We start from the raw sequence: 144,179 nt of genomic DNA on the forward strand, positions 1-144,179 counted from the left end.
GGGAATAGAGTGGTGTTTTCCAAGGAGGCCGGATGGGAGGATGTACCGTTGAGATTGCCGTGGGAGCGTGCGGGCTTGTAATAGATGTTGAGTGTGTGAAATTGACATTCACCTCCAGGGCAACTTGCTCCTCCTATAATGCTCCATGTTCCTTTACCTTGCTTTTCAACAAATAATTGGTGGGTGGGGGGGGGGGGGGGGATTCAGAACAGAGAACCTGTGCGCCCGCCATCCCCTTGCAACTTGACCTCGGGTGATGTCCTTGTGGAGTTTGCGCGTTCTCCCGGAGACCAAGTGGATTTTCTCCACGTATACCCGTTTCCTCCCATCTCCTAAACACTGTGATCTGGTTCAATGGCGTGTAAAGTACGTCACTACAGGTGAATGGTTAAAGGGAACAAAGAGGACCAAGGTGGATTCTTCTGTGGCGCCCAGCATGATGACCCCATGTATTCTCAAATAACATACTACAATATAACTGTTCGCGAGTGAAAGCGAAAGATAATGAGATCGTGGCACTCACTCCATCCAAACGCCGTGTCTGCCGCGAAATGTTGAGCTTTCAGGATTGAGTTTGATAGCGGAGTAACGAGCAAAGACAGGGACATTTATTTCTGGAAAAACACAGCGGGCACGTAGCACCTGTTGAAAGAATAGGCATGCAACGTTTCCGTTCGGGTCCTTTCTTTAGGTCGGGTCCCTTCTCGATCCAAAGTGTCCCGACCTTCCCTCCATAGATGTTGCCTGAGCCGCTGATTTCCTCCATCGCTTTGTGTTTTTGCTGACGATTCCAGCATCTGAAGACTCTTATATGTATGTCCGAAATTGTCCCTGGTCTTGATTGTGCATGGGCATGGAGCGGTGAAGTTGCCAGCTGATCACAACGTTCACACGCGAAGACCAAAATTGAACTTTGATAGATGTACGATATCGAAATCACCAATATCTCTACAGGTGATCCTAGCGTGGGATCTCAACCGGGAAAAATCAATGTTGCAGGAATGCATCCAATCGTCTATTTGGGCATTTCCCACTTCGGTTGTTGACCCGGTGTACAGACAGATAGAGAGTCATTAAACGCCGTGAGATCTCGCAAGGTGAAGAAGTGAGGAGTGTCCCGCATCACAACCGCCACTTCGACGGCGCAGCTCTCCAAACTGCTCGTAACAGTCCTTTGAATATCCCAAATAAATGCCGATTCCTTCCTGCTGGGGTTGTACGGATTGTTGTAATGGATGCTCAATCCTTCCACTTTCGGAAAGCTCGCTCAATCGGTGCAACAGGTTCAGGACAAAACTCGCCTCCTCCCCGGCGCCCTGGATCTTCCCTCCTTCCCCGCCTCTGGTCCACAATGTGAGTCCGCCCGCCCGCCCGGGGCGGGGCCGCTGCTGCATCCAGCCTATGATGCACGGCCTGTCGGATTGCATCAAGTGATTTAGCACAGCACCGCCCCACAGAGATTAAAAGAAGCGGGAGCTGCCCGTCCGCTGGTGTAGACGCCGCTGTCTTGGGGAGCGCGGTTGATCACTCCGGAGATCCGCGGTCGGGAGCTCAGTGCCACAAGATGGACACACTGTCGCCCAATGTCACCAGTACTTGGGGAAACGAGAGCCAGAAGCGACCTTCCCCGGGCAACCAGTTCATCCAGCCCTTCTGGCAGATCGCGCTGTGGTCCATCACCTACGGCTCGGTGGTAGCCGTGGCCGTCTTCGGCAACCTGATCGTCATCTGGATCATCCTAGCGCACAAGAGAATGCGCACGGTGACCAACTACTTTCTGGTCAACCTCGCCTTCTCCGACGCCTCCGTGGCTGCCTTCAACATGTTGGTCAATTTCATTTACGCCGTCCACAACGACTGGTACTTCGGAGAGACTTACTGCCGCTTCCACAACTTCTTCCCCATCGCCGCCGTGTTCGCCAGCATCTACTCCATGGCGGCCATTGCCGTAGACAGGTAACACTCCCACCCCTCCCAGGGTCAGGTCCAAAGGTCGGGAACCCCACTGTATCGGGTAATGTGTTATCCCTTCATCTATAGTAGCCTCTCCAGCCCCAGTCATCAAACCGTCTGCATCGCTGTCACTCCCGGGTCCCCGAGTGCCCGTTACAAACAATGAAACAGGTCTACCTGTCAACCAAAGGTTGGTGGGGTGGCGAAAGGTAGACACAAAACGCCCTCAAAAGCATTTGCTGGGGCAACTTTGGACCCCATTGGGGTTTTGTTGTTACCCCGAATAGCACTGGCATTTCAGTTAGTTCTATAACTATCGAGATGTTGAAAATCCCTATTTCAAATGGTTTAAACCTGCACTTTAAAGAGTAATTGGGGGAAATGAGGAGTTTTGGATGGTGCAACTGGTGTGTCAATGTTTACAGGGGCACAGAGTGACGAGCCGCTTAAAATGTTGAGTGTTGAACAAGGAACGCTTTTCCACAAAGAGTTAGCGATGTAGACTAAAGGGACGTTCAACAATGTGTTCAATAAAGATTCCTAAACTATAATCTGTAATCCCACCCTCCCACACGTTGCCTAAAATCCGATAGCAGAAAGTAGCATTGACGAACGGGCATCGGACCGACGGCTGGGTAGTTTAACTCGGTGATCCCACCACAGTGTCCGATCTACAAGTAACTTTGCCTTTCTCGGATTATCCGATTCTTCCGAATATTACAAATCGTCCCGCAAATCGGCGCTTTTACAGCTCGCTGAGTGGGTGAACATGGGGCGGTGAGCTGAGTGGAGTTGTGACCACATCTGCTGCCCGGGTGGAGCGAGCATCTTCTCCCCGGCGGAGGTAGGTAAACGAATCGAGACGGGGTTCATGGGCAGGCGAATTGGTCGCAGGGAAAGTTGGGTGGACCTTCGGTCGGTGGAATATAATCGAGTCAGGTATGTGGTGATGCATGTAGCCCATCACACCGACCAGCCTCCCACACTATCGATTCCATCTGCGCTTCACGCTAAGTCGGGAAATCAGTCAATCAGTCAAGGACCGTTTCCATTCCCTCGTCTCCCCTCTCCAGTCAGGCAGGCAGAAGCACACATCACCAGGTTCAGGACTGCCTCTTCCCCGTGTAGATGTCAATATATTATTTTATGGAAATTCAAAAGGAAAGTGGTCTGTACAGGTTTCTTGAAAACGGATGGAGAGTTCATCTGGAATAAAAACAGAATATGGTGGAATGTTCAGCATGTCAGTATCCTCTGTGAAAGGACAGGAACCTTTGTGGCTGATGTCCTTGCATTACAACAGTCCATTTCTGTCACAAACCAGAAATGCTGATTATCTGAAATTGGGTTCAGTTTTGTATCCCAAGGACTGTCATGTGCAGAGATGGAAAATGAGCTGTTGTTCCTCAAACTTGCCTTGGCAATGTCAGATTTGTGCAGGAGGCCACTTACTGATCAGAATGGGGGGGGGGGGGGGGGGGGGGGGGGGGGGGGGGGGGGGGGGGGGGGGGGGGGGGGGGGGGGGGGGTGGAACAGAGAAATCAAGTGGCAAAGAGTTGGAAGCTCAGATTCACCCTTGCCGTTTGAATAGAAATATCTGTAAAGTGTGTTGCCCAGACTGTGTTTGGTTTCACTATTGCAGAGGACAGAAGAGCACGTATATCACTATATCACCTGAAAGGAGAGTTTTGATCTAGGGATGGTGGGTGTTGTATCTCCTGTGGTCATATGCGATGGTGCTGATTGGCGGCACAATGGTGCAGCAGTGGAGTTGCTCCCTTACAGTGCCAGAGACAGTCCTTACTGTGGATGCTGTTTGTACAGATTTGTTTGTTTTCTCCATGACTGCATGGGGTTTTTCGGGTGCCCGGTTTCCTCCCATACTCCAAAGATAAAGAATGGTTGTAGTTTAAGTTGTCCCTAGTCCATTATGTGTAGGATATTAAATTGTCCCTAGTGTGTAGGATAGTTTTAGCATTCAAGGTGATTACTGGTCAGTACAGACTCAGTGGGCTGAAGGTTCTGTTTATGTGCTGTATATCCAAACTAAACTAAAGTTGAAGGTTGAGGGATTAGATTGTTAAAAGGGGACAATGTATGAAGAGAGTTGATATAAGGACCTAGGGTAATATACATGTGGGAAAATCTCACCATTTAAATTACAGCTCATTTTAGTATGATCATTGTTTGAAAAAAATAAAGTGGCTTTACCAAATGATGAGTTGAATTTATGATTAAGAGAAAGATGATAAAGTTGTGCAGGAGGGAGCTGCAGATGCTGGTTTAAGCCAAAGATAGACACAACAAATTGGAGTAACTCAGCAGGTCAGACAGCATCTCTGGAGAAAAGGAATAGATGATATTACAGACCAAGACCTTTCTTTAGACATTGTTTAATAAGATGTTTAAAGTAAATAAACTGATCCAATAAACTGATATTTGAGAAAACCCCAAACAATGAAGTGATTATAAAACTAGTACTAGGCCATTAAGGAGTAATTTTACAGCAATTTTCACCCAAAAAATACTGGAATAAATTCTCTCCTCTAAGAAGTCATAGCCCTGGGGTTATACAACATGGAATCATGCCCTTAGGCTCAGCTCGATTATGCTGACCAAGATGTGTAACCATTTTTGTCCCACATGCTTCTGGTCCTTGATCCAGATGGCTGTGAATTGGTGATGGAAAGATGGGCAGATTTCAGGTGGAGCTGCGTGGTATAAAAGGTCCGGTACAAATTAATGGAGTGATGGTACACACGAGGAGACTTGAGGAATAATTAGTTTCACCCAGGGAAATGGTTGAAATCTGTGTAAGCGATTGGTGAAGGCAGTATTGTTGCAATATTTAAGGAGAATTTTGATGAGGAATTGAAACATCATGGGACAGAATGTTACAAACCAATTATTGGAAACTAAGATTTGTAGAGGTGGGTACTTGTAGTTAGCACAGACAAAGTAGGGAGAAGTGATTCGTCATTATGACATCAGCCTTGACATAACTGTATGTGTGGAAGATGCCCCAGCACTTCCCTCCATCTGATCCAAGGATGTTGTGTTATGATTGGTGACACAGTTTTGATGGGATGGTTTGCAGCTATTTAGACGGCTTACTATCAGTAAACAGAGGTGGGAGCATTGCAATTACATTCTTTGCATGTGGTGCCATAATTGCTTCTGGTTTCATATAATTTGTTTTTGAACACTGGCTCGGAATATCCTGCTTCATGTTTGGCTGCGGGCTTGGCAGAATAGGCTGTTACATTATGCAACATGACATTGCAATAACAGGAATAATCTGACTTTATCTCTTGCCTGTGAATTGTCCAAATGTAGAATTTCCAAGATAAAGAGGACTATAATGGTAGAAAGTAACTATTGAGCAATAATCTACAGTATAATGTACGTAAAGTGAACTGAACAGTAGTTGGTTGGCAGAGTTTGCAATTACAGTGTCAATGTACTTATATTCAGTGGAAAGTTGCCATAACAGTTCACAATAATAAATTGACAGAGGCAATGTCAACTTGTGATCAAAAGGAGGCAATTAACATCAGTTATTTAATGTAATTTATCCTTTAAATTTTATATGGTAAAATAAATATCACAGCTATAATAGTTGCATTATTTATTTTGAATTTGGTGAATAAACATAAAACAAGCTGCATCTGGGAAAGACCCTTGGGAAGAAATTCATAAGCAGGATGTAGTTCCAATATAAGAGAACAATTAGTTTAAAAAATGATATCTCTCTGTTTTCTGAGTGCGGCAGAGAAGTAAAAGGATCATTGAGGATGTTTTCTTTGGCATGAATTACTGTGGCTGCGAATTAGCTCCTGTATACTTGGTGGTTTTAAAACTGTCAAGGTACAAGTTTTAAATCGTATCCTGAGTACTTCAACAAACGCAGAGCTGTATATCATTACTATGTGTGGTTGGAGGGGTAAGGAGCAGTTTCCAAATTTGCAGCCAAAATAACATGTCCCTATTAATCCCTTGCTATCTTTCTGCTGAGCCACTGTATATTCTGTCGACCTATCCTTGCTACTTTTATATACCACTTCACTTTACATTGTCCAGGATTTTTTTGTTAAAACTATAAAATGACAACATTTACAACTGATTTTGAAGAAAGCAGTCACAAAATTACAGCAATTCAGTTCCCTGTTTAGAACATTGATTGCTGTGGGACATTAAATCTTTGGTCTCCATCATCTGTGACATAGCCATCGTGCCTGAAGAATTGTCAGACTGAAATCAGGGAATATTAACTTTAATTAATATTTTAAACATTATATAGAAAACAAAATAAGACCTGGAATGTATACAAATTTAAGATATTAAATCAAATAGCATTTTCACATTTAACTATTCTTTGAAGCATTTAAGGAGAAAATTGCATTAAAAAATTGCATTAGAAAATTGCATTAAAAAACCACCACCGGATGGCACCAGCAATGGCTGCGTCGCCAACAGTCTTTGTTATTTGATAGAAAATGTTAAATGTATATTTTAGTTCTTAAGCTTGTTTTGTGGGGGTTGGGGGGGGGGGGGGGGGGGGGGGGGGAGCAGGTTTGGGGAAACTTTTATTAATCTCTTACATCGACGGAGATGCAATTTTTTAACGTATCGTATATCTCTGTCCGCACTGTGGCCTAACATCGAGGAGTTGCGCCCTTTGTTGGAGACTTACTTCGGGAGCCTGCAGGACTTAACATCGCGGATCTGGCGAACCCTTTGCCAGGGTTCGACCCCTGAGCTCCAACCTCGGGAGCTTGCAGACTTTAATATTGTGGAGCTCGTGGTCTCTGGTTAGAGACCGACTTTGGGAGCTACCAGCCGCAGGAACTTCAACAGCCACGATGCGGAAGCTTTGATTGTGAAGAAGGCTTTTGGCACGCTTGCCTTCATTGGTCAGAGTACTGAGTACAGCATGTACTCCCTATCTATGTACAAGACACCTCACACGCTCTTCGTCCCAATTGAGGTGCCCAGGATGAGGTTTTCCATACCAGGGCATCAGAGATGTCCTTATTCTTTAGGAAATGGGGGTTCCCCTCTTCCATTATAGATGAGGCTCTCACGAGGGTCTCCTCAATATCCCGCAGCTCCGCTCTTACTCCCCCTTCCCCCCATTCGTAACAAGGACAGAGTCCCCATTGCCTTCACCTTTCACCCCATCGGCCATCACATACAGCATATAATCCTCCAACATTTTCGCCACCTCCAACAGGATCTCACTACTGACCACCTTTTTCCCATCTCCACCCCTTTCTGCTTTCCGCAGAGACCGTTCCTCCACAACTCCCTGGTCAACTCGTCACTTCCCACCCAAGCCACCCCCTCCCCAGATACTTTCCCCAGCAACCGCAGAAGATGCAACACCTGTCCCTTTACCTCCCCCTCGACTCCATCCAAGGACCACAACAGTCTTTTCAGGTGAGGCAGAGGTTCACTCCAACCTCATCCACTGTATCTGCTGTTCCATTTGTCAACTCCTGTACATCAGTGAGACCAAGCGTAGGCTCAGCGATCATTTTGCTGAACACATCCGCTCAGTCTGCCTTAACCTACCTGATCTCCTAGTGGATCAGCACTTCAACTCCTCCTCCCATTCCCAATCTGACATTTCTGTCCTGGGCCTCTTCCATTGTCAGAGTGAGGCCCAGTGCAAATTTGAGGAACAGCACCTCATATTTTACCTGGGTAGCGAACATTGACTTTTCTAACTTCAAATAGCCTTGCTTTCCCTCTCTCTCCATCCCCTCCCCCTTCCCAGTCCTCCCACCAGTCTTACTGTCTCAGATTGTATTCTATCTCTGTCTCGCATAATCCCCTGTCATTAGTCTGAAGAGGGTTCTTGAACCGATAAGTCTCCCATTCCTTCTCTCCAGAGATGCCGATGTCCTGCTGATTAACTCCAACATTTTGTGTCTACCTTTGATTTAAACCAGGATCTGCAGTTCTTTCCTGCATATACCGAGGACAGCAGCTGGGATGGCATGTTGCAGCTGTAAAATACATTGATCAGACCACATTTGGAATGGTTTATACAGTTCTGGTCAACCTTAGAAAAGGTTTGTGGGGGGGGTGTTATGGGCTAGGTGTAGGCAAATTGGATCATCTCTGTTCGGCAGCTTAGTTGGCATGGACAAGTGGAGCTGAAGAACATGCGTTGGTGCTTTTTAGTTCTCTGATCCTGAGACTGTTTTCATTGCAATAATCATTCACAATGAGGCTAATGCCGGTCACTATTTCCAATTAAGTCTCACCAAAGCATTACATTACAAGCACGACTCCTGCTATTGTATTTCATTCTCCTGCGCAACAATAAAAGCATTGTATTAGCATTCTTAATTACTTGTTGTACCAGAATACCATCCCTTTGAACCCGTTTTACCTTCTCCCCAAAATCCATTAGCAGAACTACCTTGGCAAACCCATTGTTTCTGTCTGTTCCTGCCACACTGAAATCATTTCCACATACATCAATTCCATCATATCCCACCTGGTCCAATTTCCTTCCACCTATCTCCAAGACACTTCCAAGTGACCTTTTGTTTCTTTAATGACTTCCAGTTTTCAGGCCCCTGTGTCCTCGTCTTTTATCTTCACTCTACATCTCCATTCCCCACCAGAGAGGCTTTAAAGCCCTCAGTTTCTTCCTCGACCGCAGACCCAGACAATCTCTCTCTACGAACACTCTTGACAATCTAGTGGAGCTGGCCCTCGCCCTTAACAACTTCTCCTTCAACTCCTCCCACTTCCTCCAAATCTAAGGCATAGCCATTGGCACTCATATGGGCCCCAGGTATGCATCAAACATTCCCTGTTCATTGTACACAGGCCCTATCCCCAAACTCTATCTCCGCTATATTGATGACTGCTTTGGGGCTACCTCCTGCACTCATGCAGAACTCATGGAGTTTATTAACTTCTCTACTAACTTTCACCCTGCCCTCAAAGTCACTTGGACCATCTCTGACACCTCCCTTCCCTTTCTTGACATCACTGACTCCAACACAGGAGAGAGATTATCGATTGGCATCTATTACAAACCTACTGATTCTCACAGCTGTCTGGACTGCAATTCATCTGGGTAGGTTAGGTTTGCTTTCATTAGAGCAGAGGTAACTGAGTTGTCGATGGAGGTATGTAAAATTCGGAGTGGAAATTACAAGGTGAGTAATGAGAAATGTCTCCATTGGCTGAAATGTCTAAAACCAGTTGGCTTTAGTTAAGGAGAGTAAGAGGGATAGAGATTCCTGAAGATTTTTCCACCCAAAGCGTGCTTGCAATCTGGAACAACTTGCTTGATAGGATGGTGGGAGTAGTTACTCTAAGAGCATTCATATTTTTTAGCACGTAGAAATGTAAGGCCGTGAACTAATAGAATTAGAATAAAAGGGTACAGTATGTCTGCAAGAACTTGGTGGGCTGAAGGGCCTGTTTCTGTGCTGTGTAACGCTACACTATGCTTTTGTCGACAAAATATGCTTGCACTCGTATCATTTCTTGCTGTTGGCGTCTATTGTGGATTGTCGTCCACTACACTGCTTAAGCTGATCAAGAGCTTAACTGCCTATTTAGTGAATAGATTTTCATTTTTAAACTTTTTTAATTTTTAATGCTACGAAAAGATTACTAACAATTTTTAAATCTAGTTTTTAACTCTTTAGAGCCAGGAAAAGCACTGACCCTACAATCGGGCCTGTTTCCATGCTTCATCTCTCTTTAAAAAAAAAAAAAAAAAAAATCGAAGGACAGTTTCCCATTTTAAATGTTAATTCCGGTTCTTCTACCCTGAGTCTGGGGCAGTTAAACACTGAGTCAAACACTGGAATCCAAACCCTTTTATTCAACACCGGCAGGTCAACTTCTGCTCCATCCACTCAAGCCCATGACAGCCTCATGTAGACAGAACCAAAAGAGAAGACCACACCCCAACAAACAGATCATCTTTATACCCTAGACACGATGGGCGAGAAAGTATAAGGAGGGGAGCAACCCCTACAAACCAATCACAGATAAAATACATGGAGTGGCAATTCCTTTGCCCAATCACAGAACAGTACATAGGATCATCTTTAACACATGGAAACAAAGTAGAAACATCTTTAGTGAGGTCACACCTCTGGACCAATCACAAAATGGTTGAAAGCTTCAAATTCCTAAGAGTAAATATCACCAGCAACCTGGCCTGGATTAGCCATATTGAATCAATGACCAAGGAAGCACATCAATGTCTCTAATCCCTTAGACGGCTTAGGAAGTTCAGGATATTCGGTGTGAAAATACATACCTCCCGATTCGGGGAGAGTTTCTTCCTAACTGTTGTCAGGCAACAGAACCATCCTATCACCAAATAGAGAGCGGTTCTGAGCCACCCTCTGAGCTGCCATCTACCTCATTGGAGACCTGACTTTACTGGACTTTAGCTTGCACTAAATTAAATTCCCTTTATCTTGTCCACCACAGTGTATCCATTACAATTTTGATCAGATTTGGATTTATAGATTAATCTGAGACTTAATTTGCAAATTCACAGACAACACCATCATGGTGGACAACTTGATTGTGATCACATATAGTCTTTCCGCTGACTGGCTAGCATGCAACAAAAAAACTTTTCAGTATACTTCAGTATATGTGACAATAAACTAAACTAAACTGGACAATTTAGATGTATTGGCAATTCAAAAAATTCCAATGAAATGAATGCATTGTTTTTCAATACCGTGTCCTTGTGACTGTTTATTAATATGTGGTCTAGTCTTAAAAACGTAATTCATAAACATCAAAGCCAAATCTCTTCTGTGCCTCTTTGAATCATCCATAATGTTCCGTAAGATATCAAAATTTGATGCATTTAGCATTGCTACTAATGAAATCCTTACTTCCAGGTTTGAAGAAAATTGTGTCCGTTGATTATGATCTTTGTAAATCTCCGTAGAATGGATTCCATTGCAATAGGCCATAGTCATGGTACTTTTAAACATTTTGGCACTCTGTCTACTGCATCTTTGCACATCCCTATGCAACTGGATCCTCTACTTCCTCATCGGCAGACATCCATCGGTATAAATTGGCCATAATGCTCCTTGCTGACCATCAGCACAGGAGCACCTCAAGGCTGCATGCTCATTACCCTGCTCTACTCTCTCTATACCTTTGAGTGTGTATCAAGTCACTGCTCCATTGCTGTCCTTAAATTCACCAATCGTATCGTTGTTGGATGAATAATGGGCAGCAATGAGTCAACGTGCAGAAGGGAAATTGATAACCTGAATGAATGGTGCCAGAAAAGCAATCTTAAATTTAATATAAACAAGACTGGTGAGCTGATTGCTGATTTCACAAAGGGAAAACGGAAGATTCACGAACCTGAAGAAAGGCCACAACATCAAGTTCCTGTATGTGCATATCTCTGAAAATCTGTACTGAGCCCAGCACATTATGTTGTCTGTGAATTTGCAAATTAAGTCTCAGATCAATCTATAAATCCAAACCCAGCAAATTGATGCAATCACAAAGAAAGCTCATCAATGATTCCAGTTCCTTAGAAGATTTAGATGATTCAGTATGGCCCTGAATAGTCTATCAAATGTTTATAGGTGCAGAATAGTGAGTATTCTGACTGGTTGCATCATGACTGTATTTGGTAACTCAAGCTGTCAAGAACAAAGTAGGCTGCAGAAGGTGGTGGGCTTTGCCTGGTCCTTCACAGGTATTGACCTCCCCACCATCGAAGGGATCCATAGAAAGTGTTGGCGCATGAGGGAAGTTAATATCATCAAAGACCCACACCACCCTTGCCATGCCCTCTGCTACTGGTAAGAAGGAGAATGGGGGCCTGAGAACTGTTATGCACTACAAAAGTCTGTTTACCTAGTATAGTTGATAATTTCTTGTTTTATTGTTTAGTGTATAGAATTTATTTGTTGTGCTTTTGCGTTTAATGTGACTGCAGAGGTGTAGGAAGTTAAATTTGGATTGTTCCATTCCCAATGCATTGGGCAATTAAACATTCTTATCTCTTAGTTTTCAATATTCTATGTTTGATAGGGTCTTCCATCTTGGGGAGTGCAACCCATTTTATTCCACTCCAAAAGTTGGGATCACTCCTGATTTTAATCCAAACCATTCTTAAACTGATTGTATGGGGAAAATTCCATTCAATTTGTGTCATTGGGAATAAGGCCATTTGGACCCAGTACAATAAATTAAAATTCAGGAACTTTTGTGGTCTCTTTGGATGTACAGACCCATCATTGTTACCAAATTGTAAACAATCTCTTGGTTCATTCAGCATCATTTGCTTCAGGTAATTTAGATTTGGTGTTCAAGCTCATCATTTGATGTAAGTGGCTCGTGATGCATTGCCTTCATTGTGTTTCCCCAATTTTTAAATTTTGGTTGAGAGCCTGATGATACTTTAAAAATCAACTTTTCTCTGGCATATCAAGTGTTCAAGTTGTTATTCATCACCCTATCCTAATTTATTTACATTTTTGTTGAAACATGCTTGACTTGTCAATGGTTTTACTACTGATTTACAATTTTGTACACAACAAGGCGACTATTAACATTCTTGCTTTTGAGGGAGTGCAGCGTAGGTTTACAAGGTTAATTCCCGGGATGGCGGGACTGTCATATGCTGAGAGAATGAAGCAGCTGGGCTTGTACACTCTGGAGTTTAGAAGGATGAGAGGATATCTTATTGAAACATATAAGATTGTTAAGGGTTTGGACACGCTGGAGGCAGGAAACATGTTCCCGATGTTGGGGGAGTCCAGAACCGGGGCCACAGTTTAAGAATAAAGGATAAGCCATTTAGAACGGAGATGAGGAAACACTTTTTCTCACAGAGTTGTGAATCTGTGGAATTCTCTGATTCGGTGGGTGGTGGAGGCAGGTTCTCTGGATGCTTTCAAGAGAGAACTGGATAGGGCTCGTAAAGATAGTGGAGTCGGGGGATATGGGGAAATGTCAGGAACAGGGTACTGATAGGGGATGATCAGCCATGATCACATTGAATGGCGGTGCTGGCTCGAAGGGCCGAATGGCGTACTCCTGCACCTATTGTCTATTGTCTGTTGACTATGTAAAAATGAGATCCAAGGAACTACAGATGCTGGTTTAATACTTTGTAATTCGTCAAATTTGTAATTTCCCTGTGAAGGGAATGGATAGATGGCATTTTGGGTCGGGACCATCTCAGACTGATTTTAGTATGGGGTAGACACCTAGAAAAAAGATGGGGGTGGGGCAAAGCCTGGCAAGTGATAGATGGATATAGGTGAGGGAGGTTTGACTATTGTGTCCATAATTGAATAATGGCAGACTTTGCCCTGCTCCCGCCATTCCTCTTTTCCAGCTTTCTCCCCTTAATACAATCGGTCTGCGGAAGGAACCTGACCAGAAACGTTACCTATCCATTCCCTCCACAGATGCTGTCTGACCTGATGAGTTATTCCAACAGCGATTCCAGTTTCTGCAGTTCCTTGTGCTTCCAATTTGTTGTCCTTTATATATTTAAATATTTTTAGGAGACAATCCTTTTCTAGTTTTGATACTATTGTAGAATTTATATTCAGGATTCTTTTTAACTTCACCTGTTCTTTAAATAAATTTAGTTGAGTAATTTCAAAACCTGCTGATGTGGATTATGTGATTTAAGAACACAGTTAAGAACTCATCTTCTGAGTAAGATTGCAGATGGGATGATGTATGTTGTATGTTGGGAAGACACGAGCCTCCAGGAACAGCGTCTTGTGTCTCCCAAAGTCCGATGCACAAATTCACACCGAAGTGGTTGGAGATTGCTGGTGTGCAGCTGACCCAAGAAAATTCACAAACATGAAACACTAACTCTGTTTCCATGCGTTTTCCTGCAGTTCCCTGCCCTTGTGTGGTAGATAGTTTCCTCCCTGCTTGGGTAACAAAGTGTGAGGTTCAGTGCAACTTGTGTTCCTATTTGCTGCTGAACACCATCTCTGGCAATGCCATCACTTTACATTTTGCCACCCGTGTTAATCCCAATTTAATTTGGCTTAGAGATGCAGCAAGGAAACAGGCCCTTTGGCCAACCGAGTTCATGGCAACTGTAAATTGCTTGTTTCTAAGCTCCCCATCATCTAGTTTCAGTAAAACACACTGAATCAAGGCCTGCTTGAAACAACTAATCTTTATTTTAACAAAAGCGCAAATTACAGTTCAGCGACTGTACCTCGTGGCCGCGGCCTTTTGCATGTCCTGGTCAAGACCTAGGCCTCGAGGCCGAACCAAATGGGGGTCCCAAGGTCTCTCCCGGAAATCCAAATACTCGTGGATAACATGTCCTGGGACAGCGCCATACATGTAACCGACATTTCCTTAAACCAAATACAGATATCGCTCACATACATTGTATAATACAGCATCTCAATACTGTATTCGCAAGAAGCCAACTTAGAAACATTTACCCTGATCTACAAGAAACCCAGACAAGGCTCAATACCTCATCCAATCAACACTCGGCAAAATTGAACTGCAACATTATTTACAATTATTTACAAGGTGTATGTGTGGTTTGCAGCCATCCAATCCATTCTATGCATTTTGCACCTAATTGACAGGGTCTGCAGATGTTCTTATTCTTTTCTTGCAAATTGTATCCAGGCTCTAGACACACTGGCACGCTCCGCAGCTTATCCCAGCTCTGCAGAGAGCAATTCCAAATTGACCAAATCTACCAGCTGCCCTGTAGCTTTTACCCCATTTTGAAGTCCTAGCCTCTCCTATTTAGCCAGAATTAACACAACCATTGAACATGGTTTATGATGAACCATCACATCTAGTTATACGTTAACCTAGTCCCTACACACCAAGGGCAATTTACAGAGGCCAATTATACCAACAAACTCATGTTGGATGTGGTGGAGGCAGGTTTGATTTTATCATTTAAAAATAAATTGGATAGGTATATGGCTGGGAAAGGAATGAAGGGTTATGGTCTGAGTGCAGGTAGATGGGACTAGGGGAAAATAATTGTTCGGCATGGAATTGTAGGGCCGAGATGGCCTGTTTCCATGCTGTAATTGGTATATGGTTATATGGTTATGTGAAAGGAATCTGGAGCACCCAGAGGAAATGCACGCAGCCACAGTGAGACTGTGCAAACTCTGTGCAGTCAGTGCTGAAGGTCTGGATCGAGCATTGGCCTCTGGTGCTGAGGCAGCAGCTCTATAACTGTATAGGTGACTTTTTGGGATGGATCCATCTTCAAACTAGTTGTGGTGGTGGGGTGGGGGGAACCGAAAGTTGGAAGAGAGGAGGGGCAGGACAAAGCCTTGTGAATAATAGGTGGATACAGGTGAGAGGGGAGTTCGACAGGCAGATGGTTGGACAAAGGCTTGGGATGGAAAAAACAAGTTGTGATACAAAAGCATTGAACAATTGCGAGTTGTGACGTTAGAGGAAGGAATGTACGTGGAGGGGAGAAATAGGTGCATATCCAGGTAGGGTACAGGGAAGAGGGTGAATGGAGTACGGGGATAGATGGAGTGGGCAGGTTGGTAGTTACCTAATATTGGAGAGTTCAATAATCTGGATTGTGTTTGTTTCCAGGAAATTGAAGCTGCATTGCTGTTGTTTGAACAACTCCTTACTTTACTTCCAAAAAGAAGCAGTCCAAGCACTGCTAATCTCCGTACAAGCTCTAAATGTAAGCTAACAAGCTCAGGATACAGGCAAACATTTAATCATTCAAGCTTTTATATAACATCTCTTGTTTTTATCATATCGAGGATTTGTTTTAAGCCGATCCATTTTACATATTTGCTCAGCCATCTGTGCTGATCCTAATGCATTCCTTAAGGACCTTCCAGTTCTTTGACCATCTCATTTATTTGTTTTTTTGGGTAGTAAGAGAGATTGGGATGTGGGGGGGCAGGTCGTTATAGGACACTCTTCTATCTATCTGTTTTCTTCCTTAATGGTTACATTTGGCTGCAATGAACTCCTTTGTCCAAATCTTCTTCTAGTTATGTGGGATAAATCTCAATGGTCTAATGCTTCCCATAGGTTGTGCATCACATTGCTTATGTTTTATGCCTTGTACGATTGATGTATGATGGAAATTCATTCACATACCAAAAAATGGTTACTCCTAGTAGTCAGTGGACAGTACTTTACTTTACACTTCCAATGGTGTTCCAAGCTTTTGCACAAGTGCCATGTAGAATTGATATCAATCACTGCACCCTGCTTATTTGGAGAACTCTTGTGGAATTGAACAAGAGATGTAATTAATTAGTGCACCAAGGTTTCAAGGTCAGTTTATTGTCGCAGGTACCAGCTAAGGTACAGTGAAGTTTGAGTAAACATACAGCTATACTAAGTGAAAAGCAACAAGACACACAACCACATAAAATAAAAGTTAACATAAACATCCATCACAGTGGATTCCACATTCCTCACTGTGATGGAAGGCAATAAAGTTCAATCTTCCTCTTTGTTCTCCCACGGTCGGGGCAGTCAAACCACCCACAGTCGGGGCGATCAAAGCCCCCGTAGCCAACAATCGAAGCGTGTTCGAAACTCCCACGTCGGGGCACTTGAAACTCTCTCCGCGGCATGGAGCTACCGAGTCGGCCTCTTCTTACCAGAGACCGCGGGCTTCACGATGTCCATAGGCCCCGATTGGTGCTTCGATCCCCGGCAAAGGGATTGCAAGTTCAGCGATGTTAAAGTCCCGTCGGTCTCCAGGAAAGGCCACCAACTCCACGGTTAGGCTGTAATGGGGACGGAGATGGATACCTAGACTGGTATCACTACCCATCAATGGGTGGGTTAGAAGCTGGTTTTAGATCGATTTTGTTAAGAGTCAGAGAATTGCCAGTGGAATCTAAGTGCACAGTCAAGGCGAGTGTAGCATTGTTGTCACAATCTGCAGGCAGGAGCTCCAGCCATCATAGTGAAACAGAGAGGAAGAGTGAATTATTTTGTTTGAGGAGTGGGAAATGGTGCCAAAGAACAAACGATGTAGCTGCAAGAAATCAAGAATAAAAACTAGATATTTTAATGTTCCATGGGTCAGGCAGCAGCTGCAGGGAGAGAAACAGTAATTATTTTGAGAAAGATAACCCCTTCATCAGAAGGCACATTGGAAAGGAGTGTCTCGTGTTAGTGTTTGGTGGCATGGTTCAGGTGATTGAGGGAGAGATTATATGGAAAATTATTTATGTAAAGCAGGTCCTCTAAATAATTGACATGGATAATATTGTGGAGGTATATGAGCAAAGTCCAGCTGGCTCTGTGCTTGTCCCAAAAGTATTTTTTGACATGGGATTCTTCAATGTTTGCTAAGCAACTGTCAAATTAGAAAAAGGCACTATGCTGCAATGCAGAGTTCATTGTTGTATCAATTTTCATTGCTTTCTTAATGAGTTTCTTAGTTCACTGTAATATAAAATGTGACATGCTGCCGATATATCTACGCTGACTTGCGCCATTCCTATTAATCCTGTCCCTCCATTTATTCTCCTGTGACAGAGAGATAATGGATCTGTTGCCAATGACCTAGGTAGTATCCTGACGTTGGATATTGTTTGTATGGAATTTATACATTCTCCATGTTACAATGTGGATTTCCCTCACTGCTCCAGTTTCCTCACATGTCTCAAATATGTGCTGGTTGATAGCTTGGTTATTTTTAAAACTCTGTGCAAAGTGTGTTTCGTTAAAAAGGCTAAGCAGAGAGAGAATAGGTGTTCTCAGAAACCAAAATGGTCATCTAGGTGTAGAATTGAAGGAGACGGACAAGGTCGTCAATGGATATTTCTCCTCCGTTTATACCATAAAGAAAGACGTGGAAACTAGAGAACGTAGAAAAGTATAGCACAGGAACGGGCTAACTGTAACTTTTTGTGCCTCAGGAATAGGTGCAGGGTCCATTGTTGTTTATCAACGATTTGGATGAGTAAATACAATTTGTATATGTCACAAAAATAGGTGGTATCAGAGACGAAGATGGTTATCAAAAATTACAGGGGCATCCTGATCAGCTATGCAAGTGGGTTGGGGAATTACAAATGGAGTTTAATTTGGACAAGTCAGATGTTGCATTTTGCGAAGTCAAACCCGGGCAGGACCACACTCAATGGTAGGGTCCTGGTGAGCATTGTAGTTCAAAGGGATCTAGGAGTACATATCCATATCGAAGGTACTGTCCAACTCATCTCTACCCCATTGCGGACATTGAACTTTATCAATGGAACTGTTGTGCAACATTGCAGAGAACTACATTCTGCACTCTATCTTTCCCTTTGCTCTACCAATTGTACTTGAATTTGACATGATTGTATTTACTTGTGTATTATTTGATCTGATAGCATCTGAAACAAAGCTTTTTGCTTACCTCACTTCTTGTGCGTGAATTCCTGCCTAGCAATTGCTCATGATTTTAGCTATCAGTCCTAGGAAAAGTTGCTCAATTTGGAGTTGGTTATTTTTAACACTTCTTGGGAAACTGAAACTGTATGACAAAGCTATGACAAAGCTGACTCTAAGTTTGCAGTGCAAAGGCAACCTTTGCAATGCTATTCATGACCTTCTGACTCCAAGGCAAAAGTGCTGTCAACTGAGACATGCTGTCAGCAGAGTAATTGACTTTGCACTCTTCACCACAAGACTGCTCCGGGTGATTTTATTTCATCATTTAAATTTAATGACTGGAATCCATTTGCTTTGCACTCAAACTTATGATGTGCAATCCTAGCAGATCTGGCTGTTCATTGTTTAGTTATGGCGAGAAAGTTCAATGAATCAGTGTTCCAAGATTGTTGATTGGCAATCAGACGTCCAGATACTAGTTTGTTTTCCTGCTCCAGATGGTAGTGACGATCTCTTCCTCCACCACCAGGCCGTGTGGCACATGAGGCTCCTCAACACTTCCATTCTTTTCGTGAAGCAGATTAAGGCTCCAAGTACCTTTGTACCAAAGTCCCTTTTAGATTTATACAGGCAGATCTTCTATACAGAAATGTTAACCTAGTACTGCACACACAAATAGAAGGACCAGCACCTCATACTTTGCTTGGACAGCTTACAACCCAGCGGTATGAAAATTGATTTCTCTAATTTCAAGTAACCCCTGCTTTCGCCCCCTCCCTAGTCATGCTACATGTTTCACTGTTTGCATCTTTGTCTCACTTAGTTATCACCTCTTCCCAGCTTACAATGAGACATTATGGGCTCTATTCTTCCTTGGTCATCTGTTGCTGCTGGTCTTTTCTTGCCTCCAGCTCCCTCCCCTCAGTCATAAAGGGGCTAAAGCCTACATACATCTGGGAATTTTACCATCCTCCATCATCAGGACAGGAATATTTAAGAGAACTTGATGCTTCTTTATCCAAGATTCCGAAGTCTGCTTCTGTATGGCTACTGGGTGATTTAAATCTCCCTGATATAGACTGGTCCAGTAATATTCTTTGTACGGCGGGAAGAAATACCGCATGTAGCAAGATTATGTTGGATTTGGCCAATGATTTTAACCTCACTCAAATGGTTGATAGGCCCACTAGACAGAAATATACTTGATTTGTGTTTTGTCAGCCATTCCTCCTTTGTAGAAAGTTGTGATGTGAGATCAGGCATAAGAGACCATGATGCTGTTATTGTCCAAGCCAAGATGACAGCCAAAGAAGTTAGACCACCGAGAAGGAAGGTTTTCCTCTACAAAAAGGCAGATTTCTCTTCCATAGATGAACATATCAGAATTTAATGACAAATTAACAGGAGATTATGTGGCAACAATGGACATAAACACGCTGTGGTTAGATTTTAAACAAGTTCTTGTCGGGGCCATGGACCGTTTTATTCCATCAAAAATGTGTTCCACCAGATATAATTTACCATGGGTAAATTCATCAATTAGGCGTGCAATTAAGAAAAAACAAAGGATTTATAACAGAGCAAGAAAATCTGGGTCAACTTCCGCATGGACAGATTTCAAGAAATGTTGGTGTTCAATTGACAGACAAATCAGGAAAGTGCATCAGGAATACATCCATGATGTGATAGGGAAAGTTTAAAATCAGAAGACACAAAGCCTTTCTGGAATTACATTAAGAAAATGAGCCAGGAAGTATTTGGAATCTCAAGCCTTACACGATGGGGCGGACCATTTCTTTGGCAGCAGACAGGGCCGAAGTGTTAAACCAGCAGTCTTGTTCGGTTTTTACTGAAGAAAACCTAGATGAATTCCCCTCATTGAACTCACAACAAAATTTTCAGATCTTAAGGTAACAATGAACGGGTTGCAGAAATTATTGGAAGAAATAAAACTAAAAAAGGCATCAGGGCCAGACCAGATACCAGCCAGAGTTTTAAAGAATTGTGCAGCAAGCTTAGCTCCAGTCTTCCAAAAGATTTTTCAGAAGTCTGTGGATAGTGGAGAACTCCCAGAAGATTGGCTGAATGCTAACATAGTCCCCATATATAAAAGATGAGATAGGATAAATCCTGCAAATTATCGCCCAGTTTTACTGACCTCCATACCATGCAAGATTCTCGAACATATAATCCACTGACATATTATGGACCACATTGACTTCCACAAGGTACTAACAAACCACCAACATGGCTTTAGATAGGGTCGATCAAGTGAAACCCAACTGGGCGGGACTCATCGATGATCTAGCCAGGTCACTCGATAACAAGGGTGAGACTGACCTGATTATATTAGCAGTAAGGTGTTTGATAATGTTCCCCATAAGCGGCTCCTGTACAAGCTCAACCATGTAGGAATAGACAGCAACCTCTAAAAATGGATTGAGATCTTTTTGACAAGGAGACACCAGCGAGTTCTCTTGGGGGGAGAGAAGTCTATTGAAACTTCTGTGACGTCAAGTATAACACAGGGGACTGTCATGGGTCCATTGCTCTTCCTACTGTATATCAATGACATTCCAAATGTAGTTTTGTCCAGAGTTCAACTCTTTGCAGATGATGCCATAATTTATAGAGAGATTAAAACACCAGAAGACAGCTTGTCCTTACAGAAGGAGCTGGATGCTCTCTGTGAGTGGGGGAAAAACCTGACATATGTCATTCAGTACAAGCAAATGTCATACCATGCTTGTCCCACACAAGATCAAACCACTTTTATCGGAATACAACATGGGTAACCATATATTGCTTGCTGTCGACCATCACCCATATCTAGGAGTCGAATTAAGCAAAGATTTAAGTTGGGTGATGGATTTTAATCAAGGGTCTAACAAGGCAAATAGAACTCTTGGCCTACTCAATATAAATTTTCATGCATGTAGTACATCCGTCAAAGAGAATGCCGACAAGTCCTTGGTCAGGCTCAAATTGGAGTATTGTGGAGCCGTTTGGGATCCTTTCAACAACAACAACAACAAGATCACCCTGGAGAAAGTACAACGCCGAGCAGCCCGCTTTGTATGTGATGACTACAAGCGCAAATCAAGCGTGAATAATATGCTGACTTCTCTCGGATGGGATACCCTAGAGCTCCGCAGAATCAGGCTAAGAGATTCACAAGGAGATTCACAAAATCATGCCATCAAATCTCCCGTCATCCCAGAGCACAAACTGCCATGAAACAAGACAAAATAACGGTCCCTGCATCATCAACTCGCTACATTTAAATAAACTTTGTTACCAATATTCCCTTTACCCAAGGACGATAAGGGAATGGAATATGTTACCACCCAACACACGTGCTGCTCCCGATGTTAAGTCATTTACAAAGGGGATTGAGCAACTAGATCTCCTCAACTTGGTGAAAAAGGCCCACTTCAAAATTTAATCACTACTCTACTCACTCCGACCTGCGCAAGATAGCCACTGATGAGGTGTTTGCACAGTAATCAACCAGAACCGGTCTGAAGAATATCACCCAAAACATCACCCATCCTTTTTCTATTGTCTATCTCTGTGTTCTCATCTTCTGTTGACAGGCCTTATAGACTTGGGACAGAAAATCTAGGTTTTTCCTCTTCCTGTACTCTTCACCAATTTATTTTGCCGCAACATTTTTGAAGATTGAATGGAGTCCCCAAGCCATTTCTTAATTCTACTGAGTGACAGCCACAAACGTAGATAAAATAGTAAGATTAAACGAGAACTTACCAGTTTGAAGTTTGATCTGTATTTTATGAGGAGTTACGATGAGGGATTACGTGAAGAAGCCCACCCCAGGACGCATTGTGGCATAACTTCAAAGCAGCGGTGTGGAATCACAGACAGACACGTATTTGAAGTAACATAGTAAAGAATAAAGAGACATCAATTATCAGTTTGATCCATGTAATGAGGGTGGGAGCGGAGGGCACGTAATCCCTCATCGTAACTCCTCATAAAATACAGATCAGACTTCAAACTGGTAAGTTCTCGTTTAATCTTACTATTTTACTTCGGAGTCACGTGAGTGACTTCGTGAAGATTTCAAAGCTCTGTGATTTCAAACCGTGTAACAGCTTATATCACTCGCTGCCGAAGCCTTTGAGGGAGGAAGCGTGTTATCATAATCAACCAATGATTCTGTTTATAGAAAAAACCAATGGTATTTTTACAATAACACTGAAGAATTTTAAATGCTCCCCTTGGCTAATTTGAATATTTGCAGATTGGAATCTTCCTGCAAATAAAAACAGGTTTTGTCAACAGTTTATAATAATTTATTTCTCTGAACGTTTTACCCCCACTATTCTGCTGTAGCCAGGATGTGGTTTACAGGCACGTCCATTCTTTTGCCGTTGACGTGGAAGCTTCTCCTGTGGGATGACAACTTTATACATGTTAGTTTTATCCCAGGAGCTTTAACCTGCTTGAGCCATTTCAAAAAAGGCTTGTTACCCGACCACAAGGTGTTTTGTGACCAACCCACAAGGCTTTTCATCTCCCTCGCATAATTAGTTTGTGTCTATGTAAGGTAATAGGGTCTTGGCACATACCGTGTTTTCTGGCGGGTAGCCCGTTTTTTATGACTGGATAAGGTGTTCCTGGTCCGGTTTGACCATTCCCTGAACAAATGATAGAGATCTGGTCTGAAGCTGTGAGCATGGTGTCTAGTTGAAAATAGGAGTAGTGACTGGACACTCTGTGCTGCTCCATGTGCCTTTAACATATGTTTTTAGTGCATAGAAGGTTCAGGTTTAGGACTCTGGCTGGTGGGATCCCCTGAAGTGCGGTTAACCACTGTGACATCCCATATATAGGTGTCCCTAGTCTAGGGGTTTAGAGTTTTAATACCCTTCAAATTTTCCTCCAGCCAGTGACCCCATGGCCTGTTGTCCTGTAGCTGTTTTGAAAAAGAACAGGCAGGGTAATTCTAGCTGTGTTGATGCCACTGTAGCCGAATCCTTCATCATGATGAAGGTTCTCCAGGAATTCCAGTTCGTAGTACCTGTATTGTATGAGTAGGTTTTTCCCTGTATCCTTGCAGTACTTCTCTTGATGCTGGACAAATGTTGTAGTCCAGTGGATGTTCAAAAGGATGCTGACATGGTGTCGATTATTCAGTATAACAATCCCAGTCCCAGAGGTTGTGCAGAATCTGCAGCTCAGGAGGTTATTTTTTCTCATGGCACAGTTGATTTGTGCCCGGCTCCGATTATTAATAATTCTGGGTACTGGAAAACACCATCCAAGTTTCAACAGCCATGTCATGGCGTGAAGTGAAACAAGGGCTGCGTAAGTCCGTCAGGTACTATCAAATACCTGAAGCAGAATCCTTTTGTACTGTGCGTTGTTCTCGATTGGTGAGGCAGAAGGGAAAAAAGACATAGAATTAATTTCACCAATGCAGCGTGAACGCATTTGTCTATCAATATTATAAATACATTCTTGAATGGCAACATGACCTATAGGTCAGAAAAGTTAATATATATAGCTGACGATCTTTCTGCTGGAACTATCTGTCCCAGATAATTTTTTTTTTTATTTATTTATTTTTTAATGAGGATTCCACTGGCCCAGGGTCTGGTTTCCCCCCGCGACATACATAGGACATCCCCGAACACCTGGTGATATAGCGTTAATGCAAATAATCGATATCAGTTTCACATTCCATTTTTATTGTCATTGTCAGTGAACAGTACAGCGACAATGAAATGCATTAATATCTGTTGCATCATATAGCTTAATAGTTTTGTTAACTTTATATGAAAACATCTAATTGATGTAGTCCTTAATATTATGTGACCTGGTGTCTGTCACTGTATCTTGCTTACCGCCCAGGTAAGTTGTTGATAGTCAAATACATCTATGGATATACCATTGCCAAATTGGTTTGACCAATTTCTCATATGATACCGACTTTATGCTGCCATATGGTTAATATAGACCACCTCCATAGTGTAGTCTATTTATACCCATACATGCAAGTGCTTAAAACTCATAAAATTCACCCGAACATTTTTTAGATAATTAATGCCCAGTATAAGTGGTAACCCCACCACTGTCTTTCTGATATTACTTCAGTGGGTAAGTTCATGAGATGCTCAATGACAACCTATATGTTGTTTTTGATACTAACATCTGAATGATGTAGACAGAAATGGTACAATTTTTTCCCCAATTACTCTGTTATTTGTCGAGTAGTTGGTAGTTTGACCATTACTTTGTGCTTGTTTGTGCTAATTCAACTATGTTGTCTCTTGGCATCCTTATAGTTATGTGGACTGAATTAATATGAAAGCCAAGATAGTCCAAGAAAGCGCTCTATATGCTGGTAGGAACCAGACCCACCTACCTCCATGGTTATTGGCGGTTTTATGTTTTCTGAGTGCTTTTGTTCTGAGGATGTGCTGGCGACGTTGGGGGGGGGGCACATTTTCCAGGGGGTCCGCGGCGGGCCCTGATCTAAAAGATCTTTGGGGATAGTGTGGCCCCAAGCTTTCACCAGTCCCATATTCTAGACATAGACTGGTGGATGCCGTGAGGTGCTGCTGTTAGGGTATCGAAAGTCGTGGTTTGCTCGTCCCTTGGCCTGCCCTCATGATGCCGAAGGTTTTTGATACCTCTTCGATCTCCTTCAGCTTTTTGTTCAGATCTCTCCCAAATAGCAGTGAGTCTGCCTCCGCTGCTGGGCTTTGCTCAAGCCTGCATCTTTGAGATTGAGGGCAGGTGTTGTATTTCCCTTCAGAGATTATTTAGTTCGAATCGTGGTACACCTTAATACCAGCACTTTCTGGTGGCATGTGTTGATCTCGTTATCTCCACAGAACAAGCATAGGCTGTGATACCTGACATCAGGAGCCTTCGGATCCGCTGTAGCTTGAGTTTTTATGCCCGCATAAGGGCCCCCACAACTTCCAGATTTTGCTGTTTTAGGCTTATTCCCCTTAAGGGCCTCATAGTTCTCTGGTGCTGTATATTCTTGCTGGCTGCCATTGTTTTGGCTCCGGCGGTGCTCCAGCCCGTGGGGTTGCTACGAAGCGGTCCACGACACCCAACAGCTGTTCCTGATCCTGCACCTCATGCATACTCCCGATTTTGTCCGCCTGCCCCATTTGCAGACCAGCCCTGCCCTGGTCACCAATGCTAGCCTCCTGCTCCAACCCGTGGTATGAGGGTAGCAAAGGGCAGTGCCTGAACGACACTATGGAGGAGGTGCCTGTCCTGTCTCGCCGGGAGCGCTGCTGTTCCCGGTGGACCTTCTCCTCTAGGAGCTGCTAAGTGCAGCTCAGGCGGCTGTCTCTCTCTGCTTTGGTAGAGACATGTCCCCCTCCGACGAATCGGAGACGACCGGCCGTTTGGCTTCCTGGCCGCTTTCCCAGTCCGCCGTGCAGGCTCTGGTGAGACTGGCTTGGCTCGGTCTCAGGGATAGCGAAAAACCGCTCTGCGAGCGACGCTGCCGCCGGTTGCTGCCCCGCTGGTAGAGTTGGAGCGGGGCAGTTTCTCTTTGCGTGTTTTTTGCGTTGTGTTCCTGAAATCTGTAATAAAACACAACTGCAAACTCACCTTTCCAATGCCCAAGAGCCGCTCCTGCAGCTCAGGCGGCTGTCTCTCCCCCTCCTGGGTGGAGAGACGTCCCAGTCCGATGTCAGCTCCACCGCCGGGTTTTACACACATCCAGCCCGCTGCTCAGGTGCTAGCGGGCTGGCTCGGTCGCGGTGTCGGGTTTGCGGACCGCCCGCTAAGCGGTCCACCCCTGTTTGCTGCCCAACGACGTCCTTTCGTCAAGCGGGCAGGTGCAGCATTTCCCCCCCCCCAAGCCCGCAGCTGATGCTGACGGGCTTGATGCAGAGTCGGGAGCGGGGCGCTGATTAGCGGTCCTCGCTCTATCTAGCTGACTCTGCACTCGGGCTGCTGCTCACCTGCACTCGGGCTGCAGCGCACTCCACGCCAGCACTGCACAGTGGGTCCCCCTAACGGCACCGCAAATGTCGGAAGCCTCCTCCCGCCCGCCTGCCTGCCTCCCCTGGACAGTACTCGCGAGCGAGCGAGGGGACCCCAACGCAGTGCTAGCGCCGTCTTCCTGCGCTCTCAATGTCGCCCCTGTGGAGAGTTTACCGGCACCGGCACAGCTCCCATTCATGGTCCGCCGGCGCTCTCTCTCCCTAGTAGCGTCTTTCCTCCCCTCCCTCGAACGGAAAACTCCTCCCGGAGTCCAAGGGGGCCGCTTGCACGCCCTGCGGGAAACAAGCAGACGCAAAGGGGCTGTAACAGTAAAGGTAAGTACTTACCTAAACTTAGATTTTTTCTCGTTTCTTCGGGAGCCCTGACTCCCGGCTGCCGCTTTGCATGCTGAAACGTAATGCCGCAATGCGTCCTGGGGCGGGCTTCTTCACGAAGTCACTCACGTGACTCAGAAGTAAAATGACTGCCGTCTGATTTTTATTGTATGATGGCAACAACTCCAAGCTCAGTTCTGTAGTGTTCACACATCATCATTTGGACATCGGAAATGTGAGGATAATGCTTCCGAAACATGTTTTTAACATGTACGCTCTTAATTTCACAGGAACAAATGGAATGTGATTTGATTGATAGCCAGAGCTCAGTTAGTGAGTGATCTCGGGTAAATGGTTATAGGTTTGAAATTGCATTGCAGATACTCTAACAAACTTCAACTGATGTACTGTAGAAAGTTTATTTGCAGGTTGCATCATGACCTGGTTTGGTAATTCCAACGCTCGGGAACCCAAGAGGCTGCAGAGCTTGATGGACACATCCATCACAATAACAGCCCTTCATCAACCCGCTCCACTCTCACCCCACCCACTGCCACAAACCGCACCACTCTCACCCCACCCACTGCCACAAACCGCTCCACTCTCACCCCACCCACTGCCACAACCCCACACCACTCTCACCTACACCCATTGCCACAACCCCACACCACTCTCACCCACACCCACTTCAATAGTATCTACGAGGCACTGGAGGCTGACAATGTTCGTGGCCAACCAATCTCAGCTAATTGGACCAATTTGTTAACAATGACACTGCGGATTGGCCTCTCCTGGCCTATCAGCCAAAGGGATCAGAGCAATATCCAAGAGAGAGGGCACTGTCATAGTCTTCATCTATGTGTCTGTGATGCTGCTGCAAGCAAGATCATTCATTGTGTTTCTATCTCATGTATTTGTGCATATGATACCAAACTCCACTTGGCAAGAGAGTCTGACATTACTGAAGGCTGATCCAAACTATTGAAAATGCTATCTATTGTCATGCAGATGTTAAACATGTTCTGTTTTCTTGAGTGATTGCAAAGATTCTCCTGGTATGAAGCTGAATAAAGCAGGAGATTTTTCCTAAAGTATAAATATTTATCCAATAGCCAACAACAATAAAACAAATTATTCCAATCATTATAATATGACAAGTTGTGGTGCCTTGGTGAATGCAAATTGATGACTATGTTCTACACAAAACAAACACAGTGGCTGCACTTTGTAACAAATTTTATTAATTCCAATTATTGGAATAATTGTGGCTCATGCCACAAAACATGGTATAGTTTAATTTAGAGATACATAGTGTAAACAGACCCTTTGGCCCATGCATGCCATCGATCTCCCTTATACTAGTTTTATGTTATCCTACATTTTGCATTCTACACACTAGGAGCAATTTACAGAAGCCAATTAGCCTACAAACCTGCAAGTCTTTGGAATATGGGAGGAATCTGGAGCTCCCAGAGAAAAACTACGCAATCACGGGGAGAACGTAGAAACTCTGCCCAGTCAGGATTGAACCTGAGTCTCTGGCATTATGAAGCAGCAACTCTACTGCAGCATCACTGTGCCACCCAGAGTGTGGACATGTAAACATCTCCCTCATCAGTTTGGAAGGAATCTTTAGGATTATTAATGATTTGAAACTTCTTGTCTATTTAGTTAGCTTTGCTTAAGCCATCTCCCATACTAAACAGTCAATATTTAACATTCATTTTGCTGTTATTAAATCTTTTTTTCATGGCTCGACCTTTCCCTGCTGTCAGTCCAGGGAATGCAGCTGAAGACTAGAACAATAAATGTGGTGTTATCAAGTCACTAAATTTTTTCTGGGGAAATGAAGGGAACTGAGGGCATAAATGATGGTGAGTGCTTGTGCCCAAAGTAACTCGAGACTGGGTAAAGCAATGCTTTCTACTTCATTTTCCTGACTGCAATTCAGTGAGGATACTTGAAAACAGCAGAACCTTTTTGTCTTTGACAAAACACTTCTGCCTATTCCCAGTGTTCAAATTGTTCCAGGATTGGAATTCTGGATTCAAACACTTGCCTATATATTAATTGGCTAATGTAAATTGACATAAACCTGTCAAATCTTTGGGATGTGGAAGGAAACTGGATTATCTAGAGAAAATCCGTGTCACCACAAAAATGTATAAATTACACACAGCCGAATCAGAGTAGAGGGAGAGAGAAACGAAGAAAGTACATACTTGTGAGACTGACAACAGAAGGTGGAGAAATACTGCGATGTATTGTTAAAGAAATGGTAACTAAATAAATCATAAACAGGTCTTTTGGCCCATGATGTGTATATGTCAAACATAATGTCAAATTAGACTAATTGCTTCTGCCTGCTAAGATACTGTCTGATAAGTATCCAAATACATGAAGTAATAATATATTGGGCAGAGTTTAGATGGATTTATGAGAAGTACAGGGTTTACAGGGTTTCCTTTATTGTCATTCAGACCGAAGTCTGAACAAAATTTTGTGCCTGCAGTCATACATACATACAATCCAATAAAAAAACAACAATAAACACATATTAACATCCACCACAGCGAGTCCACCTAGCACCTCCTCACTGTGATGGAGGCAAAAGTCTTGGGGTCTGCAGTCTCTTCCCTCCTCTTCTCCCTCTGCGCTGAGGCGATACCCCACCGGGCGATGTTAAAACAGTCCCGCGGCGGCTCAAGCTGCCACCACGGCCTGCAGCCGCTGGCTCGCGGCCGAACCCCGGACTCAGGCCACCACCGCCAGAACACCGTCCCAGCCACCGGAGCACCGTTCCAGCCCTGAGCCGGATTGCCCTCACGTAAGTACCGTTCAGCCTCGCACCAGGCCGCCCCGACATGGGCACTGCTCCTCCCTTGGGTTGGGCCGCCCCGACATGAGCGCCGCTCCTCCCTCGGGCCGGGCCGCCCCGACATGGGCGCCGCTCCTCCCTTGGGCTGGGCCGCCCCGACATGGGCGCCGCTCCTCCCTCGGGCTGGGAGCGCAGTACCTCCCCAAGCTCGGCCACTCCGACGGGAGCACCGTTCCTCCCTCGTGCTGGCCGCCCTCACGGGATCGTCACAGCCCCTCACGGAAGCCCTGTTCCAGCCCCGAGCCAGACCGTCCTCACGTCAGCGAGCTCAGGGCGAGTCCTGGCGGGCTCTGACTCTGAGCCTCGAGGTCGCCAGCTCCGCCATTTGGCCTCAGCGCAGACGGAGGCAGAGAAGGGGAATATACAAAAAAAGCAAAAACAAACGGACTGCAGGTGAGCCGCTGCTGCCAGGGCAGCGCGGCCACTTCCGGAGAGTAACTAATCTAACAACTAATCTGGCACGGTGCAAGGGCCAACTTTTCCGCCTCTACAAATTATTTCAATGAGTGATCAAGTAATATTTTTGTGCTGATGATATAAATGGATCATTATATTAGAATTTGAAATTCGCGACCCGAGGGCACTATGGAGGCTCAGTCACTGACGTATTCAAGACAAAGTGGTACATTACTGGATATTAAGGGAATAAAGTAATGGGTTTAACATAAAAGGTAGAATCCACTATCTTGCTGAATGGAGGATCAGTGACGAAGGTTTGAAGAGCCTAATTGCTTTTACTTATATTTTTAGAAGCATGAACATTTAAAATTGCCGGAGTAAAATGCTGTGCATGCTTGACTATTTGAAATAAAACAGGAAATGCTTATTATCCCCATGGAATTGTTGCTTGAAGGAAACTTCAAATGACATACCAGAAAGCGTTTTACTTACAAATATTGTAAAGAATGGAATGAATATAATTTGCCCAGTGTAAAACATATTTTGGAGGATGTAACTAATTGGTCATATTTTTGTTTCTGTAGGTACATGGCCATTATACATCCTCTACAGCCAAGAATGTCAGCAACTGTAACGAAAGTCATCATTGCAAGCATTTGGGGTTTGGCCACAGTTCTTGCATTCCCTCTGTGCTATTACTCAGAAATCAAACAACAGCCAGGGCGTGTTCTTTGCCAACTGAATTGGCCAGGAGATTTCATGTAAGTATGAGCAAACTTTACACAAAGGGTTCCCATAAGCACAGCACTGCCTTTGCACTACACGTTTGGATTGGGGATGTGCACTCCTAGGACTGAGTGAGTGAGGACGTAAACCACTGCATGCTTTTGGAATGTAAAACCAAAACTCTAAGACTACTAATACTTATTATATCACTTTTATCAACATGATGGGAAATATTACATGATTTCATTTCATATAGCCAGCTTCAACACCAAGCAGTTCAAGAAACATTATCATACCACAATCTAATATGATAACTTAGTGCTGGGAAACATTAACAAATTAACATTTTCCCACAATACATTCATAAAATTATCATGAGTGGTAGGAACAGAATTGGGCCGTCTACTCTGCCCTTCAATCATGGTTGATCTATCTCTCCTTCCTAACCCCATTCTCCTGCCTTCTCCCCAAAGCCTCTGACACACATACTAATTAAAAAAATCTATCTCTGCCATAAATATATTCACTGACTTTGACTCCACTGCCTTCTGTGGCAAAGAATTCCACAGATTCACCACCTTCTGACTGAAGAAATTCCTCCTAATCCTACTAAAAGAGTATCCTTTAATTCTGAGGCGGACCTCTTGTCCTAAACTCTCCCCATAGAAACATAGAAAAATAGGTGCACTGCCATTCAATTTGATCATGGCTGATCATCTAAAATCAGTACACCGTTCCTGCTTTCCCCCCATATCTCTTGATTCCTTTTAGCCCCAAGATCTAAATCTAACTCTCTCTTGAAAAGTTTTCAGTGGTCTGGCAATGCTGGGTGTGGCTTGTCTGCTGGAACCGGCCGACATGGCTGATGGTCATGATCTAGTGGAACCATTCTCTCCACATCCACTCTATCCAAGCCTTTTAGTATTCTGTATATTTCAATGAGTTCCCCCCTCATTCTTCTAAACTCCAGCGAGTGCAGGGTCAGTGCCGTCATATGCTCATCATATATTAGGGTTGATTCCTGAGATCATTCTTGTAAACCTCCTTTGGACTCTTTCCAGAGCCAGCACATCCTTCCTGAGAAATAGCACCCAAAATTGCTCACAATCTTTCAAATGCAGCCTGAGCAGCACCTTGTAGAGCCTCAGCATTACATCCCTGTTTTTATATACAAGCACTCTTGAAATAAATACTATCATTGTGTTTGCTTTCTTTACTGCAGATTCAACTTGCAGATTAACCATAACCTCATCCATTATAATGGACTCCAAAATCGTACCAACGATCGAAGTCAGACTAATCAACCTATAGTTCTCACTATTCTGCTTTACTCCTTTCTTGCGCAGCGGCTTCTTGGCAATTGTCCAATCATCTGAACCACTCCTGACTCTAGTGATTCTTGAAATATCACTATCAATGTCTCCACAATCTCTAAAGCATTCTTTTTCATTATTTTTCAAAGTAACAGGCCACAGAATTTGGATGTAATTTCCAACTTCTAATAGCACTGCACTGATTTTTTCAGGAGCTGAATGCCAATATTGCAAGAGGCAGCTTTCCCATGCGTTGAGGACAGTCCAACTTTGCAAATTTGACTTTTCCCAAAGGTAACATCTAGTCTATTGAATGTTTGGAAACATTCGCCATTCTCAATTTTACAAGTTCTCAATTTCTTCTTCTGCATTGAATCCTCTCAATCCTTTAACTAGAACACTGTTGTGGGCACCTTGAGGAAATGTTCTAGGTGCAACTGTCTTCATCCTTTGCAATGATGTTCCCTATATCATCAAGACCTTAAGTGGTAATGTGCAAGGATCATTAATACTCTGTTGAATTTTAACATAATAAATTTGCTCACGTTGTTATGCAGCAAGGACGGGACAAAACTGATGCTTGAGCTGAAAACTGGCACATAATGGCAAGGCAATGGCCATGTCTGACACAAATCTAATCACAATATTCTGGGAATTTCATGCCATTAACCTCCAGGGGATCATTAGTAATCAAAAAAGAGTACTTTAAAAACTGTTTATACTGAAGCAAATGTCTCCAATTCTAGCAACTTAAAGTTTATGCGGCATGGCTTGGAATTGTGACAGGAGACTCTATGCTGGTTTGAGTAATGTTAGCTAAAATAGCTCTGAAGGTTCTTGTATCATCCAGGAGAAGCTGCCACACCCATGACAGTGTTGTATGCCATCAATAAGATTCACTCAGTAACTTATGAAGCTTCTTCAGTTACAACTCTTAACTCAGCAAATGCTACCTCTGAGAAAGGCATTGACATTCTGCACACAGGAACGTAATGACATGCAATACCATCTAGGTCACATGACAACCCAACCCAGTCTATTATCTATCACTCATCGTTATTTTGGTAAATATTCCATGAGATGCAAGCAGTACAACGGCTTAAAGGGCCTGTCCCACTTGGGGATTTATTCAACGACAGCCGGCATCATTGACTGACTTATTAGGTCACCGAAAAATTTGCAGCGTGACGTGGCATGATGATGTATGACGTATTCAAGTGTCGCAACATTTTTTTTGTCGCCGCTGGAAATTGATAATTTCAAAATCTTTTGGCGACACTGATATAATGCCGGGACATCTGAAATGTCCTCACTATTCAGGGAACGGGGGTTCCCCTCCTCCACCATAAATGAGGCTCGCACCAGGGTCTCTTCCATACCCCGCAACACTGCTCTCTCTCCCCATCCCCGCACTCGCAACAAGGGCCGAGTCCCCCTAGTCCTCACCTTTCACCCCACCAGCCATCACATACAAAAAATAATCCTCCGTCAGTTTCGCCACCTCCAACGTGACCCCACTACTGGCCACATCTTCCCATCTCCCCCATATCTGCCTTCCGCAAAGACCGCTCCCTCCATAACTCCCTTGTCAATTCTTCCCTTCCCTCTCGGTCCACCCCCTCCCCGGGCACTTTCACTTGCGGCCGCAGCCGATGCAACACTTGTCCCTTTACCTCCCCCCTCAACTCCTTTCAGGGACCCAAGCAATCGTTCCAGGTGCGACAGAGGTTTACCTGCATCTCTTCCAACCTCATCTATTGCGTCCGCTGCTCTAGATGTCAGCAGATCTATATCGGTGAGACCAAGCGGAGGTTGGGCGATCGTTTCGCCGAACACCTCCGCTCGGTCCGCAATAACCTAGCTGACCTCCCGGTGGCTCAGCACTTCAACTCCCCCTCCCACTCCGTCTCCGACCTCTCTGTCCTGGGTCTCCTCCATGGCCACAGCGAGCAGCCCCGGAAATTGGAGGAACAGCACCTCATATTCCGTTTGGGGAGTCTGCACCCCGGGGGCATGAACATCGACTTCTCCCAATTCTGTTAGTCCTTGCTGTCTCCTCCCCTTCCTCAGCTCCCCTGCTGTCTCCTCCCACCCTCCAGCCTTCCGGCTACTCCTCCTTTTCCCTTTCTTGTCCCCACCCACCCCCACCCCTGATCAGTCTGAAGAAGGGTTTCGGCCCGAAACGTTGCCTATTTCCTTCGCTCCATAGATGCTGCTGCACCCGCTGAGTTTCTCCAGCTTTTCTGTGTAACCTTCGATTCTCCAGCATCTGCAGTTCCCTCTTTAACACTGATATAATGCCGGCAGTCTCTGAAAAAATCGTCAAGTGGGACAGGCCCTTCATTTCATCGTAAGAGCTGCAGTGATTCTGGCTGCCACCTTGTGTTCAGATATTAACCATATAACCATATAACCATATAACAATTACAGCACGGAAACAGGCCATCTCGACCCTTCTAGTCGGTGCCGAACACATAATCTCCCCTTGTCCCATATACCTGCGCTCAGACCATAACCCTCCATTCCCTTCCCATCCATATAACTATCCAATTTATTTTTAAATGATAAAAACGAACCTGCCTCCACCACCTTCACTGGAAGCTCATCTGCATACTTACTAATCCAATTTACCACACCATCATCCAGATCATTGATGTACATGACAAACAACAGTGGACCCAACACAGATCCCTGTGGCACCCCACTCGTCACTGGCCTCCAACCTGACAAACAACCATCCACCATTACTCTCTGGCATCTCCCATTCAGCCACTGTTGAATCCATCTTGCGACTCCACCATTAATACCCAACCATTGCACCTTCTTAACCAACCTTCCATGAGGAACCTTGTCAAAGGCCTTACTGAAGTCCATATACACAACATCCACTGCTTTACCCTCATCAATTTCCCGAGTAACATCTTCAAAAAATTCAAGAAGATTAGTTAAACATGACCTTCCAGGCACAAATCCATGTTGACTGTTCCTAATCAGACCCTGTTTATCCAGATGCTTATATATATTATCTCTAAGTATTCTTTCCATTAATTTGCGCACCACTGACGTCAAACTAACAGGTCTATAATTGCTAGGTTTACTCTTCGACCCCTTTTTAAACAATGGAACAACATGCGCAGTACGCCAATCCTCCGGCACTATTCCCGTTTCTAATGACATTTGAAATATTTCTGCCATAGCCCCTGCTATTTCTACACTAACTTCCCTCAATGTCCTAGGGAATATCCTGTCCGGACCTGGAGACTTATCCACTTTTATATTTCTCAAAAGTGTCAGTACTTCCTCTTCTTTGATCCTCATAGTTCCCATAGCTACTCTACTTGTTTCCCTTACCTCACATAATTCAATATCCTTCTCCTTGGTGAATACCGAAGAAAAGAAACTGTTCAATATCTCCCCCATCTCTTTTGGCTCTGCAGATAGTTGTCCACTCTGACTCTCTAATGGACCAATTTTATCCCTCGTTATCCTTTTGCTATTAATATAGCAGTAGAAACCCTTCAGATTTACTTTTACCTTACTTGCCAAAGCAACCTCATATCTTCTTTTAGCTTTTCTAATTTCTTTCTTAAGATTCTTTTTACATTTTTTATACTCCTCAAGCACCTCATTTACTCCATGCTGCCTATAATTATTGTAGATCTCCCTCTTTTTCCGAACCAAGTGTCCAATTTCCCTTGAAAACCATGGCTCTTTATAATTTTTACGATTTCCTTTCAACCGAACAGGGACATAAAGATTCTGTACTCTTAAAATTTCACCTTTAAATGTACTCCATTTCTCTTCCACATCTTTCCCATAAAACAAACTGTCCCAATTTACTCCTTTTAAATCCTTTCGCATCTCCTCAAAGTTAGCCTTTCTCCAATCAAAAATCTCAACCCTAGGTCCAGTTTTGTCCCTCTCCATAATTATATTGAAACTAATGGTATTGTGATCACTGGACCCGAACTGTTCCCCAACGCATACCTCTGCCACCTGACCCATCTCATTTCCTAACAGGAGGTCCAGTACCGCCCCTTCTCTAGTAGGTACTTCTATGTATTGTTGCAAAAAACTATCCTGCACACATTTTACAAACTCCAACCCATCCAGCCCATTTACAGAATGTGTTTCCCAGTCTATGTGTGGAAAATTGAAATCTCCCACAATCACTACCTTGTGCTTACTACTAATATCTGCAATCTCCTTACATATTTGCTCTTCTAATTCTCGCTCCCCATTTGGCGGTCTATAATACACCCCTATAAGTGTTGCTACCCCTTTCCCATTTCTCAGTTCCACCCAAATAGCCTCCCTAGACGAGCCCTCTAATCTATCCTGCCAAAGCACTGCTGTAATATCTTCCCTGATAAGCAATGCAACACCTCCACCTCTTGCCCCTCCAATTCTATCACACCTGAAGCAACGAAATCCTGGAATATTTAGTTTCCAATCACAGCCCTCCTGCAACCATGTTTCACTGATCGCCACAACATCATACTTCCAGGTGTCAATCCAGGCTCTAAGTTCATCCACTTTTCTTACAATGCTCCTAGCATTAAAATATACACATTTAAGAAACCCACCCTCTCTTATTCTCTGATTATTTTCTATTCCTTCTCTCTCCCCTACATTTTGGGTCAGAGTGCTACCATTCTCTGCCCCCTGCTTCACACACTGACTGCTAGCTTTCCCCATTTGAGTCCCTCCCCCCAACCATACTAGTTTAAAGTCTCCCCAGTAGCCTTTGCAAATCCCCCCGCCAGGATATTGGTCCCCCTCGAGTTCAAGTGCAACCCGTTCTTTCTGTACAGGTCGCACCTTCCCCAAAAGAGGTCCCAATGATGCAGAAACTTGAATCCATACCCACTGCACCAGTCCCTCATCCACGCATTTATCCTCCACCTCACTCCATTCCTACTCTCACTGTCGCGTGGCACAGGCAGTAATCCTGAGATTGTTACCTTTCCAGTCCTTCTCCTTAACTCTCTACCTAACTCCCTAAATTCTTCTTTCAGGACCTCTTCTCTTTTTTTACCTATATCGTTGGTACCTATATGTACCACAACCTCAGGCTCCTCTCCCTCCCATTTCAGGATTTCTTGGACACGTTCAGACACATCCCTGACCCTGGCACCAGGGAGGCAAACTACCATCCGGGACTCCTGTCTGCGTCCACAGAATCGCCTATCCGACCCCCTGACTATAGAGTCCCCTATTACAATTGCCCTCCCCTTCTTTTCCTTACCCTTCTGAGCAACCGGACCGGTCTTTGTGCCAGAGACCCGGCCGCTGTCGCTGCCCCCAGGTAGGCTGTCCCCCCCACCCTTACTCAAGCATGAGTACTTATTTCCAAGGTGTACAGCCATCGGGGTACTCACCAGTCCCTGCCTCTGCCCGTTGCCCTTCCTAACTGTGACCCAGTTTTCTGTCTCCCGTGGTCTTGGAGTGACCACCTCCCTGTAACTCCTTTCTATGATCTCCTCGCTCTCCCTGAGCAGACAGAGGTCATCGAGTTGCTGTTCCAGGTTCCTGACACGGTCCCTTAGGAGCCCCATCTCGACACACCTTGCGCAGATGTGGACGTCTGGAGGGCACTCCGACTCCATGACCTCCCACATCTGAAATCCAGAACAGTAAACTGCCCCGACCTTCATTGTCCCCCTTATCCAAATACAATAAAGCCTCACAATTACAATGCAAATACAATACAAGCCAATCAGCCAATCAGCTGCTTCTGCTGGTCCTCTTCCACCAATCAGAGGCTTCCACCAGAATCAGAATCCTTCTCTGGAATTGAGATGGAACGTTGCAGATTTGGGTTTTTATACTCACAGCTCCAGGTAACTCCACCTCTCACCAACGGCTCCCCGGGCCTCTGTAGAAGCAAACCCCGCGCTGTTTTTATATTCACAGCTCCAGGTAACTCCACCTCTCACCAACGGCTCCCCGGGCCTCTATATTAATTTATATTATATTATATTAATATTATATTAAGATTTATATTAATCGGTAATAAATTCTGGGCCTACCATTCATACCCATGTCCTGTACATGAATGTGCAGGGGGAAGATCCTCAATGCATTAACATTATTTTCCACAGTTCAAAGGAATCCCATTATCCTGTAGCCGAATGCCACATGTATTCAACCCAATACCACGTCAACGCTGTTCATCTTTGTTGTAGCTGGAACTGTTGGGGGATAACACGGACTCTGTGAACAGCTTTACAAATGATTCTCCAATGTCTATTCATTTGTGATTAGTTTTGAGTTTCCTTACAAGCTTTAATCTCTTAAATTATAAAATATGGGACTGAATTTCAGACCTCCTCATCTAGACTTTGTATTCTGCATTTTGTTCTCCATAATTATAATTATCACTCCGTGTGGGTACTGTTGCTTGTGGTAAACACAAATGGTATTTGGAATAAAGACTGTGGCAGCGCCCTCTCCCTTAGATGTTGCTCTGATCCCTAGTTTAGGATGACAGGCCAGGAGAGGCCAATCCCCAGCATCATAGGTAACGGATCGCTGAGTCTTATTAGCTGATAATGTTTGGCAACTTGAACCTTGTCAGCCTAATCCCTATAAAACCCAGGCACTCTTACCAGGGTGGAGAGGATGACAGAAGAAGCAGAATGGAAAGAGGAAAAAAGAGGAAGAAAAAAAGAAACAAAGAAAGAGAGGAAGGAGGAGAAGATGGGTTGCCTCCCTGCTAGCTGTGTTCCCATGTTGCAGGTTTGAGGAAGACTGAGCCACTGGGATGAACGCAAAACCACCAACTCCACTGTGTGGTCATGACTGAGTTGCTGGGCAGAAGCCCTAGACAGCCATCTTCTCTACTGAGGCTGAGGCTGAGTAGCTGGGCAAAGTCTGAAATGCCAGTGCCCCTTCCTGTCCACGGACAACGAGGGACTGTGCCCACACAGGCAAAGACTGAGCTGCCAGGATAAACCCAAGATTTCCAGTGCCTACTCTTAAAGCAGGACTCAACTGCAGGGAGAAGCTTGAGATTGCCATGCCTCCTCCTTCAAAGACCAGGACTGTGCTGCCGTTACAACCCCAAGATCATCATTGCCACCTCACATGTGCGCCGAAAGTGAGGGTCAGTGCTCCCATGCAGTCCTGAACTTTCTTACCACAGTAAATAAAATGTACCAACTGAGTTCACCCTACCGTGAGCGTCAGTGTGGCCACTGCTCAACCTGACTTCATTCCCAATGGCACAAGGCATATCAGTGTTTCAGTGAAATGCAAAGTGACAGTGTTAGAGAGCTCCTCTGGCAGACCCTACGGCAGAACTGGTATTAGGGGAGCCTCGGGAAATGTTCTCCTATGCTGCCACAGTTCCCTGGAAGACACACGACTTTCCATAAAATGGATGGCTGATGGTGTTTAATCTGACTATTCCTGATCTGAGAGTGTCACAGAGCTTGTTACAGTCAATGATTTACTGTTACAATGTTCCAGCACAACAGCCAATATAAACACACCAAGAGGCAATAAATAGCAATGCAGTAATGATTGGGCTTAATATTGTTGCTTGTTGAGTTCCTGGTTGACATTAAAAGTGGAGCAAGCTCCCCACGTCTTGTTTTAAATGGAAGCCTGTGCCTGGGGCTCCGAATTATTGGCAGCCCCGCCAACAGTCTGTTTGTATTTTTGTCTTTTTTAAAGTTTTAGTGTGTTTTATATCTGTGTGTAAATGCTCTCCGATTTGTTTTAAGCTGGGGGAGGGGGGGGGGGGGGGGGTTTCGGGGGAAACTTTTTTTTTTCAGTTTTTTTACGTTGCTGGAGACGTGATGTTTCCGGGTCGCATCTCTGTAGCTCTGCGACCTTCCATCGATGGAGCTGGAGGCCACCTCGGACCGACATTGGGCCCCACCGCTGGGCGTGGACTTAATATCGGATGCTCCCACAAAGCTATAGGAAATAGATGATATGGGGTATGAATAGGATGTCTGGCAGTTAGGTGATGGCTAGGGATTTAATATTTAAAAAATATATTTAAATGCACTTCAATAGCTTTATTTCTTTGAAAAATATTTGACAGAGAAGCCAATAGTTAACTATTGATCTATTCTAATGACTAGTGTTAATGTTCTGAGCATCATATTTTTATGAGAAATTATTACCATTTTGTCAATCGGTTTGCTATAATTTATTCTTTAACTCTCTCTTATAGATACCAAATTGCTTTGCTGATTCTGGGATATGTGCTGCCATTAATTGTGATGAGTATTACCTACGCCATTGTTGGAATCACGCTGTGGGGTGGAGAAATTCCTGGGGACACATCTGACAGCTACCATGACCAGCTCAAAGCTAAACGAAAGGTGAATGCAAGATCTGCTGTAAATGTTCAGAAGCAACTCATGTTGTTTTACTCTGACAGAATTTGTAGCTTTTAATGAAGCTTGGTACGTTACATGGTGCAAAATGTTTCTGAGGTTGAGACAAATAATGTCACTTTAGAATGTAACACAGAAACCTTTTATACAACTATCATACTAGTTATTCTGTATAACACAAAGCCATAATGTTCATTTGGATTAGCACATTGGCACATTTTTTAAAATCACAATGCTGATATTAAAAATGCCATGTTTCTGCCTTCTTTCTGACACACTCAAAGACCAAAAGAACAATAACTGAACGAGCATTTGAATTCCCCGATTTTAGGTAACAACCCAACCGCCCCACCCAGATGCGTTTGCGGACTCCAATGGTCTACTCGTGAAAGAAGGAAGGAGGCTTGCATTTAGATTGCGCCTTTTATAGCTATGGGCACCAAAGTGCTTTTGAAGATTGGCCACCTGCAATGCACAAAATTATGCTGATAGCAATGCAATAACTCAATACTCTGTTTCAATAATGATGCTTCAAGGATAAGTTTTGGTTGGGCTATTGGCAATATGTCCCCGACTCTCCTAAACTGTTTTATTTATTTGTTCATTTATTTATTTACCATTTGTAGTCCAAACCTAAACACAACTGAACCAAAGATGTAATTGAGAGTTAACCACAAGGATTAGTTTTAAGGCAGGTATAAAACAAACTGGTAAAGAAAACAGATTTTCTCCCCTGAAGGAGATTAGTGAACCAGATGGGTTTTTATTACAATCCAGTTGTTTCATAGCTTCCAATACATAGATAAGCATTTCTAAAGAAAGTACAGATTTTATTTAATTACAGGAATTTAAATTTCCCCATCTGCCATGCTGGGCTCAGAACTCATGTACAGGGTGACTGCTGACTCAATAACATAACATAACGGAAAACTAGCGACTCCTTGAATAATCATTGGCATAGTGTTGGACTTCCAGGACAAAAAGAGGTCAGAGAGAGTGTCGGAAAATAAAATTAATTTGTGCCTTAATCACTTTACATCCACCTGAGAATGTCAACTCGGCCATCTGAAAGTTGCCTGGTAACTAAAAGAACAGCAATCCTTGCAGTATCTGGGATGGAACGTGGATTAGGTGCAGAAATTTGTTTGTGCAACTCCAAACAATTGGCCACAGTTGGAATAAAGCGATATTGTGTGCAGAAAATTAGAGATGAAGTTGCATGCAACAAAATATGGATCTCAATAGACGAGACAACGGATGCTGTGGGGAGATATTTAAGAAGGAACTGCAGATGCTGAAAATCGAATGTAGACAAAAATGTTGGAGACACTCAGCGGTTGAGGCGGCATCTATGGAGTCTGAAGAAGGGTCTCGACCCGAAACATCGCCTATTTCCTTTGATCCATAGATGCCGCCTCACCCACTGAGTTTCTCCAGCATTTTTGTCTACCTGTGGGGAGATATGTTGCCAATGTGGTCATCTGTACCTTTGAAGCAGGTCAACCTTCAAAGGAGTTTTTGTTGACATCGGAAGTATTGGAGAAGTCAAGCAGCTCAACTATTGCTCAGTTGTTTACATCTTCACTTGCTGTACTTTGGCCAGAAGGTATAAAACACAAGAATGTTCTTCTGTTTGTGACTGATGCAGCTCCAATATGAAAAAAGCTGCTTGTGCTCTTAATGTTTTACTCCCCAAAATGTTGCATTTGACAGGCTTAGCTCAAGGACTTCATAGAATTGCCAAGCACATACATAGCTTGTTTCCAAATGTCGATCGCCTAGTTTCCAATGTCAAGACAATCTTCCTCAAAGCACCGTCACATGTGCAATTGTTCAAGGAAATGGCACGCGAGATTCCGTTACCTCATCAGCCCATATTGACTAGGTGTGGTACATGGCTCTCTGCTGTACTATGCTGTAAATTTTGAAAAGTTAAAATAAATCGTCAACTATTTTAAAGAAGAAGAATTTGCTCCAGTCAGGATCGTCAGTGAAATCATGCAGGAAAAGTCCCTCCATCGCGATCTTGTGTTTATTGCTTCCAATATTGCAAATTTCCCACAAGCTATCACCACCCTTGAGAAACGTGGTGAAACATTAGTGAATAACTTGCAGGTTTTCAACAAAGTATCTGACGATATTCGTAAAGCTCCTGGCGATGTAGCAAAAGATATACAAGGAAATGTGAGACTGATTTTAGCTTACAAAGATCTTGAAGAAATACAAAACATAGCTAAAGTTCTCAAAGGTAGTTGTTATGTGCAAGATATCGACATGAATATATGTAGCTTATTTTGGGTATGCATCAGTGACCTATGCTGAGGTAGAAAGAAGTTTTTCACAACTGAAGTCTCTTTGACACACGACATAGAGATAATTTAAAATAAATGCAAGTAATTATGTGCAACCAGGCAACTTTGGTAATTTAATGTAGTATACCTTTATATTACCATTTTTAACCATATTTTGGTGATGGAAATACATGCCTTTCTATGCCTTTTGTGGTCAATAAATGCCTTTTTCGTGCCTTTTTTATGATTTTTATTATGCCTTTTTGCCTGCCTATTTCAGAGGGTTTTTTTGCCTAAGCATCCTGGCTTTACTAATAACATTGTAATCTGTCTTACTCCAATTTAGTGTATCTCCCCCAAAGTCCAACTTACTCCTATTCAAAACAATCTTAAAACATAGGGTGTTGTGATCACTATTCGCCAAATTCTCTCCTATTGAAACACCAGTCACCTGGCCAGGCTCATTGCCCAACAAGATCTACTATGGTCCCTCCTCGAGTTGAACCCTTCTTTTCCACAAACCCTACTCCTAGCTTCTTCTTCACCAACACACTACTGATCTCTAGCCCCTCACCACCCCCACTGTTCCTATCTGCCCACCCCATACCCCCCCCCCCCCCCCCCCCCCCCATTTGGTCCCACACTCCACCTTCTCATCAGATCCATCATCCTAAACAGTCTAAACAAGAGCAATGGGTGGATCAAGCATTTCCATTCCTACTCCATTCCACTACTCCTGCTTAGACTGTTGTTTCATCTTTCTCCCTTTCACTTGAGGGGAAGGGTCTTGATCCAAAATGCAACCATCTATTTCCCTCCAGAGATGCTGCCTGACCCACTGAGTTTCTCCTGTAAATTATTTTTCGCTCAATAATTATCCTTTGTTTTTTCTAAGTGACATTTTCATATAGAATTAATATCTCTTAATTTTCCACCACCACCAATATTATGCTGACTGCAGTGATGACCTTCTTTATGTTGCAACCATTTAGTCTTTGCATCAAAGGAAGAATTTGTGTTTGCGGTCAGGACCTTCACAATGTTCACCCTTCATCAAAAACCGAGGAAACATTCTATCTGAATCTTTATTTTGCGCACTACTAGCATTTTAAATAGCTCCCATATTTATATCTTCTCAGATTTCACTCGACTTCCACTCCATCCTTTCCTTCCGATTAACCCTTTCTTTAAAGAACACAGTTGTTAAGTTCTCCTTGATCATTACCTCAGCCATGACCTCTGCCTTGGCTTTGATTCTTAATTAATGTCACCCTTGACCATCCTTTAAGTATTAATAATATAAATTATTGAACTATTATCATGCATATTTTTTATATCCATCCCAGGGAACTGGAAAGATGAGAGCTTTTGTGGGTATGGGGAACTAAACGATGGGGGGGAGGGGTGAGGCCAGGGGAAGATCAGCCATGATCATAGTGAATGGCAGGACAAGCAGTCCACTCCTATTCCTATTTTGTTATGTTTGTTTGTATTTGCTGAATTTTCATTTTCAAGTGGTCTATTGCGTTTATGCAAACATATCTGTAAGAAATAGAAGCAGAAGGAAGATATTCCACCCCCTGTGCTTACTTTGCCATTCAGTGGCCATGGTTGCTCTTTTACCTCAGCACGTCTTTCCTGCACTGACAATCTATCAATCAATGGTGATGTTCCCTCCCACTGTAATTTTTTGCACTGGTGTGGCTCATGATTACCATTAAATAACATAATGTAGATTTTAAGATTTTTAAAATAAACGTTATTCTTAATTTAATTTAGCAAAAAAAAAAAGGAAAGTGAAGAGTATAAAAGGTGGCATACAGATGGTAGTGAAATATTGAAAGTGACTTCCTGAAGATGCTTAACTGTGAATACAACTGGACTGGAAGATGCACTATATTTGTCACTGCCTGACAACGCTTTGGCTACATGAATACCTTCTGGGGGATGAATATTAATGGTCCTTTTTGTTGCATTCTCTGTATTGATAGGAATGACTTTTAGTCTTTTTGACAGGATTGTCACACCCGTCAGATTCAAACAGACAACAGATCAAGCTCATCAATTGAGTTTCTGACAAAACCATTTCACTTCAATGTCAGTTACCTTTATATTGAGCATTTAATTTTGGAGAAGATCCGGAGGAATTTCATGAATATGCCATGAAAAAACTAGACACCAAGACACAGACGGAGAAATTAAGACAAAAGATAGACACAAAAAGCGGAAGTAACTCAGCGGGTCAGACAGCATCTCTGGAGAAAAGGAATAGGTGACGTTTCGGGTCGAGACCCTTCTTCAGAAATTAAGACAGTTGATTGTTAAATTATAGTCTTTTAGGAGAGTGAGAGGTGTTTATTTATTTATACATCTGATGCCCAGGCAGCTGATGTAGACTCTGGAAATGTAATGATGGGAAGGGTCAGAGTACCCCAAGCCTCAGTTCTTGGTAGTTGATGAGCTGAAGGTAGGACTTGGTGAATAGTGAGTTCTGAATGGGTTTTATTATCGAGAAGAGAATTTAAAATGTGATTCATTGAGGCACAGGCAGCACACAAAGGTTGACAAGGTCAGGGAGAGCAGGGGTGGATATAGACTCATTTCAGTGATGGCTGGTGGAACTGAGTTTAGTAGGGACAGAATAGGGGGGTGGGGGCAACATGGAAAGAGAATAATTTTAGAATTATGGGCAAGGCTAGTTTTAGGCAGCAGAAAATATGGTACTGCCTCCTGTCTGGGCTGGGCATAAAATGTCCCATAACACAGCTCTGTGCACTAATACAGTTATTATTTGTCCATTAACAAAGATGGTCTACTCAAAAGTAAAACATTGCAGATGTTAGAAATCTGAAAAAACAAGAAAAGTAATGGAAATACCCAGTTGGTCAACCTTCACCATTTGCTGGCTGCCCCTACATCTTCATTTCACTACACTTTATTGTGTATGTGATGAATGAATCTGATTGATTGATTGATTGATTGAGAAAAACAGAACAGATATTGTGCATTAATAACCTGATGAAATGGTTAATAGAGTTAATATTGTATATTAATGACCTGATGAAAAGTCACTGACCTGAAATATTAACTCTGTTTAGATTCTGCAGAGTATTTCCAAAACAATTTGGCCATTTTTTATTGTGCTGTTCCTGTTATCATTCCTTATTATAAGTTTGTTCCTGTTTCCCCATATGACAGCAGAAGTAACTCATCAAGCATTTGATGAGCCGTGAAGTGTTTTCTAATGTCCTGGCATCATAAAAGGTTGTATCTAAATTAGTTTCTCTCCATTTAATGAGTTTCACCACTCTGCCATATGTTTGAGACTAATGAATGCATTGCTTCTTTGATTATTATTCACTTGCTCCTTTGCTTTTTTGTATAGGTTGTTAAAATGATGATTGTGGTGGTTTTCACCTTCACCGTTTGCTGGCTGCCCTACCACGTCTTCTTTCTCGTCACCAAGCAGTATCCAAAAGTAAACACCTGGAAGCCCATACAACAAGTTTACTTGGCTGTGTTTCTACTGGCAATGAGTTCCAACATGCACAACCCTATCATATACTGCTGCTTGAACAGCCGGTAAGTCAAACCTTCTAGGTTGAAGCTGTCTTTCTCCTCAGCATTTCAATTGATTGATTGAGTATCAAATTGGAGATTACTCAAAACATTACAACGGTGACTAAAGGTGTGAGTCCAGGATTGGTGCTGTTTGTGGTTTATATTAATGATCTGGATGAGAATGTACAAGGCATGATTAGTAAGTTTGCAGATGACATTAAAGTAGGTTAGGTCTTTATTCTCTGGAGCGCAGAAGGTTAAGGGGGGACCTGATAGAGGTCTTTAAAATGATGAGAGGGATAGACAGAGTTGATGTGGACAAGCTTTTCCCTTTGAGAATAGGGAAGATTCAAACAAGTGGACATGACTTCAGAATTAAGGGACAGAAGTTTAGGGGTAATATGAGGGGGAACTTCTTTACTCAGAGAGTGGTAGCGGTGTGGAATGAGCTTCCAGTGGAAGTGGTGGAGGCAGGTTCATTTGTATCATTTAAAAATAAATTGGATAGGCATATGGATGAGAAGGGAATGGAGGGTTATGGTATGAGTGCAGGCAGGTGGGACTAAGGGGGAAAAAAAAAAATTTGTTCGGCACGGACTTGTAGGGCCGAGATGGCCTGTTTCCGTGCTGTAATTGTTATATGGTTATAGGTGGTATTGTAGATGGTGAAAATGGTTATTAAAAGTTACATCATGTGGTTGAGGAATGGTTAATAGAGTTTAATGAAGATAAGTGCAAAGTTTGGATTTTGGGAAGTCAAACCCGGGCAACACCTTTGCAGTGAATGACAGGGATCTTGGGAATAATGTAGAGCAGAGAGATTGAAAAGTGCAGGTACGTAGTTCCCTGAAAGTAGTATCACCGTTAGATAGGATAGTGAAGGAGGCTTATGGTACATTGGCCTTCATTAGTCAAGGTATTGAAGTTGAATAACACGTTGGTGGCGCTGTATTTTAAGTATTGTGTTCAGTTTTGGTCACCCTGCTATAGGAAGGATATTGGAAAGAGTGCAGAGAGTATTTACAAGGATGTTGCCAGGACTCAAAGTATTGAGCTATGGGGAGAAATTGGGCAGGCCAGGACTTTACTCCTTGGAGCACAGGAAGCTGAGGGGTGATCTTATAAATGTGTATAAAATTATGAGGGGAATAGATAGGGTGAATGTACATAGCCTTTTACCCAGAGTTGGGGAATCAAGAACCAGGGGACATATGTTTATGGTAAGGGGGGAAAGATTTAATAGCAACCCGATGGACAACTTTTCCACAGAGGACGGTGGGTATGTGGAATGAGCTGCCAGAGGAGATAGTTAAGGCAGGTACTATAATAACATTTAAAAGACATTTGGATAAGATGAAGCAAATATGGGCAGGTGGGGCGAGTACAGATGGGCCATCTTGTTCAGCATGGACATGTTGGGCCAAAGGGCCTGTTTCCATGTGGCATGACATAGTGTACAAGCCAAAAGGGCTGGAAATAGATACTCTAACACATTTAAGTTTTAGGATGAGCTCTTGAATTGCCTCCTCACAGATAGCTATGGATGAAGTGCTAGTAAATGTGATCAGTATAGATAGGCATTTGATCGTTAGCATGGACATGGTGGGCTGAGGTCCTTTATGATTCTATGGCTTTATGAATCTAATAGCCATTTTTCATGGGGCGACTTGACGCAAGATGTAGCCAGAGTGGAGTGGTTGTGGTCTAGCACGATATCACACGATATAACGGGGGTAGAGTAAAGAGTTCCCACGGTACTCGGCAATTCTGTCATTTGTGCGAGTGACTTGTCCGTCTCCCGATCTTTCCCGTTAATCGTGAATGAACATCGTGGACTGTAGTGTAGTTAATCACGTGGCCGAAACGTTGTCTATTTCCTTTGTTCCATAGATGCTGCTGCACCCGCGGAGTTTCTCCAGCATTCGGGGGGGGGGGGTGTGTGGGTGGGAGTTGGGGGGGGGGGGGGGGGGGGAGAGACATAAGGCAGCCTGAAGAATGGGTCGCCTGTCCATTTCCCTCCGTAAATGCTGCCTGGCCTGCGGAGTTCCTCCATTCATGCCTGTGTGAGAGGGAGGGAGGGAGAGAGAGAGAGAGAGGCACACACAAGGTGGATGCGAAATCTCACCTGCCTATTTCAGTGACAGACACCCACCGCCAGTAAATGAAGACACCCCCATTTGTCTCCCCCTCCTCTCCCTCGACTGCCCCACCTTTCCCTCCCAACTCCAGTCCTGTCCCGACCCCCTGGGAAACTGAAGGTTTCCCGCAGTAATTAAAGAGTTCCCACGGTAGACTGTAAAACTGGGACCCTGGTTCTGGACTCTCCCAACATCGGGAACATCCTTCCTCCATCTAGCCTGTCCAATCCCGTAGATACGATTAGACAGGTATCTAGTTATTTAATTCAATTGATGATTTCTATCGCCCAGCCTCTCATCTTTCAATCGGGTTCGGCCAGGAAGGAACTGCAGATGCTGGATTAAAACGAAGATAGACACAACATGTAGCTCAGTGGGACAAGCAGCATATCAGAAGGGTCTCGACCCGAAATGTCACCCATTCCTTCTCCCCAAAGATGCTGCCTGCCGTCGAACTCATTCTCTTTAAACCGGCATCTGCTGTTCCTTCCGACACATACACAAGAAATAAGCAACTTTTCGGGCCGAAATGTTGCCTATTTCCTTCGTTCCATAGATGATGCTGCACCCGGGGGGGGGTAGAGAGATAAGGCCTCCTACCGTTCGCAGGAGTTCCCACGGTAACCGCAAGAGTTACTACGGATATCGCACTGGCCACTACGTTCATAAAATGTTGCAATGCTCAACCACAAGTGTACAAGCCACTCTTGGACAAATTCAAACATGTTTGAATTTTCTCCCGAGTACCCAAGTTACACGATTACCTGCCGTTAGCACCACGGTGGTCCACGAATGCCGTACTGTTACCGCACGAGGTTCCCACGATGTTAAACTCTGGTTACCTCTTGCGTCAAGTCGCCCTGTGAAAAGGGGGTTTAAGAGCAAGGAAGTCATAATGCATCTTTTGAAACTTTGGGTTAGATACAAGTGGAGCATTGTCTGAAGTTCCAGGCATCAAGAGTCATCAAGTTCCAGACATCAAGTGGAGTATTTTCCATCACACTCTTGAGTTGTGTCCTGCAGATAGTCAAAAGGCTTTGAGCATAGGAGGCGAGTCGTTGAGCTCCGAGCACTTGTTGAGTTTAAGAACTTAAATCACTGGTCCACTTGAGTCTCTGGTGGTGACCATCCAGGATTTTTTGTTTGGAGACCCAACAATGTACTTGATTGTCAAGGATTAACAGTGGGATTCTCTGTTGAAAATGGTCATTGCCTGACATTTTTGTGCCATGAATGTTACTTGTCATTTATCCGCCCATATCTGACCATGCAGACATGAACGGCTTCATTCACGGTGTGGCTGCAAATGGATTTAAACTTTCTCTAATCAGTGGTGGATATCTCCTTGACATAGTTAATAATGGTCTTTCAGAAGCAGATGAAGGGCTGGGCATAGGATGCTGCCCTTAGCAAGCTTAGTAATGATTTTTTGGGTTGGGATGATTGACTTTCAACAATCATAATCATCTTACTGTGAGTGTGGTATGACTCCAACCACTGAAGTGCTTCAGGTTTACCAGAATAAACCTGGTGCCAAAAGAAAAAAACGCAACATGAGAAATGACTTTTTTCACACAAGTGGTTAGGTCTTGAATGTCTGCCAAGGGTGTAGTGGTGATCAAAAGGTAACTGGTAAGTACTTGAAATGACAGAATTTATAGGGCAAAGCGGAGATGTCAGGAGAGATCACTTGCATCGAGCACTTGACGGGGCACATGGTTTCCTCTCAAGCTGGAATCGTTGCTGATTCGAAATTTCCACATTGCAGTCTGAGATTCACAGAGTTGTCAGGGTGAGAGGTGGATGGGGTCGTATCGAATTCTCTATGGAAGTGATTGGAGCATGAGGGAGGTGGGGGGGGAGAGGAAGACAATGGGGACCAGGCGTTGGGGGCCCACCGTGAAAAACAATGGAGGACCCAGCGTGAGGGGACCGCCGTGAGGGACGGGAGGAGAACAAAGGGGGACCCGGTTTTTGGGGGGGGGGCACTTTAGTTTTAGAATCCTCTGCCCAGGGGATAAGTCTGTGTTTGTTCATTTGTTCCGGTTTGTTCCTGTGAAGGCGCCGTGCACACGGTAGCCAGCCAATAGTCGCTTGTCTTTTTTTTTCACTTTTAATTTCAGGTTTTTGTGTACCTTGTTGTATGTTGTGACTGTTAGCAGACCAATTTTCCTCCGGAGATGGATAAACTTTATCGTACCGTCCAAAAGTATATAAAATTATAAGAGGTATGGATAAGAGTAGAGATTCAGAACCTTTTTCCCAGGATAAAAATATCAAATTGATACAAATACATCGATAGATGTATGCCTCTAATATTAAATACTAGAGGCATAACTTTAAGGTGGGAGATGCAAAAGTTTAAAAGTGATTGGCGGAGCAAGTTTTTTACACGGAGGGTGGTGAGTGCCTGGAACGCACTGTTGGGGGTGGTAATGGATACAGATACGATTGGGGCAGTTAATAGACTTTTGGATATGCACAAAGATATGCAGGGAATGGAGACATGTGAATTATGTATAGGCAGATACGAGTTGGTGTTGGTATCGTGTTCGGCACATGCATTGAAAGAGGCCGCAAGAGTTGTTCTGTGCTAATCTATCTTTGTTAAACTAAACATCAACACTTCAGCAGTATGCTGCAATCACATTAGGATGCATTACGATTAGCGGCAAGGATTGGATTTTTTTTTTAAATGAAAGAAAATATCAGTATGGAGCCTTTAAGACCAATTATCTTACCAATTCTGTGAGTGTTCCATGGCTGCAATCAAAATGGCCAAAAATTGGTCCCCTCCTGTTTGTAGACTCAGTACATTCTTTCATGAGGGTCCATCCAGCAGATGAAAGGCAGAGAGAGAAAGCACAAGGTGTCGTGTTTTGACGGAAGCAGCAGCCATCCTCATTCAAGTTACACTCATTGACCTTTCAAGTAAAACTGAAGCTGACAGTGTAAGTCTGCAAATAACAGAAGTTGAGAGAAAGAGCATTCACAAGTGGCTTGAATGCTCTTTGGTGAGAGAAGAAATTGCAACTGAAGCATAAGCTTGGTTCATCGGCAGCCACAGAGAGCAGAGTGAAGTTTGTGAATCATTCAAATTTTATGGGGGTGAGAGGGAATTGTTTTCAAAGCCAATAATATTTTTGTACTGGAAGACAATACTGAGAAAGTGAAAGCATTGAATGCTGCCGTGTGAGAACATGAAAAGCAATATTACTCATGAAAATTGGTGCTTTTAGAGTTGGATAGGGCAAGCATCCATTGTCATGAAACAATTGTTGTCAAATACCAGAATGCAGCAGCATCCGCTGCTCACAATTCACAAGTAATTGAAGATGAAAGGATTGTTCTATCCATCATTTAATTGGATGAAGTTTTTGCATAATCAATATGTTAGGTGCCTGACTATTTGCAGAGAGTGGATGGTCAAGAGTGGTGCTCATGGGTTCAGCTGGGTGTTGTCACCATGGCTTTGTGAAATAGTGCCATATAGATTATAAACCAGGGTAGGTCAAGGAAATAAAATATTTGTGGACATTAAATAATTGAAAAAATTACATTTGTGGCATCTTTCATTGATTTACAATATTCCAGTGGCTCAAAGTCTTCCTCCACTTCAGGAAACCAAAATTAGAAAGAACGCTATTGCAAGTCATTCCCTGGCTAAGACTAGACAGTTAAGAGTGGGGAACCAGGTGAGTACAATCCTTGTAGGTCTCAACCCTTGCATAATGGCGTGGAGATGAGTCCTGAGGTGTAGCCAGGGCGAGAAAAACCAACAGGTTTGATGGGAACTGTGGTACGAAAGTTGAGGGCTTGAGCAGATCAGTAGCTGCAGAAATAGTATCAGTGAACTGAGTCTTACTTTCAAGTGCAGACACCAAATCAGATTCAGAAATGGGATTATGTATCCAAAGTTGATTGATGTGTGAGATAGATTTAATTAACAGTCTAACGGTTCATGAACTTTTTATATGGTGTTCAGAAAGAGATCAAAACAGGATTGGAATGAGACCTATAATGTTAAAGACCTGTAAAGATGTTAAATTATTGTTAAAGAGATAGAACATAGAGCGTGAACAGTTCAGCACGGGAACAGGCCCAAGGGCCTGTGGCGACTTCAGGCCCTCGTGACTTTTAGGTACAGCTTGTTCCCGTTGCCCAGCAACAAGCAGCGCCACGTGAGGGTCGAGAGCTGAGATTCAAACTCCGAGGTCAGAGGGTATAACAGTCTTTTCTGTACAAGGGGAGTTTGAGAGATTTTTATTAAATGAGGCACAAGGTGTTTGGCAAAGCTTGGTGTCGCTTGTCATTTACTTTCGGTCGTGAGATTTAGTGGATTCTACAACTGGTGACCTCGTGGCTACACGCAACTTCAATTTACTTACGAAATGTACAACGATAGAAGTGAAGCGGTGTCAGTCGATGAAGTAAAACTTGACGTCCCAATGTTTTTTACGACCAACGCAAGAGTGTGGTTTTTGATACTAGAAGCTCGATTTCACTCCCTCAATGTCACAAGCCAATGAAAAAAAATGTTGTGCCCAGCAGCTCGTCTTCCAGAGCAGATCGCATTCTACAAATATCAACACCTGAGGAAATTATGAGGCCCGGCAGTAGAGGCGACTACTGCCCGTGGGCAAACTAGCCACCGCATTTTTCTCATCGACCACTGTTCGGGTATGCAATATCTTATTGACTCTGGCGCCAAGTTATTCCGGTTGTTCCTCCCAGTTCCCCAGAGTGTTTACACCCTAACCTCAGATGTGTTCTCACTGCCACAAACAATTCTAGCATAAGGACATTCGGTCAGAAATCGGTCACACTCGACTTCGGTCTGCAGAAAAAGTTTTGCTGGATTTTCAGTCCCTGACGTATCAAAGCTTATTATCGTAGCGGATTTTCTTTCACACTTTTCTTTGCTGGTGGATTTAAGAAATTGCCGCTTGAGTGATTGCTGAATTCATGCACAGATGAACTGCATCTGCCGTCCGGCAATGACCATCTCTCACCTTACCAGCCTCCAACCCAGCACCGGCCCATATCAGGAATTACTGAAACAAATTCTGCGACTAATATCTCCGTCTTACCGGCACAATGATATCAAACACTCTGTTACAGGTTACCCGTGGATCGCCCCAAGGTGGCAAAGGCGGAATTTGAAAATATGTTTGAGCTCGGGATCATCCGTAGGTCTAGGACCGCTGGACATCACCTCTTCACATGGTCCCGAAGAAGTCTCCCGGAGATTGGCGACTCTGCGGTGACTATCGTGCACTAAACGATGCCGCTATTCCAGATCAATACAGCATTCTACATTTGCAGTATTTCTCTTCAAGTCTACAGGGTAAGCGGGTGTTCACAAGCATTGATCTTGTGCACGCCTATTATCAAATTCCGGTTGAGCCTGCCGATATTTCCATGACAGCCGTGGTCACTCCGTTCAGGACGTTCAAATTTCTACGGATGCCGTTTGGTTTACGGTACGCAGCACAATCGTTTCAGCGTTTCATGGACCACGTACTCTCCGGCCTCAATTTTGTCTCCGCATACATCAACGAAGTGTTGGTAGCGAGCTCCAGTGAGGACGAACACAAGGAACACCTCGGATTACTGTTCCGGCGTCTCGACAAATATGGTATTGTCGTTAACATGAACAAATGCGTGTTTGGCGCTCGCGAACTCACTTTCCTCGGGCATCGCGTGACGGAGAACGGCATCCTGCCCAGCGAATCAAAGATGCGGGAAATCTGAAATGACCCAATGATAAATTAGTTAAACCAATTACGGCAATTTTTGGGGATGATAAATTTCTACCGCCGCTTTCTACTGAATGCCGCAAGTTCCCTATTATCCTTACTCAAAGGTTCGGACAAATCATCTTCAAAGAAATCGTTGAGTTTTTCCCGAGGATGCTGTGCAAGCCTTCAACACCCCTAAGAGGACTCTCGCCAACGCAATTATGCTGGCCCATCAGAGGCCCAATGCCTTATTTTCATTCACCACTGATGCCTCCATCAACGACGTGGGAGCTGTCGTGGAGCAGCGCGTGAACGGCAGGTGGGAGCCTCCGGCATTCTTTTCGGAAAAATTATCACCCACTCAGGTGTGGTACAGTACGTTCGGGCGAGAACCTTTGGCTATGTACCTCGCCGTCAAGCATTTCCGCCATCTGTTGGAAGGCTGTAACTTCGCTATTTATATGGATCACCAACCGCTCACATACACTGCTCGTACAAGTGTGAGGAACTATTCACCACAGGAAATCCACCACGTATTTTGTTTAGCAATTCTCCAGTGATATCAGACATATTCAAGGTAAAGCAAATCGGGTTGCCGACGCCCTATCAAGACAGGAGGTGGATGCTCTGAATGCGGCCACATTCATCGATTTTTATGCCATGGCTCGCTTGCAGCATACTGATCCCAAACTTATCCATTTCCAACAGACGCATACAGCCCTAAAATTGGAAGATGTACCGATCGGTGACACCAGAGAAACCATAATTTGTGACAATTCCACTGGCAAATCTAGGCCGTTTGTGCCTTCAGGGGGCATTGAGAGGTTTTCTGCGCGCTGCATAATTGATCACATCCGGGCAAGAAGGCTACGATAAACAGTGTTTCATCTGGCCTCTCATCAAGTGGGACGTTGGATTGTGGGCAAAGACTTGTCTACCATGTCAACAATCCAAGATCTCCAGGCACACTGGGACCCCATTCGGCAAGTTTCGTGGACGGAACACTCGTTTCGAGCACGTGCATCTGGACTTGGTTGGCCCACTCCCACCGTCAAGAAACGACACATATCCGCTCACTTGTGAAGACCGGTTCACAAGATGGCAAGATGCTATCCCAGTCATCAACATTTCAGCAGAGACAATAGCCTGCGCCTATGTTGACTGATGGATTTCGGTCTTTGTGGTCCGAAGTACGATCAAAACATACCGAAGACTGCAATTCAAGTCTGCGCTGTTTCAAACACTAACCGACCTTTTGTGCACGAACCGAATTCGAACTACGGTGTATCATCCACAAGCGAACGGCCCGATTGAACGGTTTCAACGCCAGTTGAAAGCCGCTCTGGCAACCGGACGAGACTCGTTGAACAGGACTGAACGGTTGCCTCTGGTTCTGCTTTGCATTCGTACGGCAGTGAAAGCAGACCTTTGCTTGTTCGTCGGCGGAAATAGTTTATGGCACAACTCTGAAGCTGCCCGACTAATTTGTCAAACCAATTCCCATGGACAGATCCTATGACCCAGACATATATGTCAATCAATTACAGCAAACTATGCAGCTACTCAGGCGAACACTGACGCTGCAAACGCCTGCAATGGTCTACATGCCTGCTGATCTCCAAAGCTGCACACATGTTTTAGTCCGACACGACGCTGTCTGTCAACCTCTTCAGCAAGCATACAATGGCCCGTACCAAGTCATCCAACGCCTACCCAAGAGTTTCGTAATCAACCGGAATGGAAAAATGGACAATGTATCCGTTGACCAGTTAAAGCCAGCACATGTCGAAAAGCGGGCGAAGTCACAGGACATGAACAATTCCTGTCAAAAGACCTCCAACACTGCAGTAACAAACGAGATCAGGCCGTAAAATCAATCTGCCAAACCGGAACGGGGCAGGACAAAGCCAGGCAGTCGCCACCTTTTGACTCGGTGACTAAGAGGGGAACTGTGGCGACTTCAGGCCCACGTGGTTTTTAGGTACAGCTTGTTCCTGTTGCCTAGCAACGAGCAGCGTCATGTGAGGGTCGAGAGCTGAGATTCAAACTCCAAGATCAGAGGGTATTACAGTCTTTTCTGTACAAGGGGAGTTTGAAGAGATTTTTATTAAACGAGGCACAAGGTGTTTAGCAAAGCTTGGTGTCGCTTACCCTTTACTTTCGGTCGTGAGATTTAGTGGATTCTACAGGCCCATGATACCTGTGCCAAACTTGATGCCAATTTAAACTAATCCTTTCTGCCTGCACATGATCCACATCCCATCATTCCCTGCACATTCAAAGCCTCTTTAACATCATTGTCATATCTGTTTCCACCACCCACTCTTGACAGTGTTTTCTTGTCACCTACAACTGTCTTTGTTTTTAACATCTCCTTTCTTAAAGTTATACCCTCTAATATAAATTCTTATCAGGCCCCCCTTCAGCCGCCATGCTCCAGAGAAAACAATCCTAGTTTGTCTAAATTTTCCTTATCGCTAATACCATCTAATCTAATCCAGGCAGCGTATTTGTAAATCTCTTCTGTGACTTCGCCAACGCCTCCACAGCCTGCCTGCCTGTTTTGTGGCAAGCAGAACAACACACAATGCTCTAAATGTGGTCTAATGTGCAACATGGCTTCCTGACCTTTATAGTCAATGCCTGGACTGTCAAAGGCAAGCATAACATATGCCTTCTTTACCACACTATGTGTTGCTACTTTCAGGCATTATGGACTTCAACCCAAAATCCCTCTGTACATCAGTGTTGTTAAGGACTCTGCCATTTGAGCTCCCAAAGTTCAACATCACACACTTGCCTGGATTTTACCCTACCTGCCATTTCTCCTACTATACACTATATGTAGCTATATATGCTGTTGTATCCTTTAACAGCTTTCTTCACTTCCCATAACTCTACCATGTTTTGCATCTTCTGCAATATGTCACTCTATATGCTACGATCACATCAATGATCCAATATTAGTTTCCTTGGGTCATACAGAATCCACACCTCCTTGCCTTAATGATTCACATTTTCATTATTAATATTACTTTTTCGCTGTTCAGGTCCTTAGCGAGCTCTCAAACAATTCCTTTTCACTAAATAATAGTTCAAATTCTCTTTGACATGGTTTTGACATTCTTTGCAAAATTTACATCATTTTCTTCTTGGAGCTCTAATTATTGTGTCACTTTTTTATTCTTTGTTTGCCTCATTTCAGGAAATGTGCTAGTTTTTGCCATTTTTTATGCTTGATTTTAGTTGATGTTGAACATTAGTCACCAATGGCTGTTTTTTATATCAAGCAATGTTCTTGCCCCTTTGGGGTTCAAAGTGATTTTGTATCATATCACGTTATTTTTTTGAACACCACTCGCAACCAACTACACCATAATTTTACCGATTAACAGATTTGCCCAGTTTACCGTGAACAGTCTCTGTCTCATCACATCAGTCAATCTTGGCCAAATCCAGAGCCATTGTATTTATAAATCACTCGGATCGTGGGAGTGAAAGTCACATATCTAGCTTTGTGCAGACACAGAGTGAAAACGTTCCAAGCAGTGAAAGCATCGAATTACAAAACACATGACCTTATACTTATCTACACAGACATCTACAGTATTTACTAGACAATTTCCATTTAATGGTTAATAATTTATGCAAATGGATAATAAGAATTCTCTAATGTAGCAACTTGTATTCCTTCTCTCTGGACTTATGAAACCTCAGTGGGAGAGACAACTGTCTGTTTGAAAGGTACTAAAAGAGTAATCTGAACAAATAGCTACATTATTTTGTAGATGTTACACATTGTAGTCATAGTGCAGGAATGATGGAGTAAATAAACATTAAGAGTAGTGTTTTGGAACTCCCAAACACTCAGTGGACTGCTTATTCCATCATGTAAGTTCCTGAAAGTTGATGGCCTGCTTTGTGCTCATCCAGACAATTGCAGAATATTCCATTACATCCCAATTTAAACTTGATGACAGTGAAAAGGCTTTAATATCATCAGGAGATGAGACACACACCACAGGACATCCAGCTTCTCCCCTACTGCACCCAAGCTATTTACATAACTCAAGAAGACACAGAGTGCTGGAGTAGCTCGACGGGTCACCCAGCATCTTAGGAGAACATGGATTGGCAACATTTTGGGTCGGCACACTCTTCAGACTGATTGTAAGTGTGTGGGGAGGCGAGAGAGAAAGTTGGAATGCGAAACAGCAGAACAAACCTTGCAAATTATAGCCTGATACAGGTGAGGAGGGTTATTCGATAGACAGATGAATGAACAAAGGTTAGAGATGAAAATAACGAAGATGTGATACAAAAGGATTGAAGAGATACAAATTGTGAAGCTGGAAGAAGAAATACAAGGGGTAGGGAGATGAGTCCAGGTGTGGCCCAGGGAAGGGGGATGGTGGGTTACGGGGGGGAAGAAGAGAAGGGGAAGGTTATGCAGTTACTTAAAATTGGAGAATTCAATATTCATACCATTGGGTTGTAAGCTACCTGAGCAGAATATCTATTGTTCCTCTAGTTTGTGTGTGGTCTCACTCTGGCAATGGAGGAGGTCCAAGACAGAAAAGGTTAGTATAGGAAGAGGAAGAGGAATTAAAATGGATAGCAACTGGGAGATCCTGCAGGCCTTGGCGGACCAAGAGTAAGTGTTTGATGAAATGGTCGCCGAGCCTACACTTGGTCTCACTGACTTACAGGAGGCCAAATCGGGAACAGTGGATGCAGTAGATGGGGGTAAGACGAGGTGCCCGTCAGACTCTATCTCACCTGGAAGGACTGCTGGGTCCCTGAAAGGAGGTGAGGGATCAGGTACAGTGACAAGTGTTACACCTTTTGTGGTTGCAGTCGAAAATAGCTGGAGAGGGGGTTTTTTGGGTGGGAAGGGGTGAATGAATCAAGAGAGTGGTCTCTGTGGAAAGGGGTGGGGATGGGAAGATGTGATTGGTAGTGATATTACAGTAGAGGTGATGGAAATGTCGGAGAATAATGTATTACATTCAGTGACTGGTGGGGTGAAAAGTGAGGACCAGGGGAACTCTTACCTCTGTTGCATCTGGGGGAGAGGGAAAGCAGAGCAGATCAAGGAGATGCAGGTGAGGTGTTCATATATGACAGGAGGGGGGAATACCATGTTTACTAAAGGATTAGAATACCTAATCTTGGGAGCAGATACAGCGAAGTTAGAGAAATTGAGAGTACGTGACGGGACCAGTAAAGATTCTGATGAGTGCTGACACTGGGTCTCAGGATGTTAACTGTATGAAGGAACTGCAGATGCTGGTTTAAACCAAAGATAGACACAAAATGCTGGAGTAACTCAGCGGGACAGACAGCATCTCTGGAGAGAAGGAATGGGCAACGATTCAGGTCGAGACCTTTCTTCAGACTGACATCTGGGGGGGAGGGAGATAGATAGATAAGGAAGTGTGACAGTGGGAAATGTTGATTCTGCTGTGGGGATGTTCGTGTTAAATTTATCATGTATTGTGTTCTTTTTATTCATATGGCTGTAATGGTAACTCAAATCTCACTATACCTATTGGTGCATGTATTAATACATGTCTCTTGCACTCTTGAAGGTGCAAAGGGAATGGAGATCAAGGAAAATGCAAAATAGATCATTGCTAGCTGGGAGAAGGTAACGACAAAGAAAACAGATAAAATGTAGTTGGAAATAGTAAGACTGGTCAGAGAACTGGGAAGTTCTCAGGATGTTAATGTCAGCCAATGTCGCGGATTAGTGGCTAGATCTTGTTGGAGATTGTTATTGCATGGCACCTCTGTGGTCAATGCTACTATCCACTTGTCAGTCCAGCGCATCAGTCCAGTTGGCTTGGTCTTGCTGCATGTAAGCATGGGTTGATTCATTTGCTGATGAACTGCAAGTTGAGCACTGATCAATTGTCAGCAGACATTCCCTCTTCTATAATAATAATAATGGAAGGAACTCATTCATGAAGAATCTGAAGATGGTTAAGCAGGAACGTTGCCTTGAGGAACACTTGAGTGCTGCCTTTGATCTTGGACATCCCAGATGCAACAACCATCTTCCATTGTGGAAGATATGACTCCAACCAATGGTTCTTTGTATCTTTATGTCCAATCACTTTAGTTTTACCAGCCCTCTTTGTTACCACATCCCTTTAAATGCTGCCTTAAAGTCCTACCTTGCCACTGAAGTTCAGCTCTTTGGTCTGTATTAGGGTCAAGGCTGTGATAAGGCCTGGGGTTTTCGGGCCTAGCAATACCTAAAGGTGTGTTCTTGGCAAGGCTATTGATAAGTAAGTATTGCTTGATAACATTATTGATAGATAATCAGTTTCATCATTGTGGTGATGATTGAGGGTAGATTGATAGTGCAGTATTAGCAGGATATAAATAAAACGTATCTGACCTATTTCCATATTGTCAGTGAGATACCTGTCATTACTGTATTGAAGCAGCTCAGTGGAAAGTGTAGTTATTACTGGAGTATAGGTCGTCATTACTACAGCCGGGATATTCTCTTGTCCCGTAGCCTTTGCTGCAACATTTTAAGGGTGCAGCTCACCTAAAATGAGGATACACGTGTGGCCACATCATTCTTTTTGTTGATATGCTTGCAGATTTCGTGCTGGGTTCAAGAGGGCTTTCCAGTGGTGCCCCTTCATTGTTTTTTCTACCTACGATGAACTGGAACTACAGTCGACCAGGTTTCACCCCACTCGGCAGAATAGCGCCTACACCATCACCCGCATGGAGTCCAACATGACAGTGGAGTTCGAAACATCTAAAACTGATAGTGTGGAGGCATGCAGGAAAAAGGGTGCAGCTGCACGAAATGTGAGTTTCAATGGACATGCTCGAAATAATTCTAAAAACACTTCCCGAAGTTCGACTTACTTTAGCCAAGTAAGCACATCTTTGGACGACTACTCATAGAGCAACAGATTGTGTTATTTAATTTGTCAACTGGGCATGCACAATTGGTGCCATTCAACATGGAGGCTGTTTCCTGGATGTCATTTTGGCTTTGAAATTACAACTCTCCCCACTTGAGGCACAAAGCCTTAGGTTCAATCCCATTTCAGCACTTGGACTAGTGAGGTGACGTTGCTATTACTGCACTGGTATCATTTGAATGATGAAATTGGGTCATTTTTCATGACCTCCAGGGGGTGAAAGCAGAACTGAATTCCACTGTTGATTCTAATCACTGCAACCGCATGGCTAATAGGCACCCATGTTTATACAAGTTGGTTCCCGTTGTGGCTTGTTAATGCGTATTTCACATACAAGTGCCTACAGTGTTGAATCTCTATTGCCAGGTGTAGTATTACCTGGCCAATGGTTCATAAAGACCAAAACGGATAACCTGAGAAACTGTAGGACCAGTTTTAGCAAACATGCAGTGAGCATTAGGTAGCACAATTCCAGTAACTTTTTAATGTTTTGTCTCAGTCTTTGAGGAACATCAGAGTTGTCCTGACCAATGGCAACCACTCAGTAGCAAAAAAAAATAGATGGGTATTTAAGGGCCTGTCCCACTTATGCGTCCTTGTCTCGCAAATTACGCAACCTCGTGGTCACTTGAGGCATACGGGCACCGTATGGCCGCGCGGGGCCGGTCCCACTTAGAAATGCGGAGAGGTATGGAATTGTGCAGGGCTGGTCCCGACATCGCGTTGGGCTCCGAAATTCTTGCAGTGAACAAAATCTTTGCGCGCCAACGGCCTGTCGCGGAACTGACGGCCAAAGTGGGACAGGCCCAAGACCCTGGCGCGAAACAATGTCTCACCTTCACCAGCAGAAGCAGGCAAACGATCGCCGAACTCGGCCTGGGGCTCACGGCCGTTGCGGTCCGGATCCGCCCCCACTTCTACTCCCAGAGCAGGGCCAAGAAAATTGAAGATAGACATAAAATGCAGGAGTAACTCAGCGGGACCGGCAGCATCTCTGGATAGAAGCAATGAATGATGTTTCGGGTCAAGACCTTTCTTTTCAGACTGAAGAAGAGTCTCGACACGAAACATCACCCATTGCTTCTCTCCAGAGATGCTGCCGGGCCCGCTAAGTTACTCCAGCTTTGTGTCCATCTTCAAATGACGTCTTGCGCTCCAGACAGCTGTGCATACGCATGTAATCGCGCCCGACCTTCGCTCGACCGTCTTGGCTCAACGCGACCACGAGGTTGCGTAATTTGCGTGCCAAGGACACGTGTATGGGACAGGCCCTTTACTCTTTCTGGGATCACTGTTCAAAATCTTTTGTCTTTCCCAATGACTATGCTTAAAAACGTGATTAGTTAAAATCTGAGGCCTGCAGTTGTAATAGGTGCTCTCAAGTTTCACGTTTGTTCTTTTCCTTACAAAAAATTAATAGAAGGTGGAAATAGGGCCATGGTGTACTAAGTACCTTTTGGAAATGCTCAGTAGAAGCAGGATGTGCCCCATGTACCATTTCTGTTCTCTCACTACCAGGACTGTACATATTTTTTGTAATAGAAACAGATTGGATTTTAAAATTATATTGTATATTATTTGTCTATTAAGAGTAAATGTATAAATAGAAACATTACCATTGGCAAAGTATTGGTGTTCACAGCAGTTCATTGTCTATTCGACTGATTTTTGGGTTATGTATATATTTCTCAAGTAATCACATAGATTTATCTCCTCGTTCGAGCTTTGCTAATGGAGAGAATGAACAGTTTATTCTGCTAAATTCCCCGACCTTGTGGTTTCCTTCAATGTATTTATAGTGGGAACATGTTCAGAGTTTGAAGCAGAGCAGGAAAAGCAATGAGATGTCACAAAAGAACAAAAATAAAGCAGCCAATAAGTGTGTTAACAAATCCAATGTTTCAAAGCGACTTTCTTGATTGAAGACAGGAGGATTTTGTCTGCTGCATTAAGAGTAGCTAATTACAATTAGTGATGACACATCGGCCACTCTAACCATCAACAGTTGTTCAACGTTCACAGTAACAAGCAGACATTGCCAGCTCCCTAACGCCCCAAAAGATTTCAATATAACCCAATAATCATGATGTGCTTTTAGTCATTCTGTACAAGATATTAAGAATTAAATCTTAAATGTGCATATCCGTGATTGTAAACTATTCTTTATATTAATTTCTTCATGGCACTGAATAAAATGCTGCACAAAATAATGCCCGAAGCTGCAAAATATTTAGTATTACTCTTTTCCTCCTATCCCATCGTATTTGGCTCATCATGACTGCATGTGATTGGATAAAAGCAGGACAAACTTGATCATTGCAGTATCTGAGGAGGGAATGGACAGGTAACATTCTGGGTTGGGGACTCTTATCCTGACAGATTGGAGTAGGGGGGTGACAGCTGGAAAAGAGAGTTGCGGTTGGGACAAAGCCTGGTAAGTGGTAGGTGGACAGGTGAGGTAGGTTTGATAGCCAGATAGGTGGTCTAAGTGACAATGGCCATAGATGTAAAGGAAACAAAGGGTATCAGATAGGGAGAGGAGGAAGTGGTGTAGGATATGGAGGAACATGGGTGTAACAGGACAGGGGTGAAGGGGAATGGGAGATTCAGAGATGGAAGATGAGTATACAATGGAGGGGGAAAAAGGAGCAGGCTGATGTGGGGTTGGAAGATATGTGAGCACTCTGCTGTGGAGGTGGGGGGGGGGGAGCAAAGGAAAGAAAACAGATGTAGCAAGGGTATTGCTTGAAGTCAAAGAATTTAGTATTCATACCGTTGGATTGTAAACTACCCAAACGGAATATAAGGTGTTGTTCCACCAGTTTGTGCATGGTCTTACTTTGGCAATGGTGGAGGATGATGCCCAGAAAGGTCGATATAGGAATAGGAAGAGAAGTCAAAATGGTTAGCAACAAGAAGATGGTCAGCAGAACAGTCGCCTAGTCTACAATTGGTCTTGCTAATATAATGAAGGCCATATCGGGCACCCATGCTGTAGACTAGGTTTGAAGAGGTGTACATGAACCTCTCTCTCATGTGGAAATGCTGCTGGGATCCCTGGTTGAGAGTGAAGGAAGAGGTGTAGGTACAGATGTTACATAGCCTGCAGTTGTAGGGGAGACTACCTTGGGTGGGAAGGGATGAGTGAACCAAGGAGTTGCTGAGAGAGTGGTCTCTGCGGAATGGGGTGGGGATGGGAAGATGTGACTGGTGGTGGATCACATTCAAGGTGGCGAAAATGTCTGGAAATGATATGTTGGATGTATATGTGATCGCATGCTGGATATATTTAAATTGAAGTTTTCAATCTGTGCAGAATTTAATTTCTTTACAGAAAATCATCCCATGAGGCAATGCCATTGCTCTGTTAGGAGTTTAATGAATAGTGCAGCAGTACTATTGGTATTATCTAATTTTGAGAGAAGCTAAGCATTTTCCAGCACTGTTGAAATTATTTAAATCTGCAGTTGTTTTATTCTTGTTAGATGCCTTATTCAGTCAATTTTCAGTTTCAGTTGGGTTCATGTTAGGTTTCACTGTGAGAGATAGTTTGTGGTTTTCATATTAAAATGGAATTCACAGTTTTGACTTTTTTTCTCACCAAATTCTTAGACTTCATATCCCCAAACAGGTGGCTGGAATCACTTCTGCTGCTGCTCTAATGGAGTTACAGTTGAAATTCATATCACTCAGTGGAACAAGCAACACAGCAGGGCAGTAGAAGGGACAGAAAAGATGATAATGGAGCCAACAACTTGCATACATTGAGTTAACCTGCCATATTCACTGTGCAAATGGTCTCCTATGGAATACAGAAGCTAAGCAGAGATTAGGCAGCCTCAGACTGAATACCTTCACCCTTTATTACGTGTTTGCATGCAGTACTTCATTTTCTCATATTCTACTATTCAAACATGCAGTGTCTTGTCTCGTATGTTCTCTGAATCCTGCCATTTAATTATCTCCGGTCCTTCAGCCAAACATGTCACGGGTCTTCTGATTCCTTTCCATTTGCCTTACTGTTCCAGGATCTCCACTCACCACTGCCCTTTTATTCATTATGCTCTTATTTAAATAATGCTCAGCGTCTTCAGAAAAGGACAAATATTTGAAAAGTTGAGTCTCCACTGATGCTACCTGTTATATTGTGCTTTTTTCCAGCTTTTTCGAACTACATTTTACTGATTAAACTAAGTGAAGCCTAATTGTAATGTGGTCAAAAATACAGCTATAAATGTATTTGATTAGTCATTGACGTGAAGTTATCTTGAGTATGCATTGAAAGCAATTACCTCTTAAAGGAATAAATCTTCTTTACAGCTCACAATATTTAACTTGTATTACATGGATAGCACAGTACTGATGTACATTCTTTATTGTCAGTCTTTAACATCATTGTAGTAAATGCAGAATTTTTTATACAATGTGTTTATGTCCTTCAGTACTGATTGTGATTAAAATATAGAAGTATGGACTTACTAAATCTTAATATTTGTTTCAAAATATATTTCAGCCTGGTTGGCATGACAATGTAATCAGAATAAAACCAATTATGTGGAACAAATACCATATCAAGGCTTTTGACTTCCAATATGTGGCACTGCCAAAATGCGACAAAGTTCAGACGAGTATTTCCGATGTGTGCCATATAAAACCCAAAGGGCATGTAAGGGGCTAAGTACTGAGAAGTTTGGGTAACAGGTTTGATTATATGTGAAGAAGACAAAAGACAAAGTCTACAATCTTGCCTCCACCATTACCTCACCATCTTCACTATAGCAAACAAATCCCCATTGAGAAACCCACACCTTACTCTGTCAATCTTGAATAAATTGTTTACACTCTAAGCTTTCAGCCAGCAGGTTGTGATTCAATCATTCTGAGCACTTAAGGAAACAATCCAGGTCATTGTTAAATGAAGGTAGACAAAGGTGCTGGAGAGACTCAGCGGGTGCGGCAGCATCTATGGAGCGAAGGAAGTAGGCAACTTTTCGGGCCAAAACCCTTCTTCAGGCTGATGTAGGGTGGGGGGGGGGGGTGGGAAGAAGAAAGGAAGAGGAGGAACCAGAGGGCTGAGGGAGAGCTGAGAAGGGGAGGAGACAATAAGGGCTACTGGAAATTGGAGAAGTCAATGTTCATGCCGCTGGGGTATAAACTGCCCAAGCGAAATATGAGGTGCTGCTCCTCCAATTTCTGGTGGTGCTCACTCTGGCCATGGAGGAGGCCCAAGACAGTAAAGTCGGATTCAGAATGGGAGGGGGAGTTGAAGTGCTGAGCCACAGGGAGATCAGGTAGGTTATTGCGGACCGAGCGGAGGTGTTCGGCGACACGATCCTCCTATCTATTTCACCTGCACTTCCTCCAACCTCATCTATTGCACCTGCTGCTCTAGATGTCAGCTGATCTACATCGGTGAGACCAAGCGCAGACTTGGCAATCGTTTTGCCGAACACCTCCGCTAAGTCCGCAATAAGCAACCTGATCTCCCGGTGGCTCACCACTTCAACTCCCCCTCCCATTCCAAATACAACCTTACTGTCTTGGGCCTCCTCCATGGCCAGAGTGAGCACCACCGGAAATTGGAGGAGCAGCACCTCATATTTCGCTTGGGCAGTTTATACCACAGCAGCATGAACATTGACTTCTCCGATTTCCGGTAGCCCTTATTGTCTCCTCCTCTTCTCAGCTCTCCCTCAGCCTTCTGGCTCCTCCTCTTCCTTTCTTCTTCTTGCCCCCCCCACCCTACATCAGTCTGAAGAAGGGTTTCGGCCCGAAACGTTGCCTATTTCCTTTGCTCCATAGATGCTGCCGCACCCGCTGAGTTTCTCCAGCACTTTTGTCTACCTTCGATTTTCCAGCATCTGCAGTTCCTTCTTAAACATTGTTAAGTGAAGTTTTATAGCAAGGGCTCAGTCTGCTCCTCCACATGCATATGAGAACAAGGAGACTCGGATTAATTTATTATCATGTATAACAAGGTGCAATTAAATTCCTTGTTCATATGAAGCTCACAGAGTAAACAATATACATTAAGTAATGATAAATACAATAAATACAAGTGCAAAAACAGCAGAATGCTGCAAGATTAGAGTGCAATCCGATATAGAGCAAAAAAAATCAAAGTACAATAATAATAGATTCTCCTGTCTAAACATTCATTCCTCATTCAACGTAATTGATTAAACCAAACTTCACTTAATCATCGGCTTCCGGTTCTTTAATGGGATCTTGCTGTACCAACTTTCTGCTAGTGTCGGCCTGGGTTGATCATGGAGCGAACATCAGAGTCAGATCAACAACAAAATGCAGAGTGCTTTGAGAAAATGCAGTGAGGAAAAAAGTATAAACAAATTAGATGAAACATTGGTGTAATGGTGATGAAAACTGTTGACACTACAGGTCGGCTGTAATTCTTCCGTTTTGCTTCCTTTAGCAGTTTAGTATGCATCCTATCGGCACCAGGTAAGTTATCCACTTTACATGGTGATAGCCTTTTTAATACAAACATGATACAAACAGTTTAATAAACAGTTTGTAGTTTGTCCAGCTTCTCAATTAGCATCTGAATGCACCACTTAAAATGATCAAGTGTTTAGCCCCAATAGACACATATCCAGAGCCCTTTTAAACAGTTATAACTAGAGCCAGGATTTTGCTATAAATGCCATCTGCCTTTTCAAGTCTTTTTTTTATGATCTCACCACAATAAAGCCTTTTTCATGATCGAGTGCCCAAAATCAGCCTTTTTTTGCTGTTTTGCTAAAAGACCTTGTTATTTTCTCTAATTGTACCGTGATTACAATGACGTTTTCTATGTTAACATGCTAATATTCATGTTATTATTAACGTGTTAACATAGTATAACGTACAAGAAAATTTCCACCAGCGGGGCAAAACCGGGGAGCCACCGTTGGTCATTCATTCGTTCATGCCGCTGCCCACTGGTTCAGTCTTCTCCAAGATCTATTTAAGAAAGAACTGCAGATGCTGGAAAAATCGATGGTAGACAAAAAATGCTGGAAAAGCTCAGCCAGTGTGGCAGCATCTATGGAGAGAAGGAAAAGGCAACATTTCGGGTCAAGACCCTTCTTCAGACTGATGTGCGGAGGGGGGGGGGGGGGGGAGAAGAAAGGAAGAAACGGAGACAGTAGGAGAGCTGGGAAAGGTGAGGAGGAGGTGGTAGAAGACAAGGGCTATCTAAAATTAGAGAAGTTAATATTGATACCGCTGGGGTGATGACTACACAAGCAAAATACCTGAGCTTGTTTCCTCACTACATTTACTGCTGCCTCCAGTTGAAAATCTGAGTTTTTGAGTGATCTGTGCAAGGCATTCATTGATGCTGGAATTTTACTGTGGAACTTAGAAAACAAATCTGTCAGAGGTTTTTTAGAGAAATACACAGAGGAACATATACCAATCCAGTCATCATAACAGAAACATTATGTTGATTCAACAATTATTATTCAGCAATGTTGTGCAAAAAATTAGAGATGAAGTCACATGCAACAAAATATGGACCTCAATAGATGAGACAACCGATGCTGTAGGGAGATATGTTGCCAAAGTGGTCATCGGTACACTGGAGGTAGGTCAACCATAAAAGGAGTTAACATCCGAAGTATTGGAGAAGTCAAACAGCTAAACTATTGCTTAGTTGTTTATATCTTCACTTGCTGTACTTTGGCCAGAAGGTATAAAACACAAGCATGTTCTACTGTTTGTGATTGATGCAGCTCCGTACATGAAAAAAACTGCTCGTGCTCGTAAAGTTTTTATTCCCCAAAATGTTGCATTTGACAGGCTTAGCTCAAGGACTGCATAGAATTGTCAAGCACATATGTAGCTTGTTTCCTAATGTTGATCGCCTCGTTTCCAATGGCAAGAAATTCTTCCTCAAAGCACCGTCACGTGTGCAGTTGTTCAAGGAAATGGAACCGGAGGTTCCGCTACCTCATCAGCCTGTTTTGACTAAGGTGGGGTACATGGCTCTCTGCTGCACTCCATTATGCTGCAAATTTTGAAAAGATAAAATAAATCGTCAACTGTTTTGAAGAAGTAAAATCTGTTACAGTCAAGATTGTCAGGGAAATCATGCAGAAAAAGTCCCTCCACTGCGATCTTGTGTTTATTTGCTTCCAATTTTGCAAACTTCCCACAATCTATCACTTCCCTTGAGAAACGTGGCAAAACATTAGTGAATAACTTCTAGGTTTTTAAGACAGTAACTGACGATATCCGTAAAATTCCTGGCGATGTAGCTAAAGATATATAAGGAAAATATGAGAGAGTGATTTTAGCTCAGAAATGCCTTGAAGAAATGCAAAACATAGCAAAAGTTCTCAAAGGTAGTTGTAATGCACAAGATATTGACATGAATATAGAGTCTGTAGATTGTTTCGGGTATGCACCAGAGACCTCAGCTGAGGTAGAAATAATTTTTTTACAACTGAAGCATATTCTGTCTGACAGACGGCATAGTTTAACACCAGATAATTTGAAAAAATGCTAATATGTGCAACCAGGCAACTTTGGCCATTTAATGTAGAATACCTTTATATTATCATTTTTACCCATATTTTGATGGTGGAAATACATGCCTGTTTTGCCTTTTTTTTTGTCAATAAATTCCTTTTTCGGTCCTTTTTTGTCATTTTATTATGCCCTTTTGCCTGCCTATTTCAGAGTTTTTTAGCGCCTAAACATCCTGGCTCTAGTTATGACTTTGGTTGAGATGGAACATATTTATATGTATACATTCTTCGCACTGTTAGTGAGATAGTGTTAAAGCTGAGTCTCACGTTGCGAGTTGACACAAGAGGTACCTCGAGTGAAAGACTCGTGGTTGTGTACGAGGTTGCAAGTGTATGATCAAGAGTTTAACCGAGTTCCCACGGGTATGACAAGTTTGCCGTTTATTTGTCATTTCTGCGATGTTCCAAGTTCGTCTCCCGAGTTACTCTTGAGCCAATCCTGATTGAAGGATTTGTTTTAATAAGCAACAGTGTTATGTTTTAATAAGCAACAGTGTTAAAGAAGACCTCTCCATCCTGTGGCTTTGTTCTAAAGATAGAATTCAGCGCGGCCGCATCTATTGATGTGACCTACAAAGGGAAAATACGCATCATCCAGTGCCAGAGCAGTTATACTTATGATTTGTTTGAAACACACAGGTTTGATATGGGGGGGGGGGGGGGGGGGGGGGGGGGCGTCATTAATCTGTCTGGGGTGACATGGCTCTTGGGTTAGGCTGGGATCATTATCTGCGGGATGATCTTAGTGCGGGAGACAAGTGTAGGAGAGGTGTACTGACTGTGTGGGCAGACACTTTGTAAGCGATTGCCCACCAGTCTCAAAAGCTGCTGTGTCTCCCTGTCCCTGGGATAGCAGGGGGCGATCAAACATCACAATACCCCTCTCCCCCTCCACGCCAACACGAAGGGCAACGATCCCAAGGCTTTAGCGTCAGGAACAGCGGGCAGATGACAATCACCTGCCATAACGCGAGAGAGATCATGCACTGTTGTAAGTCTCCTTTGCACGTCAGTGTTTCTGTCTTTCTCCACTCATTGTTGGCCCTATCATTCACCACCCCCACCTACACCCCTCTGCTTCTCGGCCATGTGTGTGACCCCTTCCCTCCCCTCTCAGTGTACCGGCGCGGGGGCTTTGCACTGTCTTCACGTCGGCGATGCCAGGTCAGTGCCAGTCGCCCTGGGGCAGTCGCTCCCTTCAGTTTCCCAGGGGGTCGGGACGGGACTGGAGTTGGGCGGGAAAGGTGGGGGGGTGGAGAGTTGGGAGGGAGTTGCAGAGGGAGGGGGCAAGGGCGGTACAGTTCCCAGTCTCAGCTCCTGTCCAGGGGGTTGGCCGGAGACATCAGGACCAACGGGACACAGACCCCCAGGCCCAGGCCCATTAGGCCCACGGCACGCACGGCAAATAGTCAAGAGCCGTGCGTGCCCGCTGGGGGAGAGCCCTGGTGGGGGGGGGGGTGGGAGTCAGCGGGCACGCTGGCTCTTTACTATTTTGCCGTGCTTGCAGTGGGCCTGGTGGGCCTGGGGGTCGGTGTCCCGTTCGTCCTGACGTCTCCGGCCACCCCCCTGGACAGGAGCTGAGACTGGGAACTGTGAACTGTATCGCCCTTGCCCCCTCCCTCTGCAACTGCAAACAACTCCACTCTCCTGCCCCCCCCCCCCCCCCCCCTTTCCCTCCCAACTCCAGTCCCGTCCCGATCCCCTGGGAAACTGAAGGGAGCGACTGCCCCGGGGCGACTGGCACGGACCTACTGGCATCGCTGACGTGAAGACAGTGCAAAGTCCCCGCGCCGGTGCAATGGGCGAGGAGCTGGAGAAGGGAGGGAAGGGGTCACACACATGGCCGGGAAGCAGAGGGGTGTAGGTGGGGGTGGTGACAGATGAGGCCAACAATGAGTGGAGAAAGACAGAAACATCGACGTGCAAAGGAGACCTACAACAGTGCATGATCTCTCTCGCGTTATGGCAGGTGATTGTCGCTGGGAAACTGAAGGGAGCGACAATCTGCTGCTGCTGCCTACCCGCTGAGTTAAAGAGTTCCCACGGTAGACTCACGATACACTAAGGTAAAAGCATGGGCCACTTCGTTCTTACAACGAGTTAAAATGTTTCAATCCTTAACCACAAGAGTAAAATTGACTCGTGGAAATTTTTAACATGTTTGATTTTTTCCAAGAGTTAATAAGTTTCACGAGTACCTGCCGTTAGCACCACGAGTCTCTAAGTTGCGTCCATGAGCTCCGTACGTTATTACCACGAGTTTTAACTCGGTGCACCTCTTGTGTCAACTCGCAATGTGAGACTCAGTTTTTATAGTTGAGCATGAACACACAAATATTTACATCAGTTCTATCAGTGTTATTCTTATGTTGAGAGAAATATTTTAGGAAATCAGACCATACTATGCTCCTTCCTGCTATGCATAGGCATCGATGGAAGACCACAATTACTTGTAGTCGGTAGACAGGGCGATGTTCAAAGACTCGGCAATGAACCTGAATGAATACATCATGATTGTTATGAACTTCATAAGGAAGTGTGTGGAGTATTGTGTTCCCACCAAAGGCATCTTAATGTTCCCAAACCTGAAGCCTGCGATGAACCAGGATGTTTACGATCTACTGAGGACCAGATCTTGGACATTCAAGTCTGGCAATACAGGTTCATATGTCATAGGTGCAGGATTAGGCTCTTCAGCTCATCGAGTCTACTCTGCCATTCAATCATGGCTGATCTATCTTTCCCTTTCAACCTCATTCTCCTGCCTCCTTCCCATAAACTTTGATACCCATACTAATCAAGAATCTGAGATTTGATGCTTTAAAATACCAAATGACTTGGGCTCAACATCCTGTGACAATGAATTCCACAGATTCACCTTCCTCTGGCTGAAAAGATTTATCCTCATCTCTTTTCTAAATGTACGCCCTTTTATTCTCAGGTTTGTGCCTTCTGGTCCTAGACTCTCCCACGAGTGGAAATATCCTTCCCATATCCAATCTATCCTGGCCTTTCACTATTTGGTAAGTTTCATTGAGCCCCTGGCACCTTCCTAAACTCTAGTGAGTAGAGGCCCAGTACTATCAAATGCTGATGATATGTTAACCTAAGCAATATGGGTGTATTCTCGTAAACCTCCCCTGGACTCTCTGCAACACCAGCACATCCCTCCTTAGATATGGGTCTCAAAACTGCTCCAAATGCGATCTAACCATTGTCAGATGAAGCATCAGTATTACATCCCTGTTATTATATTCTAGTCCTCCCACAATAAATGCTAACATTGCATTTGCCTTCCTTTCTACCGATTCAACTTGCAAATGAACCTTTTGGGAATCCTGCACCAGCAATCCCATGTTTGATTGCACCTTCAATTTCTGAATCCTCTCACCATTTAGAGATTAGTCTACACCTTTATTCCTACTACCAAAGTGCATGACCGCACACTTTGCTACCCTGTATTCCATCTGCTATGTCTTTGCCCATCCCCCCAACTTGTCCAGAGTCACTGCATCTACACTACCTGCATTTCCGCCTATCTTCATATCATCTAGAAACATGGCCACAAAGTTTCCAATTCCCTCATCCAAATCATTAATATTCAACGTGAAGAGAAACAGCTCCAACACTGACATGTGCAGAACACTGCTAGTTACAGGCAGCCATCCAGAAAAAAATCTCCTTTATTCTCACTCTTTGCCTTGTGGCATTGTGCTAACCATCTATCCATGTTAGTACCTTATCTCTAATACCATAGGCTCTCATCTTGTTTAGCAGCTTTATGTGCGGCACCTTATCAAAGGCCTTCTAAAAATCCAGGTAAACACACATCAACTGTCTCTCCTTTGTCTATCCTGCTATTTACTTCCTCAAAGAATTCCAACAGATTTGTCAGGCAAGATCTCCCCTTCACAAAACCATGCTGATTCTAAGTACTCAGACACCTCATCCTTAACCTGTTCAGTGCCCCCCCCCTCCTCGCATATACTCGAGTCATGGTCAATAGTGATCTTTTTTTTAGCAGTGACCAGAATAATGGATTCTAAAATCTTACCAACCACTGGTCAGGCTAACTGACATAGTTTCCCCTTATTTCGTCTGCTCCCTTCTTGAACAGCGGAGTAACATTTTCCAATTTTCCAGTCTTCTGCGACCACACCTGATCCTGCGATTCTTGTATAAGATCAAGAGTCAAGAGTCAATTTAATTGTCATTTGAACCCCTTGAGGTCCAAACGAAATGCCGTTTCTGCAGCCATACATTACAAACAAATAGACCCCAGACACAACATAATTTACATTTTACATAAACATCCATCACATTGCTGTGATGGAAGGCCAAAAAAAACGTATCTCTCCACTGTACTCCCCCCCCCCGATGTCAGAGTCAAAGTCAAAGCCCCCGGCTGGCGATGGCGATTATACCGCAGCCATTAAAGCCACGCCGGGTGGTGCAAGGTCGCACACCGGGTTCTTGATGTTGGAGCCCCCGGCAGGCGCTCGCAGAGTCCCGCGGCCATTCCAAGCCGCACGGGGCGGTGATGTTAGGTCCTGCTCCAGGAGCTCTTCGACCCCGCAACTCGGGCGGGAGAAGTCGCCGTTGCAGGAGCCCTGAAAAGCGGTCTCCCTCCAGGGACCCGCGGGCTCCCGGTGCCGCCGTCCGCAGACCCGCAGTAGCAGCCTCCGAATCTCCGGAGGTCGGGCCGCAGCAGCGCTCCACCACCGCTCCACCCACTCCGGACTCGGCCCGCTCCGCGACGGTGACGGTGAGTCGTCGGCACCAGAGTCCCCGGTCTTCTCCTGTTGGAGGCCGCTCCTCGTTGCAGCCCCAACGCCAACGGAGACCCAACAAGAAAAGGTCGGGTCTCCCGTGCAGGGAGAGATTTAAAAGTTACCCCCTCCCTCCCACTCCACCCCCACACACACACCCCAACAAAAAATAACAAAAACTACATAGAAACATAGACAAAAAATAATAAAAACACGGACGGGCTGCAGAGGCCGCCGCTGACGAGAGTTGCGCCGCCTACGATTAAGATGAATCGAGCATAAGATAATGAAACAGAATCTCATCTTCCAATTTGCCACATTACCGCCATCGTGACCTACTGAATTCAACATTTTAAAATACCCAAACTTTCCAGCTTGTATCAAAAGGATTATCATCCAAGATATGACACAATACACTGTAGTAACTCAGGGGGTCAGGCAGCATCACTGGATAACTTTCATGTCAGGACCCTTCTTCAGTCAGGCTTCTATCCATTCTGATTTTTTTAATTTTTAACTGCCGAAAGATCATCAACCAAGTTTGACTCTCCACAGCGCCATCCTATTCTATTGAGTATTCTTGCAATTGAGGGAGTGCAGCGTAGGTTCACCAGGTTCGTAAGGGAATGAATAGGCTAGATGCAGGAAAAATGTTCCCTTCATCTTGCGTACAGCATGCACAGCCTAAAGTTATGGGACAACTTGTTCTATTTGATCTTATTTGATTGTGCACGCCGGGTTGATTGCATTCGCCGAAACAGGGCGGACCACGTGAAGGTTGCAATCTTCCACCCCAAAATGTTCCCGATGTATTGGGAGTTCAGAACCATGGGTCACAGTTTAAGAATACAGGGTAGGCCATTTGAGATGGCCTACCCCTGAGATGAGGAAGTATGTTTTCACCCAGTGAGTTGTGAATCTGTGGAATTCTTTGCCACAGAAGGCAGTGGAGGCCAATTCATTGGATGTTTTCAAGAAAGAGTTAGATATAGCTCTTAGGGCTAATGGGGTCAAGGAATATGGGGAGAAAGCAGGAACGGGATACTGACTTTGGATGATCAGCCATGATCATATTGAATGGCGGTGCTGGCTCAACAGGCCAAATGGCCTACTCCACCAATTTTCTATGTTTTGATTCCAGGATTTTCTGGTTTACTTTCAGATTTACATCATCTGCAATGTTTGTTTCCACAGTCCCTTGTTCCATTCCAGGGGGTTGCTTTGTAATGTCAGCCTTCAGGAGAGTTGTTAGTGTTGCCCTCATCCAGGTAGGTGAAGCATGTTCCATCACATTCCTGACTTGTACATTGAAGAGGGTGAAAAAGCTTGCAGATGACAAGAGGTGAATCTCTTGCCACATTGTACCCATCCTCTGGCATGTTCTTGTATCCATCATATTTCTATGTGATCCTGGCAAGTTTGTGGTCAACACACTCATGTTTCGAGTGCAAATGTTATACTGACCTTTCTATCCTTGGCCTCCTCCATTGCCAGAGTGGGGCCCCGTGCAAAGTAGAAGAGCAGCATATTCCACTTGGGTAGCTTACAACCCAATGGTATGAACGTTGAATTCTCCAATTTCAAGTAATACTTCCGCCGCCCACTCTTTCCCCAGTTGCACACACATTCCTTCCACCACCCATCATCCCTGCCCTTTTTTTCAGTCCCATATTTCTCTTTCTTCCCCCCTACTTTCCCTCCCCAACTCCTGCCCCCTATCCACCCACTCACACCATGTCCATCACTCTGGCTTTACATTTCACTCCCCATCTTCTTTCATTGTCTTACACCTTGTGTCACCTTTTCACCTCTAGCCTTTGCCACTTACTTCACTTATTTGCCAACCAGCCCCTCTCCACCTATCAATGCTATACTTCTCTCCTTTCCAGCTTTCTAACCCACACAAGGAACCAAACCCAAAATGTCATCTGTCCATTGGCCCCATAGCAGAAGCATCCACGTGGCGGGGCTGGAAACTGGAAACTGGAGGTATCCCGAGCTAATTTTGCTATCACCATCATCAATTACAACAAGTGATGGCTCCCACTGATTGTCGCTGGAAACTTACGTACAGTATAGAAGTTGGGATGTAATGGTAAAATTGTACAAGGCATTGGTGAGGCCAATTCTGGAGTATGGTGTACAATTTTGGTCGCCTAATTATAGGAAGGATGTCAACAAAATAGAGAGAGTACAGAGGAGATTTACTAGAATGTTGCCTGGGTTTCAGCAACTAAGTTACAGAGAAAGATTGAACAAGTTAGGGCTTTATTCTTTGGAGCGCAGAAGGTTAAAGGGGGACTTGATAGAGGTTTTTAAAATGATGAGAGGGATAGACAGAGTTCACGTGGAAAAGCTTTTCCCACTGAGAGTAGGGAAGATTCAAACAAGGGGACATGACTTGAGAATTAAGGGACTGAAGTTTAGGGTAACATGAGGGGGAACTTCTTTACTCAGAGAGTGGTGGCTGTGTGGAATGAGCTTCCAGTGAAGGTGGTGGAGGCAGGTTCGTTTTTATCATTTAAAAATAAATTGGATAGTTATATGGACGGGAAAGGGAATGGAGGGTTATGGTCTGAGCGCAGGTATATGGGACTAGGGGAGAATATGTGTTCGGCACGGACTAGAAGGGTCGAGATGGCCTGTTTCCGTGCTGTAATTGTTATATGGTTAAATGTTTATATGGTACCTTTCAGGATGGACGATGACAGCGATGTCAATATTTGAAACATGGAAAATGGACACGAAAGGAGAAGATCCATCCATTTCCTCCATGGATGCTGCCTGATTATCTGAGTTCCTCCACCCTTTTTTTTTCAAGATTCTAGCACCTGCATTTTTATGTATCTTCGGAATCTAGCATAAGATGCACTGCAACCCTTGCTGCAGATGAAGAGCATTGCAGTTTAACCAGGTCATGATGACCCAGACGTGACCGGGTCCTGGAGAATTGTTTGCCAACCAGAATATATCATGGAATTTGTGCTGGGATAGATATCTATATATGTTGTTGGATTGGAGACGTGTATTGAAATTTGATGCTGACAGCACAGCAGTTTATGTTAAGAATAGTTTAAATTGCATGAATATCAATGCTTGCAAATATATAGCAGTTCACTCCGAATACAGGCTCTGGATTGAATGTTGAAATCAGACCACTCTAAGCAAATGTAAACGGGAGATTGTGAAAGATGAAGGGTTGAAAAGCATGATCTCATGATAATATAATCAAGCATCAATTATTTCCAGGTCGGTTGATGTTGCCAAGGTAGAAGATGACCACCTTCTGTGAATTGACCAAAAATAATCTTAAACCTGACTCACGAAGAACCCATGGAATGTGAGGAGTAGATATTACTGATTAGAAAGAAGAATAGCTGTTGGGTATGCATGATAAAACGCATACGTGTGCTCCAGGAGGAAGTGGAGCCTTTGTTTAATTCTGGCAAAGCATTTGAACTAATGCACTGTAAAAAGATACAGGGGTGATGAATCAAAGCCTAGCAAAAAAATGTCATGAGATTCAGAAAAAACATTTCTAAACAGGAAATTTTGAAAATATAACAATGTAAACCAATCCATTCTACAAATATTTTCAGGACACTCACGCAGACAACATCAACCCACACCACAGAAGGAAATAAACTTTAATTCTCTTCTCAACACAAAGAAGCTGCCATACTCTTTGCCTCTGATATCTTCATTGAAGAAGAAAGCAAAGATTTTGGTGGTAGAATTGCTCACTGATAAGTTTATTGGAAGTTGGCACCTACCTACTAAAACGCATTGGCCTCTAACCCATCTCCCTCTTTCACAGTTGCTTTTCACTCCGTCCTCTGTTCAGTCTCCCAAGCAAGTGGACATATCTGTAATTTTGTGCAGAAATGTGAACTTGTCCACCCACACTGCAGCATTTTGTTCACAAATAAACCTAAATTAACTTTCCATTGACGATGATGATAACAAATGTTGTAAACTTCATTTTGGATGTTCATACAATACTAGGAGTTGCCTACACATTTGGTACAACATATCACATATCACCATCTTTGATCATCTTTAGGTCTGCAGCTTTGCACAGTTCTACTGGAATTCCCTTCTTGCCACATGCCTTGTCTATTTAGACTTGTTTTTGTCTGGAGGTTGAAGTGTTCTTATGTGGGTTTCTCAGATGGTTAATCAACAGTACACTAGTTCATTGTGGATGATCTGTTGTGTAAATTATTGAACTGTTCGGTGTATCTTTACATGATATTTTTCTTGCCTTTGTTGAAGAGTTGTAGAATCAGTCAGATTTAAGAGACCTGTGCCAGAATTAAATAGTCTGTACACTTCTTTGAGAAAATCAAATAACTTCTTTCAACAGGAGAAACTCAGCGGGTGCAGCAGCATCTATGGAGCGAAGGAAATAGGCAACGTTTCGGGCCGAAACCCTTCTTCAGGCCCGAAACGTTGCCTATTTCCTTCGCTCCATAGATGCTGCTGCACCCGCTGAGTTTCTCCAGCTTTTTTGTGTAACCTTCGATTCTCCAGCATCTGCAGTTCCCTCTTAAACAACTTCTTTCAACATATTGCTGGACTTTAGTGCCTTTCCTCTCCTTCACTCAAATTGCATTTTCTTCACTTGCTCTGCTGGTGCTTGTACCTTGTTTCCAGGAGAGAGCAAGATTCTGCTCATCAATAAACGCTACTGGCTAAGAGTTTGACACTGATCTCATCAAATCTACTTGTGATGTATCCCTTTTTTTAACATGAGTATTGATTTATCCGTGTCAAAGCAAAGGCTCCATTCACTGGGGGCGCAAAGATGGGCTCTTGTCAAGTGTCAGCTGAAACTAGAGTGAAAGTTAATAAAGCATATCGTCGTACAGCATGGAAACAAATCTTCACCAACCATCAAGCACCCATTTGAATAATTACTACACAACTCCCATTTTATTCTCCCCAGATTTCTATCGAAACCCCCTCCCTCCCCACAATCAGGTTCTACCACCTATCTGTACAATTGGGGTGACTTACATCAGCTATTTTATCTAACAATGTGCATATCTTTAAGAAGCGGAAGCACCCATGGGAAACCCACACAATCCACACAGGGAATGTGTAAACTCCACACATGCAGCACTGGAGGTCAGAACTAAACCTGTGTCACTGTAGCTGTGGGCAGCAACTCCACCAACTGTACCACTGAGTTGCCTACTAAGGTGGGCGGCATGCTGTTGCAGCAGTAGAGTTGCTGCCTTCTGGGCCTGTCCCACTTAGGCAACTTTTTAGGCGAGTGTAGGAGATTCTGCGCTCGCCACATGTTCGCTGATGGTCTCTGGTGATTATCCTTCATGGTCGCAAGTAGCTCCTGTATTCTGGGAACTAGTCGTAGCCTCAGTATGGTCGCCGCAAACATGTTGAAAATGTTTCTGCGACCAAAAACTGGTAACCATGGAGAAAATCGATAATCCTGTAGTTGTAGGTGCAGTTGTAGTGGGGTCGCCATGTAGTTATGGGTAGTCGAGGTAGTTTTAGTTAATCTCATTTGTTGACCGGTCATTTTCATTGGCCCATTGGGGGAAAAAAACATAAACAAGAGTTTTCAGAACCAAGGATAACCGACCGGTAATGTTAAATGTCCGCCGAACTTCACAGCTGTGTGTCTCTGGCTTATAAAAAGTTCTATGGCTTCTTAAAAGTTGGCTCCACTCCTTCTCCCCCCTTTTCCTCCTTCTCCTCCTTCTCCTTCTCCTCCTTCTCCCCCCATCTCTCCCTCCTCCCCCCTCTTTTAAAGAACTTACCGTACACTGTGCTAGCCATCTTAATTACAGTGCCAACCTTCCTGTTCATTGCGGTGTGAGTCTGTATCACCTTGGCTTTGTACTGTGTGATTTTCAGACAACACTTACCCACTTGCCCGTGTCCCCGCCTTTGTGGTGTGTTTGTGTGTGTGAATTCCACTCTGACAGTCGCCATTCCAGTTCCAAGTTTTTCAGATGACTGCCGGCAACTTGACAGTCGCCAGCAGTCCGCTGAAAAATCACCTAAGTGGGACAGGTCCATTGCACTTACAGCGCTGGAGACCTGGTTTGATCCCGACTACGGATGCAGTTTGTACGGAGTTGTTACGTTTGCCCCTCGACTGCGTGGGTTTTCTCAGTTCCTCGGTTTCCTCCCACACTCCAAAAAGCAGGCATGAGATTTCTCCGCGCATCCGCGGATTTTGAAATTTGCTAAGACATCGCCACCGCCGCAAGGCTTCACCGCTGCCAAGGCATCACCGCTGTTGATGCCCCACTTCACGCCTCCGTGGTGCTGACCCGGGCTGCGGGCACCGTCGACCCGGGCTTCTACCCGCAAGGCCCCGATCCGGGCTTCTTCGCGGCGAACCGGGAGGCATCGAGACTGCGGCGTCTCGATAAAGGCCGCGTTCCCAGTTCACAGCCACAGGCCGTCGGGATGCCTTCTGGCCAAAGATACTAGAGGAGCTCTAGTATCTTTGCTTCTGGCTGTGCAACAAGGGGGTTGCACGTAAGGTCATCGGTCAAAGGATGTGACGCACGGAGCTACTCAATCCAGCGGAGGACATCGCAACTTCCGGCAAAGGTTGTTAATACACGAAACGTGAACTTTCTTACCTGTTAAAAACTGCCGAAATGGTCAATTTTTGCGCTGTAAATAATTGTGGAAATCTGGGTAACCGTGACAGACATCTATCCTACTTCAGAATTCCAAAAGTGAAGGGAAATGAAGGTAAAGAGAAGCGAGAGCTGAAGGGACAACAACAGCTAAAGTGGTTGGCGAACATTGGCTGTGCAGATATCAAGATTGAAAATATTGGGAATTATCATGTTTGCTCACTGCATTTCATCAATAGTAAGGCATTATTTGTATTTTTTCTTGATTCATTTGGCATCTAAAAAGTTTCAGAAGTGATAAATCTGTCAGTAAAATTTTAAAATTGCCTATGCTTCTCAAGTGGGTTTTTATATGAAAAAAGAAAACGCTTCTGAAGCTAAATTTATCATTAAAAAAAATCGCAGACCATACGAGTTTTGAAATATATTTTACTCAGACGCAAGCCAAGGAATGGCATAATTGTTGGCTGTTAATTGGATATAATCAACCTCAGCAAATTGACAATATCTTTGAAAGTGAGTAGGTGTTTAAGCTGCCAGGACATTTTATTATTTGCCAAAATATATCTCAATTTATCTTGTTTAATGCCTGCACACAATTACTCACAATTATTTATTTATTTAATATACGAGGTTAGAGGCGCACGCACAGACTTGGTCGAACTATAAACACCATAACACCATCAAATTCTTGATAGATGTAACACCATGTGGTGCTATTTCATTTTTATCTGCTGCATGGTGGGAAGGCAAAGGCACAGATAAAACAATTACACTTTCATCTAACTTTTTTGACAACCTGCTCCCTGGAGTTGTCATTTTAGCTGATCGCGGTTTTGACATAAAAGATGATGCCGGATTTTATGGTTGTCAAGCAGAAATTTCTGCGTTTACAAGAGGGAAAGCACAACTATCTACGCTGGATGAGGAAAAAACTTGTGAATTAGCACATTTGCATATTCATGTAGAGAGTGATTGTGCTGTCAGGCAAAAATACCTATTTCTAAGTCATACTGTGCCATTGGAGTACATAGTTACCAACTCTGAAAATCAAGTGCCCAAAATTGATTAAATTGCAAGGATCTGTTGTGCACTTTTCAACTTAAATAAATCCATAGTTTCACAGTAGGTGCAGACAGTTGTATTTTTGTATGGGGTATTTACAAAGAATAAAAACTTTCAAAATAGTTACTTGGCTTATCAGCATTTATTATGGATGAAATTGCAATTGCAATTGTCAAACCATTAAATAACAAAAACAGAAGTTAAAGTGCACTTCAAAATCTTTAACATTAAACTTAAATAGAACAGTTTCAAAAAGGCGTTTTTAAAGTGAACACAAAATAGCCTATTGCGTGGCTTTATGCAGTGCAGGGGAAACGTGGTATACAAATGCTAGACTTTGTATTTAAGAGAAACATGTTCAACACAACACTTGCCATTCATTTCTTTTTGGGAGTTTTTCTTTTTGATTTTGGGAGAAGCCTACAATTTTGGCAAAACCATTTTTTGTTTCATAATTTTCCGGCAATTTCAGGCATTCAAAATTAAGACACGAAATAGGACACGTTGGGTTATCACACATGATCATTTTCCCGCTTTCCCCCTCTTGACAGTAGCACCATTTTTGTTCATCCTGGTCATCGGTCTCTACGACATTCTCTAACATATTTTTGGGAGGACTGGTAAAATGGTTGCCAACAAACTCCGGTAACACGCCTACATTGAAGAACAGAGTGGCAGCAGCTACAACATCTGTCCAAAAAGCATGATTACCCACTATACGCTCTATATGGGGACATATGGCATCACTGGTCCAAACCACAAAATCGAAAAACAATCTCTCCGAGACACAAATTTGGGCCTGGACCTGGTAGCATGCTCATTGGATAGATGAAGTTCACCATTCAAATTCTGAAGACAAAACTGTTTGTTCTCTGCAGCGGACATTAAAAACATGTCCGTACTGAACAGACATTTAATTTCACAGGCACCGAAACGCTCATCCCCGCAACAATGTTCAGCACACTGAACCAGTCCATCCGGTGTTGCACCCAAATGAGGATACTTGGGGTTTATGATCTGTCCTAAGTCTTTCATCATGAAACCGCAGTGTTCAGTATGCATATAAGCTGCATAGGCTTGTCTTGCATGCTGTTCGTGATCACAGCTCTATCTTGTTGCCTCAGTGCTAACACAGATTTTACTTCGGAGTCACGCAAGTGACTACGTGAAGAACCCGTCCAGCACGCATGCGCGACATGAGCGTTCACGCAGTGCAACAGCAACGAACGGGAGTACGGGCGCTCCGGCTACAAGCTTGAAAGAACGGACCGTTAGGTAAGTACTTACCCACAGGTTCGAATTCACTAACTTTGCTCCTCTTTGTGTAGCAAAGCAGCACAGAGAAAAACCGCCCCCGTTCGACTCCAGGGAAGGAGCGTTCCGTCAGTGGAGGGGGCGAGAGGCGGCACCTGGACCGCACACGCTGCGGTCCACAGTCACGGGTACCGAGCCGAGCCCAGCCCGCTAGCGCTGCCTGACCAACAGCAGCGGGCTGGAGGCAAATCAAGATACAGACCGGCCGGTAATCCCTGCATACTCCAACAAGGAGACTCGCCGCGACAACGACAGGCAGCCACCTGAGCAAAGTTGGCAACCAGTCGCAGCGTCCTGGAGACAGACACACGGAAGACAACTACCGCCCAAGACCGAGAAAGTGTCTGTTTCCAAGCCTTAGAGAAAGGTCATGGAGTAAAAACTCCAGCGAAACTTGCCTCGGGAGCTGGGGCAAGCTCGCCAAGGGAGCACAAACACTCCCGCTCCAGTGCACTAACGCACTGGCCATCGCATCTCCCTCATCAGAGGGGATCGTTGGCGACCAGAGCTGGGCTGGTCAAGAAGAGGGGTCACTGGCTGAACAACATCGGGAGTATGCTTGAGGTACAGGACCAGGAAGAGCTGCTGGATGTGAGATACCGCTACGTGGCTGCACCACGAGTGAGATGGCCGTTACAGCCTAATCTGGCGGCCAGCTTACTACCTCTCCAAGACAGGTAATCATGAGGCGTTGGACTTTATCGCGCCTCCCCAAAATTACATTTGCTCAAAGTGCCTACCATTATTGGGGGTGTATTGAGCAGGGCATTTAAAACCCAAAATCTTAATTTGCAATATTGATACCCCTGACGTCGGCTATCATTTTGCATGCTCATTCCAGAGGGGCAGGGTAGTATAGCAAAACACCTGACCCTACTGTTCAACACAGTATGTGATCCGCAACCTCTGGAAGGAAGTCACAAAGCCTGCCCTCAACCTAAAAAATTCACAGGACTGTGAGAACGCCGACCTCAGAACCACAGATCCTGCTATCTGGCAAAGTTACCAAACCAAGCCTAAAAACTGGACGAAGTATCCAAGATATTCGGCCACATGAGGGCAGGACCTGGAATGAGCAAACCACACAAAACCAGACAGCAGTACCTCCATGCATCCACCAGTAGGCGTCTACTTATGGTACTGATGAAAGCTCGGGGCCCGCATGCCATCCCCGCAAGTCCCCAGAGAGGGCCCCACGGAAAATGCGCCACCCCACAACAACACCACCCCGATGGAGAAGGAACCAGAAATCGAAGAAATGAACACACCATTAAACAACAATGGAGGTAGGTGAGTATGGTTCCTACCATCACATAAAAGATCACACTAATTGCAGGAGAACCTGCATTTGTCGTGCAAACACTTTTCAGTTTTGATGCTGTTATGCGTCTTGCCTGTTACTGAAACCAGAGATCTGATTTTGCTTGCTGACGAGTGTGTGCCTCCACATTCTTTGCCCCCTCCTAATTATCAGAATAATCAACATCTTCATATCTCTTTAGAAGATCAACATATGTCAAGGTGAATGTGTCTTTGTCCGTTAAGTGTAAGAATGGGTGGAAATGTTACAACAGTCTCAGCAGGAACAAATCTTGCTGCATAAGGGTCAACAGAGCTAAGTATGGTCGATCTTGTTGTTATCAGGGACAGGCCTAACAAAAGTTCACTCAGTGCTTTGTCCTGCAGCGCCTCCGATGATCGACACAAAGCGGATGACACTGATGGAGCTTTGTCTCTGGTTTGTTGTTGTTTCGGCTGCTGAAGAGCAGTCAACTTTGCTGACAGGCGCAGCTTTAACCTGCTTTCTTGTTGGCTCCATCCAATATGCTTTGATCTGAGTGACTGTTTTCTTCTCACGAATCCGTACACCAGCATCAATACCAAAGAGAAGCATCGCAATGTCGGTACAAACTTCTCCGAGCTCTGCCTTGCAATCACAGTGGGTACTGCATATCTGGCTATTTGTTGCAATAACCCACGGCATCAATAGCTTAGATGTCACGCCTACAGCTTGTGTGTGAAGAACCTGTAGTATGAGGATAATTGAAAAGAAAAAGAAAAAGTGTTAAAATAGCTTCCTATAATAGCATAAATAATATAAATAAGTAATAGCATACTGATAGAAAACTTACTTTTCCGCACACCACTCGTAAATCTGGAGAATTATTTGGGATGTAGACTAGTGTCATGTATCCAAACATTTGTAAACTGATATAAGCCTCAGATGATTTGTAGGCATGAAAATTCTTTGGTGTATGAACTGGGCGTTGTAATGAGGTAGGCCACAATGTCCATGGAATTAATCTCTGGCAGTTGGGAGATGTCACGGGATCTCTCAGCTTCAGGCACTAAATAAGGGTCAATACCAATCAAGGAGACTTTTTGGACACACCATTCGTACTCCTCAGTTGATAGATTTGAGGCATACTGCGACAATTGAATGGATATGGGGCAGAAGACAGGCCCGCTACACCGGAAGACATGGTAAGTGTTTACCTGCAATTCACAGCGTGTACTCCAGTTGGCGTTGTGGCAACAGTACGGGTTATGTCGTGACCTCGGCTGTGTGCAACCTCCATAAACAATGTATTAGGGGAGGGCACCTGTAAATGGTGAATTAGGGGAGAGCATCTGTAAATGGTGAATTAGGGGAGGGCACCTGTAAATGGGGTATTAGGGGAGGGCACCTGTAAATGGTGAATTAGGGGAGGGCACCTGTAAATGGTGAATTAGGGGAGGGCACCTGTAAATGGGGTATTAGGGGAGGGCACCTGTAAATGGGGTATTAGGGGAGGGCACCTGTAAATGGTGAATTAGGGGAGGGCACCTGTAAAATAGGGAATTAGGGGAGGGCACTTGTAAATGGGGAATTAGGGGAGGGCACTTGTAAATGGGGAATTAGTGGAGGGCACCAGTAAAGGCTGTAGAATGATAGATAGGTCAGCCAAGATTGAATGGTGGAGTAGACTTGATGGCCTAATTCTGCTCCTATCACCTATGAACAATGGTTAATTAGTTGTTGCCAGAGTCCTTGTGGCCACCGAGTTCAGCATGGAAAAAGAGTGGCTAATACCCCCTTGGATTGCAACAGTCCTCCTTTTAACTGCCTTTATTCCACCTAATTGTGGGACTATATAAATGGTGTCAAGTTGGGAAAAGGGGGAGTACAACGGGATCGGGGGGTCCTTGTACATCAGTCTATGAAAGTAAGCATGCAGGTACGGCAGGCAGTGAAGAAAGCGAATGGCATGTTGGCCTTTATAACAAGAGGAATTGAATATAGGAGCAAAGAGGTCCTTCTGCAGTTGTACAGAGCCCTAGTGAGACCACACCTGTAGTATTGTGTCCCCTAATTTAGAAGGATGAGAGTGGATCTCATGGAAACATATAAGATTGTTAAGGGTTTGGACACGCTAGAGGCAGGAAACAGTTCCCGATGTTGGGGGAGTCCAGAACCAGGGGCCACAGTTTAAGAATAAGGAGTAAGCCATTTAGAACGGAGACGAGGAAACACTTTTTCTCACAGTGGTGAGTGTGAAATTCTCTACCTCAGAGGGCGGTGGAGGCAGGTCCTCTGGATGCTTTCAAGAGAGAGCTAGATAGGGCTCTTAAAAATAGCGGAGTCAGGGGATATGGGAAGAAGGCAGGAACGGGGTACTGATTGGGGATGATCAGCCATGATCACATTGAATGGCGGTGCTGGCTCGAAAGGGCCGAGTGGCTTACTCCTGCACCTATTGTCTATTGACTATTGACTTCAAAGCAGACCCAATATTGTGTTCCATTGCAAGCACATTGTTCAGGCAATCTGTTCTCTGATGGTCAATGTACCATTTGGGCTGTACCATTTATTTCATCCAAACAAGTATTTATGCTCATCACTTGAATCTTTTAGATAATAGAGAGATTTTGAGGAACCAGAGAGTTCCCCATATCCCAGAGCATCCTGTATCGACTTTGATTTGGTGTGACAATATGCACTACTGCCATTCGCCAAGGCATCTTCTGCAGAACCAGCCGACTCACAAACTCTATTGGTCAAAAGGTCGGTAGGAAAGCAATCCTGACTTTGTAATATATCATCCTACATAAAAAAACACCAGGGGGGTCTGTAAATGGATCAGGCAGTAGATATTGCGATCTATGCGGAGTTCCTACATTAGTTTTGTGACTGCATGGGCTTCCCCAGACTGGTACGATTTTCTCCCATATGACAAAGATGTGCCGGTTGATGGGTTAATAGGCAAAAAACTAACTGAGGGGAATTAACGGAAATGTGGGGGGAATAAAAAATATTTATGTATCAGCTGCTCACTAATCAGCATGTTCTCAGTGGGCTGAAGGGACCTTTCCATGCTCTATGACTGACCAAAAATGTTCTAATTTATAACCAGGAGAACTAAATCAATAGAAGGGAGTTTATGCTTCAGTTGCACAGGGCTTTGTTTAGGTCAGATTTAGAGTACTGTGTATTATTATGTTCTTATTTAAGAAAAGATGTTAATGCATTGGAAGCAGTTCAAAGAAGATATACTGGACAAATGCCTGGAATGGAAAAGGTTGTCTAATAAGAGAAGGTTGGACAGATGAGTTCTGCATTCATTGAAGCTTGAGAGACTTGAGAAGTTTGAAGTAGAGTGATTCTTGATAAACAAATGTGGATAGTCCATTATATTTAATTTTGGGTCGAGACCCATCTTCGACCCCAAACGTCATCCATTTCTTCTCTCCAGAGATGCTGCCTCACCCGCTGAGTTACTGCAGCATTTTGTGTCTACCTTTGATTTAAACCAGCATCTGCAATTCTTTCTTACATCATTATATTTCATGATGACATTAGTTTTACATTTGTTCACAAGAGACCTCCTCTTCACATCTACACTGTTAAGATCTCTCAGGAATTTATTTGATTCAATCAAATTTTCTCCAACTTCTAGGCTTCAATGAATAAAGAACTAGTCTGTTCGACCTCTTATTAGACAACCTTTCCATTCCAGGCATTTGTCCAATAAATCTTCCTTGAACTGCTTCCAATGCATTAACATCATTTCTTCAAGTGGTGAAAATTGCAGAGTTGTGGTTATTATCAGATCATTCATGCTCATTTTAAATAACAGAGCAGGTTTGAGGGACTATTTGGCATATTCCTGTTTCCAGTTCATATAACATGGATAAAAATATTAAGAGGAGAAATGTGGGCATTATAGTGTCCAAGAGTGCAAATCAATAGTAAATAGGTCTGAAGAAGGGTTTCGGCCCGAAACGTCGCCTATTTCCTTCGCTCCATAAATGCTGCTGCACCCGCTGAGTTTCTCCAGCTTTTTTGTGTACCAGCAAATTTTAAATTCCATGTTTACAAGTTCAGTCTATCCGGTGCTGTCTTCCCTCTATGTACCTCAATTATGCCAAAAACAACAGCATGAGATGATGTTATCTCCACATCCTGAATCCTCCTTCATTGCAACAGTACAATTCGCAGGTGATGAAACATCCAGATCCAATAACTCTTAAGCTGGTTTATTTAATAATGGTGATGTGCAACTTACTAAGTGGTCTTGATGAAGTTTCATCATGTCACCATCGTCCAAATAAACTACATATGCAACTTGTTCAGTGCTCTTAAGACTAGTTTTCTCACACAATATTTGAACCAAATATGTGGCAGTCACAAGTTCTGGTGTCATGCTTTAAATTGAGGTTTCACCAAATCCTGAATAGCTCTAATATATCTAACCATGAGTAACTCAGCAGGTATCTGCCCTCGTAGCATGGTGTTATCTAGTGGTGAATTAAGAAACATGCAGCTTTTTTCCCTAATTTGTCTCCTTTCCCATGAACCTGCAGAGAGTGATGAATACAGCCAAGTCCATCACAGGCTCATCACTCCTTCCATTAAGTCCATCACCACGGTATGTGGTATCAGAAAGACTGGAAGTATTATTAAGGATGACTGTTGCCCTGGCCATTCCCTTTCCTTTCTTCTAACTTCCAGGAGAAGATATAAAAACATGAAACACCGATGTCCAGACTTAAGAGCAGCATTTACCCCAAAGCTATCAGGCACCTGAACCAATCACCTTCTTCACACCTCATTCACAGAGTAGCAATGTTACAAAAGTCTGAGATTTAAAAAATCAAGTCTGCAATTTATCCCATCCCTGAAACAAATATGAAACAATCTTACTTCGATGACCAGAAATTAAAGCATATAATTAGTTAGTTACCCAATAACACTCAGATACGGGAGTAAACTAACAAGCTTCCAGAAATTCCCAGAAATTCCCAGAAATTCCTGCCATTGCTGTTCCACCATCATTCCTGCTAGGATCCATTTCCAGTCTACCTTGGCCAGCTCCTCTCTCATGCCTTTGTTCAACTGCATCACTGCCACTTCCGATTTAACCTTCTCCTTCTCAAATTGCAGATTAAAACTAATCATATTATGATCACTACCTCCAAGTGGTTCCTTTATCTCGAGTTCTCTTATCAAATTTGGTTCATTGGTAAACACTAAATCCAGAATTGCCGTTTCTCTGGTCGTCTCCATTATAAGATGCTCGAAGAATCCGTCTAGGAGGCATTCTACAAACTCTCTTTCTTGGGGTCCTGAACCAACCTGATTTTCCCAGTCTACCTGCATATTGAAATCCCCCATCACCACAGTGGCATTACCTTTGTTACATGCCAGTTTTAACTCCTGCTGCAACGTACACCCTACATCCGGGCTACCATTTGGGGGTCTGTAGATAACACCAATTAGTGTCTTCTGTCCTTTACAATTCCTCAACTCAATCCACAGGGACTCTACCTCGTCAGTCCCTATGTCTTCCCTCGCAAGGGACTGAATTCCATTCCTCACCAGAAGATCTACCTCCCCTCCTCTGCCCACCTGCCTGTCCCTTCTATAGGATGTATAACCCTGAATATTAAGTTCTAAGACATGGCTGCAGGCCCAATCCTCCTACAGCCACGTCTCGGTAATCCCCACAATGTCATATCTACCAACCTCTATCTGAGCCTCAAGCTCATCTACTTTACTTCTTATACTTAGCGCATTCAATTCCTTACGCATCTCACCTTTCACATCGATCCCTACTACACTTGGCCATAATCTCCTATCCCTTTGGGACCTTTCTTTCCCGTTAATTCTGGGGTCATTAACTATCCCTTTACTCACTTTCCCTTTAACTCCGTCCTTGACTATCCCATTTGACCACCCCCCGCCCATTTAGTTTCAAACCACCGGTGTCGCAGTGACAAACCTGCCTGCCAGAATGCCAGTCCCCCACCTGTTAAGGTGCAATCCGTCCCTTTTGTACAGTTCCCCCTTACTCCAAAACAGATACTAGTGATCTAAGAAGCTAAATCCCTGCCCCCTGCACCAGTTCCCCAGCCACACATTCAGGTCCTGTATCTCCCTGTTCCTGCTCTGGCCAGCACGAGGAACTGGAAGCAAACTGGAGATAACCACCTGCTTTTCAGCTTTTCTGAGCTCTCTAAAGTCACACTTCAGACTATTCATCCCCTTCTTTCCGACATTGTTTGTGCCAACATGTACTACAATGTCCGGCTGTTCACCTTCGCCCTTGAGGATATTCTGCACTCTGTTCGTGACATCCTGGATCCTGGCACATGGCAGGCAGCACACCATCCTTGAATCCCGTCTGTTGCCGCAGAAACTCCTGTCCGTACCTCTCACAATGGAGTCTCCAACCACCACTGCGTTGCCTGACGTCGGCCTCTTTGGTTTTGGCTCAACAGTACTTTTTGCGTCAACGTCTTCTGTCCCGACAGCTTGTAAGTTGGTGAATCTGTTCACAAGAGGTACAACACCCGGGGACCTGTACATTCCATGTTCACTTTCTCACCGTCACCCACCTTCCCTCTTCATGTACCTTAGGTGTAACAATCTAGCTGTAGGACTCGTCGAGGAACGACTCAGCCTCTCGGATGAACCTGAGGTCATCCACTTGCTTCTCCAGTTCCCCAACTTGATCCTTCAGGATCTGTACCTGGATACACTTTTCACACTTGTAGCATAAGGGGCACCAGTGGTGTCCTTGACCTCCCACATACTGCAAACACCGCACTGAATCAACTTGCCTGACATCTCCTTCTTTCGTCTCTCCCTCTCCAACGTTTTGCGCAGCCTCCTCTCCTCAGCCTCCTCGCCGAAAACTCTCGAGCCAAAGACTCACACTTTACTCACAAGGCACTTCCCTCACTGCCACTCCCTAAGAGCCGTCTTGCTCATATTACTGATAAATTGCCTAATTTACCAATTACCCAATTTACAAACCAAATTCCTCAGTTTTAAACAATTTTCCCCCTCTGACTCACTTCTAACTCTTCTCCCACATGGGCTAGAGCCAATCAATGCTTTCTTCTGCTTCTCTTCTCTTTCTTCAAAATCCACGGAAGCTCTGAGTCTCAGAACTTAAGACAATTCAGTCGCCGGTGCCTGTTGCCGGTTGACGTAGATATTCGCCAATGGAATTCACCGGTCAACACCGGCGACAACCTACGTCACCTGGCGACAACCTACGTCATCCTGGCGACAATCTACGACAGCACCTACATCAGGAGAAGTCAACTTACACTCATTGGCGTCAAGCTAACTGTCGCCAACTGTCGCCGAAAAGTTTTGAACATTTCAAAATCCAGCGGCAACCAGAAAAACATGACGCCTCTTTGGGCGACTGAGGAGACTACTCACGACCATACAGGCGACACCCCGGCGACCATGTGGCGACAGCGGTCCTAAGTGGGACAGGGGCATAAGGTACTGGTTGTGGTTTAGGATGGGATCTGGGATAATAGATTAAGAATAAGGGGTAGGACATTCAGGACTGAGGAAACATTTCTTCACCCAGAAAGTTGTGAATATGTGGAATTCTCTGCCACAGAAGGCAGTGGAGGCCAATTCACTGGATGTTTTCAAGCGAGTGTTAGATTTAGCTCTTAAGGCTAAAGGAATCGAGGGATATGTGGAAAAAGCAGGAACGGGGTACTGATTTTAGATAATCAACCATGATCATATTCAATGAATTGGCTCGAAGGGCCAAATGGCCTACTCCTGCACCTATTTTTCTATGTTTCTATGATTCTAATAATAATTTGCCATCTGCACAAACAGGATGAAGAGCAAGAGGACAGGTATGCAGCGTGTAAAGCGGTCTCATCCTCCACCAATTATGCGGGGCTTCCGGGTACTCCTGATTCATGGCCTCAAGTTTCCCAATACCACGATTGAGATGCAAAAATAATCTGCACATACTTGACACAGGTAAATAGGAAAGTAAGTTGCCAAGAGGACAGAAAGAGATTACAAAGGGATAAAGACAGGTTAATTAGGTTGGCGGAGAACTGGCAAATGAAGTATATCATAGGAAAATGTGAAATTGTTCATTATGGCTGAAAAAAATAGAGAGTAAGTACCTAAATGGTAAATAGTTTCAGAACTCTGTGTTGCAGAGGAATCCTATGGTACTGACAGTAACAAGAAAAGCTAAGGGGATGCGATTGCATGGATTTCCTCCCGATGCTTTGGTTTTCACCAACATCCCACAGACATGGAGGTTGGTAGGATAATTAGCTGTTGTAAATTGCTTCTGGTCTGAGGGCGAATGGTAGAATCTGAAGGAGTTAATGAGTAAGGGGGGGGTGGGGGGGGGGGGGGGGGGGGGGGGGGGGTTGTGGTGGAATGCATTCATGAGGATTAATAATGCGATGGTATATATACCTAAGGGGATATTGTGAGGGAAGCTGAATACTAAAGCAGAGATGTTATGTTTTAATTATATAGAGTGTTAGCATCTACAGCACCATGATTGCTGTTGGTTTAATTTCAGGATGAATGTTAATGCATTGGAAGCAATTCAGAAAAGGTTTACCAGTATGATGGCTCGGATGGCGAGGCTATCTTCTGAGGAACAATTGAAGAAATTGCCTCCATCAGACTTGTTTGGAGTGAGAGTGGAATGCCCTTTAGAAGAGTGATGGGCAACTTGATTAAAACATAGGGCTCTTGGCACAGCACATGTTGAGAGGATGTTTCCTGTTATTGAAGAATCTAAAATTATGAGTCACTTTTTGAGACCCAGGAGTCACCCATTGGTGGTCAGCGATAACATCCGGTAGGCGGCGCGGCTCTGGCCAGCAGCGGCCTCTGCAGTCTGTCCGCGTTTTTATTATTTTCTGTCTGTGTTTTAATGTAGTTTTTGTTATTTTTTGTTGGGGTGTGTGTGTGGGGGGGTGGGGGTGGGGTGGGAGGGGGGGGAAAACTTTTTAAATCTCTCCCTGCACTGGAGACCCGACCTTTTCTCGTCGGGTTTCCATTGTCTTTGAGGCCGCAAAGAGGAGCGGCCTCCAACAGGAGGAGCCGGGGACTCTGGTGCTACTCACCGTCGCCGTCGCGGGGCTGGCCGAGTCCGGAGCGGTGGAGGAGCGTTGCCGCTGCTGCTGCTGCTGCTGAGTCGGAGGCTGCTGCTGCGGGTCTATGGACAGCGGCGCCGGGAGCCCGCGGCTCCCTGGAGAGAGACCGCTTTTCGGGGCTTCTGCAACGGCGAATTCTCCCGCCCGAGTGCGGGGTCGAAGAGCTCCTGGAACGGGGCCTAACACCATTGCCCCGCGCGGCTGGAACGGCCGCGGGACTTTACGAGCGCACACCGGGGGCTCCAACACCAAGACCCGGTGTGCGACCTCGCACCACCCGGCGTGGCTTTAATGGCCGCGGGACAATCGCCATCGCCAGCCGGGGGCTTTGACTTTGACTCTGACATCGGGGGGGGGAAAGTGCAGTGGAGAGTTAAGTTTTTTTTGGCCTTCCATCACAGCTATGTGATGGATGTTTATGTAAAATGTAATTATGTTGTGTCTGGGTCTATTTGTGTGTAATGTATGGCTGCAGAAACGGCATTTTGTTTGGACCTCTAGGGGTCCAAATGACAATTAAATTGACTCTTGACTCTTGATGAAATTGTACTTCTCAAAAGTTCATGACTAACAGAAACACTTTTTCAAAGAGCAAGGGAAGCAGAAGCTTGTGTTAATGCATAATTAAATAGATGTTTGATAAGCCTGGGGATGATAGCAAAGTAAGGGTAGATGTGATTGCGGATTTCAGATTCACTTGACAACAGGACATAAACAGTGATGGTAGAGGGTAGTTTTGTGATTGGATGCCTATGACTAGTAGTACTCCACAGGGGTTAGTACTGGGACATTTGGTGTTTGTAATATATGTGAATGATTTTGATGTGGATGTAGGAGGTGTGATTGGTAAGTTTTCAGCTGACACGAGGATTGGCAGATTTGTTGATAGTGTGGAGAGTAGTCTTAGGGTACAGGATTATAACGGTGTTGTTGAAATGGGCTCAGAAATAGCAGATTTTGTTTAATCCTCATAAATGTGTGATGCTACATTTTGGGAGTAGTAATGAGACTAGGATATACACCATGATTGTAAGGTTTTTTGGAGAATTAAGGAACAGAGGGACCTTGGCATGCAAATCCTTGAAGGTGGTATTTCAAGTAGATAAATACAAGTTATCTACCACCCAAGAAGGCATATGGGATGCTGTTCTTCATTAGTCTGGGCATTGAATATATCAGGGAGATTATTCTTCATTTTTATAAAACCTTGCTCATACCTCAGCTGGATGCATTTTCAACATCTACACTATAGGAAAGGCATGATAGTACTGGAGAGGGTGCAGAGGAGATTCACCAGTATGTTCTTTTGGAATAGAACGCGTTACTTCTGATGAGTGACGGGAATGATAGCCTTTCCATGTTTTTCCAGGTAAAATTGAGGTCTATAGATAGAGTTGACCTCAGGAAACATTTCCCCAAAAAAGTAGATAAACCAGAAGACATAGATTTAGAGTAAGGCATAAGAATGTTGGGGGGTCTGAGGAGTACCTTTCTCACCCAGAGATTAGTGAGTACCTGCAATGCACTGCTGTAGCAAATGATGGAAGCAGAGTTGTTTACAGCATTTAAGAGGTGTCTAGCAGCACGTGAATCATCTAGACATAGAATAGATTATTCAAGTCCTCATCTAGAGCAAATCTTCTCACTACTCTCCCCAGCAGTGCATTCCAAGTACTCACTACTCACTGGGTGAGAAAGGTCCTCCTCAGCATATTCTCAGTCTGAAGAAGGATCTCAACCCAAAACGTCACCTATTCCACCTCTCCATAGATGCTGCCTCACCCACTGAGTTTCTCCAGCATTTTTTGTCTACCTTTAAACCCATCTGTCAGGCGAAATGAATACAATGAATCCCACTGGTCGTTGTGGATGTAGTGGGCTGGCTGGCTCTTTATGCTCCGTGCTCTTTGACCCTTTGATAATCAGATCAGCCATAAAATGAAAGTTGGTTTGTGTCAGCTGTCTCACTGACTTTCTATAGGGCCTCCTGAACAAGGTGATTTCTAGAATTGTCAGGTCCCATTTCATTAGCCTCTGGGTTTAGTGTAACCATCAAATATATTCTCTTTGAACCAAACTCCACAGAGAGTTACCCCAGGCACACTAGAGTTCACATTCCTTCAGAAACTCAAAGCAAAGAGTCAACCTGGTTTAAGCATACTGCACTCCAGGCAGACTTGTGGTAGAATGTTGTAGGAAGGAACTGCAAATGCAGGTTTAAACCGGATAGACACAAAATGTTTGAGTAAGTCAGCGGGACAGGCAGCATCTCTGAAGAGAAGGAATGGGTGACATTTAGAATTGAGACTCTTCTTCAGACTGAATCAGGAGAGTGGGAGCTTCGAACGCCATGACTGCGGATGGTTCGACTGCCCCGACCACGGGAGAATAAAGAGGAAGAAGATTGCCTTCCATCACAGTGAGGAATGTGGGGAATCTGCATATCACTGTATTTTAATTGGTACTTGTCACAATAAAAGACCTTTGAATCCATTGAATGGCCTAATTCTGCTCCTATCACATGATCTTATAGCACCTGTTGTCAGGATTGATCCCGGTTCTCCGGTGAATAAGGTAGCAATACCTCTGCACCACAGTGCCGCTCTGTCGAGTTATGCTCTTCCCCAGAAGTAGAAATTTGCTGTCTGCATTTGTTTTATCAAAATCTTTCATCATTTTAAAGGTCTCCATCAGTTCACCCGTACGCATTCGTTTCTCAAGAGATACAGTCTCTTTATTCTTTTCTGATATTTATACTCTCACACTTCTGCTATAATCAATCCATGGCATTCAGCATACTCAAAGTATTCCTTTAAATGTCACAAGTGAATTGTGAATTGAAAATAAACTTTTGCTTGGGCAGTTTATAACCCAGCAGTGTGAATATTGATTTATCTAATTTCAAGTAACCATTGCATTCCCTCTCTCTCCATCCCTCCCCCACCCTAGTCATCATGCTAGTTTCACTATTGTCTTGTTAGTTTCACTATTCGTATGAATGAATGAATGAATGCATGAATGAATGAATGAATAAGTTTATTGGCTAAGTATTCACATACAAGGAATTTGCCTTGGTGCTCTGCCCGCAAATGACAACATGACATAAAGTGACAGTTAGGAATGACATATAAAACATTAAACATTAATAATAAAACTATCAATTAAATATGTGAATTAAATAAAATACCAGAGGATAAGGAGGCTACATATTTTTTGTTATTGAGTGGAGCTACTACTCGTGGAAAAAAAGCTGTTTTTACGTCTGGCTGTGGCAGCTTTGACAGTCCGGAGTCGCCTTCCAGAGGGAAGTGATTCAAAGAGTTTGTGGCCAGGGTGAGAGGGGTCAAGAGATGATCTTACCCGCTCACTTCCTGACCCTTGCAGTGTACAGTTCATCAATGGAGGGAAGGTTGCAACCAATAACCTTCTCAGCTGATCGGATGATTCGCTGCAGCCTCCGGATGTCGTGCTTAGTGGCTGAGCCAAACCAGGCCATGATGGAGAAGGTGGGGACAAACTCTGCGATGGCCGTATAGAATTGGATCATTGCCTGTGGCAGATTGTGCTTCCTCAGCTGCCGCAGGAAGTTTATCCTCTGTTGTACCTTTTCGATGGTGGCCCCCCCCATTCAAGGTCCTTGGAGATGATGGTTCCCAGGAATGTAAAATACTCCACAGATGTGACTGTGGTGTTGCTGAAGGTGGGTGGGGTGAGGGGAGCGGGAGCTCTCCTACAATCAATTCCACTGTCTTAAGAACATTGAGCTCCAGGTCTCTTCATTATCACCTCTTCCACAGGCAACAATGGATCATTGTGCGCTCCACCTTTCCTTGGTCATCAGTGCCGACTCTGATTTGTTCTGTACCTTTTCATACCTCTAGTTTCCCTCTCCCCTGACTCTCAGTCTGAAGAAGGGTCATGACCCAAAACATCACCAATTCCGTTTCTCCAGAGATGCTGCCTAACCCGTTGAGTTACTCCAGCATTTTGTGTTTATCTTTGGTGTAAACCAACATCTGCAGTTCCTTCATGCACAAATTGAGCACTGGAGTTTGAACATAATGTTATATCCATACAAGGTGTTGGTAAAACTTTTCTTTAGGGAGAGAGAAGCGAGAGAGAGAAGGGAGAGAGAGAGGGGGAGAGAGAGAAGAGGGGAGAGAGAAGGGGGAGACGGGAGCGTGGAATTCATTTTCCCACACAAGAGGACTATGACAAAAAATCATAGCGATATGGGATAGAGTTTTTCTAAAATTAATCTACAACATGTAGACTGGAAGTGGTCAAGATGGGACTTTTAGTATAATAATAGATATATGCACATACACCCATACTCAAAAAGACAAACAATAATACCTGTAGTGCAATAATAAAAATATTAGTCTTTTGTAGTTCAGAGCTTATATGATGTTGTAGTGTTTAGTAGCCTGATGGCTGTAGGGAAGAAGCTGTTCCTGAACCTGGACGTTACAGTTTTCAGGCTCCTGTACCTTCTTCCCAATGGCAATGGTGCAATGAGTGTGTGGCCCAGATGGTGTGGGTCTCTGATGATGTTTAACTGCCTTTTTGAGCCGGTGATGGATTGGGCAGTGGTCATTTTGCACAGTGCGGCTGCCTGGCTTAATGTGAAGAAGGTGCTTTTGCGTTCGGCAAGACAGGGTAAGGTGTTCTCGGCTGTGGATGAACTTGGAGACTTTCCTGCTTAAGCTGGAGGATTTTGCTTTCTGAAGATTGTCTTCGACTGTCACTGTCCCTGGGAATTAATTGGAGCTGAGATGCTGGGGTGCCGGGAGCTGGTTTGTGCCTCTGTCCGGATGGCGATGGCGGGGTCTCGGCCGAAGGAGAGGAGCTACTCAGCGGTGGCATCAGCGGTGGAAGCGAGGCCATCTGAATATGAGCCTCATGGTGACTTGGACTAGGACGGTTTTGGTATCTCAGTTCAAACTGGGCCCCAGATGTCCAGGGGAGTAATTACGAAGGCTATGAATGAGAGGGGGGCTATTGTCTCTTCCGAGCCCGAGAGGGGCAAAGTTGAGATGATATTGAAGACCCGGGAGGATGTGGCCACAGCATTGGAGAGGGGGATTTCAGTGTGGGGGGGAGGGGTTCCATATACAGGTAGACCCAAGGGTGTCCAGGGTGAGACCGGTTCTCCTGCGGAGTTGCCCTACATGTATTCCGGATGCGACACTCATTCCGTACCTGTCTTAGATTGGGGAGGTGCGGTCTAAGTGCTTTAGGCTCATGCACCCCGGGGGGGACCCGGAGGAAAAGGGGAAAGGGGATCTTGAGTTTCAAGAGGAGGGTGTACGTGAAGGTGGGGGGGGGGGAAGGTGATGAGGGGAGTTTCGAGGTGGAGTGTAGGGGTCTCCCCAGAACCGTGCGTTGGAGTTGGGGAAAGGCACGGTGTCATGCGTGCGGTGGTTATGGACATCTCCGTAGGGAATGTCCTAATCACGGGGTCGCTGCTAGAACTTCTAGCACAGCAGCCCAGGAATGCACTGCTGGCCCATCAGGGGTGGCTCGTCATGCCTCGGTGGGGCGGGGTGGTATTGCTGACCTGGCTGGGGCTGCCGGCTCTGCCTCGGTGATCCGGGGTGGCGGAGATAGCCCTTCTGGGTCTGCAAGTTCCACCTTGGGGACCCAGGGCAGCGAGGGCCCCCGGCCGCCTACATCCTGAACCTGTGGTGGTGGCTGAAGGTGAGGTACAGGGGGAGGGTGGAGAGAAATGGGAGCAGCAGAAGAAGAAGAAGAAGAAGCAGAAAAAGAACACCCAAGCGAGGCAAAAGCAGGCGGTGCAACTGCCGAGTGCGGAGATCACCCAAGGGGCGCCTGTCAGCTCCAGTGAGGTCCAGAGTGCAACTGCCGTGGCCCAGCAAGGAGCTGAGGTGGCTCTGACGGGGGTAGGGAAGGTAAAACGAGTGGGTGGTAAAGTGGATGGGGGTAGTGTGGAGGCGGAAGACCCTCTCCTTATGGAGGTTACCACACCGCCGCATGCTAGTGGGACAAAAAGGAGGATTGGGCTGGCGAGGAAGAGCTAGGACATGGGTCCAAATTTAGGGGGATGTCTTTTTCCAGATCTTCCACCACCGATGTGGTTGGAGGTCAGGAACTGGTGTCTTCCGGGTTGGAGGTTGAGCCTCCTCTTCAGGGATCTCCCGAGGGTACTACAAGATCAGGTGACAGGGTAGACCCCTCTGGAGCTGTGTCGAGCGGGTTGATGTCCCTTTGTCTCAGGGGCCCTCCGAGGGAGTTATCTCATCGCGTGTTGAGTTTAGCTCCCCTGGGGGTGTGTCCTCTGGGTCGGAGGAGGTCCCCTCATTTCAGAGGCCTACTGAGGGTGTTGGCACGCTAGAGGGTGGGGTAAGCTCCCCTGGTAGTGTGGCCCCTGAGACGGGGGAGGTTCGGGGGCAATGATGTACCAGTCTGTGCTCCATATCAGAGCCAATGGAGGTGCTGGGGGGTGTGCTGCACTGCCGGCTGAGTTGGCAGGGGAGAGTAAAAAAGCAAGTGGAGAGCCTCTGGGTGTTGCCAGCGGAGGGGGTGCTTTAGGTGCTGTGGAGGTCGGAGCTATTTCAGGCAGCGATCCTCTTTCAGATTCTGGGGGTGCCAGTTTACCACAGACCCTGGGGGTGCCTCTTGTTTTTTCTTCCCCAGGCCCAGATGTAGAGGATGAGGGCAGAACGCAATGTTTGCGTGGAGCACCATGCACCTCCTCTACCTGGGGGTGTACCTGAGCCCCACTGACGATGCTTGGCCGACAAATTGGCAGGAGTTGAAGATGAAAGTGATTGCCCGGCTGGGGGCTGGTCTGGCTTGCTTGGAGTTCTTTCTTTTCAGGGGAGGGTGTTGGTCATAAACCAGCTGGTGGCCTCCATGTTATGGTACCGGCTGGCTACTCTTGTCCCGCCTTCCATTTTTGTAAATGCTTTACAGAAGAAGCTGGTGGACTTCTTTTGGGGAAATAGGAAGCACTGGGCCTGGTCATTTTGCTCCCGTGCCTGGCCAAGATGGCCATTCGCGGGTCCAGGCAGCAGGCGGTCGATGGTCAGGCTAGAGTCGGCTGCCTGCCCCTCTTTCGGGCCTACGTCCGTGCACGTGTGTCCCTGGAGAGGGTACACGCGGTGTCCACGGGGACTTTGGAGGTATTCTGTGGGCGCTGGTCACCACGTGGGGTTGAGAGTATTGTGAACAATGATTGTAATATTGTGTTATAATAACATTTGATATAGTGTAATTTCTTTTTTTGTTTATGACTTGATCTGTTGTATCATTTGTTGTGTCAAATAAAGTCTTGGAATTTAAAAAAAAGAGAGAGAGAGAGAGAGAGAGAGAGAGAGAGGGAGAGAGAGAGAGAGAGAGAGAGAGAGAGAGAGAGAGCAGGAAAACAAAGAAGCATAGTGTAGCACAGGCACATGACCGACACCTGGTCACAACCAATTGAAGATAGGGTCATGGCCTTGTGATGTGACCTGGAATAAACAGTTCAGACAGGATCAGGCATCTGGCAATGGCCATTTTGTAGAGTGAATATATGATGAGAAGTAAAATATGAACACGCAGCATTATAATTAAGAACTCTCTAGTCTGATAAGGAAAGTAGGTATACTTTGTTTATTCAATCCATTGATGAGTGGCAACTTGAAATGATTGACTTAAGAGTCGTGAGAGCCATGGACTAGAATAAAAACAGTGTCTTCCTTCTGAATTTATTGCACCATGCACCTCCTCTATCAATTTATTGAAAATGCAGGAGCCGGCCTCCTGGACCCCCAGTCAATACTTTCTACTTTTTTTCTGGAGGTGACTATCATGCCCATAGGTGTTGTTTCGGGCCAGGGTTCTTCTTCAATAGGAAAGAACTGCAGATGCAGTTGTATTTGCAAAATGCCAAATGATTCTGGTAATGGTGGGAGAGGGAGAGGGGGAGAGAGGGAGAGAGGGAGAGAGAGGGAGGGAGAGGGAGAGGGGGAGAGGGAGAGTGGGAGCTAGAGAGCGAGAGAGAATGCGCGAGAGAGGGAGGGGGAGAGGGGAGGAGAGAGGGAGAGAGAGGTGAGAGAGAGAGAGAGAGAGGTGAGAGAGAGAGAGAACGGAGTGCTGGAGAGAGAGAGAGAGAGAGAGAGAGAGAGAGAGAGAGAGAGATATAGAGAGATTCCAGCCACTTAACATTTCCCCAAGCCATGGGAAAATGTTGCTACCAAATGACTTTCAATGATAAACTTCTGGACAAATGCAAGGAAGCCAGCTATAACATATAATACACAATAAACTGTCTAACAAATACACAATAAACAAGTTATGCATTCTCATACTCTTACATGGGTATGATCACTCATAGAAAATAAAAAAAATTCTGCAAAATGGCGCCACGTAAAAATACTGATTTCCTCAGCAAAATACTAATTTTCAGGTACTGGAATACTGAAATGCTCTGACAAAACTTGGCATCTCTGAATATATCGCGATATTGGCAAACTACTAAAAACAACTTTAAATCCAGGAGCTAAGGCAGGCCCCTGGACCCTTTGGCGCCGGCACTCCATCAACCCGTGCACTCATAGGTATGTTACAATACTTATCTTCAGCAGCGCTGCAGCACACAGACAATGATGAGAGGGCCTACCGGGGGGAGGTGGCTGATCTAGCACTCTGGTGCCAGGAGAACAGCCTCCTCTTGAACATCAAAAAAACGAAGGAGCTGATCATGGACTTTAGGAGGGCACATCATCCGAGGACGTACACTCCATTGAGTATAAATGGGGATCCTGTGGATAGGGTGAACTGTTTTAAATATCTGGGAGTCCACATCTCTGAGGATATGACATGGACATCACACGCCTCAGCACTGGTGAGTAAGGCAAGGCAGCGCCTTTACCACCTCAGGCAATTGAGGAAATTCAGAGTGTCTCCGAGGATCCTCCAGTGCTTCTACGCAGCGGCAGGGGAAAGCATCTTGTCCGGGAACATTACCATCTGGGTCGGGAATTGCTCTGCCAAGGACAAGAAGGCTCTGCAGAGAGTAGTGCGTTCGGCCGAACGCACTATGGGAACTTCACTCACCCCCCTGCAGGAACTATACAACAGGAGGTGCAACTCCAGAGCAAACAAAATCATGAGAGACCTCTTTCCACCCCTGCAACGGACTGTTCCAGCCGCTACGGTCAGGCAAACGGCTCCGTTGCCACGCAGTGAGAACGGAGAGGTTGAGAAGGAGTTTCTTCCCAGAGGCAATTCGGACTGTAAACGCCTTTCTCACCAGGGACTAACTGTACAGAACGTTTTTCCTTCTATTATTTATTATGTAAAAGAATATGTGTGTTATGATTGTGTTTAGAATTTGTTTGGTTGTTTTGTTGTTCCGCGAGCATTGCCACTTTCATTTCACTGCACATCTCGTATGTGTATGTGACAAATAAACTTGACTTGACTTGACTTGACTGTTGGGGGGGGGGGGGGGGGGGGGGGGGGGGGGGGGGGGGGGCGGGGTTAAAACACAGTTTTCTCCTACCTTGTCCTGGATTATATTTTGTCGGAGTGCAATATTTTGCTGAAGAATTGTTCAGATGGCTGTTCTGTGTCTTTTTTTTAATCGCCCGACAAGTTCAGCGCTGGAGTCATTTTAGAATCAGCTTCTAAAGCCATCAATGCCGACAACGGGGACGGATTTCACGTAGGAGACGGGTAAAAGAAAGTCGTTTATTTTTATGTATAAAAGTGTTTCTTACGATGCCTTTAGTTCATATTTTAAGTTGCGAAATGGTGATTTAGTCCCCATACGAACTGGCAGTATTTTTCCTGCCAATATGAGGCTTTAAATCACCGCAAACCGCAAGGTTCCAAATGATCACATTCCAGAAAAACCCACTCGCAAGCTGATTTAAATGGCCATTAATTTGCAGGTATTAAATATTAAATTCCTTCCATTTGGCCTATAAATCCATGACAATGAGATTTAAAAATTATGTTATATTGTGAATTCTTGTGTGAATGTTATTTGGCAACTTAAGCTATTTAAAAATGTTAATCTATTCTTAAGAAATTGATGTTTAGATCTAGTAATTGAATTTTGTAATTAACTACAATTAGGTAACTAACTAATTATATGCTTTAATTTCAAGTCATCTAAGTAAGATTGTTTCATATTTGTTTCAGAATGCTTCAATCTATAATAACTGAAAATTTCATTCAGTTCTCTTAATTTTTAAGAAAGTTATCGACTTTTAAATGTTCTTGATCACAGCTTTTGTGTTAAGTCAATGAAAAAACAATAGGGAACAAGATGCTAATTTCCGAGTATGAAAATGGCCATCACTTTTTAATACTGAAGATATGAAAGTGAATTGGTGTCAAATTAAGCTTCTTTTTATGCTTTATCTGATTGGATAAATTACAGAATTACAGAATTTTGTAACATTGCTACTCAGAGTAAGATTTTTTTTATTTTCAAATGTTGGCAGGTATGCTAATGGGAGGAAATGGGATGAACCCTAAGAACCCCCTACCTGGCAGGAAGAAAGCGAACTAGGACAAGGCCCTGCTGCATTTTTGTGGGGCTACTGGAGTCTCCTGTACTATTATCTGTCCCACTGCAGAGTTAAGAGTTCAACCTCCAGAGCCCAATGGTGCAACAGATCAGTCAGCACGTAGCCGCGTTCACTACCCCCCCCCCCCCCCCCCCCCCCCCCCCCCCCCCATAGACATGATTGTGGGCGGATGAGGAACAAAATGGTTACCTATGGCCCCGATCCAAACCCACAAAGACTATGTGGATTCCTGAAATAAGGAGAAGGGAAGTTTCAAAAGTAATAACCAGCCTGTCAACAGAGAGTGTTGCACCCAGCGGCATTGACAAATAATTCATCTACTTGGCCAGTTGGGAAGATGGATGGTTCTTGGCAATTCGCCACTGATTACAGGAGTTAAATAAAACCACCCCCACCAATCGTACCTGCTGTTATAACCAGTCCAGAAATGGTAATGCACAGTTCGCACAGGCTCAGCATGTTACTGCCTTCGACTGAAAGGTTCAATGGTTCAATGGCATTTCATTTGTCACATGTACTGAGGCACAGTGAAATTCATATTTGTCTGTAATTCAATACAAGTATTACTATACATAAGCACTTAGATACATCTTAGATAAGCATCTCAGATACACTACAAGTGTATATCATTAGTACACTGAATCAGTAAACAGAATAGTAAGATTAAACGAGAACTTACCAGTTTGAAGTTTGATCTTTATTTTATGAGGAGGAACGTTGAGGGAATACGTGAAAGAAGCCTGCTACGACGCATGCGTGTCATTCTTCAAAGCAGCGGTGTGAGGTCACAGATACACTATAATGACCTAAAATAATAAGATTATTAAAGAGATACCAGTTTAAGATATGACCATTCGAGGGTGGGAGCGGAGGGCACGTATTCCCTCAACGTTCCTCCTCATAAAATAAAGATCAAACTTCAAACTGGTAAGTTCTCGTTTAATCTTACTATTTTACTTCGGAGTCACGTGAGTGACTACGTGAAAGATTTCAAAGCTCTGTGACCTCATGCCGTGGAAACAAGTCCATGCTTCACAACTGCCTTGGTAGTTAGAGAGAAATTGTTAATTATATTCAAAACATTCATACCAATTATTTAATGGAAATGATAAATAATATCGAATTAATTCAAATCATAACCCTGTATTCTTCAGGGATAAATTATCATACAGAACTTAAAATTGTTCCCCGAAAAACGTTCCCATACTGCTAACTGGTTTGTTATAACATTTCTGAAACGTTTTCCTCCGACAACCATCCTGCAATCCTGAGGATTAGGTCCATGGATACATCAAGGCGTTTTGCTGCAGATGTAGCTGCAGCCCTGGTGGAGTGATATTTAAATATGTTATTGTCCACTCCCGCCTATCATAACCCATATTTCAGCCACCGCGAAATGGTCTGAGTTACACTCTATGGTACAGTATCTTATAGCTGATTAAACGCCAATTCCTTGCCTCTGATAGCCTTTTTACTTTCACTGTATAACAAACCCGTACTTTACTATACAGAGGCGTTTGTCCTCCGGGTAGGCCATCAATTCTATGACCTGCCCCACTGATCCTGGCCTATTTTGTTTAATAATACGGTCCTGGATCACAAACCCCAAACTTCGTGCCGCAATAGCGAAGCCATCCAGTCTTACTTTTAGCAATAACTGGAGCTTATGCACTGTGACTAGCGCTATCAGCATTACCATTTCTAGTTAGTTATCCAGATTAATGCTGTAGCCGGCGACCAATTCCTTAGCAAGATCAAAGCCACACTTATATTCCAAATATAGTTTTTTATTTATTTATTTTTTTATTTTATTTTTTTATTTTTTTTTTTTTTTGTATTTTTTTTATTTTTTTTATTTTTTTTTGGCTTGGTGTTAACATATCCTCTAAAATTTTTAACTGCCAGAGGATGTGATCCCACAGACTGTCTTACTGTTTCTTGCCATCAATAACTTGCCAATACACTTTTGGCACTATTCACAGTGCTGAAACTCAGTCCTCCATATTGCAGGCTGGTGAGCAACTGTAGCACCGCCGGAACATCCTTATTTCTGTGGTCCAGAAAGTTATCATGGCAGTAATTAGTCCATTTTAATATGACCTAAATACTGTTATTGAGTAGACCTTCTTCGTGCTGCTGTGATCATGTCCACAGTTCTTTTGATAGCCCCATGTCCCGTAGCGGTGTTTTAGAGTCTACAACCTACTAAATCAATATTTTCTATGACATGGATAGCTATCCTCAGTTACTGGATGCACCAGCAACTTAGGACTACGTCTTACCGTTATACATGGTTCCAGCACCATGTCCTGTACCCCCGAAAACCATAGTTGGGTAAGCCAATCAGGTACCAAAACATCCCCTATGCCGATTCCTGTTGAATGTCCCTTAGTACCCCAAATTTATAAAGTAGAAAAAGGAGGTAATACATAAATAAAACTCTCCCCTAGTGCCTCCAATAATTATTCCTTTGGACACACGATTGCCAAGTTTAATTTGCCAATTCATCACAAGCTGGTGATATCTTTCCACCCATATGACTTATATATGCCATCACCGAGGTATTATCTATCTACCATCTACCATGCTGCAGTTTCATTCCTGAGCAATAAGATTTTAGCCCATGAAATGCACTTAACATTTCTAACCCTTAGTGTTATGTAGGTTAGCTTCTTATATATTCCATCTCCCCCATAGCTCGAGATGGTATCAGTTGTACCGTAACCAATTGCACTGGCATCTGTTTGTAATAGCACAGCCGGGTTGACCTCTGTGGCTTTCCATATTAGTAAGTCATTAACATATTAAATGTGTTAATGGTGTCCATTTTGACTTAAGTGGATGGACAATGAATCCCAGCTGTTCAAACAATTGATTAGTGGCAACCACTGCCTAACATGCCGATTCCTAAATTATTCCCACAATAAGGATATCATCCCACTATACCATTATTCTATGATTTTGGTGTTGCAGCAGTCCCAACACTGGTTTAAAATTTTTCCCCTGTTGGATATTGAATAGCAAAGATCTTAAATTAATACTTGCCATAGACTAGCCTGCTGCACACCAAGTCTTTAGCACTGCTAAACATATCCATTTTTTAAAATGAATATATTGCACAACATTGTGAAGTATTGATAATCCATAATAATACGGCATCCCCCATCTTTCTTATTTCTAATAAAGATGTTTGAGACAAATCCTGGTGTTCAGGTTTGGTTTATTCCATTACCAGCATGTATATCTGTCCGGTTTATGTACTGGAGGGTTTGTTCATGTAGAACTCTATCAGATATCCCTTAAACTGCTAAGGATATATCTGTCCATAGATATATTACACCAAGCTTCAACATAAAGTTGCAATGTCCCCCCAACTTCCGTGCTCCCTATTAATGCTGGAGCCCCAAATTCACCTACCTCCATGGTTATTGGTGGTAACCAAGTTATTTTTCTTGGTTTCATATGCGGTTGTGGAGAGCCTAAAGGTTAATGTTACTTTGCATCTCCACAGTGGTCGTCCCGGCCAAACCCTAAACAGGACGCTGCTGCTGGGTACCTCTGCCCAATTCTTTGTAGTATAATTACAAAAAACACACTACCTCTCTTAGGATGCACATGAGGTTACTGTCTTCCCCAGAAATCCTTTGGATGCTTTAATCCTTATGGTCACTAATTTTGTACACCTTTTTTAACATGCGGGCCAAAGCTGTTATGCCCGCCATGAGACCTTTCAGAGTATTACGGATTTTCCCAACTCCTAACGGCCTTCCCAACACGTCTGCAAATGCACCTGTAACAATGGCTACATTAAGAGCACCACAATATTCCCGGGGTATAGAACCCTTGCCAACACTTCAGCAAAATATTAGCTTGAAGTTAATGGGTGGACTCACAGTCCTACAATACTCACAGCCATCCTTCTCGAGATCATTCTCCGTGAGTTCTGCTGGCAGTACTGCTCATCATGTTCAGCAGGTTGTTTTTCCCCCCCCCTTCAATAGGGGACAGTGGCTCCATCACCTGCTCAGGTTTTACCCCGTCAGACCTTCCATACCCTCCTCAGAGGCGTCTGACATTTCATGCAGCCCATATGGGAAACTGCTGTGGGACTTATAATTATTTGCCCACTGTGGCTATCCTCCAATCCCGGAGCCTGCCACTGTGGAGAAATTTACTCCAGCAAACCGCTCCAGCCGACTTACATGCTCTCGGGCACTAGTCGTCGCGGGTGCTTAATATATGGGACCGCTCCTGCCGACCTTGGTGCTCTCGGGCACTAGTCGCACGCGGTATTTCCCACAGCCCGTCCCCATGCCTACGGGCACTGGTCGTTCCCCATGGTCCTGGTACTCACGGGCACCTCTACCCATTTAGGGTGAAGTTTGGCACTCGCTCCCCTCTGGGAGATGCTGGTGCCGACATTTATTGCTGCCTGCTGCTTGTCATTAAACAACAGCAAACCCTGTGTTGGCAGCCCTTCAGCTCTATACTGACATCAGTAGCTGGTTGCCTGCTGTTCAGCAACCCACCAGTAACGACCTGTGGCTGTGCCCTGACGTCCTTAGCTGGCCGCCTGCTGCTCTTCAAAATACAACAGCCACGTCTGGAAAAAAGCACCAAAAAAGGTAAGGGAAATTTGTTCTTACCTGTACTGGTTTTCAGCCTGCCGTTTGGGAGGAAACGTCCTTCCTCCCGCAGCCCCACGGACCCCGTAGCGCAGGTCCATGGGCTGCTGTCCCCGATGTCGGCTCTCTCTCTCTTCCGGGTGGTGCAGCCGCTTCAATCGGCTCCGGAGCCCCTAGCGACTGCATCTAAAAATAGACCCGACTTGGTCTGGAAACCCCCCCGGGACGTGTAGCTTTGCTTCCCGCCCGGCAGCAGTCAATCTTGCCGGTGCGGGGAGCGACGTCGGGCACAGCTGTTCTGTGCTAAAAATAGCCGCTTAGGAATCCTCTCCGGAGGATTCGCGCTAACCGCTGCTGCTGGTTCTGGCTGCGCTGTTTCTGCAGTCTCCCCTCCAGCTCCTGCAGCTTCTTGTATTTCCTACCTGCAAGGTAAGTGGAAAAATTTTTGCAGTCTCTTACCTGCTTCTTTGCATTTCCCTCTAGGGAGACGTCGTCTCCCACGTCTGACTCGTTGAATGCGTGTATGCGATATGACACGCATGCGTCGTAGCGGGCTTCTTTCACGTAGTCACTCACGTGACTCCGAAGTAAAATCACCAGTTTTTGCTGTCATTTTGAAATCCTAGTTTTGTGTAAGAGCAAGGTACATGGGTTGACCCTGCTAGTCCATTGTCCTGACATCATTGCGGAGTCAGCCTGGCCAAGCGTGGCCTTGGTGTCCGCGGGTGCTGTCCCTGTGGGGTTTCCACATTCTCCCTATGACTGTATGTGTTTCCTCCGGGTGCTCTAGTGTACTCCCACATTGCAAAGGCTTGTGGGTTTGTAGGTTAATTGGCCTCTGTAAATTTCCCCAAATGGGTAAGGAGTGGATGAGAAAGTGGAATAACATAGAACCTTTGTGAACAGGTGACCGAGAGATAGCGTGGATATGATGGGCCGAAGAACCTTTCTTCATACCATAGCTATAAAACTCAAACTCAAACCATGGACAATGAATGAAAACCAATCTGAGATGGAACATACTCTATCTTATATGATAAATGGAAAACTAAGATACAAGTGGACGATAAATTTGACCTTAAGGATAAATGGTATGTGGTACTCACCCAAGGTCATATTCGAATAATATACCAAGGCCATGATATTCACTGCACCAAGGGGTGGAGAATTAAAAGTTTGTGTTGGTGGCCCAACATGGAGAAGGATATGAAGCACTATATGGATAATTGTTTGATGTATACCCCAAATAATCCAGATCAGTATACTAATAAAGGAGAACTCAGGAATACAGACCAGTGACTGGACCCGTGACAAACTTACAGATAATTGATATTGTTTCCTACTACCATGCAAAGGGGGGATGTAGATACATCCTGGTAATCACTGAGAAGTTTAGCAAATGACTTGAAGCTTTTCCCACCAGGGCTGACAATTAAAACCAATGGCTAATGTACTGCTCATCACACACAGTATTGAATCTGACCAAGGCAATGCCCAGGTCATGCATATTTTCCTGACTGGGAATAAACCAGAAATTCCATATAGCATAGCCACCACAGTCGAATGGTATCAAGCTGGACTGCGTTCACCCCTCGTGTTTTGATGACATGACAGCATAGGAGATGACAGGACAGCCTAGGAGAGGCTCCAGGGGAATATTTCCTCGCATTTGACTCAACAGTGATAAAACAGAATTCCTCCTCATAGGCTCCAAATCCACACTCAGCAAAATCAATAACCCCACTCTCACCATCGACGGCACCACTGTCTCCCCATCTCCCCATCTCCCCAGTCCCGCAACCTTGGCGTGATCTTTGATTCCACCCTCTCCCTTGAGCCTCACATCCGCCATGTCATTAAAACCTCCTTCTTTCACCTCCGCAACATCACCAAAATCAGACCCTCTCTCACACCTCCCGCTGCTGAAAGACTCATCCATGCCTTCATCTCCTCCCGACTGGACTACTGCAACTCACATCTCCTTGGCATCAGCTCTACCTACATCAACCGACTCCAACTGGTCCAGAACGCAGCCACCCGACTCATCACCCACACCAAATCCTGGCATCACATCACTCCAGTCCTCAAACAACTTCACTGGCTTCCCATCTCCCACCGGATCACCTACAAAATCCTGGTCCTCACCTACAAAGCCCTCCACCATCTGGCCCCCCCATATCTCACTGACCTCCTCTCCCCCTACCAACCCTCACGGTCCCTCAGATCCACATCAGCCGGTCTCCTCTCCATCCACAAATCCAACCTCCGCAGTTTTGGGGACAGAGCCTTCTCCAGGGCAGCTCCCAGGCTCTGGAACTCCCTCCCCCAACTGATCCGCAATTCCGTGTCCCTCACCATCTTCCAGTCCCGCCTCAAGACCCACCTCTTCACCTCTGCCTATCCTTAGCCCCACGTCCCCCTCCCTTTTCATCTGTGCTTGAATTGCCTCATATTGTGTTTTGAATTGAATTCTGTCTTTAATTTGTGTACTAGTCATGTCTTTACTATTTCTTTCATTCCCCTTACATGTTTTTCCTCTACCTGCTAAATTTTTGTAAGGTGTCCCTGAGACTCTTGAAAGGCGCCCATAAATAAAATGTATTATTATTATTATTATTTGACATCTCAGTACCCAAAGTGATGGCCCTTAGTCATGAAAAGGTTGAATAACAGTTATAGGCCAGCATGCAGGGCTGCACAAAAGGCAGCCGTGGTTAAAATATGACAGATGAAGAAATGTAGTAAAGTATATGACAGTGACAAGGTGAAGCTTATCAAATAAGTCAAGTCAAGTCAAGTTTATTCATCACATACAAATACGAGATGTGCAGTGAAATGAAAAGTGGCAATGCTTGCGGACTTTGTGCAAAAAGACAAACAAACAAAAAACCAAACAAACTACAAACAGAATGGAACAGAATCACATATTCTTTTACATATTAAATATTGTGGGCGGAAGGAAAAAGGGAAAAAAACAGCAATTTAAAAAAAAAAGCAGTAGAGTGGTACAGTAAAGTTAGTCCCTGGTGAGATAGGAGTTTACAGTCCTAATGGCCTCTGGGAAGAAACTCCTTCTTAACCTCTCCGTTCTCACAGCATGGCAATGGAGGCGTTTGCCTGAACGTAGCAGCTGGAACAGTCCGTTGCTGGGGTGGAAGGGGTCTCCCATGATCTTATTGGCTCTGGAGTTGCACCTCCTGATGTATAGTTCCTGCAGAGGGGCGAGTGAAGTTCCCATAGTGCGTTTGGCCGAACGCACTACTCTCTGCAGAGCCTTCTTGTCCTGGGCAGAGCAATTCCCAAACCAGATTGTAATATTTCCGGACAAGATGCTTTCCACAGACGCTGAGTAGAAGCACTGGAGGATCCTCGGAGACACTCTGCATTTCCACAATTGCCTGAGGTGGTAAAGGCGCTGCCTTGCCTTACTCACCAGTGCTGCGGCGTGTGATGTCCATGTCAAGTCAAATCAGAAAGTTATGCTCACGATTGATCAACCGGGTACTTTCCTGTTTAAATATCTTGGGCCCCACTGTTGTGGATAAGGCAAGTACCTCAGTGCACAGGTTTTTGCTGGACTCGGGCAAAGCAGGATCAAATACAATCCAATACAATGATTCAGTGAACTGAGTAGCCACCAGCACCACGCATGGTGGATGCTTATGAGACGTTGTCTCTGACTCCCATCCACCTACCATCCCTAGTTGAACAAACCAGGAAAAATGATCAGGCAACCCTGAAGTAGCAAGTTAAAAAAATATATAATTATCAGAATATTGCCTTACAGGCCATAAAAAAGAACTGTAAATATGAGAAGCAATTATTTGTGTTATACAGCACGTGACGTACTGCGAAGTGAAGTTATTGAATATAATGAAAACACATAGGATATTGATCGGTGTCAGAGCAGCTCAAGACTATATGTAACCTCACCGAGAAATTATATCTCAGAGATGGAACAATTCCAGTTCAATCAGCGAAGGAAGTTTAAAAACAGTTAGGAAAGCAGCAGGTTGTTTGAAACTGGGAAGCAAAATCATCCACGAATAAGGATTGCTTCCCACATTATAATCGTTGTTGTTGTTTTAATTTTTATATGATGTTCAAATGTTGGAAAGTGGGAATAGAGAGAAAGTTAAACATGAAATTGTACCTGTAAAAGCATTATCAAAGATTACTTCGAATGTTGGAGAACGGATAAACATAGAAACATAGAAACATAGAAATTAGGTGCAGGAGTAGGCCATTCGGCCCTTCGAGCCTGCACCGCCATTCAATATGATCATGGCTGATCATCCAACTCAGTATCCCGTACCTGCCTTCTCTCCATACCCCCTGATCCCCTTAGCCAGAAGGGCCACATCTAACTCCCTCTTAAATATAGCCAATGAACTGGCCTCAACTACCCTCTGTGGCAGAGAGTTCCAGAAGAACTCTCTGTACTGGTGGTACAGAGTGGTGTACTGTACTGGTGGTACAATAAGAACTGATAAAGGCTACAAACAGTCAGAATAAGGTAATTGTTGAGGAAAATGATGCTTTGAGAGTAGCACAAATAGCTTTAAATACTATTTGCATGGCAATGCTTTGTACAAATAATTGTAACATGGCAAGGACTCGGATATTTAAATTATGTGAGATGAAATATGCTCATGGTCCAGCGTCATCCAATTCACAAAACACTCAAAAAGGGGGAAATGTAACAAAGAGAACATGTCAAGTATCCTGACAGTTTCTGCGAGCAGTTCGCTAAACAGGGAGAGAGAGACAACTGACACTAAGAAATTAATATTGAATTGCTAAACTTGCTATTTTGTTGTACTGCTTACAGCTGCAAGAACATGTAGCATCAATAAAGGGCTATAGGCCTATTGAGAGTTTATGTACAGGGACATATCTATCCATGCACTGTATATTTGTATTTATACTTATGCATTTTAAATATACTTCATGTTTTATACTTTGGCAATATAATACAGTGGGAAACTCTGGGGATATTTTATGTTAAATTCTGGGGATATTTTATGTTAAATTCTATAGTGTGTGTTCTTTATATCCTTTCTGGCTTAATCCATCCCTTCACCACCTCCAGTTTAAATTCCAGTTGGAATATTTTGGAGGACCCAAGGACCAAGAACCAAGAACCAAGAACAATGTTTTTATCATGCCAATAAAGTTTTTTAATTGAATTGAAATTGAGAGAGAGAGAGGGGGGGAGAGAGGGGGGAGAGGAGGAGAGAGGGGGAGAGAGGGAGGAAGGGGGAGAGGGAGAGAGGAGGGATAGAGAGAGAGAGAGAGAGAGAGAGAGGAGGGGGAGAGAGGGGGTGAGAAAGAGAGAGAGAGAGGGGGGCAGGAAAGAGAGGGTAATCAACACCTGGTGAGAGCAGAGCTGAAGATAAATTCATGACTACGTGATTGGCCTTGAAGAAACAGTGCAGACAAGATAAAGCACCTGGAAATGGCCATTTTGTAAGGAGACTACATAATAAGAAGGAAAATATGAACAGGCGAGATTATAAATGTGAAGCCACTGCCTGAAGAGAAGTTGTATTTGTTTATTCAGTCCGTGGATGAGTGACAAAGATTGCACACAGTGTTGAAAGCCATGGGCTAGAATAAGAACAAAAGCTTTCTTTGGTTGATTGAATGAAAAATCATATAAAGAAGTATGGTCCACAGCAACAATTGGGGATCAACCGTCACAAGAAAGAGGGCCCTGAGTTTGGAACTCAAAGAAGATTATCATCTGCAGAGCAAGTCAAGTCAAGTCAAGTCAAGTCAAGTTTATTTGTCACATACACATACGAGATGTGCAGTGAAATGAAAGTGGCAATGCTCGCGGATTTTTTGTGCAAAAGACAAACAACAAAACGACCAAACAAATTATAAACACAATCATAACACACATATTCTTTTACATAATAAATAGAAGGAAAAACGTTCTGTAGAGTTAGTCCCTGGTGAGATAGGCGTTTACAGTCCGAATTGCCTCTGGGAAGAAACTCCTTCTCAACCTCTCCGTTCTCATCGCATGGCAACGGAGGCGTTTGCCTGACCGTAGCAGCTGGAACAGTCCGTTGCAGGGGTGGAAGGGGTCTCTCCTGATTTTGTTTGCTCTGGAGTTGCACCTCCTGTTGTATAGTTCCTGCAGGGGGGTGAGTGAAGTTCCCATAGTGCGTTCGGCCGAACGCACTACTCTCTGCAGAGCCTTCTTGTCCTTGGCAGAGCAATTCCCAAACCAGATGGTAATGTTACCGGACAAGATGCTTTCCACCGCCGCTGCATAGAAGCACTGGAGGATCCTCGGAAACACTCTGAATTTCCTCAAGCCTGGCTACGTCATTTTTCACAGGTAGTATTTGAGTCCAAGTCACAATTCTTGTGAGTTAGAATAAGAAGTGATAAGCTGGAACAGTAAAATCAAATGTGAAGTTCTTAGAAGTCAGTGGTTTGCACATATACTTATGAGTGCTAATAAAGATTGTTGAAATAAACCGTAGATTAGAGTATTTTGTTCAACACGTCAGTTGATAGCCTGTGAAAGTAATATGTTCAACAAGATAATCTGAGGGTTTTTTTCAAATTAACTGCGTAAATATTTATTCAGCAGCACCTGTTGCAATGAAAACCAAAATGTACCTCTTGAGACAGCAGACATACCCAGCTGCTGAGCATTGAACATCTGTGATGAAGTCACCAGCTGAACCCCCACAGAGCCAGATATCTGGCTTCGCTTAGCAGCATCTCCCCTTGCCCCATCATAGTAACATCAGCGATCTATCCCCAAAACCCCTCTTTCCAACTGAAGGAAACTAGGAATGTGTAGGACAAAACTGCAGGTGCTGGTTTAAACCAAAGATAGACATAAAATGATGGAGTAAAAGTGGGACAAGCAGCATCTTTGGAGAGCAGGAATGGGTGATGACTAGGGTTTTGTGCTGAGGCTGAGGAAATGCATCATTTTCACCAGGAACCTAAATCCATTCCTTTCATGCTTTCTCAGTGTATGTTGATGAGCATACATAAGTGAAATCATAATGCACGAATTATGGAAATCTAACACTCCTCTTACCAAAAGAGGTTGAGTGATGCTTGAAGCTCTCAGCAGTAAGGTCAATAGTTTAATGCGAGGTAATGGCATCAGGAGAAGTGGAACAACTGGATATAATGGTAAGTGAGATTCTCCATGGTCAAGAGGATGAATGCTGTTTTTTTATGACTCCATGGTGAAATGTTCAGTACGATTTATGGGAAAAATGATGGGGGCATTCAAAAAGACAGGCAGCCTAATCTTACAGGCTGAGAACTTCCATTCTCAAAATGAAGTTAATGTTCCCAATGTTTTAAAATATTCTAAAGGAATTGTCACTATAGCCCCCTAGGTTTCACCACAGCCTGTCCTTCCTAGTAATTAGAAATTAAATAAAATATAATTTGAAGCATATGGGTTGTTTTCAATAGACCATTTATTTAAACCGTTTGGCAACATTGTGAGATTTCTCAGTATAGCTCTAGGCAACAAGAGTCAAATTAAAAACAATTTTTAAGCACCAGATAAGTCATAAAACCTCTGATGAGAAATTCACACTGTGTATCTATATTGTCGCACCATGCCCCCAACTTTCAGTAAATTGTGCCACTTCTGCCTAGTGAACGGTATTAATTTTGATGAATGTGGAATAGATTGTCCCGGTTCCAGCTGTTCCCTCTGACTGTCGAAGGGAGACCAGATGAATTCTTCACTCAGCCCAAGTCATGCCAAGCACATCCAGCAGAGTTGCACTTTGCTGCCTTTTGCTCTGGCGTATGCTGTTGATCAATAAATCTACCTCACCAAGTGTCTTTGTGGATCTTTGGAGATCTTTGGAGAGGTAAATGCTGTTGGTCAAATCTTGCAGAGCATGCTTGGCAGGAGAACCATTCTGGCTCTTTCCATTTTGGGTCAGAGTGCCATCAAGTTTCTACCCACTTAATTCAGAGCAGATGCAGGATAAATGCTTCACCTGAGGCTGGGTCAATTTCATTTAGACGATACAAATTGCAATTGTCGGCTGGTTGCAATTTATTCAGCGGAGGCCGGCCTGACAGGTGGTGTTTAAAGAGATGCTATAAATCAGAGCAACAGAGCATGGAAATGGATTCTGACACCTTTTCATTTTCAATTTTTGCCATACATAGTAGACTATCAATCACACAAACCAGGCAACCACAGACCACAACAACCCTGGAGAGAACTAGATAAATGCAAAAAGAAAAATCAAGAATATGTTGAATATTCGGAAGAGCAATTTAGCCCATTAATTTAGTTTCCATCTTCTCTAGGGGGAACTGCCCAAATTCATTTGATCTAACTTTGACCATAGTGAATGTGTCATGTCGTTAATGCAGGGCATCGATAAGCAAGAGGGAGCAACTCAGTACAATGGAGATGCTCAACGTTATGATCTAGTTATCATTGAAGGCACTGTACCACTCGCAGGATCAATGGGATGGACATTGTGAAGCCAGAACTCCCCCTGAGACAAAAGGCAGTTATCTAATTTGCTCTTGCTGGTCCTCCACCCACCAGTGCATGTGTGCAGTCACCATGCTGCGGCACACGCTATCTTGGCATAAAAACAATATTTCAAATGAAAGACTGGATGTGATGCAGATATGGAGATTAAAGTTACTGCAGATGCTGGTTTACAAAAAAAGATACAAATGGGAATGGGAAGGGGAGTTAATGTATTTAGAAACCTGGAGATCACGTAAGCCCAGACTTTCAACTTCTCCTTTGATTAATAATAATAATGGATGGGATTTATATAGCGCCTTTCTAGATACTCAAGGCGCTTTAGATCGCATTATTCATTCACTCCTAAGTCACACTCGGTGGTGGTGAGCTGCTTCTGTAGCCACAGCTTCCCTGGGGCAGACTGACGGAAGCGTGGCTGCTAATCTGCGCCTCCCACTTCCTCTAAATGAGTTTCAATGTGCGTATAAGTTGTTTTTACCTAGGCCTCACCTAACAATGGCCAACATCTGCAGTTCCTTCACACACACTCTGCTATTACACTCTTTCCTATTGCAAGACAACTTTGAATCTATTTTGACAACATGACCTAGATTCAATGAACCCTAATATTTTGAACCAGTATCCCATGTGGGACTTTGTCAAAAGCCTTACTAAATTCTACAGAAATCACAACTACTGCCTTGCCCTGCCCTCATTGATGCACTCTGTTGCTTCTTCAAAGAACTCAATTAAATTGTTCAGACATGACCTACCCTTGTCAAAACCATACTGACTGTCTCTGATTAGTACCTTATATTTACCAGGCTTTTCCTTACTGCATTTTCTCTCTTCCAGTCATCTGGAACCTTAGTTTTAACCAACAAAGCTTTAAAAATCTCAGCCACAGCCCCGGCAATCTCTTGATTTGCCTCCTGCAGCAGCCTGGGATAGATCACATCGTCCCTGGGGATTTATCCAATTTTAGGCCTGGCAAGGCATCAAATACACCCTCTTTATTTTTGGACAGCTGCACAAAACCCTTCACTTAACTTTTCAACTACAATGTCTAATTCCTATGCAAATACCAATGAAAAATATTAATTTAGGGCTTCATCTGCATATTTACCTATAAGTGGATGTTCCCAATCTACCTTTATATCAAAGAGTAGTAGGGCCATACAGCATGGAAACAGGCCCATCGGCCCAACTTTCCTGTGCCAACCATGTTGCCCCATCTACAGTATCACACCTGCTCATGTTACGCCCATATTCCTCCATCCACCTGTCCAAATGTCTGTTAAATGTTGTATAACACCTGCCTCACCTACCTCCTCTGGCAGCTCATTCTATATAACTGACCACATTCTGTGTGAAAAAGTTGCCCCTCAGGTTACCATTAAATCTTTCCCCTCTCACCTTAAACCAATTCCTTTGGTTATTGATTCCCCTACGCTGGTTAAAAGATTCTGTGCATCTACCCTATGTATTTCCCTCATAATCATATACAACTCTATAAAAACATCCTTCATCCTCCTGCACTCCAAGGAATAAAGTCCAAGTCTGCCCAACCTCTCCCTATAGCTCAGGCCCTCAGGTCCTGGCAACATCATCATGAATCTTTCCAGCTTAACAACAGGGTGACCAAAACTGAACATGCTATAATTTAAGGTCTTCCCTTAAGTTAATGAAATTTACCTTCCTCCAAATTAAGATCTTAATTATTAGTCTATCCCTTTCTTTAACAATTACCTCCAAAAGATTCCCCTACTGACACTCTCTCCATTTAACCAGCTACAATCACCAACAAAAAGCTCAGTAATGCGCCTCCCTAATTGACACAAAATGCTTGGGTCCTGACCCAGAAGTTCCTCTATGCATGTTCTCAAAGACCATCTCAGTTACACCAGCACTTTGTATCTTTGTAAACCAGCATCTGCATTTCCTTATATCTCCTTCCCTTATTGGTCTATCTTCATACTACATCCCTAGGACTCACCTCAAAGATTCTTCCTCGTCTGAGCCCTAATTCAGTAACATTTAGTTACAGTAAAATCTCCCAGTACAATAACCCCACTTTATTTTAATCTTTCTCAAACCTGCTTACATATCTCTTCCTCTTTCTCCCATTGTCTCTGGGGTGTCAGAAATAACTCCCAGCAAAGTGACAACACCCTTTTTGTTTCTAATCTCTGCACATAATAATATGGCCTTATTTGAGGTGCCTTCCAGGATATTAATCCTCAACACTGAAGGAATGCCGTCTTAAACTAACAGTGAAATGCCTCTTCCCTTTTTACTTCTTCCTTTGTCTTGCATGAAAATTCTATACCCTGAGATATTGAATTGCCAATCCTGTCCTTCAACTATATCTCAGAGATGGCAACAATATCATAGACTCCTGCGTTAATTAAGCTTTGAGTTTATCAACTTTACTTCTTTGTATTAAAATAGATTCAATTTAGGTTTGATTTCCCCTGATGTGCTATTAACATGTTTGTTCTGCCTGCTGAACTTACTATTTCTTCACTAGGTTCTTGTACCTCTCCATCTGAGCAACTACCTTCCCCGGTAAATTTAGTTTACACCTTGCACAATAGTGCTACCCAAGGATGTCGGTTCCACTTTGGTTAAGATGCAACCCATCCTTCTTGTACATGTCCCATATTCCCCTGAAGATCCAGGGACATAGGTTCTTGGAAATGGAATTGGCAAGAATTATGTGAACCAACTACTGTCCTTTTTATAGCACTTTCTTTGCAACCAATGCAACACATGCAAGACAATGCAACCCATGTCCTGTAACCTCTTACCTGCCTACCATCCAGGGACCCACACAGTCCTCCACTTCCCCTGCCTCTAGCCAGTGGATATCCAATTAGCTGATATTGTTTTGGCCACCTAAACCTTGTCAGCCTACTCCCTATATAACCCAGGCATTCTAGCCAGAGGGGAGAAGATGAGAGAAGAAGCAGGAGAGAAAGAAGATGAAATCTAGAACAGTGGTCACAGTGACACTCATACAAATATTGAACCATTCATTCATGGCAAAGGACTGAAAGACAGCGCTGGAGAGAGTGCAGAGGAGATTCACCAAGATGTTGAGTGGATTTTAGTCACCAGGCGTAATTTGATGAGCTGGACTTGTTTTCCCTGGAGTAAAGGATGATGAGAGACAACCTAATCGAAATATATAATATTATGAGAAGCATGGATAGGGCTGATAGCCAAAAGTAACCAGAGTCCTGACTTGAAACAAGTGTTCTCCAGAAATGCTGCTTGTCCCATTGAGTTACTCCAACACATAGAGTATTTTTTAGAATAAAATGACTTGAGGAGTGACTATTTTTTAGATCAAGAGTTGCTATCTGGAACCCAATGCCAGAGGAGGTGCGAATTATTATGTTTAAGGAGCTTTTAAATGAACAATGTATAGAAGGATACAAAAGTCCTAATGCAGTAAAATGGGTTTAGTGTAGATGGGCATGGCATGGACACGGTGGGCTGAGGGCCCATTGCTGTATGGCTACATGTCTCTAATATAAATACATCTAAGGAAGCAGGTCAAACCTCTCCAGGTAATGTCACAACCTGTCAGGGGTTAACATCAGTCATGTAGGGGGGGGGGGGGGGGGGGGGGGGGGGGGGCAATAAAACACAAACCAAAGGAGAAAATACAACTAATTGATTGAATGGTCAGCATGGGTTTCAAAATGAAACTTTTTTTGGACTAATCACTTTGAAGTGGTGGTGGAGGGTAAATGAGCAGGATAATGAAATAAATATTTTGTATCAGGATTTCCAAAATGCATCAGTCAATGTTCCACGTAATGGATTAGTGAATGGTTAAATAATGGAGTCAGAAGGCAGTGATTTGGAGTAAAGAGTTGCTAATCAGAATGGTAGACAAAGGAGTTTGAGGGCAAAGGGCAGATTAAGAGGTAAGATGAAAGGAGTGTGGTCCTACAAATATCTCTGCCAAGACCCCTGTTTTTCATTATTTTTATTAATTTGTTTTTTAAATGAAACGAAAACGATTCCTCAAATAGGAAAAAAAGCACCAAATGGGATGAGGGGAAGTTGAGCAATTCTGAAGCAGATGACATAAAATTAAAGTAGCTAATAGTAAATGTTGAGCATATCATTGACAAATGAGTAACAACACAGATAAACAAGAAGTGTTCCATTTGGCCAGAGAAATAAGAAGGCCACATATTACTTAGAAAATGAGTCTCAACAGTTAGAGGAACAAAGGGATCTCGGCGTGCAAGCACACAAATCATCAAAAGCAGTGCCGCAGGTTAATAAAACAATGAAATGTTGCAAATATGATTTGCTTCAATAAGATGAAGTGTGTGAAGTAATTCTAAAGCTTATTTAGCCTAATTTAGACCACTTTTAAAGCAGCTGAGTAGAATTCTGTTCACTTCTTCCTAACAACAAAATAATGTCACTCCAGAGGGTGATAAAGTGGCATCCAAAGATGATAGTAGAAGCACAGGCTTATAGGTATGAGAAAAATCACGACAAATTCTACCCTGCAGCAAATACATTTTTAAACAATGGTCAGCTAAACATATAAATCGTCAAAACACTTTATCCAATGTTCAGAATTCCAACCAGCACCTTTGTGCAGCACTGACGACCAGCGAACAAGTGGTGCATAGAACACTGACCACTGCAATGTTTCTGTTGCATTTTCCCAACAAAATTGTACCACGTTTTCTGAAATAGTAACTTGTTTGTAAATTGTTTGCGTGAGTGGTAAGTGGTAAATCAGTAAATGTGCTGTGAATACAAAGAGAGAGGGCCTCCAACTGTGACCGACCTCGAGGCTCCGGAGGCAGAGCCAGCCAGGAATCACCAACGCGAGGCTGGCCGAATTCGGAGCTCTGGCGGCGTTCGGGCGCTCCGGTGAGGGCGGCCCGGCTTGGAGCTGAGACGGCGCTCCGGTGAGGACGGCCCGGCTCGGGGCTGAGACGGCACTCCGGCTTGGGGCTGAGACGGCGCTCTGGTGAGAGCGGCCCGACTCGGTGCTGAGATGGCGCTCCGGTGAGGGCGGCCCGGCTCGGGGCTGAGACGGCGCTCCGGTGAGGGCGGCCCGGCTTGGGGCTGACACGGTGCTCCGGTGAGGGCGGCCCGGCTCGGGGCTGACACGATGCTCCGGTGGCTGAGGCGGCGTTCCGGCAGCGGCGACCTGAATCCGGGGTTCGGCCGCGGGCCAGTGGATGACATCGTCGGGAGCTCGCAGGTCACAGGCTGGTGCCTGTTTTCCGGAGCTCCCGCGGCAACAGCTGCATCTGCTGGACTGGAGGGCAGCAGCTTCGACCACCCCGGGGCCGCGGAGCTTGTACGGCCCGTTCGCGGAGCTCGGTTGAGCCGCGGGACTGACTGCAATCATGGTGGGGTAACAACATATCGCCTCAGCGCAGAGGGAGAATGAGGAGGGACAGTAACTTTAAGAGTTTTGCCTCCTTCAAAGTGAGGAGGTGCCTGGTGAACTCACTGTGGTGGATGTTAATTTGTGTTTATTGTGTGTTTTGTTGTTTATTATTATATGTATGGCTGCAGGCAACGACATTTCGTTCAGACCAAAAGGTCTGAATGACAAATAAAGGATCTAATCTAAATTTTAAAAAAAGTTAAGGGAGACATCCCAGAAGACGATATAGGAAAAGAAGAACTCTCAGCTAGGTGAGCATGGGAAGGCAAGCTTCGAAATTTAGATACGACGCATATGAAGGCTAAAATTTCCCAGTGGCGACACGGGGATCTCCCCCTGAATTCAGGACACATTCATGTTTGGTCTGCTTTAACTGTCGAGTAATAAGTCATTGTCTTCTTCTTAGCCATGAGATTATTCCATGTGCAGCCAGCTAGTCTTCAGCATAAATCCTAGTTTGCAGCTCATTGGTGTCTTTGCACTCCAGGAGCAAGGAATTAATTTCCTTCTCCCTGAAAAGAGAATTGCAGTTATTGTAGACATGAATTGGTCAGGATTGAGAGCTGCCCGAAGGTTCAGGAGGGAAGACTGCAGTCATGTGGTGCTGCATAAATACATTACTGCAGTCCTCAGCCCATCAGATCTGTAGAACTTCAAAGCGCAATTAGCAACACAGTTTATTTGCACTTATAGAACTGGAAGTTTGCATTATCTCTGCCCTCAGGCATTCTCCAAGGTCTGCTAAACTTTAGCTGATATATTGCATAGAGGGATGGCTATATATATCAATGACAAGTTTATCTCCTTCTTCTTTGGCTCACACACCTCTTGGGCTCCTGGTCACTCATTATTTCCACTACCTCCCACCATCCCAGTCATCCTGCTCCTTTCTCCTTTGTACACTCGTCTCCCATTCCCGAATCCCTCATTTCTCTTTTATCCCCCCTCTTTCCTCTCACCCCTGTCTCCTTCCACCTATATCCCGCTGGCTTTACATTTCACACCTCTCTCTTAACTGACACATTTTTGTGTCCTTTTCACCTCTAGGCTTTGTCATTTAATCCACTCATCTGCCAACCAAACTATCCTCACCTTTATCCACCTATCACTTGTCATGCTTTCTCCCACCCCCACCTGTCGTTTCCAGCTTTACTCCCCCTATCACTATCAGCCTGAAGAAGGGTCCCAACCAGAAACTATTTTCTCAATCTCCTCCATACATGCTGCTTGACACATTGAGTTCCATGAGCACTTTATGTTTTGTTGAGGTAGAGCGGTTCACGTTTCCAGTCTCTAGAAAGGCAGCAACATAGCAGGAGAAGGAGGAAGTGGAGCTTGTCAGCAGAGTGATGCCTCAGGAGAGCGGGATTTCCATGGGCCCCCCACTCCACTGGCTCATCACCCAGGCAGGTGAGAAATACGTCAAATGATGCTACCACCCTTCAAACATCTAGTGACAAGGAGCAGTAGTGTTTTTTCCAGGATTTGGGGGAGAGTATCTGTCTCAAGCTGTTGATTTCAAACTTCACAGTATCAATTGTGTTGTCAAGCTGGAAAGGGTGCAGAGAAGATTTACGAGGATGTTGCCAGGACTCGAGGGTCTGAGCTATTGGGAGAGGTTGAGTAGGCTGGGACTCTACTCCTTGAAGGGCAGGAATATGATGGGCGATCTTATAGTGCATAAAATTATGAGAGCAATAGATCGTGTAGATGCACAGCGTCTCTTGTTCAGCGTAGGTAAATCGAGGTGAAGGGGAAACGATTTAATAGGAATCTGAGGGGCAGCTTTTTGACACAAAGGGTGGTGGATGTATGGAATAAGCTGCCAGAGGAGGTAGTTGAGGCAGGAACTATCCCAATGTTTAAGGAACAGTTAGACAGGTAGATGGATAGGACAGGTTTTGAGGAATATTGACCAAAAGCAGGCAAGTGGGACTAGTTGGGACATATTAGCTGGTGTGGACACTGTATCTCTCTATGACTATCAATGTAATGACAATCAGTGCTGTAAATAACAGGGTTCTGGACCATTTAAATGAGCATTGAAGAGGTCATGGGAGCAGCCTCCATAGAAGGATGAAGCAATGGAACCCACCCCACCCCCCCCCCCCCCCCCCCCCCCCACCCCCACCCCCCCCCTCCACACCATTCTCTTGGTCAACTTACAGATGAGATGAGGACTCAAGGACAAGATTATTATACCAAAGGGACACAAGGGGATGGTTTCACAGAGACATAGCTGACCCCCAGCAAGGCATATTTGGTCTACTTGACTGTAGGTTTCTCAATGCATAGTATGGACCCAGACAATGTCATCGATAAAAGACAAAAGCAGTGAGATCTGCCTCAGTGTAAACTCTTCATGTTGCTCAGACATGCGGTCTTCTACCCCCCAAGGTAATCCACCTCCAACGTTAGCCTGCATTCCACCCAAAGCAGACAGTTAGCCAGGACTTGAGGAACCATATGCTGTGGTCTACAAATATTAGACACACCCCATAAGGAAGAAGGTATAGGAACTTGATAACCATTTCCACCAGGTCCAAAAATAGCTTCTTTCCATTTAAAGTTGTTTTTGAGCCAGACCACATGACGTTCCTACCAAAACCACATTCCTACCAAAGCAGAACTATAATTCCTCTATGTACTTCAGTTTTTCACCTGTGACTACGTGAGGGAACTGCCAGCTAGATGACCTCAGGAGGAGATTGAGAGCGTCTTAAATAGTCCCACCTAAGGTGCAGGCAGGAAGTATATGGGAGACAACCAACAAAAGGCAGAGAGTGCAGGGACCTCCCGTGCCCATTCCTCTCAAAAACACAGATATCTGTTGGATGCTGCTGGGTGCAAATGGCATCTGGAGAAATCAAGAGCGGTCAGGTGTGTGGCAGCAAGTCTGGCTATGAGGCACTGTGGGTCTGTGAAGTCAATACAACTATATGGTTTTATTTGTCACATTGCACATAAAGTACAAGTGAAATGAATTTACCAGCAGCGGTACAATGATAAAGAACACACAAACACAAACATCCACCACAGCATTCATCACTGTAATGGAAGGCACAAAATTTGGCCAGTCCTCCACCATTTTCTCCCGTGGTCGGGACCTCAACCCTCCGCAGTCATCGCTGCGGGCGTCCAGATGGTAAAAGGACAAGGTAAAAGTCAAGGTAAGTCCAGAATCAGACTGGATCATAGCGAGGGGTGACCTAGTTTGGAGGGAGATTCTGTTGCCTCAAATAGGACTCCAGGATGGTTAGTTGCTTGCCTGGTATCAGGGTCTAGGATGTCTTGGAGTGGTTGCAGAACATTTTCAAGGGGGACGTTGAGTGGTCCTGCGGAGTGAATATAGGGAGTTATGCTAAAGGTTAGAGGCAGGACGAATGTGATCATCTCTGGATTATTCCCAGAGCCACATGCTAGGGAGGCTCGGAATAAAAGAATGGGCCAGATGAATGTGACTGAGGAGCAAGAGTAGGGAGCAAGTGTTCAGGGTTTTGATCCTGGAACAGAAAGGAGGTAGACGAGAAGTTGGGGGCACATACTGCAAAGAGAACAAGATTAGCAGACAGGACAGGCAGATACATGGTAAAGACTGGGGGAGATCCAGTGGTTTAAACAATATATTTCAATTCTAACTGGCAAGGCAGACAAACGCAAAGTAGATTAGTGGGAGTTTGGAATACTTTAGCTGTAGCAAAAACATGGTTGAGAGAAGGGCAGTTCAACGTTCCAGGGTACTGATGTCACAGGCATGATAAAGATGCAAGTAAGAGAGGAGTGTGTTGCCTCCCTGGTACCAGGGTCCAGGATATCTCCAGGTGGCTGCACGACATTCTCAAGGAAGGGGTGAGCAGCCATAGGTTGTTGTGCACGTTGGCATAAATGGCAGGTAGAAAAAGGGACAAAGATGCAACCTATTCCTTTTCTCCAGAAATGCTGCCTGACCCGCTGAGTTGCCAGCTTTTTGTGTCAATCTTCAGTATAAACTAGCATTTGCAATTCCTTCCTACACAGGAAGATTTATTAATTCTACTCGAAATGGTTTAAACTAAATTGGCAGAGGGAATGTGGTAGGTCAGAGTTTGGAAGTCAATGAAAGAAAGGTCCATAATAATAATAATAATAGTAAATAATAATAATAATAAGTTTATTTATATAGCACATTTATAGTAAATTTTCATTGACCCCAAAGTGCTTTACATAATTTAAAAATAAAGATGAGTTAACAAAATAATAAAATGCATAAACAGGACACAACATGTAACATAAACTGTGCATTCATCACTGTGGTGGAAGGCACAAATATTTTTGGCCGTCCTCCTCCATTCCTCCCCCCCCCCCCCCCCCCCCCCCCCCCCCCCCCCCCCCACCCCCCCCCCCCCCCCCCAACCCCCCCCCCCCCCCCCCCCCCCGGTTACAAGACCAGAGTCCAGAGTCCAGAGTCCAGGATTGGTGGTCTTTCCTCACCGGAGACCGCGGCTTCAAGATTGTGTAGGCCGCAGGCCGGTGGTTGAGATTTAAAGTCCCCGCCGCAGCCAGAAGCACCGTAGACTGCAGGGCCGGCGGTCGAAGCTCCCCTCCAGGGGTGATGGTAAGTCCATGCCGGGCCCGCGGTAGAAGTTATCCGCGGGCCGGCAATGGCGGCTTCTTCTTCCCCCGGGTCCCCCACGAGGGATCCCGGGCTGTAGATGCCGCAGCAGCTGGAACTCTGCAGACCGCGTCTTCAGGCTGCGACTTCAGGCTGCCGGCTGCCCCGGGCCAGTGAAACGGAGCACTCCCCTCCGGCGAGCCCCAGCGAGGGCTCACCCGCTCCACGCCGAGTCCACGCTGCGCCCGCCGCTGAAGTCCCGGGCGCGTCTCCGGGAAAGACCTCGCCGATCCTTGATGGTAGGCCACGGGGGAGGCGACCTGGAAAAAGTCGCCTCTCCATGGATGAGGCGACCGAAGCGGTTTCCCCCTTACACCACCCACACCACCCCCCACACAAAACACAAAAAAAACCACTAAATACACACTTTAAAACATACTAAAAATAAAAAATAAAATTGAAAGGCTGACGCGCTGCTGCCATGGCTGCCGCCAGAACAGCACCCCCCCCCCCTTCAACCCATAGACAGAATAAGCAATGTGCAGCTATTTCAATGTGAGAGACCTGACGGATAATGCAGGTATACTCAGAGCGTGGATAGGTGAGTGCACCTGGCATGTTGTAACCGTTACGAAAATCCGGATAAGGGAGGGACAGGACTGATTGCCTAACATTCCAGGTACAGGTACTGCATGCAAGGTAGAGGTGGGGGGTAAAAAAGGAGGAGAAGTTGCTTTATTGATTAAGGTGAACATAATGTCAATTGTTCAAGATGACATTACTGATAGTTCATCCAGTGAAGCCATATGAATGGAGCTTAGAAGTAAAAAGAGGATGATCACCTAGATGGGCATGTACCATAGGTTTCCAAATAGTCAACGAGAATTAGAAGAACAAATATACTGGGAGATTGCATAGTAGCAAGACTATGAGGGTTGTCATAGTTGAGGATTTTAACTTTCCCAATATATACAGGGATGGCCATAGTGTCAAGCACTTGGACGAGGTGGAATTTGTTAAATATGTTCAGGAAAGTTTCCTTAATCAATATGTAGAGAGTCCTATAAGGGAGACGGCAAAGCTTCACCTCATCTTAGGATATTGGGACGGCCAAGTGACTGAAGGGTCGGCGGGAGAGCCTTTTGGGACCAGCGACCACTGATTTATTAGAATTTAAATAGTTATGGATAAGGACAGGGCTGATTTACAAGTTAAAGTTCTGAATTGGTGCAAGACTAACTTGGATGGGATTAGAAAGGAACTTGCAAAAGTTAATGGGAGTAGGTTGTTTGCAGGCAGAGGGTCGTCCGGAAAGTGGGATATTTTTAAGTGTGATGGTGAGAGAAAAACATGCATGTTCCTGTTAACCTGGATGACAAGAGAAACTGAGGCTCTGGTCAGGAAACAGAAAGAGGCATTGGGCTAAGTATAGCAACTGGAATCAAATATCCCTGGAAGAAATTGGAGGACTGAGGAGCATGCTTGAGGGACTGAGTACACTCACCCTGAAATAATGGACTCAATGGGCTGAAGGGTCTGTTTCAATGCTGCATCTCTAAAACTAAAACAGGGCCTAGTTCAGTTGGGAAGCTAGGCCATGAAATGGCAAATGAAATTTAAGTTGACAAGTGTGAGATGTTGTACATTGGTATGTTATACCAAATCCAGACATACACAATAAATGGTAATGTATTGGAGAGTGATGGCAAACTGGGAGATTTAGGAGTACAAGTGCTTGATTCGTTAAATGTGGTGGGTCGGGTTGAGAGTGTGGTAAAGACGTTGCTTGGCATGTTTGCCATCACTTGGCAGCATAATGAGTACAAACGTGGAACATCATGGTGCAGCTGTACAAGTTGCTGGTGACACACACTTCAAGTACTGTGTACAATTCTGATCACCGCGCTTCGGAAGATGCCATTAAGTTTGAAAAGGTGCAAAAGAGAATCATTACGATGTCACTATGGCTAATCGGCTTGAGTTATAGGGATTGGATTGGCTGGGACTTTTTTCTTTGTAGTATCAGAGTTTGATGGGTGACCCTGTTGAGGTGTGCGAAATCATGAGGGGCATGAATATGTTCACAATCTTTTTCCCAGGGTTGACGATTATAAAACTAGAGCGCATGAACTCAAGGTGAGAGTGGAGAGATTTAAGAGGAAAGACACAAAATGCTGAAATAAATTCACAAGTTCACAAGTTATAGGAGTAGAATTAGGCCATTGAGCCCAATCGAGTCTACTCCGCCATTCAATCATGGCTGATCTCTGCCTCCTTATCACATTTTCATTCCTTCTCCCCATAACCCTTGACGCCGGTCCTAATCAAGTATTCAGCAGGACAGGCAACATTGCTGGATAGAAGGAATGGGTGACGTTTCGGGTCGAGACCCTTCTTCAGACCACAGAGGAACCTCAGGTGTACCATCCCTATCTGGAATGAGCTGCCAGAGAAATCTAGAGAATCATATGCAATTTCAGCTTTCAAAATACATTTGGATAGGCATAAAGATAGTAAGGATTTAGATGGCTGTGGGCCAGATGCTGGCAAATGGGATTAGCCCAGAATGAGTATGGTTGGTATTGAAAAGGTGGAACAAAAGGCTGTTTCTGTACTGTATAGCTCTATGACTATTATGTTCTTATTTAGTTGAAAAAACGAAATCATTTTAGTTTATTTATTTTATTGTGTTTATCAGACCACCAGGGGCGCCGGGGAAATGACCAGCCCTGCTGGCAGTCATTTTGTTTTTTTAATCATTTGTTATTTTTACTGTCTGTTAAGAGTTTGCTTTAATGTACTTCGGTTTGTTTTATGTGGGGGGAGATCAGGGGAAACGTTTTATTTTAAAGTTCTTACCTTCCCAGAAGATGTGATTGATTTTCGGATAACATTCTCCGGGCTCTGCGGCCTACCATCGCTGGATCTGGGAGCAGCCTCAGACTGTCGTGAGACTCACCGCGGGGCACGGACTTAACATTGGAGCGGATCCGTTACCTGGGATCGCTCCCACTGCGGCCTGTGGACTTACCAGCAAGGGCTCGCAGCCTTGGGAGAGGCTAGTCGGGAGCTCCAACGCCGCAGAAGGTTCAACCAGCCCCGACGTGAGGTTCGACGTGGGGAGCTGTCAACCCCTGGTCCAGGAGCTGAACGCCCAAATGCCGCCGGCTATGGGAGTTAAGATCATCCCGTCAACGGAGGGCTTGACGCCCACGACCGAGGAAGAAGAAAAGGAAGGAGTTGAACTTTATTTTGCCTTCCATCACAGTGAGGAATGTGTACGAGTCACTGTGGTGGATGTTCATGTTAAAATGTGTATTTGAGTCTGTTGCTTTTAATTGTATGACTGACCTGGCCAGTGAAATTCCTCGTATGTTGCAAAACATACCTGGCAAATAAAATCTGATTCTGATTCTGATTTAATCTGCCTGTAAAGCTGCAGGAAGTAAGAATGTCATTGCTCTGTTTCATATCCGATGCATGTGACAAATAAACACTCTTGAATACTTGAATCACATCAAATGTTTTGCGGTAACATTACCATCAGGCTGCTACATCCACAAGACATAGATGTCTTAATTCTGGAGCTACATATGGAAAATTGTCAAAACAGCCGTGATGGCATCACGATATAACCTAGTGTATGTGTTCTCCATCAAAGAGATTCATTGAGTCAAAGGGAGGTGTAACACGGAAATGGGTCCATCAGTCCATCAAGACCACGTCAAGAGATACAGCATGGAAACAGGCCCTTCAGGCCACTGAGTCCATGCTGACCAACAATCACACACGTACTAGTTCGATCCTATACACTAGGGACAATTTACTAAAGCCAATTAATCTACAAACCTGCTTATCTTTGGAAGGTGGGTTGAAACCTGAGCACACAGAGGAAACCCACACAGTCGCAGGGAGAATGTACAAACTCTGTCCAGACAGCACCCATAGTCAAGATTCAAGCTGAGTCTCTGACGCTGTAAGGCAGCAACTCTACCTGAGCCATTGTGCCATCCACTCTCTTATTCTTCCCACATCCTCATCAACCTTCCCCAGATCCCACCACCCTTCCACATACACACTTGGGACAACCTATAGGAGCCTATTATAGGAGCCAGTCTTCCAATCTGCACATCTTTGGATTGTTGGAGGAAACCAGAGGAAACTCACTCAGAGACAGGGAAAACGTGTAAGTTCTACACCACAATGCCCAAGACTAAGATTGCAGCCGGGTCTCTGGAACTGAACCACAGTGGAACTCACGAGTGGAGAATTGCACAATGTTTGAAAAAGCCAAGAGAAGCAACGGAATGTTGCTCACCTGCTGAGCATTTCTACATCAGAAATAACAACCTCCTACAGTAGATGTTGACATCCTCACACGTTACCCTCTCAAGATATCTGCCCTTTCAGTTTACTCTGTCATTTACTCTTTCAGTGCACCAAAAGCTTCCATGTAATAGAATGTCAGTCCTTGTAAAAGGTACTATACTGTCACAAGGAAATGTTTTGACCAGCTGCAACCTGACAGTGGGTGTCATCAAAGTCTGGGTGCTTGAGCTACTACTAAATGGGGTGCAAGTCATGCAGTGCTGTAATGCCTTTCACCGCTAAGTCTGGGTTGTCTGTGGTGACACATTGCTCCATGGCAGCGAGTGTGATCTTTCCCTCTACACGGGGAACTGCAGGTGTGGAAATGGATTAGTCATCAACCTCATACTGAAGTAGTCATAATCAAAGTAACCTCATCTTCCTGATAAGTGGAAGGTCAAGCACAACACAAACACAAACCCATACTTTGACTCAGCTCCTCGTGTTAGCAGCAGTCATTGAGGCTACTATACGCAGGCCATGAATATCGGAGCACTGATAGAGAGAGGAGAAGAGGTCCTTGCTCAACAGCACATGGGCACACTGCCAAGCTTGTTATCAGGTGCCTTCTGGTAGGAGCAGACTGGGCTTCCTCTGCAGCTCGTAGCCTCCACTAGTCCAGCTGCAGACTTCACCAGTGCAGCTGCAGACTCCATCAGTGCAACTGTAGACTACCTCTGCAGCACATAGACTACCTCTGCAGCACATATACTCCACCGCAACTCATAGACTCCACCTGGGCAGTTTCCATTTCACCTGTAAAATAAAACGTAAGCCTTTATCCTCCAGAACATGGGTTGATCAGTGCCTTCTGCCACAGAACAACAACTGCTTCACAACACAAAGTTTCCAGAAAAGGGAAGGCCTGTTCCCTGCTCACTCTCACTGGTTTTCCGGTAGATTGAATGTTCTGCCAAGTATCTCCATGCACCTTGGCCTTCTCGTGTCCACTGTATCCTTACTGTATTGGTCTTGGCCTTTACAGTGGAACTGTTGCTGCTTTTGCCCAATTTCTCATCACATGAAACTAGTGCCTTTAGTCTGAAACATGGTTGGAAATTTCCCCCTGATGAGGTTCCCTGGGGAGGTTTAGTGGGGAACCTCTATTTTCACCAGGTATGTGGAAGCAGAGACCATGATAACCATTGTGACTTGGAAGGGAAGTCTCCAACTTACTGAATAAAGTACCAACTCCCAGTTACAGCGAGAGGAAAAAGTGTTCATGTCTTTCAACTGCATTACTCATTTTAAAGGCAGACATGTCTTTGCATGCATTGCACATGGCGGTCCAAAGCTACTAGGAGAGAGCTTGCGGACTCCTTTGTAGATCTTGTGCTAACCAACATAAGAACAGGCAACTTCGGTGTTAGTGTTTAAAGTCTAACTTGTCGGTACCATTTATGAAGAATGGCTGCAGCACTGATCCTTGTCAGCTGCCCTGGTGTGTTGGAGGTGTGCGAGGGCTGGAACTATGCCGACAGTGTGAGGGAAGAGGTGAGCATGATCAGGTGTGATTTGTGAGTGGCTCTAGTAACTTTAACCAGGTAAGTGAGATTGTTGAAATTCTTCGGACAATGGGACCGATCTGCCGTGCCTCTCTCCTGGCATTAATCCAACCTGCAATCTCCTGCCTCTGGGCACCATTGTAGCAGGCTGTAGACTCAAAGGTTCAAAGGTTCAAAGGTTCAAAAGTTTTGTTAATAGTCACATACACCTAGGTGTAGTGAAATTCTTGTTGCCAATGCAGCACATAAAAAAAGAATACAAACATGATAATAATAAAGAACTTTAACATAAAAAACATCCCCCCACAATGGTTTCCATTATGAGGGAAGGCACTAAGTCCAGTCCCATCCCCACGTCCACCCATAGTCAGGCCTATTGAGGCCTCCGCAATCGCCGCTATGGAGGGCCGATGTTCCAGGCCGTTCTCGCCGGGTGATGGTGCTCCGGCGTCGGGATAATCCTCTCAGCGGCATGGCACACCTGGAACGGTCGCCTCCTTACTCGAGACCACGGCTTCCGAAGCCAACAAGGCCGCGCCGGATGAAGCTCCACCACTGGCGATCTCGTCGCGAGATCCCAGACTTCCGGTGAAAAGTTCAGCACCGCCGCCCGCGACTGGCCGCTCCGCAGACCCGCAGCTCCGCGATGTTTTAACGGCGGTCTTCAGCTCACCGGAGCTCCAGCGCGGCGACCCGGGCAAAGCATCGCCCGCTCCGCTCCGCGATAGCCCTCCAGCGCTGTGCCGCTGCCGAAGCCGAGGTTCTGGGTGGTCCACTCAGGAAACGCCGCTCCAGGCCTGCTGGTAGGCCGCGAGGACGGGTCGCCGGTGCAGCCCGGAGAAAAGCTGCCTCTCCGACCAGGTAGGGACTCTGAAAGGTAGTTTCCCCCTCACTTACAACTCACTTACACTAGGACAGAGCTTGTGGCCCCCTGTGTAGGTCTTGTACTAACAGACGTAAGAACTTGTTGTGTTAGTGTCTAAAGTCTAACATGGGTACCATTTATAAATAATGACTGTAGCACTGATCCTTGTCAGGCACACCTTCCCTTCTTCAAGAAGCGGAGTTGTCTATTCTGCTCCTTGCTCCCTGACACTGTAACTTTCACTGGCACGGCATCCAATTAAGCTTTGTAAAATCACAGAAGTTTTGACTGTGCAGACTCAGGGAGAGAGTGCTTTCACTTGAAAGAAAATGCATAATTACTGGCCATTGATTTCAAATAGTCACCAACAAATCTACTGGGGAGTTGCCTCGAAAGCAACAAGATAAATTGCAGATTGTTTGGATATGTTGGTTGTATAAACATCTGAGGGAGCAGAGAACAGACATATGGTGCTAGCATAAGTGAGGTGGCGCAGAATGAGCTTGATATAGCAATAATGCCAGTGTGGAATGTTTGAGCTAAACGGCTTGTTTCTCTAACATATATTCTGGGTGCAAAAGAACTCGGATCAGGAGTGAACAATCTGTCCGGCATTACTGTTCAACAAAGTCTGATTTTCTCCTTTGTACCACTTTCCTACAGTAACCCCTTATAGCTTGCTTCCACCAATACCCACAAATCTAAACATTTTAGTTTAGCTGAAAGGGAGGGAAGGGAGGAGGGGGAGTGTTAGGAAGGGGTGGGGTGGGGGATGGGGAGGGGGGAAGAGGGGGGAGAGAGGGGAATGGGGGGAGGGGGGGGGGGAGGGGGAGGGGGCAGGGAAAGGAGAGGGGGAAGGGGATGCGGTGGGGGGGGACGGGGAGGGGGAGGGGGAGGGGAGGGGGCAGGGGAGGAGGGGAAGGGGGGGGAGGGGGAGGGGGGGGGGGAAGATGGCATTGTCTGTACACTTTCTGGTTATTGAATAGAAGTAGGGTCTGCACACGCTGCCATGAGGTACACTGTGTTGATGGTCAGTGAGGAGGAAATGCTGTTGTCAATCGGTACTAATTGAGATAGTCAAGGATCAGTTGGGATTTCCCTGAGTTACATAAAAGGATTAATAAGCTTCCATACAAACAACAGAAAATAAGTACTTCTGCAATCATCCAGGTTCCACTGGGTGCTTCCATATAATAACCATATAACAATTACAGCACGGAAACAGGCCATCTCGACCCTTCTAGTCCGTGCCGAAAACGTATTCTCCCCTAGTCCCATATACCTGCGCTCAGACCATAACCCTCCGTTCCTTTCTCGTCCATATAACTATCCAATTTATTTTTAAATGATAAAAGCGAACCTGCCCCCACCACCTTCACTGGAAGCTCATTCCACACAGCCACCACTCTCTGAGTAAAGAAGTTCCCCCTCATGTTACCCCTAAACTTCTGTCCCTTAATTCACAAGTCATGTCCCCTTGTTTGCATCTTCCCTCCTCTCAGTGGGAAAAGCTTATCCACGTCAACTCTGTCTATCCCTCTCACCATTTTAAAGACCTATATCAAGTCCCCCCTTAACCTTCTGCGCTCCAAAGAATAAAGCCCTAACTTGTTCAACCTTTCTCTGTAACTTAGTTGCTGAAACCCAGGCAGCATTCTAGTAAATCTCCTCTGTACTCTCTCTATTTTGTTGACATCCTTCCTATAATTAGGCGACCAAAATTGTAATCGATACTCCAGAATTGGCCTCACCAATGCCTTGTACAATTTTAACATTACCTCCCAACTTCTATACTCAATGCTCTGATTTATAAAGGCCAGCACACCAAAAGCTTTCTTTACCACCCTATCTACATAAGATTCCACTTTCAGGGAACTGTGCACAGTTATTCCCAGATCCCTCTGTTCACCTGCATTCTTCAATTCCCTACCATTTACCATGTATGTCCTATTTTGATTTGTCCTGCCAAGATGTAGCACCTCACACTTATCAACATTAAACTCCATCTGCCATCTTTCAGTCCACTCTTCCAACTGGCATAAATCTCTCTGTAGACTTTGAAAATCTACTTCATTATCCACAACCCCTCCTATCTTAGTATCATCTGCATACTTACTAATCCAATTTACCACACCATCATCCAGATCATTGATGTACATGACAAACAACAGTGGACCCAACACAGATCCCTGTGGCACCCCACTAGTCACTGGCCTCCAACCTGACAAACAACCATCCACCATTACTCTCTGGCATCTCTCATTCAGCCACTGTTGAATCCATCTTGCTACTCCACCATTAATACCCAACCATTGAACCTTCTTAACCAACCTTCCATGAGGAACCTTGTCAAAGGCCTTACTGAAGTCCATATACACAACATCCACTGCTTTACCCTCATCAATTTCCTGAGTAACATCTTCAAAAAATTCAAGAAGATTAGTTAAACATGACCTTCCAGGCACAAATCCATGTTGACTGTTCCTAATCAGACCCTGTTTATCCAGATACTTATATATATTATCTCTAAGTATTCTTTCCATTAATTTGCCCACCACTGACGTCAAACTAACAGGTCTATAATTGCTAGGTTTACTCTTGGACCCCTTTTTAAACAATGGAACAACATGCGCAGTACGCCAATCCTCCGGCACTATTCCCATTTCTAATGACATTTGAAATATTTCTGTCATAGCCCCTGCTATTTCTACACTAACTTCCCTCAATGTCCTAGGGAATATCCTGTCTGGACCTGGAGACTTATCCACTTTTATATTTCTCAAAAGTGTCAGTACTTCCTCTTCTTTGAATCTCATAGTTTCCATAGCTACTCAACTTGTTTTCCTTACCTCACATAATTCAATATCCTTCTCCTTGGTGAATACCGAAGAAAATAAATTGTTCAATATCTCCCCCATCTCTTTTGGCTCTGCAGATAGCTGTCCACTCTGACTCTCTAATGGACCAATTTTATCCCTCGTTATCCTTTTGCTATTAATATAGCTGTAGAAACCCTTTGGATTTACTTTCACCTTACTTGCCAAAGCAACCTCATATCTTCTTTTAGCTTTTCTAATTTCTTTCTTGAGATTCTTTTTACATTCTTTATACTCCTCAAGCACCTCATTTACTCCATGCTGCCTATAATTATTGTAGATCTCCCTTTTTTCCCGAACCGTGTCCAATTTCCCTTGAAAACCATGGCTCTTTCCTATTTTTACAATTTCCTTTCAACCGAACAGGGACATAAATATTCTGTACTCTTAAAATTTCACCTTTAAATGTACTCCATTTCTCTTCCACATCTTTCCCATAAAACAAAATGTCCCAATTTACTCCTTTTAAATCCTTTCGCATCTCCTCAAAGTTAGCCTTTCTCCAATCAAAAATCTCAACCCTAGGTCCAGTTCTGCCCCTCCATAATTATATTGAAACTAATGGTATTGTGATCACTGGTCCCGAACTGTTCCCCAACGCATACCTCTGCCACCTGACCCGTCTCATTTCCTAACAGGAGGTCCAGCACCGCCCCTTCTCTAGTAGGTACTGCAAAAAACTATCCTGCACACATTTTACAAACTCCAACCCATCCAGCCCATTTACAGAATGTGTTTCCCAGTCTATGTGTGGAAAATTGAAATCTCCCACAATCACTACCTTGTGCTTACTACTAATATCTGCAATCTCCTTACATATTTGCTCTTCCAATTCTCGCTCCCCATTTGGCGGTCTATAATACACCCCTATAAGTGTTGCTACCCCTTTCCCATTTCTCAGTTCCACCCAAATAGCCTCCCTAGACGAGCCCTCTAATTTATCCTGCCAAAGCACTGCTGTAATATCTTCCCTGATAAGCAATGCAACACCTCCACCTCTTGCCCCTCCAATTCTATCACACCTGAAGCAACGAAATCCTGGAATATTTAGTTTCCAATCACAGCCCTCCTGCAACCATGTTTCACTGATCGCCACAACATCATACTTCCAGGTGTCAATCCAGGCTCTAAGTTCATCCACCTTTCTTACAATGCTCCTAGCATTAAAATATACACATTTAAGAAACCTACCCTCTCTTATTCTCTGTTTATTGTCTTTTTCTTCTCTCTCCCCTACATTTTGGGTCAGAGTGCTACCATTCTCTGCCTCCTGCCTCACACACTGACTGCTAGCTTTCCCAATTTGAGTCCCTCCCCCCAACCATACTAGTTTAAAGTCTCCCCAGTAGCCTTTGCAAATCTCCCCGCCAGGATATTGGTCCCCCTCGAGTTCAAGTGCAACCCGTCCTTTCTGTACAGGTCGCACCTTCCCCAAAAGAGGTCCCAATGATCCAGAAACTTGAATCCATACCCACTGCACCAGTCCCTCATCCACTCATTTATCCTCCACCTCGCTCCATTTCTACTCTCACTGTCGCGTGGCACAGGCAGTAATCTTGAGATTGTTACCTTTGCAGTCCTTCTCCTTAACTCTCTACCTAATGCCCTAAATTCTTCTTTCAGGACCTCTTCTCTTTTTTTACCTATGTCGTTGGTACCTATATGCACCACAACCTCAGGCTCCTCTCCCTCCCATTTCAGGATTTCTTGGACCCGTTCAGACACATCCCTGACCCTGGCACCCTGGATGGAGATCTAGCTAATTGACAGCCCGGGTATTATGGAGAACCCGCAGGCAGCAGCACCTGTTTTCAGGGCTGCACAAATGTCTCCTGCTCTGAGGAGAGGAGCATTCATGGTCCGTTTCAGTCTGACCCAAAGCTAGAAGCTTATTTAGGTCCACTGGAAGGGCCATGTCAGCACAGGTATCCTCAGGGGCCTGTGGCAGCACCTGTTTTCAGGGCTGCCCACGAATCTCACTCTCAGTGGAGGGGAGTGTGAGTGATCAGTAGGTAACTGATCTCAAATTTAAAGTATGAACATACTGAAGCACATGCATATGGCCTCAAGCAAGGTACCAACGACAAGCAAAACTTCATCAGTAGGCGACAACACACCCCACACCTCCATAGGGGGTAAGTGGTTCACTGAATCCGGTGGTAGCTTGAAAGCTGGGCACGGAAATATGATCAGTCGTCTTTCAAGGCAGACTCAAAATAATGGCCAGAATTGTCCTACAAGGCAGGCTCAATATGATGAGGTTTTCAGACCAGACCCAAGCAGAGGTCAGGAGAAACATGGAATCCACACTCCCTACCAGTTCTACTCCCAATCAAGGAGAGAAAAGGAATCCGCATCAGGGGCCTTTGGGCTTACCACAAGACCACCGGTAGCCATGGAGGTAGGTGGGTCTGGGGTTACTGAAACAAGGGATTGTGGACCAGTTACATGTTGGTAATTTACTCTTGTGTTCTTGTTCAAAATGACAATAACATGAATTTTCAGAACTGGTTTTAAAAAAACAGATAATAACATGTGATTATTTTTACTGCACAACATACATAGGTTCCAAGCAGACTTGGAACTTGACTGGAGTTGTCTTCGAGGCAGGGCCAGTATTTTTGGGCAGGATTGCCATTCAGGACATGTGACATGGAGGATGTCACTTCATCCAGGTTTCACTCATTTGTGCAGTACAGACTTTTTTGTTACAGTCTAACTACTGTTTTATAGGAGCTTCCTATAAAATGGTCACATGGCATGCATCGACCTCAAAGATGCGTACTATTCGGTGTATATTCACTAAGAACAGGAGATATTTGAAGTTTAACTGGATGGCATAGATCTGCCAAATGGGTTGACATCAGCTCCTAGACTATTGACAAAACTACGGAAACCAATTCTGGGTCTACAAAGGTCTCAGACCCACATAGTAATAACATATTTGGACAATTTCATTTTGGAGTCACCAAGAATTGGCAGAAGCATCAGTCAAAGCAAACCAAAACCCTGTTTGATAGAATTGGTTACCTCATCCATCCAGTTAAATCAAAATTGACACCTACAAGGGTAATTGATTACCTATAATTTACTATCAAAAACAGTAAATATGTTGGTGACTTTGCCTAGGGGCAAACAACAATATTTAATTAAGCCTGCTATGACCTGATAGTCAAATACTAGTCCTCTATCAGGCAAACAGCGAGTGTAATTGGCAAATAGTAGCTGCATTTCCAGCAGTACGTCACGGGCCTTTGCATTACCAGAATTTACAGCGAGCAAAGAACGAACACTCAGATTCCATGCAGGTCAAATTGGCAAAACTATGGATTGCCAGCAGAGGTAATTGTTGAATAACTATGGTGGATAACGAACGTGAGAAAGCTCAAGGTAAAAATTGCTTGAAAGCCATCGAGGGTTCTTCAGACCTATGCAAGCGGCTAAGGATGGGGAGCCACAAACACAGTCTAGAGCTGTGGGGACAGATGGAATGAGCAGGAGTCTGTAATTCCCCCAACACATGGAATCAATTACCCAGAATTGTTGGGGGCACAATTTGGACTCAAGCGATTCTGTAGCAATATGCAACCGGTGCTTGTTCAAATTCAGATTGATAACACCACTGCGGTGGCACATATCCATTAACAAGGGTGGTGTAAAATCTGTATCTTACGACAGATTGTCGAACCTCATTTGGCACTGGAGTATCAAGAGGAATATTTGGGTAACAGCGGTCTATCTACGAGGTAGATATAACACGGTGACAGATGCTGGATCACGAATGTTTAATAACAACACAGAATGGATGTTGAATCAGGCAGTATTTAACGAAATAACTACACGATTTGGCATACCAGATATTGATCTGTTTGCATCTAGACTAAACCATCAGTTACCCAGATATGTGACCTGCAAGCAGGATCCAGGAGCAAAGGCAGTGGATGCCTTCTCCCTCAATTGGGGAGGATTGTTTATGTATGCTTCCCACAAATTTGTCTCACAAACCGATGCTTGACCAAAATCAAGCAAGACTAAGCCACAGGCATATTGGTAGTGCCAGATTGGCCTACTCAAGCCTGGTTCCCAAAATTTTTGGGAACTATAGTCCAGCCAGTTATGGCTGTGCCCAAGAGCAGGGACCTCCTAGTGAACCCAGTTACAGGGAGTAATCATCCACTACACGAACGTATTAACTTGTTGGTCTGCAGATTCTGAGGAGGCCATTTCAAGGCACAGGACTGTCCGAACAAATACAACACAGTTCGGATAACAGATGTCTTGGAGTTTCCTATCAACTCTGTACTATAACTATAAACAAAGTTATAGTGCAATCTATAGTGCCAGAGGCGCACTCTCCTCCTATCTGATGCTGGAAGCAGGGCACGGTTCGATAGGAACGCACCCCTTTACAACAAAATTCATGAAGGGAATTTACAATTTAATACCTCTAAGACCAAGGTACACGGACACATGGGATGTGAGAGTGGTACTAACGCTACTTTGACAGTGGGGACCGCCTATAACTAACCCTGAAGGTGGTATGCTGACAAAGAGTCCAGACACTGCAAAAGCTACGGTTGGACCACATGACCACCAATATGAACAACATAACATTCGTAATCAGGAACCTGATAAAACATAGCAGGCCAGGAATGCCAGGGATGGAGATCCAGTTCTTAGCATATCCAGAGGACCTACGGTTGTGTGTGTGGTAACATACTAACACCACTATCTGAGAGTTACGGAGAACCTCAGAGGCTCAGAACAATCGGTCCTCATCAGCCATAATTTAAAAAAAATTTAAATAAAAAAAAAAAAAAAAACCACACCAGAAGGTGGCAACTCAAACCATCTCCAGTTGGTCAAAGGGGGTAATGGCAGTAACAGCGTGAACATTTATATGGTTAAATCTCACTCCACCAGGGCTGCATCTACGTCAGCAGCAAGAGCAATGGACGTGCCTCTTGACGACATCCTAGTGGCTGCAGGATGGACGAATGAAATAACGGTCCACCGGTTTTATAACAAACCTATAACCGGAATGGGGGTGTTTGCATGTACCATTTTAAGTTCTGTCCCTTAGTTTACCCCCAAGGTTGGGAGGGGTAACTAGTTTTTTTAAACTTTTCTTTCATTTAAAGCATCAGTGTCTTTACTTAACTACGTAATGTCTGAATGCTTTAATGATTACACGCATCCATGGTCAATCCATTCAGTGTGTGACGCCTGGATTTGTAACCGGCGTAAAATCACAGAGCTTTGAAATTTTCACGTAGTCACTCACGTGACTCCGAAGTAAAATAGTAAGATTAAACGAGAACTTACCAATTTGAAGTTTGATCTTGATTTTATGAGGAGTTACGATGAGCGATTACGTGCCCACCGCTCCCACCCTCATACTATCAAGGTCACATGGAAGTTCTAGTTTCTTCAATTTTACTGTTCTCAGGTCTTCTTTTTATCTGTGATTTAACACCGCTGCTTTGAAGATTGACGCGCGCACAGACGGACGGCCCTTCTTCACGTAATCGCTCATCGTAACTCCTCATAAAATCAAGATCAAACTTCAAACTGGTAAGTTCTCGTTTAATCTTACTATTCTCTTTTAAAGTAGATCAGAACCATAGACCATAGTAGTGAGAGGCTGAAGATGTCTGCAAACATTCCAGCCAGTTGATATTTTGTGCATTCTAACCCCCACCTGCCTTAGCACAATCACATACATTTGATTTGTCTAGTACTACCTTTAATTTTGTTAGTAAAAGACGTCAAATTGGAATGTATCCAGTCTGTGTATTATGAAAGATCCCTTCAAATATCTACTGTTGACTAACCTATCAAATAAATTTGCCTGTTTATATTGGCCTGTTCTGCGTTTGTTCCTGATAATTGCTTTCATACCATTTTTAATACCAGATTTGGAGCCCATTCCCCTCTCCCTTAAACTGAAAGTCAAATTCCATCATATTATTATCATGGAAACCTTGGGTGCCTTCACTTGGGAAGTTATTATTGTATCTTGTTGCATAATTTGATCCACTCACCGCTTAGCTTTAGAATAGGCTGTCCAACAGCATTCTATAAACTCTTCATCTACGTTGCCTTTGCCCATGCAATATTCCTAGACTACATGTAGAATAAGATTCTCTCTGAAGATCACTATCCCTATGTGCCAAACTCCCAGTAATTTGTCCTTTATTCTCCAACCTATCATGTGGTTGTACATTATTCCCACAAGTAACTTTTATGTTTATAATTCCCTATTTTTTCCAAATGGCTTCTATATCCTGGTTACCTGAACTTGGATCATCCATCACTATTGCATGAGGATCATAATGGGGACATTAATCATTAATATAATTAATCATTAATTATAAATAATTAATATAAAAAACATTAATAGAGCCTTTCCTCCAACACTACCCAATTCTTGTCCTGAATGGCATGAAGCCTTTGACGCTCAGGATATATTTCCTGTATACCTAAGTCAACAAGTAGGGTGGAAATGTTTCTGATTTCCCACACACATAGGAGGAGCATTACTAAGCTCCTACAATTTCTTTGCATTAAATTATAGACTATTAATTGCAGAAGAGCTTCATTTTATACTGAACATGCCCTTACACAATCATAGTTCTCCAGGCTAGATTCCCCTGTTCTCAAATCTTCTGGGTTTCTTTTCATGATGAGTTTAAGCCCTCTACATCTATGTACCTGTTATTTTTACCTTCTCTGGATCTCTGCTTCCACTGTGTTTTGAATACTCTCAGACTGACTATATTTTCCGTCAACTTAATAAACTATTCCTTGGATTAATTTCTTCTGTAACCCATGGCTGAATAATTTTCCCTTCGTGACTCCATAAAAGGGTTGGTTTTCACCACAGGCGAATGATCCAAAGGTTTTAATGACTACGCTCGAGTTGAAAATCCATTCCATTTTTGCACTATCTTAGAAAAACTCAACTTCCTCCATAAATCACTCCAAATTGACACCACAAATATTTTGCATAGTGGTTGGTCCCTCTCACAGCAAGAAGATGGATAATCAGTTAATCTGTTTAGCTTTTTAATGTCAACTGATGGAAGAATGGTGCCCTGGGCACCAGAGGAATTCCTGGCTACTGTTCATTG

At 44.3% G+C, this 144,179-nt stretch overlaps 1 protein-coding gene across 1 annotated transcript; it reads left to right on the plus strand.

Annotated features, from left to right (window-relative positions):
- The first annotated feature begins 1,496 nt into the window (after positions 1-1,496).
- On the plus strand, positions 1,497-62,511 carry LOC129695582 (neuromedin-K receptor-like). The gene is made up of 5 exons (XM_055632664.1): positions 1,497-1,956; positions 30,504-30,680; positions 40,147-40,297; positions 45,989-46,185; positions 60,661-62,511. The coding sequence occupies exons 1-5, from the start codon at positions 1,565-1,567 to the stop codon at positions 60,974-60,976; spliced, it is 1,233 nt and encodes a 410-aa protein (XP_055488639.1). The 5' UTR covers positions 1,497-1,564; the 3' UTR covers positions 60,977-62,511.
- The last annotated feature ends 81,668 nt before the right edge of the window (positions 62,512-144,179 follow it).

This window comes from Leucoraja erinacea, chromosome 3 (genome assembly GCF_028641065.1).
Source record: "Leucoraja erinacea ecotype New England chromosome 3, Leri_hhj_1, whole genome shotgun sequence".
Taxonomy (NCBI): Eukaryota; Metazoa; Chordata; class Chondrichthyes; order Rajiformes; family Rajidae; genus Leucoraja; species Leucoraja erinaceus.

Coding starts and splice junctions, on each gene's coding strand:
- LOC129695582 (XM_055632664.1), top strand. CDS start 1,565: ATGGACACACTGTCGCCCAATGTCACCAGTACTTGGGGAAACGAGAGC. Junction 30,681..40,146: donor AATTGGCCAGGAGATTTCAT/GTAAGTATGAGC, acceptor TCTCTCTTATAG/ATACCAAATTGCTTTGCTGA. Junction 46,186..60,660: donor TACTGCTGCTTGAACAGCCG/GTAAGTCAAACC, acceptor ATATGCTTGCAG/ATTTCGTGCTGGGTTCAAGA.